Raw genomic sequence first — 142,520 nt, 5'->3', positions numbered from 1 at the left:
GTGACCTGGGAGTGGGGCAGCAAACCCGGGATCTTGGAGGGGGGGAAAGGAAGTCCAGGGTCAGGCCGTGACGGATCGTGTTGAGGATCCACACGTCCGTCGTGGTCTCCTCCCACTGGGCGGCATAGAGTTGGAGACGGCCGCCTATGGGAGGGTCCCTGTGACTGTCACTTGGATTTCCGGAAGGGGCGGTTGGAGAACCCCCCTCGGGAAGGTTTACGGTAGCCCTGTTGTCTATTTCTATCCCTGTAGAAAGGTCTGTCCTGGGAACGTTCCTGTGCCTGGGAAAAGGGACGGCCGGAACCACCTGAGGAGGTGGAAGGCTCGGAACTCCGAAAGGAGCCCCTACGAAAGGGCTGGCCCTTGCGTTCAGGTTTCTTGGTCATGGCTGGGAGTACCTTGTGTTTATCCTTGGATTCAATCAGAAAGGAATCCAAAGCCTCCCCAAAAAGTTTCCCACCCTTAAAGGGGGTGGAAGCCAGCTTCCACTTTGCCTTGACATCTGCCTGCCAGTGGCGGAGCCACAGTAGGCGACGTGAGGTCACATTGGCGGCTAATGCCCTGGAGGAAAACTTGGTGGCACTAAGTGAGGCATCAGCAGAGTATTCTATGGCTGCTATGATCTTATTCACGTTCTGTCTCATTTTAGTGTCCCCAGCCGGTAGGCCGGACAATAGTTTGCGGAGCCAGAAGAGAGCTGCCCTTCCGAAGTAGGAAGAAGCAGAAGATGCTCTCATGGCCCAAGCAGTGGCCATATGCGTCTTGATAGAAGACGATTCAGCCCTTTTGTCCTCTGCCTTGAGCCCCTCCAGTAATTCAGCAGGTAGAGCCGAATTGGAGGTAATGGGGTCATCAACCTGGGGGAGCTTTAGGAGCTCCTCCAGAGGCTCTTCCATGGTATATAACCTCTTGTCGTTCCCACTGGGGTTTGCTAAGGAACCAGGCTGGGTCCATTGGCGTTGGATAATGTCGAGGAACAGCTGAGGGGCTGGAACCAAGTCTAGGGGGGGAGAAACCTCATTGAAAAGCCCTGCCCCTGGGTCCTGGGGACCGATGGTCTCCATGGATGCCTGATCCGAGGCAGGTTTGGGCCTGGGGGCTGGAAGGCCCATCTGGGGTCCTGCAGCCCGGGCCTTAGTCAGGATAGCCCGAAACATGGAAGAGTTGAAAAGACCCAGAGAGGGGGGGGGTTCTGGTGTGGGATTTTCATCCTCAGAGAGGTCTGGAGCATCACGCTCCACCTCCTCTGAATCAGAAACCTCACTGATGCCCGAGGGGGCAGGTGAGGCCTCCCTAGCTGGAGGTCCCTGTGCCCTAGCCGGTTTTCCCTTACTGGGATTAGCAGAGGCAAAGGGAAGCTTAGATGCCAGCTGCATCATCCCATCGGTGATACCCCGAGAGATGGCCTCTGCCACCACCTCCTGCATGCTTTTGGGCAAAGGAAGATCGTGGGCCTGAGGGGTATCTGGCCCAGTTACTGAATAAATGAAGGAACCCTCCTCTGCCAGGGAGTCTGCCTCATCAAGGGAATCTGCTTCCAGGGAATGGCCTGGGGAACCCATAGAGGCCCTGGAAGGATTAGGGGAAAAATCAAATTCCTCCCTTTCCCCTGGAAGGGAGGGAGGAATCCCTTGCTTGGAGGTAGATGGAACAGGAATCCCTTCCTCCCCAGGAGTAGGAGCTGGGGGAAGGGCCTGCTGGGCAGATAGGGCCTTCTGGAACTGTTTTTCCAGGGCCCTCTGCCTCCTTAGAAGGCTGCTTGGCTTTAGGAGCCTTCCCCTTAGCTGGGCATTCCACCCCTTCACCTTTAGCAGCAGGGTTGGTCCTGCTGCGTTTAGCTGCTGGTGGGCCAGCCTGCTGATCCACTTGCTTCTCCATAGCGTTGGGAACCCTTCCCGATGGCTGAGGTGCTGGAGAATCTGAGGCTTGCGTCGCTGGGAACCTCGTGCTGCAGGCAAGTGGTGGCTGGAAAATGGCTCCGGCTGAGATGAGGCAGGAAGCCAGCAGATCCGTGCTGAAGAAGGCAAGGGTGAATGGTCTAGATGACCAAAAGAACCCCTGCGGCCGCTTTGTAGGTCTGGAGGGAAGAGACCCAGTCAGGAGACCCTGCGATGGTCCTCTTCAACCCCTACTGCGGCGATCTGCAGAGAGCGCAGGCAACGCGATGAGGCTAAAAGCCCCGGCAAAAAAAAAGCGCCAAAATTTTAAAATAAAAATGGCCGCCGTTCGCGTTTTCGCGCCTGGAGCGGCACCGGGGGAAAAGGCTACAGCCTAATGCTGTCCTTTGGGGTCCTAGCCTCCTACCTGCTCCCCAGTTGTTCGTCGGCAGCCGCCAAACGAACCCCCTCCGGTGCGATCGCTCTCGTCGCTGCGAGAAGCGAGTCGCGCTCCAGGCAGCCTGGCTCGCGCGCGAAATTCAAACGGCAAAAAAACTCGAAATACAAGAAAATACAAGAAAATACTAAAAAAATAACAAACCTCTATCTAGGAGCTAACTAAACTTAAAATTTTTACTTAAAGGGAGCAAACTACACTAACCAGAGGGTCCAGTCTGCTGCTCAAGGACTGGATCTCCCCAAATTGCGTCCTGTAGGGCGACTGAGTTTTTAAAACTGAGCCTCTGAGGGGAGCAAGAGGCGGAGCTACAAGAATTCGAACTCAGTCCTTGGGCAGCAAGCTGATGTTAACCCGTGCTTGGACACTCCAAGCAGCGCCTAGGAGAAAAAGTTTGTTTGCATTTGCTTTGAAACTGCTTGTAGAAATGCTAGCCAGTGTTGTCCCCAAATCTGGGCTCTTGCTTAGTGTACCCCACAAATACTTGTATTTCTATTTGTCCAGTTTCACCCATCCTGCTCCTTTAATAAAACCTCCAGATCTACTCACATGGTCTCTTTTATTGGGGGATAGTTGGATATAGCTGCATGTCAAGCTGCATGCAGAGTAAAATGTAATGAGGACAGAACAGACCTTATGATTCTAGGAAACTTTCATCTTTGAGAGGGATGTATGCATGATTCAGAATTTAGGGTTTCTCCTACACTCCCTGGGTGGTCTTGCTCACCACTTTTTAGCTAATTGCAACGTGGTTCTTATCAGAACTTAGGCTGCATAAATCCGTCAGAAGCTACCATATTGAAATCAAATCTGATATTTTTCCATTTTTATTTGGTGTGCCTTGGAAGAGGGGTAGTCTTATACAGTGAGTATAGCCCAAAAGTAGGAAAAGTAGAGGGTCGTCTTATACACCCAGTCCTCTTATACACAGGAAAATACGGTAATTGCAACCTGGTTCTTATCAGAACTTGGGCTGCATAAAGGTGAAGAGGAAGTTCATCAGAAGTGACTCCTCTGTGTTCAGGGAGGGAGGTGAAACAAACCTGGGAGACATAAAACAAGACAGCAGGACAAAAGAAAACTGGGGAAGAAGAACAAGGGGCAGAAAAGTTTTTAAATCTTGGTTGAAACCCGAGTAAACTTCTCAATATAACTGCAACTTTCAACTATTAAATTTCCTTGGTTATTATATAATTAAATTACAATCCTCCCTTGGACTATCTTGTAATCTCCTTGTTTCTCTTATCCACTTTCTATCTTGTCTTCCCTTGCATCTCCTTCATTCATCCATGCTACGCAGAATTTTCTTCTTATTTTAGGTGATTGTTATGTCTTGTGACAGGTCTTATCCCTTCTGGATTACCTCTATGACCCACAAATGCCTTTGAGAGGCAAGAAAGAACCTGGACCAGGCTGAGCAAAGATACTGGGATTCATCAAGCCACAGATCACGAATAAACAGAGAAAAACCTTCCAATCACAAGACCTGAAGATTTTCCAATGGTTTGAAGAGATTCCTCTGGATATGGAGGTGAGGAAAAAAAGAGATTTAGCTACAATTGCAAGAAAGAATGTAGATGGAAAGAAAAGAAGGGTAAAATAGAATTGAATTAACCTCTCTGCTCTTTTCAGTCTCTTTATTGTCCAGGTTGACCCAGAATTATTACTGACAACTGAGCTTCAAACCAAAATGAGCCTCTCAAATCCTGAAATATGCTCCTTCCAAATCCTTCCACAAATCTTATGTTAATACATTTTTAAATCAACTAAAGAGTTTAATACACGAGCATAATACATGACCAGAACAAAACCACTCAACTGATTTTTTTTAAAATTAGTTTTAAATTTTATTTACAAACATGTAAAAAACACACACACAAAACTTAGACGTACACCACATTTACACAATACAATATGAACAGGAGCTTCCTGTTCTTTCTGCCAATCGATATCACTCACCTTATATTGTTTCCCCTTTTATTATATTTCATTTATATTTCACCATTCTTAACCCTCTTATCTTACTCCTCTGTCTGCTATATTGGCTGATTACCTCTAGTAAGTTTAAACCACTTGGACACATATATATGTGTTAATTCTCCTTAACTACTATTTTTGGGCTTTGTTGTCTTCCTTCATTTATCCTTGTTTCTTTCCTCCATCCACCTATACCATTTATCCCATATCTAGTAGTAGTCTCTTCTTTTCACTGGATTTCTTTTGTTAATTTGTCCATTTCAGCACAGTCCATAACCTTTATTATTTCATCTTCGCTTGGAATTAATTTGTTTTTTTATTTCTGGACAAAGGCAATCCTTGCCGCCGTAATTATATGTAATATTAAATATTGAATTTCTTTTTTATATTTCACAGTCATTAATCCTAATAAAAAAATTTCAGGTTTCCAATCTATTTTTGATCCTTTTCCAAAAAATTTTAGCCTCCTCACAGGTCCACCATATGTGGTAGTATGTTCCATGTATTGATTCACATTTCCAGCATTTTGGGGAGGTATTTGTTGAGATTTTAGCTAAATTTGTTGGTGCTAGATGCCATCTGTAAAACATTTTGTACTGATTTGCCTTGTATGCAAATGATTGTGTCATTTTTAAGTTTGTTCCCCAAAATTTTTCCCATTTATCTAATTCAATATTATAGCCAAAGTTCTGTGCCCATTTTATCATTTGTTATTTCACGATTTCCTCTTCCATTTTATGCTTCAGGAGAAATTTATATATTCTCCTTATCATCTTTCTATCCGAGCTATAAATTATTTTATCCAATTTGTGTGGTTCTGTTTCAATGTCATATATTTTAGTATCATTATTGTGTTTAGTTTTGATTTGCAAGTAGGTTAGCCAGTCAACTTTCATGTTTTGTTCTGCCAATTCTTCAATTGTTTTAAAATTTCTTAGCATTTTATTCATATCTATAAAATTTAGATGGATCGTCCTTTTGATAGCCAATTCGGGATTTTCACATAGTGGATTTTTTTTTATTTTGAGCCAGTTTTGCAATAACGCTCTTCTAATTAAATGTTTTTGAAAGTATTTTTTGTGAGTTTTATTTTTATCATCCCATAGGAATGTATGCCAACCTGCTTGCAAATCATGGCCTTCTAAGGTCAAAATTCTTTTATTCTCTAGCTCTATCCAATCTTTTACCCATGTTATTGTTACTGCTAATGTGTATAATTCCCAATTTGGTAATGCTAAACCTCCCCTCTCCTTTCTAACCTGGACCAGCCTGAGCAATGATACCGAGATTCATTGTGAGAGAGGAATTGTTCGTCCTTTCAGCTTTCAACACATTGACCTGCATGTGAGAATTCCCTCATATCATGAGGCCTTTGACTGAATAATGTTCAATGTTTCTGCATAGATACCGGCTGACTCAGGTCAGTTCTACACTAGGGATGCACATTTAACTACTATGGAGGATCACAATTCTTCCAAATAATGCAATTTGACTATTTTTTTTTTGATATTTTCCTCTTTAGCTTAGTGAAGCAGCATCTGTTAAATGTCTTTGCATCCCTCTGAGAGCTATGACTAACTGGGGGAAAATGACAGTTGGGGAACAGGAAGCTCATTTCTAAACAATAAAAAAAAATGAATGTATATACCACGGATTTCAAACTCCATGTGTCCAAGATCCCTTTCACAGTTACTACTGTTGAGCAAGGTACCACCTATACTGTACCTGTGCATTTCGTTTTTGTTGCCTAAATGTAGAACCTTACTATTTTCACCATTAAATTTCATTTTATTAGATAATGCCCAATGTTCAAGTTTGTCAAGATCCTTCTGTATCTTAAGCCTATCTTCTGGAGTGTTGGCTATTCCTGCCAGCTTGATGTCATCTGCAAATTTGATGAGTTCCTCATTTATTCCCTCATCCAAATCATTGATGAAGATGTTGAAGAGTACTGGGCCTAAAACAGAGCCTTGGGGTACTCCACTGCATACCTCCCTCCATGTAGATGCAGTTCCATTGAGGACTACACGTTGAGTGCAGTTGGTCAGCCAGTTACGAATCCATCTGGTGGTGATGCTGTCCAACCCACATTCTTCTATTTTATCTAGTAGTAGGTTATGGTCTACCTTTGTTAACTACTAGTTTTAAATTTATTTGTTTATAGATTTTCACAGATCTGGTTTTTCTTTTATTATTTCCAGCATCTTCCCAGATATTGGTGTTACACTGTTTGGTCCGTAATTTCTTGGGCCTGTTCTCCTTCCCACTTTTTTTTGAAGATGGGAACCACATTGGCTCTTTTCCAATCCTCTGGCAGTTCCCCAGTGCTCCAGATTTTTTAAAGATATGGTACAATAGTTCTGAGATAACATCTGCCAGCTCTTTCAGAACTCTGAGATGTAATCCATAAGGTCCTGGTAATTTATACCGGTATCTCTTGGATAGGTTTTTCTCCATTATTTCTTATGCTGCCGTTGGTTCTTTGGAGAATAGATTGACCTCTTCTTATCCGTGGCAGCGCCTCAGTATTGAAAGGCTTCTGTTATGTCATTCCTAATCCTTCTCTTCCTTAGATTAGACCTATCCTGTTCCTGCACCTGCTCTCAAATCCTGAAATATGCCCCCTCCAAATCCTTCCAAATATCTTCATGTGTTAATACATTTTAAAGCAGCTAAAGAGTTTAATACACGAGTATAATACATGACTAGAACATAACCACACTCTTAAACCAAGTGCACACAGAGAAGCCAGACTCCATTTCCCTCAAAATTTGGAGAAGGCAGAACCCACCTTAACCTGTGGAACATGGTCATCCAAGGACAAACCCAGAGCATCGTTGGTGAGATTTAGATTGATGCATAACAAGATGGAAATGTTCGAGAGAAGGAAATTGCAAAAAATATTTTTTTCTTTTTCACTTTTTTTTAAAAAAACTGTTCAATAAAATATTTTTTTTAAAAAATAAATAGCTTGTATTTATTCCTTATGTTTAACAGTAACTTAATGCTCTCTATCTTGTATTTGTTCTCATTGTATGTATACCTATTTCCCCCCGTTTCACCATAACCTGTTCTTTCAATAAAGCATTCAGATCTACACAAACGGTCTGCTTTATTGGAGGATAGGTGGGTTTAGCTGCCTGTCGAGCTGCACACAGACTAAGGTGCAGTGGGGACAGAACATAACCCCCCCCCCCATTCCCTCTTCCTCTCCAGAGATCTCTTAAGGCAGAAGTTGGACTCAGAGGAAACTGCTTCCTGCAAACTTTCTCCTATCCCAAGTCAGCTGAGCCCAGTGAGCAGCGTCCAGCCAGCCATGTCGAGTCACTCATGCTCACCTAGTCCCGATGATCTGACTGCGACCACCCAGCCATGCCTACCCAGCCATGCCCACCTGGCACTGAGTCATCATAATCTTACATGCAACTGGAGAGCAACCATAATGCTGATGAGGCCCTCAATAAATTGAGCTTGATAAACCTGCTTTAGAGAGATACAAAGCCAAAAGCTCTGTATATTTTCTGATGTCTCTATAACAGCAATAGCTGCTGTTACTTACTTAAAAACAATAGATACTAAAACACAATGTCACATTGGATTTGTTATGGGCAAAACTCTGTACGCTGTGCAGTCTGAAACCTATCCCAAGAAATTCACTGTATGCTAAACTAAAGACTTATCCCTAGAGAGAGCTCCCTGAGGAAACCTGACCTGTTTCTCAAGCAAAATGGTCTTTTGGGAGTAGGTGGCTGCCTTAAGGAAGAAAAAGAGAAAAACCCTCCTGGCAATCATCACATTGCTTCTTTGTTTGTGCTGCACTTTCACCATCAAGTCAAACATCAAGGATGACTATGTATAGAAGAAGCTATAAGAACCTCTGGTTTGTGGATAGTTGGAGCTAAAAGAGGTGCGAGTAGGTAGTCTTTGGGTGTATTACTTGTCATAAGCTGCATGGTAGATTACAAAGAAAAAATGTGGTTGATCTTCCAGCCGACAGACTCAGCACAAATCCTCCTTTCATTAATATTGGTCTTGATTTCTTGGGCTCCTGGTGTATGACCACACATCACACTAGAGAGTGTGAAGCAAACAGTGAGAGGTGGGCAGCCTTGTTCATCTGTATGACCATTAGAGCTGTCCACATTGAAGTTATTGAGTATGGACACTTCTAGCTTCATAAAGGCCCTCAGGTGTTTTATTGCTATCTGAGGCCCTTTAAAAACATTAGTTCAGACAGAGGCACCAACGTTTTTGGGGCAGCCAAAGAACTGCATGTTTCTTTGAATATAGACACCAAAAGCATAGAGCAGAGGTGTCAAAATCAAGGCCCGGGCATGCTTAGAACTGGCCCATGGATCCACCCTGCATATAACAAAAGACCGACCTGCGTTGCCTTTGCCAGCAAAAAAGGAGCTCAGGAGGGCCACATGTTCAGGAGGAACACGGCCCTTGCAAGCTCCATTTTCGTGGGCAGAGAGTTGCAGGAGGCTGTCGCAGTCAAAAAGGGAGCATGTAAGGGCCATGTGCGACTGTCCTGAGCTCCATTTTCATTGGCAGAGGGTTTCAGGAGGCTGTCACAGCCAAAAACGGAGCTCAGGAGCCCATTTTCATTGGCAGAGGGCTCAAGCCACATCAGCGATTGACACAAGTGACATCCATCCTGGCCCCCTGAGGTAAAAGACAAACCTGATACGGCCCTCAATGAAATAGAGTTTGACATCCCTGGTGTAGAGAGATATCTAAGTGCCCAAAGCTGCACATGGAGTTTAAACCCAGTTCACTCTTCATGGCCAAACAAGATCCGGTCATTTTGGCAGTCAGTGTAGCGGCAAGTTTGTTTTTGGTTTTCTGGTGCTGTACGTGACGCATTGCAAGTTTCCTTATTCGCGGGGGCTGGGGTGGGGGTATCCTGCACGTGACACAACTGGCTCAAGAGCCACCAATCTGACACTCCTATATATTGTATATACAGATACATTTCTAAAAAGTCAAAATCATAACTATAATGACAAGCGTCCATTGTTTCTTTTTTCATTACTAAATTCATCTTTCTCTGGCTGTCAGATGGGTGAAACGCAGAAAAAACCCTTTCCAGAGTTCAGTCTGTAAATTGTAAATCCATACATAGAATCCATGAAATCAACAATTAGCATACATTCCCATCCAAATTAATCATTGTTTGGGGATTCTCCAGTACATGAAACGTGTTATGCGAAATAAGACTATGGGGTGTGCTGAGTTCCTTTCCACACTCCATGCATTTATATGGCTTCTCCCCTGTGTGGATCCGTTGATGAGTAATAAGGTTACTCTTTTGACTAAAGCCCTTTCCACACTCTGTGCATTTATATGGCTTTTCCCCCGTGTGAATCCTTTGATGAATTGTAAGATCCTTGCTTGTTCTGAAATCCTTTCCACACTCCACGCATTTATATGGCTTCTCCCCTGTGTGGATCCTTTGATGAGATGTAAGATCTTTGCTTGTTCTGAAGCCCTTTCCACACTCCATGCACTTATATGGCTTCTCCCCTGTGTGGATCTTTTGATGGGATGTAAGTTCCTTGTTTGTTCTGAAGCTCTTTCCACACTCCATGCATTTATAAGGCTTCTCCTCTGTGTGGATCCTTTGATGTCGTGTAAGTTCACTGCTTGTTCTGAAGTCCTTTCCACACTCCATGCATTTATATGGCTTCTCCCCAGTGTGGATCCTTTGATGGCATGTAAGGTCACTGCTTGTTCGGAAGACCTTTCCACACTCCATGCATTTATATGGCTTCTTCCCTGTGTGGATTCTTTGATGGCATGTAAGTGCACTGCTTGTTCTGCAGCCCTTTCCACACTCCATGCATTTATACGGCTTCTCGCCTGTGTGGATCCTTTGATGGCATGCAAGTTCACTGCTTGTCTTGAAGCCCTTTCCACACTCCATGCATTTATAAGGCTTCTCGCCTGTGTGGATCCTTTGATGGCATGCAAGTTCACTGCTTGTCTTGAAGCCCTTTCCACACTCCATGCATTTATAAGGCTTCTCGCCTGTGTGGATCCTTTGATGGCATGTAAGAGTGCTTGTTCTGAAGCTCTTTCCACACTCCATGCATTTATATGGTTTCTCATCTGTGTGGATCCTTTGATGGGATGTCAGATTACTGCGCCTTCTAAAGCCCTTTCCACACTTCATGCATTTATATGGCTTCTCCCCTGTGTGGATCCTTTGATGGGATGTAAGTTCATTGCTTGTTCTAAAGCCCTTTTCACACTCCATGCATTTATATGGCTTCTCCCCTGTGTGGATCCTTTGATGGGATGTAAGTGCACTGCTTGTTCTGAAGCTCTTTCCACACTCCATACATTTATATGGCTTCTCCATTGTGGATGTCCTTTTATTAACAGTCTTGTTTCCATCTTCATTGCATTTATTTGTCTTCTCTCCCATGTGAAAACTTTTCTGTGACTCAAGAGACACATTTTCTTGAGAAAGTGTGAACATCCAACTGAATTTTTTTCCTTTGTCTTTGCCTATATTAGCTCCGCCTTTGGCTTGTGATGGACAGGGTCCATTCACATCTAATGTGTCTTTGAAGAGTCTTACACCTTTCTCAATATATTTGTTGTTCAGGTTTTCTTGTTGATCAATAAAGTCCTGCATCTGAGCAACAATCGAAGGAGATGATCTTTCCTTATTCCAGTTATTTGACAGGTTTCTCTCCTGCCTTTGGAATTCTGTTTGAATGGCAGGTTTCTCTATTACATCTCCTTTTCTGAACACTTTGATTGGTTCTGCAGAGTCTTTATTCTCATTCTCATCTTCAAAGGGAAAGAGAAATGAAAGTGGGAGAAAGGTTAGCGAAATTATTATATCTCTGTTGATAGGGCATAAAACCTTGGAAAAGACATTTAAGTCAAAAAACCTGAATGGCAAGTCTTGATAGGACTGATATGGAAGCATCTGGGCAAAAATAGTTGAAATCTGTGTGAAGAAGTTTGGCATTACCTCAAACCAAGGAATTACTTTGTCATAAAATGTTTAAATAGAAATATAAATTAGATAGGATATATCTAAGCAAAATGCCATAGACCTATTTCCTTCCTAGGAGCAGTAGAAAAACAGAATTTTCCCTACTCCCTCTGAAGATATCAATTTATAAATATTTTCATAAGAATTAGTTAATGGCATCTAACTACAAAATGTCTCCCTGAATTCTCTGAGGGAGAATGGGAAACCCTTACCAAGAGAGGCCACATTCTTATAATTCTCCAGCATGACTTCCCAATGCAGAGCTTTTTGGTGGGGATCCAGCTGAGACCACTCCTCCTCGGAGAAATAAACAGCCACCTCCTCAAAGGGCAGAAGAACCTCCTGAAAGGGGAAAAATATAGAACAGATCAAGGAAGAACTGCAGGATCTTTCCTATTATTGAGAATTTTATATAGCAAACATAGACATTAAGATAACTGGCTATGCTCAGTAAGGATCTGTGGTTTAGATGACAAAATTGACAGAACAAAAAGTATTTGACTAAAGAAAGATTTTAGGCAGGTTTTATCAACCTGAATGATTCTATAGGACTTTCAGTGCCATTCAGGTTAAATAAGTCTTGTTTTCTTCTGGACCAACTGGTCTACCAAACAGGCAGCCAGCCCTCATCAAAATACTCTTCATTCTGGATCTATTAAGCCATCCATCCACAATCAAATGGTCCTCAGTGAATTGAGAGAATCAACTGGCAGGTGGGCCTCGGAAAACTCACCAATCAGTGACACTAACCCTTCCTTGGGTAGTGTCCCTGATTGGTGGGTTTTCCAAGGCCCACCTGCCAATTGATTCTCTGAGGTAACTGAAGGCCTTTAAACTCTTCCTACCTTTAAAGAAGGAAAGTATTTTATGAAATGGCTTCTGCTGTCTTAAGAAGGAGCAATCCTGTTCATCCTCAACACCTTCATGAAAGTGCTGGGAGAGCTCAACCAGGGGTCTGTGTGGTGTTCCATTAATACCCAGAGACTCTGCTCCTCCTCAGATTGCAAGGAAGCTGCTAGTAGTCTGAGCCATTGGCTGGACAGTAAATAAGAAAATGGAGAATGTTTTCCATTGAAGACAATTCTTAGCCTGTGCAAAGCTGGATTGTTTGGCCTCCAAATCCAGGCACAAGTCAGAAGATTAAATTTTGCTTTTTAAGCTAATAGAGCCTTGGTTAGTTGTTCTTTCAGAACACTTTTTACTTGGAGATGTTTCTTTATTTTGGCTGTCCTGGGATTTGAATAATCTTAACTATTAACCATGTATTTTTTTATTAATTATTGTAAATGAAACATTTCAAAAATGGAAATTTCCTAGTTTGAATATTTAAATATTTTTGAGGCTCCTAGCACAAATTCAACTCAAATAATTACAAAAAAGGGACACCATTTAGGGTAGGGTAGGGTGGGATAAAATAGGATACAATAATTTAGTTAGAAGGGACCTTGGAAGTCTTCTACTCCAACCTCCTGCTTAGGCAGAAAATTCTATACCATTTCAGACAAATGGCTATCCAAGTTTCCACCCATTGCTTCTTGTCCTGCCCTCAGGTGCTTTGGGAAACAGCTTGACTCCCTCTTCTTTGTGGCAGCCCCTGAGATATTGGAACACTGCTGTCATGTCTCCCCTAGTCCTTCTTTTCAGTAAACTAGACATACTCAATTCCAGCAACCGGTCTTAATATGCTTTAGCTCCAGTCCCCTAATCAGCTTTATTGGTCTTCCCATCTAGGGTGGACAAGTACTGACTTACCTTTTTTAACTTGTGTTCCTACTCTGTTTTTTGTAGTGCTTGATAAGTTTAACTGGTTTTTTCCTTTATGTAAAGGCAGATGAAAAACACGAGCTAAGTAGTTCTGCTTTCTCCCTGTCCCTTGTCATCTTCTTGCCACTTTGTCCCACCAATGAATCAATTGTTTCCTTGACCTTTTTTTTAGTTTTTAACATGTTGAAAGAAGCTTTTTTGTCATAAGCCATAGTTCATTAGCTTTCCTCACTTCATCTTTGCAGGCTTGGGCTATTTGCTGATATTCTGTCTTAGTTATGTGCCCTTTACCTTTTTTTTAACTTGTCCTTTTTGTCTTTCAATTTATCGAAGTTCTTTATGCAAACATGCTGATTTCTTTTGAGAGCTTTTATTTTTCTTCTTTATTGGTGTTGTGCTAGACTGGGCTTTTATAATCTCACTTTTCAAAATTTCCCAAGCTTCTTGAGTTGTTTTCCCCTTGAAGATTCTCATCCATGGAATCATTCCCAAACTATCTCTAGGTTTATTGAAATTAGCTCCTTTAAAGTCCAAGACTCTGTTCTGTTGCTTGTGCTTTCATAATGTGGAATTCCAGTATTGCATTATCACTCCCCCACAAGATTCCTGTATCTTCAACACCTTCTATCATTTCATCACTATTAGTGAGAATTAAAACCAATCTGGTTGACTCCCTTCTCTACTTTTTTGGAAACAAAGTTGTCTGATAGGTTTATCAGGAACCTGTTTGCCTTCCACTTGGTGCAGAGTTTGTCTCCCAGGATGTCAGAGTAGTTAAAATCCACCATTACTATTGTGATGTGCTTCCTACATACCTTAGTTAACTGACTAGCAAAAAGTTCATCTATTTACTCTGGTTGGGTGGCCTATAGCAATGTTATCCCCCCCCCCCCATTGACCCAAATGCATTAAAGGCAATTTTCAGCATTGTTGTGCTCTATTTCAGCAGAGAAGTATTTTTATATATAGTGCAACTCTACTACCTCTTTCATTTGGTCTATTTTTTTTAAAATAATTTAAATCCCTCTAGCTGTATGTTTCATTTGTGGGTTTCATCTCACCAAGTTTCCGTAATGGCAACAATATCATATTTGCCCTCATTTACTTAAATTTCTAATTCACACTGTTTATCCCTCAATCTCTGTGCATTGGTGTACATATTTGCATCCATTTTGACTGACCCTATGTTTACTGTCTACATAACCTGTGTTGTGTCTGACATCCCCTACTTTCTTACCACCTGTTTGATTGCAGATTGTATGGCACTCATGATTAAATGCCTGATTTTGCTTGACAGAAAGGTTGATATTCTTACCCCCACAAAAATATATGTTATATGCACTATATTAATCTATTAATTTTAGATTGCTGGGGACAGAAATGTTCTGTATCAATTAATTCTCTGTCCCCATTGTTTACTTTAAATGTTTATCCAGAGAATCTGTGAATTTAATGCCAAGCAATCCATTTGTACGATGGACGCAAACCATCTCTTTTGTACAGTTTTTCATAGGACAAGCTGCAGACATCATGGCTAGTATAAAGAATTCTGTAAAACATTATTTATTGAAAGGTTAGGGGAATAATTAGCAAAAAGAGTTTTGTTTCTAAAGTACTAGCCTTAAAAAAAATCCTAAAAAGAATCTCCAACCAAAAGAAAAGGGGAAAATGGCAGGAGACAGTACAGATACTCCTCAACTTATAACAGTTTTTAGGGATTTACAACGACAGTGACAAAAATGACTTATGCCCATTTTTCACACCTACGACTGTTCCAGCATCCCCATGGCCACATGATCAAACTGACTCACATTTATGACAGTTGCAGGGTCCCTGGATCAGGTGATCACCTTTTGTGAACCTCTGACAAGCAAAGTCCTTAGGGAAGCCACTTAACCATATTTCCAACTTCAGTGGTTCACTTAACACCTGTGGCAAGAAAGGTCGTAAAATGGGGCAAAGTTCACTTAACAAATGTGTCTCTTAACAACAAAAATTGTATGCTCAATTGTGGTCCTAAGTCAAGGACTACCTATAATATGTAAAACAGCTGATTTCCTGAGGGAAAAAATAGAAATCTAGTAAATCAAAGTTCTTCTCATACCTGAGTTGGAGATTCAATCACGGTTTCCGCTCCCCCTAAACAAAGAGTCGCCTTCCTTCTATTCTTTCCTGTGAGAGAGACAGAATTTCAACAGGCATAATTAATAAAATGGGAGGAAGCATGCTATAGAGAGGACCCAGAAAGAGGATGAGAAAGTTAGGATTGATCAAAGGAGTGGAAAGACCTTATATTACCTCCTGAGTTGTCCTGAATTGGATCTTCCTGCGGGATCCCCCTCAAAGACAGTTCTTGAGGGAGATTTGACAAATGCCTCTTTTTCTCAGGATCTCTGATCTCCATTGCGAAGGACTTGAAATAGGATCCAGGAAAAAAAGAATTAATGGACATTACACATCATGAAGTGGTGTGTATCTCTACTTAAACACTTGATAAACTGCCAAAGATTTTTCAAATCACAAAGGAATTTCAAATACACGTTTGAAATGTAAATGTAAAAAAGGAACTTTTTACCATCTCTGCTGGACTTGTGACAAAGCAAAGAAATACTGGGGTAAGATTTATATTTTACTGCAGAAGATTCTCAAAGTGGGCATGAAAATCAAACCAGAGACTTTTCTTTTAGGTTTAATAGACAAAGAGATGGAAAAACAATCTCGAACATTGCTGTTATATATGTTGAGAGCAGCAAGGATGCTCTTTGCAAAGAGGACGGATATTTTAATAGCCACAATGGAAAAGTCGCTGGGAAAACTGATGGAAGAGATGGAAAAATTAACTGCTTTACTTAAAGAAAAGACCAAGCCAACTTGCTTCCACTTTGGAACCACTGCTGCATTTTGTTCTTTAGATCGAAAAAAATGAAACTTTGATCGGGTTTTGCTGATTACATAAGTTTGTTGTTATACAGAATTAGCTAGTACATATTAAGTATGTAAATGTAAAACATTGAACCTGGAATGTTACCATTTTATTCGACTGTGCTAAAAAGATTCAGATTTTCAATGATTTTCCTTTTTCCCCTTTACCATACTCTTCTTTCCCTGCCCTTCTCCCCTTTCCTACTATTTTCATTTTTTTGAATTTCATATCTTAATAAACTTAATAAAACTACCAAAAACTGATACAAAATTTTTGAACATTATATTCAGGCCCAAGAAAAAGTCCTCTCACCTGCAACTCAACCTGCTCCTTCTTCTCCTCCGCCTGGCTCAGGAGGAAGCCTTCCACCAGGGCCACCGCCTGGGAGCTGGTCTCTGCTCCACACTCCCGCACCCAGCTCTCCATCTGCAGGGGCAGAAGGGCCAGGAACTGCTCCAGAACAACCAGGTCCAGCATCTGCGCTTTTGTGTGCTTTTCTGGTCTCAACCATTGACTACAAAAGTAGTGGAGTTGACTACAAAGTCCTCGGGGACCCTCATCCTCCTGATATTGGACGCTCCTGAATTTCAAAGCCTGAACTTGTGAAATGATGGCTCCTTCTTCCAGCATCTTCTCAGTTCTTGCCCAGATCTCCCCACAGATTCCAGACTGGGCACCGGGAGGTTCTTTTCCAGTTCCCCCACTTGCTAAAGGAAGGCCAGCCATTCTCTCTCTGTCCTGTAACACAATTCCAAATGGGTGCAATGAAACCAGTCTATCTCCAAATGCTTTTTCATTCCTAGCAATGTTCATTTAGCCATGGGAATACCAGAAAAAGCCATTAAGCCCTCTTTGCCAAAGGGATCATTTTTTCTCTACATGAAGATCAACAAATGGACTCCATTTTGCAATTTTCTTATAGAAGAAAAATATAAATCTAAGGTAGTAGATTGGACCATTTATCGACACTCATCCCCATAGAAGGAAGCATTTTTCTGTTCTGTAAAGTGGTGACTTCCAGCAAGAAGATTCAGTGCATATGACATTTTGGATAATTTAAATTTCTTTTTACTCAAAGGGAAAGACTTGCATTTTAAAAATATAGCTCCCTATTTACCTTTATGCAGGGTTCACACAACATTCAAAAACCCAGAGCCAGTTCACAAAGCATGAAAATTCAGTTCACAAAAAATGAGGTGCCAATCCTTTGACCCTGCTCCATTTCTCTTTCTTCCTTTACACAAGGGGGCAGGGTCACACTATGTGTCCTAAGCACAAACAGGTCAATCAAATCCAGGGGTTCAGTTCCTATGAAATATAAAGGATTAAATGCACACAGCTTAACACGATGACGTGGATCACTACCTTCCTCAAACAAACTGAGTTGCAAGAGGCTCCAAGCCGAGTTTCGCGTCATCCAGCACAGAGTGAGAATGTAGGCATCACCTTTTGCATCTCTTCCTTTCAAAGTTGTTTTTGCTTCCTGCTTGAGTTTTGCCATACGAGCTCCCCCTCTCCCCTATCCAGGAGCTATTCCCACGAAATGGGGCGCTAAGGACGATCCCTTTCCTTTCTAGGATCTGGAATCCTTCCTGGGGGCAGCATGCATCTTCTGGAGCTCTGCTTTGCTACGATCATGGAAAAGGGCGGCAGAGAAACATGGGATCTGGGCGTCTCCCACTCCTAAGATTGACTTGGTAGATATATGCACACGCACAGTCACAATCACATACACACACCCTTACCCTTGCCACCTGTTTCCTTCAAAACTTCCTTGCAGCGTTTTTAACGGCCTGCGAAGCTTAAAGGGTTAAAGAGAGAGAGAGTCCAGCATCCTAGAAAGGCAAGACTTAGTGACGTCACTGCCTTCCCCACCTGCAGCAGTGGCTCAACGCTGAAGCGCATGCTGATCCTTTCTCTTTGCAGAGGGAGCCCCGGATGGATTTTCTATGCATGGAAGAAGGTGTTCATGGAAAAAGGAGAGATGGTGCGTTTCCCATGGGAGCCCAGGATGGGCTCCTTGATCGGGAAGCTTTTGGCAAAGTTATACTTTAGTAAAGAGCTTTGTATTTAAAGTACTGGTATTAAGGGATAAATTTCTTAACAAGAATCTCATTTAATTCTGTTGCTGAGGAAGAAAGGAATAAATCAACTGAAACAAGAATGAAAAACCAAAAGTGACTTTACAATGTACCCCACCCTAACTTTCCGAAGGAAAGGGACAGAGGTGGGTTTCAGGTAATACGGTACGCGCATACCCGTTGAAACAATTTTGCGTCCGTTCCCGTATAGGGTGGAGAAACGAAAAGAAGGGAGAGCTTCTGTTAGGGACTGCTTTTTCTCCCTCTCTAACGCATGGATTTCTCCCCACCCCCATTGGAAGCCAGATGGCTGTCAAAGAGAAGAAAGCGTGCGCCACGTGGGCTTCTTCCAAGAGCCGAATCCTCTCCTCCTGATCCTCTTTTGGCTGTTGGAAGAGGGAGGAAAGGCAGTCCCTAGCAGAAGCTCAGCCTTCTCTTCGCTCTAACGCTTGGATTCCCCCCTCCAATTGGAAACCAGGTGGCTGTCAAAGAGAAGGAAGTGCGCTCCACGTGGGCTTCTTCCAGCAGCCGAAGAAGGAAAAGGAGGGGAGGATTCAGCTGTTGGAAGAAGCCCAGGCAGCGCCCACTTTCTTCTCTTTGGAAATGAGAGCTCCTGCTATTTCCTTCTGGAGTTCCCTTTATCATTGACAAAGTCCAGTGACACGAAGAACCTCTACTCCAGCCATTAACTGGCATGTTTGGCAGGGACTTTGGGGATCTGGCATAATGAATACAAGCGCTTTCTCCATGAGCATGGCAGTTTCTTTGGAAGAAAATGGTGTCTTATGCCTGTGAGGGGGGAATTCATAGGTATGTTTGTCTTGCAAATGGACTGGGACAGCTACCTTGGTACATCTCATCCCAAGGATGGGTGTTGTTGCTGGGGAAGCGTCCCTCCCAGTCCCTCTCATAGGCCATGTTCAGAAAAGAGTGCCACTAGAGATCCCACTGTTAGTGATCCTGGGGAGAGGCACAGCAGTTGGGATAGGGGTGGGTGGCCAAGCTCACTCTACAGTGCAGTTTAAGCAGCTGCCAGAGGAGTTCCAACATAGCCTAGGTCAGACCACACGAACTTTAGTTGAAGTGCAAGGCCAGACAGACTCCTTGGCAGCAGTAGTCATGCAAAATCGATGGGGGCTGGAACTCCTGACAACTGAGAAAGTGGTTTGTGTTTGGTTTTAGGAGAAGAATGCTGATTCTGTAATAAATCAGGAATAGTCAGAGAAGCTGCAAAGGACCTACAAGACAGAACATCCCAGATTGGACTGATCTTATTACCGACAGATCAGTGGTTTTCATGGGTCAAACAGCTGATGTTCCTGTTGCTGTGTGGGGTAGCAGAAATAGCCTTCATCCCCTGTGTGATCGCTCTACTCAGACAACTGGTTATGAGGTCAATAAAGCAAATAAGGATTGAAAAAGAATTGATAGTCTCAGGAGGACCTTTGGGAAGTAGGCCCTCCCAAGGTCCTCGAGAGGGGAATGAAGGATCAGATGATGGAAGTATGCACAGATGAGGCCCTGGGGATCTGAGGAGATGGAACCCAGGTGTGGATGGAATGGACATGAGAGTGAGGAATATGAATTCTGATAAAACATTTTGTGTTGTCTTCATTTATTTGCCTTGACAATTAAGAGCTTTGCTCATTTCCTGTCTCTCTCACTGAAGAGGGAGGGGGGAAGCGGGGGAGCTGTCTCAGAAAAACGGTTTGTTTTTTATTCTGCTCTGCAATAGGAAGGAGGGGGTGGCTGCACATTAACAACGAGACAAAAGTTAGCTCCTTAAAACCACTAGCCAGGATGTAAGGAACAAGAATAGCTGCTTATAAGAAAAAACGCCAAACCCACATAGCTGGCACACTTTGCAAGAACATTAGAAGCATAAGGGTTTCGGGGGGCTGAAATCCAAATAACCAATCGAAATTATCTGCTATGCATGCATTATTAGGGGAAGGGCAAAGGGTTGAAGACGACCATCCCTTGACTATAAAAACTGCTGTAAGATTCTACGCTGGGCCCTTGCTTAGCTTTTCAAACTGTGGTCCTTATATCTTGGTACCAAAATGAAAATATGATTCTATATCACACCTTATGTCCGGTGACTTATCAGCTTCGACACCAAGCAAGAGCCCAGTTTTAGGGACAACACTGGCTAGCATTTCTACAGTTTCAAAGCAAATGCCAACAAACTTTACCTTTGCAAAGAACTGTACTTACAAATACAATACGGTAGTTTGCAAACTACAGTACAGTGATTAAAAAGCAGAGTAGTTCCCAAAGTGCTTACAAACAAGCTGTACAGAACTATAGAGTAACAAAAAAGAATACTTTAAAAAACTTATAGAAGCAATGCTAGCGCTCTAGCCCAGGAGCAGCAGATCCTCCACACAGCACCAGTAAAACAAAAACAAACTTGGTGCTTCACTGGCTGCAAAAAAGCTTCTTTTACAGACCTCACGGTTCTTTCAGCCAATCCATTACTAGAGTGGTAAAATGGCACGATTAAAGCACGTCTCGTGCCATGTCCTGCCAGGTATAACTCAAACGGCCCTGCCGTAAATTATGGTCCATTGTCTGAAACTAAGATGTCTAGCAGACCATGAGTGGCAAATGGGGATCTAACGGCCTTGATTAAAGCCTCAGTAGTGGTAGAAGCCATCAGAATCACCTCCACCCATTTAGAATAGGCATCTACCACCACTAGAAATTTGACCCTGCACAGGCCCTGCGAAGTCAAGGTGGATCCGAGACCATGGTGCCCTAGGTATTTTCCATTCCGTGGGGTGGGCCCTTGATGGATTTGACCTGGATTCCTGGCAAGCTTGGCAGCCTGAGACCCATTCTGTGATAGCTTGGTCGATATTAGGCCACCATACATTACTTTGTCCTAGCGCTTTCATGCGCACTATCCCTGGGTGTCCCTCATGTAGGGCTGTCAGGACTTGCTTTCTCAGTGGGACTGGGATGACCACCCTGCTTCCCCACAGTAAACACCCCTTCATTGTTGACATTTACGTGCTCCTTAGCAGAGTACTTTGCTACATCGGATGCAATCAAAGGCCACTGTGGGTCTTCGATGAGTAGAACTGTGTGAGCAGGTGCTGGGTCTTCTACATCAATGGGCAAAGGGCATCAGCTTAATGTATCAGCATAGCTAAGATGATTCCATGGTCGATGTGTTACTGAATAAGTGTAGGCTGCCAGGAAAACAGTCCATCTCATCATGTGTGGTGAAAGGACTTGGGGTGTTTGACAGTCACCTGAGAGCAACCCCAACAATGGTTTATGGCAGTGGTTCTCAACCTGTGGGTTGCAACCCTTTTGGGGGTCGAACGACCCTTTCACAGGGGTCGCCTAAGACCATCAGAAAACACATATTTTTGAAAAAATACGGAAAACATAAAATAATTTTATGGTTGGGGGTCATCACAACATGAGGAACTGTATTAAAGGGTCGTGGCATTAGGAAGGTTGAGACCCACTGGTTTGTGGTCTGTAATTAGTTCAAAACTTCGACCATACAAATACTCATGAAATTGTTTTACTCCAGTGACTAGTGCCAATGCCTCTTTGTCAATTTGACTATAGTTCCTTTCAGTCTTAGACAGGGTTCTTAGACTCTACAAATGTATGAAACCCCCAAATGCTTGTAATTCTGTCTTATTTCTGGGTGTTTGGGCATTTCGAATAGCTTTTATCTTTGTTGTAGTAGGATGTAGACATGATGTGTCTATCCTGTATCCTAAAAATTCTACTTCGGGAGCAGCCAATTAGCATTTCTCACATTTCAACTTTAGGCCTGCTTTCTTAAATTTCAGCAAAACTGCCCTTAGGCTTTCTTTTAATTCTGTTATGTTGGCTGCAGACGCCAGTATGTTGTCAAAGTAGGGGATGACACCTTGGATGCCCTGGAGCAACGTTTCCATCAAGCTTTGGAAGATTCCAGGGGCCACATTAATACCAAATTGTAACCTGTAGGTTTCAGAAATCAATCACGCAGTTTGTGTCCAAAATATCTGTCTGCCTCTCGCAGAGTTTATTTGGCTTTTATAAAGTTTTTACAAGCAAAGCACAGAGCAATAACACATTAGCAATACCACATTACTTTCGGTTCACTCCCCCAAATCTTCCCTAGTGAATCAAGAATGCTATTCAGGCCAAGGATAACTCATGCCTTTGCTCTGAATTAATGAGCTAAAAGATAACAGACTGTGCATCACCGTCCCCTTATTCCCGCATGTGGTTCTGCTAATTAGGTGAGCTTGTAGGTTTCCAAGACAACCAGCTACTGAGATCATGGTAATTTCTACGCATGCCTTTACATAGCTTTACCTCTCATTCCCACATCTCACTCTTTTTATTTTGTTTGACAAGGCATCATAGGAGGGGCTACCCTTCAGGAGAGGAACATCCCTGCAATTGTTTATACAAGGCATATACCTGACCCTGAGGCAATGTAGGAGGGGGTTTAGGGCAAAAAGCTGTAATGCACATTTTGCAAAGGGAGGGAAGGCATTGAACAAAACAGCACCCGCCAATTAAAATAGCACAGATAATAACTAAATAACGTAGGATATTTCCCAACAGACCTGTGGGTAACCAAGCCTAAAAGCTTTCCCACCAAGATCGGAGGGTATCAATTTTCAAATCAGAGGCCAATTTATGTAAAATATCGAGCTGATGCTGAATAATTCTGGATTCATCGGAAAGATTAAAACAACACATCCCATCAAAACTTTCACAACCCATATGCTGGCGAAGAAGCAAATAGTCAATAGCAGCACAATTTTGCAAAATAGCTTTATGCAAAGCTTGTAGCTCATGATTAATTGCTGAAATAGCTAAAGAAGTAGCATTAATTGTTTTTGCCAAATTACATGCAACAGCTGCTATGGGAGTATACAAAGCAATTGCATCAGGGGGCGGTTCATAAGCAATCAATCCCCAACTAGATATAGTCTTATAGTTCAAACCAATGAAGTGTTGAATTACTGCAGACAGGATTCAAACAGGATCCAAACATGTAGAAAGTAAATGTTCCATGTACAATTCAGATAAGCAAGAGACATCAGTTTGTGTAATGTTAGCTGCACCCATAGATTTTTACTTCAGTCATTGTTCAAACGAGTTTTTGGGTGAGATGACAACAGCTATCGATAAAGAGAAGCAATTGACAAGTAGACATAAGAAAATGATGGCTAAGGACTTGGCAAAAATGGCAGCGCATAAGTTCCCGGGGATTTGTTCCACATGTCGTTGTTTCAGCACTGCTTGCGCTTTGGTGGTCACTGGACAGCTGGTCCGACAAGATCGTATTGGCCACTGTGCTGTCTGTAAAGTCACTTTGGTAATCTCTAGAACTGGATTTGGGAACTGATACCACAATATTCTTGGCTGGACAAACATCATGTACCAAAATCCACAAAGACCTGTAGAAGCAAGCACAGCATATCCTCGTCCCCCTTGCGGGGGAGGCAAACAAACTTTTTTAAAACTATTATGTTACCTATGCCAAATTAGCCAAATTGGGGTACGCCAAATTATTAGGTACCCGAGATCCCTCCTTTTTTTATTTGTTTGAGAAGACAGTCCTTAAAGGACCAATTAACACATTCCACAATGGCTTGTCCTGTGGAATTGTAAAAAAGCCCATGAATTAGAAAAATGTTCCAAGTTGTACAAAATTGCAAAAAGGCCAATGAAAAATAGGCCATGATCAGTTTTTTAAGAAAAGGGTTTACCCAAGGCAGTAAAGGCTGACAAAAGATGAGAAATAGCATGACTAGCAGTTGCTCTTCATTGAAATGTGGCCCCAAAATAATAATAGATAAATGAATTTACTTCTAGGGAGCCAGAGAGGGAACATGGGTGACATCCATTTGCCATAGGTTATTAGAGGCTAAACCACGGGGATTAACACCCGTGTCCCCTGAAGGGGATGCTGCAGAACACTGGGGGCAAGATGACACAATTTGCTTGGCCTGGTCAATTAGAATAGGGCAAGCTTGTGCCAGCCCTCTGGCATTTGGATGAAAAAAAGTAATCAAAAAATAAATCTGAAGAAAAAAACGTAGTTAAAACATAAACAGCTGCGTCTGAGTTGCATACCTGTTGCTTTAAGAAAAAGGTCCTAGAGACTTCCGGTTCTGGTTGTAGAGCGCGACGGGCGTGTTTCACTCGCTCCGTGCGCTCTTGGTGGGCTCCCCCGTGATTGGGGGGGCACAGGGAGCCTTGTTTGAGGCCCCTGCTGAGGGGGCGGCTAGCTGAGGGTCCTCTGCGGTGGTGGCCGCGGGGGGGCTCCCTGCATTGCCCTAGGCACCAGGAGGCCAAAGGGGAGGCGCGAGGAGCTTCCGCGCTCCTGCGCGCTTTCATGCTGAGACAGCTGGGCGAATCTGACAATTGGAAGGCTGCAGCTGCAATGTGGTGAGGTGGAAATTCCCCCCGTTCCTTTTCCTTACTGTTAAAAAAGAAGGATTGCCAACTTTTTGGGGCGTTCAATCTATTCCTGGGAAGTGTGACTGGAGGGAGGGGTATTTCCCCCCCCCTTGGAAAAGCGGCTTGAAACTGTTCTCTACCCCCGGAAGAGGAGGGGGGGGAGCTCTGGAATGAAGTCACACTCATAGCAAGCAGCAGATGAATACTCTCCTGCAATTGTGAAAATGAGGTGATGATCTGACTTTTTTTGAAAACTTTGAAAACTTTTGGTTTGTTGCCTTCTGATCCCGGTGCTGGCAAGGCAAGATGGCACACTTTCGCTGTCTTCATGTACTCTGAAATTTGACTCCACCCACAGAAACTGCTGGCATTTTGTCTTTGTCTCCGTGACACTCAGAGATATCTCTTGATATACTATACTTTGGACTTGGAACAATGGACTTTATTGTCTGGATTTGAACTATAGAAAAGGTCTTTATTTGCCTGGACTGCCTGCCTCGTGATCTCTCTTGGCTATCCACTTTTACAGTTGCCTTCTCACTGTATTGACATAGACATCTCTGAGCTCTCTTTATCAAAATGGCACCGAAAAGACCACCACCTGGGAAACCAGGCTTCGCTGGTTCTGCTCCAACATCCTCAACGTCCAGCCCCAGTGGGCAACAGACACTAACATCTCTGTTACAGCCCAAGCCTCCGGAGGAGGACCTAACCCAACAGATGCTTCAAAAGATTTTAAAGGGGCAGGAGGAATTGAAGAATCAACTAAAAGAAATGAACAAACAACTCAGAGAAAATCAAAACTGAACAGCTCAAAATATGCAAAGACTGGAAGTTTTGGAGGAGGGGACGGCCGAGATGAGGGGGGAGGTGAGGGGGGTCCAGAGAGGAAACCAAGAACTTGAGAACCATCACATAAAATGGAGTTTGAAAGGATGTCTTTTTTTCTTAGATTTCAAAATGTAATTGAGGCTGATGATGAAGATTTGAGGGAAATTATGACAAAGTTATTGGCTGAATATATTTAAAAAGACAGACAACAGCTGGGATGGGATATTGACCTGGTCTATAGAGTCAATTCAGCTTACGCTAGAACACACAATGTTCCAAGGAAGGTTCACATTAAATTTCTTAGAAAGACTACAAGAGATGAGATTCTGAGTGCACAAAGGGGGCAAGTGTTAAAATACAAGGATAGAGAGATAGTCATCCTGAAACAAATCCCAAAGAAAGTCAGAGATAAAAGAAAAAAATATTCGCTTTTAGCGAAGAAATTATACCAGAAAGGGGTTTGGTTTAGATGGCTTCTGCCAGAAGGTATGCTGATATTCTGGGAGGACACTAGAGTTAGAATTAAAACAACTATGGAGGCTGAGGCCTTCATGGAAAAAAACAAAGTGCTCCTAGATAAAACTGATGATACCACACGGGATACACAGGACACGGGAGGTGCCGGAGCCTTGCTGGTGGGGGGAGAAGAGGCAACACTGAGAAAACTTAGATCACAAAAGTGAATTAGAAAAATAATGCAATTGCTAATACAGGGAATTTTTTCTGTTTGACATAAAATAGATTGAAATTACTTGAAGATATAAGGTAAAAATATGCTGTCAAAATACTGCTAGGTAGTAATTACTTAATGTACTAATAAGTGAAAGTTATGAGAATTGGGGGGAGTGCCATTTCCTGCATGATGTAGCTGTCAAAATTTGTAACTTTATCCATTATCCCCTTTCCTAAAAATTTTTGTAAAACCAATAAAAAATTTTGTCAAAAAAAAGAAAAGAAAAAGGTCCTAGAAAAAACAAATGACTGCATATGGGAGCATAATAATTGCTGCAAAGTTAAAAACAAAGCCATAAGGTTAAGATCCATCCTGGATGTGATGTAAATACCTAGAAAATTAAAAATAAATTGACACACATAATGAAAGTCAGAAATTTAGTTAAAAAGCTTGTTGAGAAAAGATGTGAAAAGCTAAAATGGTAGCAGCTAATTTTAAGTGTTGCAGGAACAACTGTTTTGCAGGGTAGGAAACTTTCCTGAGAGTCCTTGTAAGCAATCACTCCTCTCGTTCACCCTCCACTTGAACAACAGTGTTGCGAAAACAGAGAAACAAAAGCAAGACGAATAGGAAAAAAAAACCATTAAACACGCAAGCCAAAGATCTTTAGGCAAATGATATGAAATACAGACCACATAGTTAGTTAATCAGTTAAAGCACACTGAAGAGATAAGTTTTTCTGAAAATAAAATGGAAAATCAGATTTTGGAATAGGAAAAAGAATATTAATTAAGTCAGTCCAATTTCTACAACAAATCCAAGGTTATTAATTCAACAACTGCTTGAAAAAATGGCAAAACATTTTGAAACGGAATCTTCTGTCTTAAAAAACATCAAAAGAGTTAGCTGACAATCTCTATGAGGGATGCGATCCACAAATTGAATGCTCAAAAGATCATTAATCTCCTCAACTGCGGCAAATGCAGCTGAGGAAATCACGATAACATCTCCAGGTTGTTTTCCTTTGGTCAGTAATTCAAATAACAATCTCAATAAATGTGTCGGTAAAGAAAAATATGGCCTTACCCAATTAAGAGTACCCAATGACTGTTGTAAATTAACTAGTGACATAACGTTAGGCAATTTCAAACAAAGAAATGCCGGGGCAGAATAGGAATGCAACATCTTATGACCCAAATACAGATAAGGAGCATGTAGTTGTATTTTTTTCTGGGGCAATTTGCAACCCATAAACAGCCAAATCATGTTGTATTTCTGAAACCCAATTAGTGGTATCTTTGGGGCCCCAATTAAAATATCATCCATATACCAAAGCCAATGGATGATGCTTGCGAAAAGGATTCAATTCTACAACATAAATCTGATATTTGGGCATTTTGCTTTTAGCTTCAACCCTTGAGGTGTGCTGCCTTGTGAGAAAGCGGCTGCCAATAAATTAGCCTGATGAGAGGCTGTTTCTATATCTTGACATGCTTTAATCATTTCTGCCAACTCAGGATCATTCCTAAAACCAATAATTGCCCTCCGGCATTTGGAAGTAGCATTTCCCTTTGCTAATTTCATCAACAACTTCATCTGAGACTCGGAATTAGCTATTTGTTGTTTTAAACCATCCTGCAATCTGTTAACAAAATCAGGAGACAGTTCAGTAGCCTTTTGCCTGGTATTATAGAAGGGCTGCTTGCCATAAACCGGCACAGACTCTTCCTGAAGAGGGGGAGGTGGGGGGAGGTAAGAGGCAGGCACACAGAAGATGGACTTTTCTTCACCAGCAGTAAAGTCAAACTTTTCTTGCAAAGCAGGGCAAAGAATGATAGAAGGAAAACAATCCTTTAAACCAATTACTTCATGATCTTATGGAATCAATTTAGGTGGACAGACAGAAAACATATCTTCTTCCTTCCCCTCCTCTTTTGCTAATTGTTCCTCTGACTGTGGAGAAGCAGATGAATTAACCTCTCCATCAGGAGCTGAAAGTCCAACTAAAGATGATTTTGGGGGAAGAATTTTTACTTGCTCACAATTAGGTGGAGGCTCTGTGGTCAATTGTTGTTCTGCCAAAACCTTAGAGCCAAATTTTTCCACTGCATAATGGCACTGAAACCATAGTTGTAATGTCTTTACTGGGACTCTGGGTTCAAGATGTAAAGTTTGCCCTATTTTTCCCCAGTCACATAAACGAAGCGTTCCCCTTTCAGGGTACCAAAAACAATGTTTCCCTATCTCACCAACTAGCTTCCTTATTTCTGCCTCAGGTGTGGTAACACCTGACTTCTGTAACAAGAATTTAAGTTCTTGAACATGTTTTTGCTGCTGGTGAGGCAGATTGCAACCCATACTTACCTCTGAGGGGCCCCGTAGGACGAAGCGCGCTTTGGGGTCTGTTCCAGACAGGAGGTAGTTATGTTGGCTGTTGCTCCCCCGAAGGGTGTCTTTGATCCCGAAGGGTGTCTTTGTTCCCGGGTTTCGGCACCAGATGTAGGTTTCAGAAATCAATCACGCAGTTTGTGTCCAAAATATCTGTCTGCCTCTCGCAGAGTTTATTTGGCTTTTATAAAGTTTTTACAAGCAAAGCACAGAGCAATAACACATTAGCAATAACACATTACTTTCGGTTCACTCCCCCAAATCTTCCCTAGTGAATCAAGAATGCTATTCAGGCCAAGGATAACTCATGCCTTTGCTCTGGTGAATTAATGAGCTAAAAGATAACAGACTGTGCATCACCTTCCCCTTATTCCCGCATGTGGTTCTGCTAATTAGGTGAGCTTGTAGGTTTCCAAGACAACCAGCTACTGAGATCATGGTAATTTCTATGCATGCTTTTACATAACTTTCCTCTCATTCCCACAGTAACCTATGACACTTAAAGGCCCCCCTATGAGTCACAATTGTTTGTGCTTGGGCAGTTGTTGCATCCAGAGGGATTTGTTGGTAGGCCTGAGTTAAATCCAATTTTGCAAAAATCTTATCCTTTCCTAGTGAGTACAATAAGTGCTGTACTTATACAGGATAGACACTGTTGAGAGCTCAATTAACTGTTGAGAGCTGCAAACACTTATAGTCAGCACATATTCTTACAGAGCCATCTGGTTTAACTGGTATTACAGTAGGCGTCTCCCACTTAGCGTGGTCTATGGGCTTTAGGATTCCCTGTGCTAAAAGTTTATCTAGGGCCGCGTCTACCTTTGCCCTGACAGTGAAAGACACTCGCCTTGGTTTTAAGCAGATGGGTGCTATCTGGGGGTCTAAATTAAAAGAAAAGGGGTTGCCTGTGTACTTACCCAGGCCGTCTTCAAATACTGTGGCAAATTCTTTGATTAAGCTGGATATGTCTGGTTCGCTGACGTGGTTGATGCCAGAGATTGGCTCTTAGTGAGGCAATATATTGGTTAATAGTATCACCTTCTTTTTGATTCCTATGGTAAAATGCATATCGTTTGGCTATTATGGATGGCACTGCGGCATAATGGCTTTTTAATTTTGCCCGTAATATATCCCATGCCACGAAATGAATTTTCTCAGGTGCTAGCAAGTTTCTAGCTGTTTCGAACACGTCAGTTCCACAGAAAATTAAAAGATATGTCTTTTTTCTATCATTTGAGATTTCTGTATATTTGTTTGCTAACAAAAAGTATTTGAATTTATCTAGGTACATGTCCAACATTTCCTTTTTTTATTAAAAGTTTTTTATTTTTATTTTTCAAAACAGACACAACACAAAAATCCTCTTTCTTTACATACTGTAGAAAGTGTATTGTTATCATTATCTCTCCTTTAATTGACTATATCCATTATCATAATTTAGTTCTTTTTTATTAATCTTTATATGTAACCAAACCATTTCTCATCTTCCTTTCATAGGTACCATTCAATATTCATATCCAATTACTACTTGTTATACCAATACATATGTATACATTATAATCATTTTCAATTGTTTATTTAACCATATCTATTGTCACTAAATTTCACTAACTCCAACTAGTTTTATATTAAACACTTTCATCTATCAGCCTGTATCTTTCCAGTAGCGAAACAGTCTCATGTCTTCTGCCATTTGTGGCATCAGTCCTCTAATTGTCTCCTTAATCAAGTTTGTATGGACTCTTCTTTGCAACTCATTGTTTATTGATTCTCATGTAATTTCGATGCCCTTCTTCTTTTTTCTTAATCAGCTTGTCTTTAATTGTCAGTGTTGTTATCAATGGTGTTACTAATAAAATTTCTCCCTTTAAGTCCATAAGTTTTTTTTATTTTTTCTTCTTCTGTGTCTTGCCATCTAGGGTAGAGTTCCCATCCATCTAATTCCCCTTTCCATATTCCACTTTTTCCATTTCCAGACAGAAATCAATCACCGTAGATGTCAGCAGATTTGATTTCTTTGTAGTCATTTTCCTCTTTATTGCTTGGAACTCTACCCTCTATTTTCCCATTTGATAAGCATCTCCATCCTTTTCATCATATTTTTGTTAGGTGCTCTAATTTTTCAAACATTTTCTCAAATGTATTTGATAGTTTCTGTATTACAAACATTATCTCTTGCAAGTTGACAGTTTCTTTCTGTTGTTGAAAATAAGCCATTGTTTCCAGCTGTTAAAACACTGCTGCTGTGACTTGGAAGATTTTTACAAGGTTACACCTAGGTTCACCATGAGATCTCTGGTTAAGGATATGCTTCAAAGGAACATTTCTATAAACAAATGGTGCTTTACTTCTTATCACTTTCTATAAATAAACTGTGAGTCTTTAAAGTTCCAGTCCAGGATAATCAGTAGTGAAAGTAAAAGTATTTTGTTTTCAATACACAAGTTTCCAGTCTTCGAGTAGCTGTGTTATCTCTCCCTTTGTTGTTACAATTGTTGCAATTCTCTTTGTTCTTTTTATATCTTTTAATATTCCAAGTTTTAAAAAAGTTAAATTCTTACATGACATAGAGAAGAAAGAGTAAAAGACACAAATATTGATGAATAAGGAGAAATTTAGTCCGTAGGTTGTGAAAATAATAGTAAAGATTATAGAAGAAGAAAACTTGATCCATTTATTTCAAATGGTTTGCATAAATTCCATCCATGAAAATAATGTTTAAAAATTAAGATAACACACTGACCGAAACTATCCAAAGTTTATTCCGCCGCTTATTTCTTTTATTCTTAGATTTAAATTAGCTTTACGTTTTTTATAGGCAGTCTCTTTTAAAGTGGATAAAATTCCTCACCAGGTGTAAACATTTTCTCTTCCGTTTCCTTCCGTTTTGGAGCTGTCCCTACTTTGTCGGCCTAGGAGCTGAGCTTTTAACGCCAGCTAAAAGACCTTCTCCTGGATCAATCAGGGACTTTGCGATGTCCCTGTGATCAGCAGAACGTAGTCTTCCTGTTCGTCTCTACAGGATGGTTTAGGTCCGATTGGACCACACAGCGATAAAAGTTTTGGCGGCGATCTCGGAACATCGAGATGAATCATGTTATGAGAAATAAGACTACTGTATGGGGTGTGCTGAAGTCCTTTCCACACTCCATGCATTTATTTGGCTTCTCCTATGTGTGGACCCTTTGATGGGTAATAAGTTTACTCTTTTGGCTAAAGCCCTTTCCACACTCCAGGCATTTATATGGCTTCGCCCCTGTGTGGATCCTTTTATGGATTGCAAGTTCATTACTTGTTCTGAAGTCCTTTCCACATTCCATGCATTTATATGGCTTCTCCCCTGTGTGGATCCTTCGATGGCAGGTAAGATCAAAGCTTCTTCTGAAGTCCTTTCCACACTCCATGCATTTATATGGCTTCTCCCCTGTGTGGATCCTTTGATGGATAATAAGGGTGCTCTTTCGGCTAAAGCCCTTTCTACACTCCAGGCATTTATATGGCTTCTCCCCTGTGTGGATCCTTTGATGGTATGTAAGATGATTGCTTCTTCTGAAGCTCTTTCCACATTCCATGCATTTATATGGCTTCTCCCCTGTGTGGATCCTTTGATGGGATGTAAGATGATTGTTTTTTCTGAAGCTCTTTCCACATTCCATGCATTTATATGGCTTCTCCCCTGTGTGGATCCTTTGATGGCAGCTAAGATTACTGCTACTTTTGAAGTCCTTTCCACACTCCTTGCATTTATAAGGCTTCTCGCCTGTGTGGATCCTTTGATGGGATGCACGTTCTTTGCTTGTTCTGAAGCCCTTTCCACACTCCATGCATTTATATGGCTTTTCCCCTGTGTGGATCCTTTGATGGGATGCATGTTCTTTCCTTGTTCTGAAGTCTTTTCCACACTGCATGCATTTATGTGGCTTCTCCCCTGTGTGGATCCTTTGATGGGATGTAAGTTGACTGCTTATTCTGAAGCTCTTTCCACATTCCATGCATTTATATGGCTTCTCCCCTGTGTGGATCCTTTGATGGCAGCTAAGATTACTGCTACTTTTGAAGTCCTTTCCACACTCCTTGCATTTATAAGGCTTCTCGCCTGTGTGAATCCTTTGATGGGATGCACCTTCTTTGCTTGTTCTGAAGCCCTTTCCACACTCCATGCATTTAAATGGCTTCTCCCCTGTGTGGATCCTTTCATGGGCAATAAGGTGACTGTTTTGAATAAAGCCGTTTCCACACTCCATGCATTTATATGGCTTCTCCCTTCTGGATGTCTTTTTATTAACAGTTTTGTTTCCATGTTCATTGCATTTATTTGTCTTCTCTCTCATGTGAAAACTTTTCTGTGATTCAAGAGACCTATTTTCTTGAGAAAGTGTGAACATCCAACTGTATTTTTTTCCTCTGTCTTTGCCCATATTGGCTCCTCCTTTGGCTTCTGATCGACAGGGTCCATTTACATCTAATCTCTCTTTCACGATTCTTACACCTTTCTCAATATATTTCTTCTTTCGTTTTTCTTGTTGATCAGAAAAGTCCTGCGTCTGAGTAACAATCGAAGGAGATGAGCCTTCCTTATTCCAGTTATTCAACAGGTTTCTCTCCTGCCTTTGGAATTCTGTTTGAATTGCAGGTTTCTCTATTACATCTCCTTTTCTGAACACTTTGATTGGTTCTGCAGAGTCTTTATTATAATTTTCATTGTCACCTTCAAAGGGAAGAGAAATGAAAGTGGGAGGAAGGTTAACGAAAATGATCACTCTGTCAGAAGTCAAATTAATTGCCTTCCGGTATTGTGCCAAATTCTAATATATACTGCATATTTGTATCCTAATAATGGCATGGTATAGAAATTATTATATCTCTATTGATGAGGCATAAAACCTTGGAAAAGACATTAAGTCAAAAAACCTAAATGGCAACTCTTTGGAAGCATCTGGGCAAAAGTAGTTGAAATCTGTGTGATGAAGTTTGGCATTACCTTAAACCAAAGAATTACTTTGTCATAAAATGTTTACATAGAAATATAAATTAGATAGGATATATCTAAGCAAAATGCCATAGACCTATTTCCTTCCTAGGAGCAGTCGAAAAAAACAGAATTTTCCCTTCTCCCTCTGAAGATATCAATTTATAAATGTTTTCATAAGACCTAGCTAATGGCATCTAACCAGAAAATGTCTTTCTGAACTCTCTGAGGGAGAGTAGGAAACCCTTACCAAGAGAGGCCACATTCTTATAATTCTCCAGCATGACTTCCCAATGCAGAGCTTTTTGGTCAGGATACAGCTGAGACCACTCCTCCTCGGAGAAATAAACAGCCACTTCCTCAAAGGGCAGAAGAACCTCCTGAAAGGGGGAAAAAGTACAGAATAGACCAAGGAAGAACTGCAGGATCTTTCCTATTATTGAGAATTTTATATAGCAAACATAGACATTAAGATAAATGGCTATGCTTAGTAAGGATCTGTGGTTTAGATGGCAAAATTGACAGAACAAAAAGCATTTGACTAAATAAATATTTTAGGCAGTTTTTATCAACTTGAATGATTCTGTAGGACTTTCAGTGCCATTCAGGTTAAATAAGCCGTTTTCTTCTAGATCAACTGATCTACCAAACAGCCAGAAAAGTTTTAATTGTAAATGAAGCATTGGAAAAATGGAAATTTGCTAGTTTGAATATTGAAATATTTTTCAGGTTCTTAGCACAAATTCAACTCAAATAATTACAAAAAAGGAGCACCATGTAGGGTTGTGTTGAGTAGGGTAGGATGTGGTAGGGTAGAGTAGGATAGGTTAGAATAGTTTAGTTGGAAGGGACCTTGGAGGTCTTCTACTCCAACCTCCTGCTTAGGCAGGAAACTCTATACTGTCATGTCACCCCTAGTCCTTCTTTTCATTAAAAAAGACATACCCAATTCCAGCAGCCATTCTTTATATGCTTTAGCCTCCAGTCACCTAATCAGCTTTATTGCTCTTCTCATCTGGGGTGGACAGGTGCTCACTTACCTATTTTAACTTGTGTTCCTAATCTGTTTTTTGTAGTGCTGTTTTTGATAAGTTGGAACTGTTTTTTTTTCCTTTGTGTAAAGGCGGATGAAAAACACGAGTTAAGTAGTTCTGCTTTCTCCCTGTTGCTTGTCACCTTCTTCCCACTTTCTCCCACCAATGGATCAATTGTGTCCTTGACTTCTTTTTAGTTTTTAACATGTTGAAAGACGCTTTTTTTGTCACAAACCTTAGTTCATTAGCTTTCCTCACTTCATGTTTGCAGGCTTGGGCTTTTTGCTGATATTCTGCCTTTTTCCCTTTTCTTTACTTTTCCATTTTGTCTTTCAATTTATCAGAGTTCTTTATGCAGACACGCTAATTTCTTTTGAGAGCTGTTATTTTTCTTCTTCCTTGGTTTTGTGCTAGACTGGGCTTTTATAATCTCACTTTTTCAAAATTTCCCAAACTTCTTGAGTTGTTTTCCCCTTGAAGATTCTCATCCATGGAATCATTCACAAACTCTCTCTAAGTTTATTGAAATTAGCTCTTTTAAAGTCCAAGACTTTGTTCTATTGCTTGCATAATGTGAAATTCCAGTATTGCATTATCACTCCCCCACAAGATTCCTGTATCTTCAACACCTTCTATCATTTCATCACTATTAGTGAGAATTAAAACCAATCTGGTTGACTCCCTTCTCTACTTTTTTGGAAACAAAGTTGTCTGATAGGTTTATCAGGAACCTGTTTGACCTTCCACTTGGTGCAGAGTTTGTCTCCCAGGATGTCAGGGTAGTTAAAATCCACCATTACTATTGTGATGTGCGTCCTACATACCTTAATTGACTGACTAGCAAAAAGTTCATCTATTTATTCTGGTTGGGTGGCCTATAGCAATGTTATTTTCCCCCCTCCCCTATTAACCCAAATGCATTAAAGGCAATTTTCAGCATTGTTGTGCTCTATTTCAGTAGAGAAATATTTTTATATATAGTGCAACTCTACCATTTCTTTCATTTGGTCTATTTTTTAAAAAATAATTTAAATCCCTCCAGCTGTAGGTTTCATTTGTAGGTTTCATCCCACCAAGTTTCCGTAATGGCAACAATATCATATTTGCCCTCATTTACTTAAATTTCGAATTCACCCTGTTTATCCCTCAATCTCTGTGCATTGGTGTACATATTTGCATCCATTTTGACTGACCCTGTGTTTACTGTCTACATAACCTGTGTTGTGTCTGACTTCCCCTACTTTCTTACCACCTGTTTGATTGCAGATTGTATGGCACTCATTATTAAATGCTTGATTTTGTTTGACAGCAAGATTGATATTCTTACCCACACAAACATCTATGTTATATGCACTGATAACCTTATTAATTTTAGATTGCTAGTTACATAAATTTTCTGTACCAATTAATTATCTGTCCGCACTGTTCAGTTTAAATGTTTATCCAGAGAATCTGTGAATTTAATGCCAAGTAATTCATTTGTTTGATGGATGCAAACCATCTCTTTTGTACAGTTTTTCATAGGACAAGTTGCAGACATCATGACTAATATAAAGAATTCTGTAAAACATTATTTATTGAAAAGTTAGGGAAATAATTAGCAAAAAGAGTTTTGTGTCTAAAATACTATTCTTAACAAAAATCTTAAAAAGAATCTCCAACCAAAAGAATAGGGGAAAATGGCAGAAGACAGTACAGGTAGTCCTCAACGTACAACAATTTTTAGGGATTTAAAATGACAGTGACAAAAATGACTGATGCCCATTTTTCATACCTATGACTGTTCCAGTGGGAGTTAAGTGGGAAGCCACTTAACAACCATATTTCTAACTTCAGTGGTTCACTTAACACCTGTGGCAAGAAAGGTCGTAAAATGGGGCAAAGTTCACTTAACAAATGTGTCATTTAACAACAAAAATTGTAGGCTCAATTTTGGTCCTAAGTCAAGGACTACCTCTAATATGTACAACGGCTGATTTCCTGAGGGAAAAAATAGAAATCTAGTAAATCAAAGTTCTTCTCATACCTGAGTTGGAGATTCAATCACAGTTTCCGCTCCCCCTAAACAAAGAGTCGACTTCCTTCTATTCTTTCCTGTGAGAAAGACATAATTTCAAAAGGCATAATTAATAAAATGGGAGGAGGCATGCTATAGAGGAGAGGAAAGAGAAGATGAGAAAGTTAGCATTTATCAAAGGAGTTGAAGGACCTTATATTACCTCCTGAGGTATCCTGAATTGGAACTTCCTGAGGGATCCCCCTGAAAGACAGTTCTTGAGGAAGTTTTGACGGATTCCTCTTTGTCTCAGAATCTCTGATCTCCATTGCGAAGGACTTGAAATAGGATCCAGGAAAAAAGAATTAATGAACATTACACATCATGAAGTGGTGTGTACCTCTACTTAACACCTGATAAATTGCCAAAGATTTTTCAAATCTCAAAGGAATTTCAAATACACATTTGAAATGTAAATATAAAAAAGGAACTTTTTACCAAATCTGCTGGACTTGTGACAAAGCCAAGAAATACTGGGGTAAGATTTATATTATACTGCCGAAGATTCTCAAAGTGGGCATGAAAATCAAACCAGAGACTTTTCTTTTAGGTTTACTAGACAAAGAGATGGAAAAACAATCTCGAATTTTGCTGTTATATATGTTGACAGTAGATAGGATGCTCTTTGCAAAGAGGACGGATATTTTAATAAGCGCAATGGAAAAGTCGTTGGGAAATCTGATGGAAGAGATGGAAAAATTAACTGCTTTACTTAAAGAAAAGACCAAGCCAAACTTGCTGAGTTTTGTTCCTGAGATCGAAAAAAATGAAACGTTGATCGGGTTTTACTTATTACATAAGTTTGTTATTATACAGAATTAGCTAGTACATATTAAGTATAACTGTAAAACATTGAACCTGTAATGTTACCATTTCATTCGACTGTGCTAAAAAGATTCAGATTTTCAATGATTTTTCCTTTTCCCCCTTTACCCTACTCTTCTTTCCCTGCCCTTCCCCCCTTTCCTACTATTTTCATTTTTTTGCATTTTATATCTTAATGAACCTACAAAAAATTGATACAAAAATTTGAACATATTATTATATTCAGGCCCAAGAAAAAGTCCTCTCACCTGCAACTCAACCTGCTCCTTCTTCTCCTCCGCCTGGCTCAGGAGGAAGCCTTCCACCAGGGCCACCGCCTGGGAGCTGGTCTCTGCTCCACACTCCCGCACCCAGCTCTCCATCTGCAGGGGCAGAAGGGCCAGGAACTGCTCCAGAACAACCAGGTCCAGCATCTGCGCTTTTGTGTGCTTTTCTGGTCTCAACCATTGATTACAAAAGAAGTGGAGTCGGCTGCAAAGTCCTCGGGGACCCTCATCCTCCTGATATTGGACGCTCCTGAAGTTCCAGGCCTGAACTCGTGAAACGATGGTTCCTTCTTCCAGCATCTTCTGCCTAGTTCTTGCCCAGATCTCCCCACGGATTCCAGACTGGGAATCGGAAGGGCCTTTTCCACTTCCCCCACTTGCTAAAGGAAGACCAGCCATTCTCTCTGTGTCCTGTAACACAATTCCAAATGGGTGTAATGAAACCAGTGTATCTCCAAATGCTTTTTCATTCCTAGCAATGTTCATTTAGTCATGGGAATACCAGAACAAGCCATTAAGCCCTCTTTGCCAAAGAGATCATTTTTTCTCTACATGAAGATCAACAAATGGCCTCCATTTTGCAATTTTCTTATAGAAGAAAAATATAAATCTAAGGTAGTAGATTGGACCATTTATCGACACTTATCCCCATAGAAGGAAGCATTTTTCTGACCTGTAAAGTGGCCACTTTCAGCAAGAAGTTTCAGTGTATATGGCATTTTGGATAATTTAATTTTTTTTTTACTCAAAGGGAAAGACTTGCATTTTAAAAATATAGCTCCCTATTTACCTTTAAGCAGGGCTCACAAAACATACAACATACAAAAACTCAGAAAAAGTTCACAAAGCATGAAAATTCAGTTCACAAAAAATGAGGTGCCAATCCTTTGACCCTGCTCCATTTCTCTTTCTTCCTTCACACAGGTGGGCAGGGTCACACTATGTGTCCTAAGCACAAACAGGTCAATCAAATCCAGGGGTTCAGTTCCTATGAAATATAAAGGATTAAATGCACACAGCTTAACACGATGACGTGGTTCACTACCTTCCTCAAACAAACTGAGTTGCAAGAGGCTCCAAGCCGAGTTTAGCGTCATCCAGCACAGAGTGAGAATGTAGGCATCATCTTTTGCATCTCTTCCTTTCAAAGTTGTTTTTGCTTCCTGCTTGAGTTTTGCCATACGAGCTCACCCTCTCCCCTATCCAGGAGCTGTTCCCACGAAATGGGGCGCTAAGGACGATCCCTTTCCTTTCTGGGATCTGGAATCCTTCCTGGGGGCAGCATGCATCTTCTGGAGCTCTGCTTTGCTACGATCATGGAAAAGGGCGGCAGAGAAACATGGGATCTGGGGGTCTCCCACTCCTAAGATTGACTTGGTAGATATATATGCACACGCACAGTCACTCACACACACACACAAAAACCCTTACCCTTGCCATCTCTTTCCTTCAAGACTTCCTTGCAGCCTTTTTAACGGCCTGCGAAGCTTAAAGGGTTAAAGAGAGAGAGAGTCCAGCATCCTAGAAAGGCAAGACGTAGTGACGTCACTGCCTTCCCCACCTGCAGCAGTGGCTCAACGCTGAAGCGCATGCTGATCCTTTCTCTTTGCAGAGGGAGCCCCGGATGGATTTTCTGTGCATGGAAGGTGCTCATGGTAACAGGAGAGATGGTGCGTTTCCCATGGGGGGCCAGGATGGGCTCCTTGATCGGGAAGCTTTTGGCAATGTTATACTTTACTAAAGAATTTTGTATTTAAAGTACTGGTGTTTTTTTTGTTTTTTGTTATCCGAATAACAGTCTCAATTAAATTTTTGTTGCTCAGGAAAGAAAGGCATAATACAAATAATTTCCTCCTCTTACTTTACTTGGAATTTTAACCTATTTCAGCTCTGCCATAGGAAGGGTCAACTTCTTTCTACTCTTCCTTGTGAGGGAGACCCAATTTTAAAATGCGTAATTCGTAAAGTAGGAAGAATTATTCTATAGAACACAGAGATGAAATAGTTGGGATCTCTATGGGGAATAGAAGGACCTTATATTACCCCCTGAATTGTCCTTACCTGGATATTCCTGGGGGAAAAAACCTACTCATAAAAGCCGGGAGATTTGATGGAATCTTCCTTCAGTGGTGGGTTTCCAATTTTTTTACTACCTGTTTGCTCGTGTGCACGAATGTGATCACGCACGCTTCTGCCCATGCGCAAAAATGTACTGGTGGGTGGGCAGAGCCTTCTGCCACCACTACTACCGGTTCGCTTGATCCGGGACAAACCAGGAGCAACCCACCTCTGGCTTCCTTCCCTCAGGATCTCTGATCTCCATAGAGAAGGATTTGAAATGGTAGACAGAAGAAAAGAAGAAGAAGAAATGGACATCATACACCTCATCTCATGCTCCTCCTCAAATTTGCAGATGACACTAAGCTTGGCAGGAGCAGCCAACGCCCCAGAAGACCTGTTCATGATCCAAAAGATCTTGGCAGGCTTGAACAATGGGCGCCATGCAACAAAGTGAAATTTAATGTGGAGAAAAGCAAGGTCTTACACCTGGGCAGGAAAAACCAAAGGTACAAGTAGTGATTAGGTGAAGCCTGGCTCAAAAACAATAACTGTGAGAGGGACCCTGGTGTTTTAGTGGACGATCAGTTAAACGTGAGTCAGCAGTGTGTGGCAGCAGCCAAAAAAGCTAATACAATCCTTGGTTGCGTAAACAGAGGCATAGAATCAAAATGATGTGACGTATTAGTATCACATTCTAAAGCCTTAGAAAGGCCACAGCTGGAATACTGCAGCCAGTTTTTATCACCACATTACAAAAAAGATGTTGAGTCTTTAGAAAAAGTGCAAAAAAGAGCAACTAAGATGATTAAATGCCTGGAGACTAAAACACATGAAGGATTTGGCTTTGACTAGTGTTGAGAAAAAGGACTGGGGGGGACGTGATAGCAGCATTCCAGTATTTGAGAGGCTGCCAAAATGAGGAGGGGGTCAATTTATTTTGCAAAGCACCAGAGTGCAGGACAAGAAACAATGGATGGAAACTAAACAAGAAGAGAAGCAACCTGGAATTAAGGAGAAACTTCCTAATAACGGGGGCAATTAACCAGTGGAAAACATTGCCTTCAGAAGTGGTGGGTGCTTCTGTTTCATCACTGAATGTTTTTAAGAAGAGATTGGACAGTCACTTGTCTGTAATGGTATAAGATCTCCTGCTTGAACAGAGGATTGGACAAGAGCTCCAAGATCAGTATTAGCTGCATTTTGATTGACGGATGGATGCTTAAACTCCCACATTTTTCTAGTTTACGAAGAAGCAGGTTGTGATCTACTTTGTCAAATGCCTTGCTAAAGTCTACGTCCAGAGCATTTAGCTGGTCTTCTAATTTAGTCACTTTGTTAAAGAATGAAATAAGATTGGTTTGGCATGATGTTTTTAACAACCCTTTGTTAGCTACTAGTTTTAAGTTCATTTGTGTATAGATCTTCCCAGATATTGGTGTTAGACTGATTAGTCCGTAATTTCTTGGGTCTGTTCCCCTCCCACTTTTTTGGGGAGATGGGAACCACATCGGCTCTTTTCCAATCCTCTGGCAGTTCCCCAGTGCTCCAGATTTTTTAAAGATATGGTACAATTGTTCTGAGATAACATCTGCTCGCTCCTTCAGAACTCTGAGGTGAAATCCATGAGGTCCTGGTGATTTATACCGGTGTAGGAAGTTATCACCCAGCCTCCTCCCAGAAAAATGAAATATCCTAGGACAGTGATGGCGAACCTATGGCACGCGTGCCACAGGTGGCATGCAGAGCCATTTGTCAGGGCACGCAAGGCGCTGCCTGGTCAGCTGGGCAGAGTGCATGCGCGCGCTGGCCAGCTGAGTTCACCCTTTTTATAGCCATTTTTTGCCCTCCCCAGGCTCCAAAGGCTTTATAGGAGCTTGGGCAGGGCGAAAAGAGCCTCCCCCCCCCCCGAGGCCCTCCAGAGGCTTCATGAGCTTCCCTGAAGCCTCCGGAGTGCAAAAAAACAGCCGTACGGGCAAACCGGAAGTTCGGGAATGGACTTCTGGTTTGCTCAGAGGGTCGTTTTGAGCGCTCCGAAGGCTTCAGGGAAGCCTCCTGAAGGTCCCTGAAGTCTTTGGAGCGCTTAAAATGACCCTCCGAGCAAACCGGAAGTGACTTCCAGTTTGCTTGGAGGGTCGTTTTGACTGCTTCAGAGGCTTCAGGGAAGCCTTTTGAAGGTCCCTAAAGCCTTCGGAGCGCTTAAAACAACCCTCCAACCAAACCGGAAGTGACTTTCGATTTGCTTGGAGGGTCGTTTCGGAGGCTTCAGGGAAGCCTCCTGAAGGTCCCTGAAGCCTCCGGAGAGCTTCTGGGGTGGCGGGGGAAGCTGTTTTTGCCCTCCCCATGCTCCTATAAAGCCACTGGAGCCTGGGGAGGGCGAAAAAAGCAACCAAAAATGGGGGGGATCGCCCCTGTAGTGCACGCATGCGCACTGGGGGGTAGTGCATTGCATTATGTATGCGGCACATCTGCACACGAGTCCCCTGCTCTCCCCCCACTTATGGCTCGTGAGCCAAAAAAGTTCGCCATCGCTGACCTAGGAAATATTGAAAAGGCAGAATATTTCTCTGGATGTGAAAAGAAACATATTATAAAGACAGAATAGCTCTCTGTAGCTTCCCGCCCCTCCACCCACTTTGTCAATGAACCATTAAAGCTTGAGCTAGTTCATTTGACATAATAAAGAGTTCTCCCCTTCAGCTCCAGAGTGATGGGATTAAGGCATGATAATATTGGCCTTTTTTACCCAACTCCCCACATGGCATCTGAGAACTCAACCAAACCTGGATTCAAAATGCAGCCTTGAGAGTTGCCCCTGCATGGCCCCATGGGAGTCTGACAACCAATCAGAACACAAGATCAAGATCAAAGGCCAGAGAGGGCATAAAACTAGGAAGTCAGCATCTCAGTCTTTCCTTCTCTTCTTCTTCACCAACATTGAAGCATGTGTTCAGGACTCAAGCCATGTGGTCCTGTCCACCATTAAAACCATCTTTCCAAGCAGCCTCCATGTCTCCAGTGTCTTTTTCCCCACTTGGAGCTGAACCCAGAAGGACATTTCTTCCAACACCGGTATCTCTTGGATAGGTTTTCCTCCATTATTTCTTATGCTGCCGTTGGTTCTTTGGAGAATAGATTGACCTCTTCTTATCCGTGGTAGCCCCTCAGTATTGAAAGGCTTCTGTTATGTCATTCCTAATCCTTCTCTTCCTTAGATTAGACTTATCCTGTTCCTGCATCTGCTCTCAAATCCTGAAATATGCCCCCTCCAAATATCTTCTTTAAAGCAGCTAAAGAGTTTAATATACAAGTATAATACATGACTAGAACATAACCACACCATTGATATTTAATTAATTTTATTTAAATCCAATTTAGACTTAAGAAGAGAGACAATATGCCCCAAATATATTGTTTAAAGCTGATTCTACCCATTTAACCATCACCCCGCACTCTCAAACCAAGTGCACACTGAGAAGCCAGACTCCATTTCCCTCAAAATTTGGAGAAGGCAGAACCCACCTTAACCTGTGGAACATGGTCATCCAAGGACAAACCCAGAGCATCGTTGGTGAGATTTAGATTGATGCATAACAAGATGGAAATGTTTGAGAGAAGGAAATTGCAAAAAATATTTTTTTTCTTTTTCACTTTTTTTAAAAAAACTGTTCAATAAAATATTTTTTTTAAAAAATAAATAGCTTGTATTTATTCCTTATGTTTAGCAGTAACTTAATACTCTCTATCTTGTATTTGTTCTCATTGTATGTATACCTATTTCCGCCCGTTTCACCATATCCTGTTCTTTCAATAAAGCATTCAGATCTACACACACGGTCTGTTTTATTGGAGGATAGGCGGGTTTAGCTGCCTGTCGAGCTGCACACAGACTAAGGTGCAGTGGGGACAGAACATAACCCCCCTCCCCATTCCCTCTTCCTCTCCAACGATCTCTCAAGGCAGAAGTTGGACTTGGAGGAAACTGCTTCCTGCAAACTTTCTCCTATCCCAAGTCAGCTGTGCCCAGTGAGCAGCGTCCAGCCAGCCATGTCGAGCCACCCATACTCACCTAGTCTTGATGATCTGACTGCGACCACCCAGCCATGCCTACCCAGCCATGCCCACCTGGCACTGAGTCATCATAATCTTACATGCAACTGGAGAGCAACCATAATGCTGATGAGGCCCTCAATAAATTGAGCTTGATAAACCTGCTTTAGAGAGATACAAAGCCAAAAGCTCTGTATATTTTCTGATGTCTCTATAGCTGCTGTTACTTACTTAAAAACAATAGATACTAAAACACGATGTCACATTGGATTTGTTATGGGCAAAACTGTGCACGCTGTGCAGTCTGAAACCTATCCCAAGAAATTCACTGTATGCTAAACTAAAGACTTATCCCTAGAGAGAGCTCCCTGAGGAAACCTGACCCGTTTCTCGGTCAAAATGGTCTTTTGGGAGTAGGTGGCTGCCTTAAGGAAGAAAAAGAGAAAAACCCTCCTGGCAATCATCACATTGCTTCTTTGTTTGTGCTGCACTTTCACCATCAAGTCAAACATCAAGGATGACTATGTATAGAAGAAGCTATAAGAACCTCTGGTTTGTGGATAGTTGGAGCTAAAAGAGGTGCGAGTAGGTAGTCTTTGGGTGTATTACTTGTCATAAGCTGCATGGTAGGTTACAAAGAAAAAATGTGGTTGATCTTCCAGCCGACAGACTCAGCACAAATCCTCCTTTCATTAATATTGGTCTTGATTTCTTGGGCTCCTGGTGTATGACCACACATCACATTAGAGAGTGTGAAGCAAACAGTGAGAGGTGGGCAGCCTTATTCATCTGTATGACCATTAGAGCTGTCCACATTGAAGTTATTGAGTATGGACACTTCTAGCTTCATAAATGCCCTCAGGTGTTTTATTGCTATTTGAGGCCCTTTAAAAACATTAGTTCAGACAGAGGCACCAACGTTTTGGGGCAGCCAAAGAACTGCATGTTTCTTTGAATATTGACACCGATATCATAGAGCAGAGGTGTCAAAATCAAGGCCCGGGTGTGGTTAGAACTGGCCCATGGATCCACCCTGCAAATAACAAAGGACCGACTTGCGTTGCCTTTGCCAGCAAAAAAGGAGCTCAGGAGGGCCACATGTTCAGGAGGAACACGGCCCTTGCAAGCTCCATTTTCGTGGGCAGAGAGTTGCAGGAGGCTGTCGCAGTCAAAAAGGGAGCATGTAAGGGCCATGTGTGACTGTCCCGAGCTCCATTTTCATTGGCAGAGGGCTCAAGCCACATCAGCGATTGACACAAGTGACATCCAGCTGGCCACACCCATCCTGGCCCCCTGAGGTAAAAGACAAACCTGATGCGGCCCTCAATGAAATAGAGTTTGACATCCCTGGTGTAGAGAGATATCTAAGTGCCCAAAGCTGCACATGGAGTTTAAACCCAGTTCACTCTTCATGGCCAAACAAGATCCGGTCATTTTGGCAGTCAGTGTAGCGGCAAGATTGTTTTTGGTTTTCTGGTGCTGTACGTGACGCATTGCAAGTTTCCTTATTCGCGGGGGCTGGGGTGGGCGTATCCTGCACGTGACACAACTGGCTCAAGAGCCACCAATCTGACACTCCTATATATTGTATATACAGATACATTTCTAAAAAGTCAAAATCATAACTATAATGACAAGTGTCCATTGTTTCTTTTTTCATTACTAAATTCATCTTTCTCCGGCTGTCAGATGGGTGAACCGCAGAAAAAACCCTTTCCAGAGTTCAGTCTGTAAATTGTAAATCCATACAAAGAATCCATGAAATCAACAATTAGCATACATTCCCATCCAAATTAATCATTGTTTGGGGATTCTCCAGTACATGAAACGTGTTATGCGAAATAAGACTATGGGGTGTGCTGAAGTCCTTTCCACACTCCATGCATTTATATGGCTTCTCCCCTGTGTGGATCCTTTGATGGCGTGTAAATTCACTGCTTGTTCTGAAGCCCTTTCCACACTCCACGCATTTATATGGCTTCTCCCCTGTGTGGATCCTTTGATGGGATGTAAGTGCACTGCTTGTTCTGAAGCTCTTTCCACACTCCATACATACTTCTCCCTTCTGGATGTCCTTTTATTAACAGTCTTGTTTCCATCTTCATTGCATTTATTTGTCTTCTCTCCCATGTGAAAACTTTTCTGTGACTCAAGAGACCCATTTTCTTGAGAAAGTGTGAACATCCAACTGTAATTTTTTCCTTTGTCTTTGCCTATATTAGCTCCGCCTTTGGCTTGTGATGGACAGGGTCCATTCACATCTAATGTGTCTTTGAAGATTCTTACACCTTTCTCAATATATTTGTTGTTCAGGTTTTCTTGTTGATCAATAAAGTCCTGCATCTGAGCAACAATCGAAGGAGATGATCTTTCCTTATTCTAGTTATTTGACAGGTTTCTCTCCTGCCTTTGGAATTCTGTTTGAATGGCAGGTTTCTCTATTACATCTCCTTTTCTGAACACTTTGATTGGTTCTGCAGAGTCTTTATTCTCATTCTCATCTTGAAAGGGAAAGAAATGAAAGTGGGAGAAAGGTTAGCGAAATGATTATATCTCTGTTGATAGGGCATAAAACCTTGGAAAAGACATTAAAGTAAAAAAACCTGAATGGCAAGTCTTGATAGGACTGATATGGAAGCATCTGGGCAAAAATAGTTGAAATCTGTGTGAAGAAGTTTGGCATTACCTCAAACCAAGGAATTACTTTGTCATAAATTGTTTAAATAGAAATATAAATTAGATAGGTTATATCTAAGCAAAATGCCATAGACCTATTTCCTTCCCAGGAGCAGTAGAAAAACAGAAATTTCCCTACTCCCTCTGAAGATATCAATTTTTAAATATTTTCATAAGAACTAGTTAATGGCATCTAACTAAAAAATGTCTCCCTGAATTCTCTGAGGGAGAATGGGAAACCCTTACCAAGAGAGGCCACATTCTTATAATTCTCCAGCATGACTTCCCAATGCAGAGCTTTTTGGTGGGGATCCAACTGAGACCCCTCCTCCTCAGAGAAATAAACAGCCACCTCCTCAAAGGGCAGAAGAACCTCCTGAAAGGAAAAAAAAATCAGAACAGACCAAGGAAGTACTGAAGGATCTTTCCTATTATTGAGAATTTTATATAGCAAACATAGACATTAAGATAAATGGCTATGCTAAGTAAGGATCTGTGGTTTAGATGACAAAATTGACAGAACAAAAAGCATTTGACTAAAGAAAGATTTTAGGCAGGTTTTATCAACTTGAATGATTCTGTAGGACTTTCAGTGCCATTCAGGTTAAATAAGTCTTGTTTTCTTCTGGACCAACTGGTCTACCAAACAGGCAGCCAGCCCTCATCAAAATACTCTTCATTCTGGATCTATTAATCCATCCATCCACAATCAAAAGGTCCTCAGTGACTTGAGAGAATCAACTGGCAGGTGGGCCTCGGAAAACTCAGCAATCAGTGACACTAACCCTTCCTTGGATAGTGTCCCTGATTGGTGGGTTTTCCAAGGCCCACCTACGAGTTGATTCTCTCAAGACACTGAAGGCCTTTAAACTCTTCCTGCCTTTATAGAAGGAAAGTATTTTATGAAATGGCTTCTGTTGTCCTAACAAGGAGCAATCCTGTTCATCCTCAACACCTTCATGAAAGTGCTGGGAGAGCTCAACCAGAGGTCTGTGTGGTGTTCCATTAATACCCAGAGACTCTGCTCCTCCTCAGATTGCAAGGAAGCTGCTAGTAGTCTGAGCCATTGGCTGGACAGTAAATAAGAACATGGAGAATGTTTTCCATTGAAGACAATTCTTAGCCTGTGCAAAGGGGATCAGCCATATTGGACTTAATTCTCACTAACAGAGAGGAAATGATAGAAGGTGTTGAAGCCATAGGAACCCTTGGGGCAAGTGACCATGCAATATTGGAATTCAACATTATCCAAACACAAGTAGTAGAACAAAGTCAAACTAGAGTCTTGGACTTTAAGAAAGCTAATTTCAATAAACTTAGAGAGAGCTTGGGAAAAATTCCATGGATGAGAATCCTCAAGGGGAAAACAACTCAAGAAGCTTGGGAAATTTTGAAAAATGAGATTACAAAAGCCCAGTCTAGCACAATACCAATGAAGAAGAAAAATAACAGCTCCCAAAAGAAACCAGCATGGCTGCATAAAGAACTATCTGACAAACTGAAAGACAAAAAAGGTAAGTATAACAAGTGGAAGGAGGGGGGCATAACTAAGGCAGAATATCAGCAAATAGCCCGAGCCTGTAAAGATGAAGTGAGGAAAGCTAAGGCTCACAATGAAGAAAGGCTTTCCACAAAAGTAAAAATTAACAAAAAAAGCTTCTTCCAATATGTTAAAAACAAGAAAAAAGTTAAGGAAACAATTGGTCCGTTGTGTCAGGCCTGTAGTTATGTTCTCTTTAGGATCTTTGGCCTGCCACACTTTCTTGTAATTTTCTATGCTGTTTCAATAGTGTAGTAGTTGGGAGGGGGGGAATAGAAAGGAGTAGGATTGTGGAATGTATTGTTATGGATTTTCTTAGAAGCTCAAGGTCGTCTTTTGTCTCCGCACCTCGACACCTGGCCGGAAAAAGAGGGGTGTACATGCCAGCGTGGAAGATGAAGATTGGACCATGTGATGAATTATGGGGTGTGGGGATAGATGATGAACTTTTAACTGGGTGAACTCACAGGATGTACGTTAGAGTTGAAATTTAACAGCATAATGCCAAAATGCCTGTCTTATTAAATTGGAGGTTTAAGGATCACTTTGCCTTGGACAATGATTTAATTCTGCATGATATTTGGAACGCTGACACATTGCTAGGAGAAAGTGGCAAGAAGGTGACAAGCAACAGGGAGAAAGCAGAACTATTTAACTCATGTTTTGCATCTGTCTTTACACAAAGGGATAAAACAGTCCAACCTATCAAAAGCAGCACCACAAAAATCAGATTAGGAACACAAATTGAAATAGGGAAGAAAATGGTAAGTGAGCACCTATCTACCCTAGACGAGTTCAAATCACCAGGACCGGATGGATTACACCCCAGGGTTCTGAAGGAACTAGCAGACGAGATCTCAGAACCACTGAATTACAATACAATACAATACAATAGTAGAGTTGGAAGGGACCTTGGAGGTCTTCTAGTCCAACCCCCTGCCTAGGCAGGAAACCCTATACCGTTTCAGACAAATAGCTATCCAACATCTTCTTAAAGACTTCCAGTGTTGGGGCATTCACAACTTCTGGAGGCAAGCTGTTCCACTGATTAATTGTTCTCACTGTCAGGAAATTTCTCCTCATTTCTAAGTTGCTTCTCTCCTTGATTAGTTTCCACCCATTGCTTCTTGTTCTACCCTCAGGTGCTTTGGAGAATAGTTTGACTCCCTCTTCTTTGTGGCAACCTCTGAGATATTGGAATAATGCTATCATGTCTCCCCTAGTCCTTCTTTCTCTTAAGCTAAACATACCAAGTTCCTGCAACCGTTCTTCATATGTTTTAGTCTCCAGTCCCCTAATCATCTTTGTTGCTCTTCTCTGCACTCTTTCTAGAGTCTCCACATCTTTTTTACATCGTGGCGACCAGAACTGAATGCAGTATTCCAAGTGTGGCCTTATCAAGGCATTATAAAGTGGTATTAACACTTCACGTGATCTTGATTCTATCCCTCTGTTGATGCAGCCTAGAACTGTGTTGGCTTTTTTGGCAGCTGCTGCACACTGCTGGCTCATATTTAAATGGTTGTCCACTAGGACTCCAAGATCCCTTTAACAGTTACTACTACTGAGTAAGGTATCACCTATACTGTACCTGTGCATTCCGTTTTTGTTGCCTAAATGTAGAACCTTACTCTTTTCACCATTGAATTTCATTTTATTAGATATTATTAATTATATCTTTCAGAGATCCTGGAACACCGGGGAACTACCAGAGGACTGGAAAAGAGCTGATGTGGTTCCCATCTTCAAAAAAGGGAAAAAATTAGATTCAGGAAACTACAGACCTATCAGCCTGACCTCAATACCAGGAAAGATTCTGGAAAAAATAATCAAGCAACGAATTTGCGAACACCTAGAAGCAAACAAAGTAATATCCAAAAGCCAACATGGATTTGTTAAAAACAGATCATGCCAGACTAATCTTATTGCATTCTTCGATAATGTGACAAAATTAGTGGACCAGAGGAATGCCGTTGATATAGTTTACTTGGACTTCAGTAAGGCTTTTGATAAGGTAGACCATAACCTACTACTAGATAAAGTAGAAAAAAGTGGGTTGGACAGCATCACCACCAGATGGATTCGTAACTGGCTGACCAACTGCACTCAACGGGTAGTCCTCAATGGAACTGCATCTACATGGAGGGAAGTATGCAGTGGAGTCCCCAAGGTTCTGTTTTAGGCCCAGTACTCTTCAACATCGTCATCAATGATTTGGATGAGGGAATAAATGGGGAACTCATCAAATTTGCAGATGACACCAAGCTGGCAGGAATAGCCAACACTCCAGAAGATAGGCTTAAGATACAGAAGGACCTTGACAAACTTGAACATTGGGCACTATCTAATAAAATGAAATTCAATGGTGAAAAGAGTAAGGTTCTACATTTAGGCAACAAAAATGGAATGCACGGGTACAGTATAGTTGGTACCTTGCTCAGTAGTAGTAACTGTGAAAGGGATCTTGGAGTCCTAGTGGACAACCATTTAAATATGAGCCAGTAGTGTGCAGCAGCTGCCAAAAAAGCCAACGCAGTCCTAGGCTGCATCAACAGAGGGATAGAATCAAGATCACGTGAAGTGTTGATGCCGCTTTATAATGCCTTGGTGAGGCCACACTTGGAATACTGCATTCAGTTCTGGTCGCCACGATGTAAAAAGATGTGGAGACTCTAGAAAGAGTGCAGAGAAGAGCAACAAAGATGATTAGGGGACTGGAGACTAAAACATATGAAGAACGGTTGCAGGAACTAGGTATGTCTAGCTTAAGAGAAAGAAGGACTAGGGGAGACATGATAGCACTGTTCCAATATCTCAGGGGTTGCCACAAAGAAGAGGGTGTCAAACTATTCTCCAAGGGACCTGAGGGCAGAACAAGATGCAATGAAGGAGAGAAGCAACTTAGAACTGAGGAGAAATTTCCTGACAGTTAGAACAATTAATCAGTGGAACAGCTTGCCTCCAGAAGTTGTGAATGCCCCAACACTGGAAGTCTTTAAGAAGATGTTGGATAGCCATTTGCCTGAAACGCTATAGGGTTTCCTGCCTAGGCAGGGGGTTGGACTAGAAGGCCTCCAAGGTCCCTTCCAACTCTATTATTGTATTGTATTGTATTGTATTGTATTGTATTGTATTGTATTGTATTGTATTGTATTGTATTGTATTGTATTGTATTGTATTGTAAAGCTGGATTGTTTGGCCTCCAAATCCAGGCACAAGTCAGAAGATTAAATTTTGCTTTCTAAGCTAATAGGGCCTTGGCTAGTTGTTCTTTCAGAACACTTTTTACTTGGAGATGTTTCTATATTTTGGCTGTCCTGGGATTTGAATAATCTTAACTATTAACCATGTATTTTTCTTATTAATGATTGTAAATGAAACATTTGAAAAATGGAAATTTGCTAGTTTGAATATTTAAATATTTTTGAGGCTCCTAGCACAAATTCAACTCAAATAATTACAAAAAAGGGACACCATTTAGGGTAGGGTAGGGTGGGATACAGTGGTGGGCTTCTGCTGGATCGCGCGATCCGGTTGGCCAATGAACCCGGAAGTAAGTTTCCTGCCCCGCCCCTGTCACGGACAGCGCATGCCTGCGCTCCACCAGCTGGGGCGCGACCGGAGAAGTTTCTCAGAAATGTCTTCAGTGGAGCGGTGGCAGCCTGTGTCCCTTTCAGGAGCTCCACTGAGGAAGCTTCTCCGGTTGCGCCCAAGCTGGTTCACGCTGCAGAGACGAAATGCAAGCCTTTGGGTTGCAAAGCCCACCTGCCTCCCCTTCGCGCCTCTTGCAGCTGCCAGCTGCTCAGGAAAGGCGGGAGGCTTCAGCTGGCCAACTTGTGTAAGACAAGACAGGCAAGCTGGTGGGCGCATGACTCTGCCCAGGACAACGTAGAAGGTGCAGAATCAGCTCTGTCTGAAGGCGAGAAGGCTCGGAGCCACTCCCCCCCCTGCTTGCCCACCAGCCAAAGCCTCCCGGGAGGCTTTGGCTGACGGGTGCGCGGGGGGGAGAGGTCCAAGCTTTTTGCCTTCAGGCAGAGCTGATTCCGCGCCTTCTACGTTTTCTCCGGCAGAGTCACGCGCCCACCCGCCTGCCTGTCTTATCTTACACAAGTTGGCCGAAGCGGCTTCTCTCTCCTCCTCATCCTGCCAGTCGAAGGAAAAGCCCTGGGGAAATGGGCTCCGCGCGCTGCTCTGCCGATCCTTCGCAGCCAATCCTCCGCTAACCCCTAAAGAAGAGGATCCACCACCGCTTCTTCTGGGACCGAAAAGGCGCCCAGCTGGGACCGAAAAGGTGCCCTTTTGGCCAAGAAGGGATCAGCTGTGGATGTGGAACCGCGGGGTCTTTTCAACTGTGTAAGCTGAGCAGAAGGAACATCCGTTCCTCAAACCCGGACAGCGCTACTCCCACCTCCCCATTGTCCGAGTTGCAGCGAGTGAAGTGCCGCGGCCGGCCAGGAAAACGAGGCTTCTTTGCCAGCCTCCCAGCTGGCAAAACTGAAATTTTCGCCAACTGGAAGGTGTGTGTGTGTGAGAGGTGGGGGGGAGAGTGAGAAAGAAAGAGTTAGAGAGAAAGGAAGGAAGGGAGAGAGAGAGAAAACAAGAGAGAGACAAAGAGAGAAAGAGAAAGAGAGAAAGAAAGAGAAAAAAGGAAAGAGAAAGAAAGAACATTGGAGAGAGAGACACAAGAAGGATGGAGGGAAGGAAGGGAGGGAGGGAGGAAATAAGTGGGGGAGAGAGACAAGAAAGAAAGAAGGAAGGAAGGAAGAAAGAGGAAGAGAAAGGAAGGAAAGAAAGAAAGAGGGAGAGAGAGGCACAAGAAGGAATGAAGAAAGAAAGTAAGTGGGGGAGAGAGACACGAAAGAAAGAAGAAGGAAGGAAGAAAGGAAGAGAAAGGAAGGAAAGAAAGAAAGAGGAAGAGAGAGACAAATGAAAGAAAGGAAGAAGGAAGGAAGAAAGAAAAAGAAAGAAAGAAAAAGGAAGAGAACTTATGATCACAATTGAGCCCAAAATTTTGGTTCCTAAGCAAGAGCATTGTTAAATGAGTTTCACCACATTTACAAGTTGGTCACTACCACCCGGTCACATGACCGCTAAGCCACGCCCACAAAATAGGCCACACCTATGGAATAGGTTCTAAAAAAATTTGAAACCCACCACTGGTGGGATAGGATAGGATACAATAATTTAGTTAGAAGGGCCCAGTACTCTTCAACATCTTCATCAATGTAAGGTGACCAACTGTCCTCCTTTAGGGAGGACAGTCCTTCTTTTGTAAGTTCTGTCCTCCCTCGAAAAGTGTCCTCCTACATGTCCTCCTTTTCGATATTTCAAGACTAATCTGTTGCGCGTTATGTGACGTATTTGTATTTGACATGACAATTCGTCAAGACTCGGTATAGTGCGGTATAAGACACGATTATGAGACGCATGCGCTCCGCACGGGAGACCTTGAGAGAGAGCGCCGCGTGCAAGTGGCTTTGTTTACTTCTTACGCACGCAGTAGACTCACGGCACGTCGGCAATTGAATGACTCACGGTAATTATTTCTTTCTCAGTGAATATTCAATTATACAGAGGTAAGTACAATTCACGTTTTATTAAACAGTTTTAATGGTGTTTTTTTTACTTCATCACAAGTATATTGAACAGATATTGAATCTTGTGTTGAATTTTTATCTAAAGAAATGCTAGACATTAAAATAGACGACAATTGTCTCTTTGAAGAAATTAGAAGACTGAATGTATATTTAAATTCTGAAAAATTAATACAATGGGAAAATCAACATGTTGAAATTGATGAAAGATGGGTGGTTATTTTCAGCCATTTCAAAAATGAACATATTCCATGTGAACATTTATTTATACTTGTTCAATTTACGTTGTGCTGCCCTGGAACTAATGCAGCAGTTGAAAGAGTTTTTTTCAATTGCCAATGATTTTTCGACAAGTGAGAAATCGAGATTGAATGTTGATACTCTAGCTGCAGCACTTGCCGTAAAATTCAATATGAAGAATATTTCTTGTTCAGATATTTCCAATATATTGTTAGAAGATGATACATTGACAAAAAATATTAATTCAATGGAAAAGTACTCATTTAAATAATAATTAACAGGGATGTAAGCATAATTACAATATAAAATGTTGCAAATGTTTTTATTATGCATATATCATATTTTAGTGTATTATTGTTGCAATGAATAAAATATTTCTTTTATTTACAATATATTTTTCCAATTTATTTGTCCTCCTTTTCATTGTTAAAAAGTTGGCCACCTTATCAATGATTTGGATGAGGGAATAAATGGGGGACTCATCAAATTTGCAGATGACACCCAGCTGGCAGAAATAGCCAACACTCCAGAAGATAGACTTAAGATACAGAAGGACCTTGACAAACTTGAACATTGGGCACTATCTAATAAAATGAAATTCAATGGTGAAAAGAGTAAGGTTCTACATTTAGGCAACAAAAACGAAATGCACAGGTATAGTATAGGTGGTACCTTGCTCAACAGTAGGACAATCCCTTTCCTTTCTGGGATCTGGAATCCTTCCTGAGGGCAGCATGCATCTTCTGGAGCTCTGCTTTGCTACGATCATGGAAAAGGGCGGCAGAGAAACATGGGATCTGCGGGTCTCCCGCTCCTAAGATTGACTTGGTAGATATATGCACACGCACAGACACACACACAAACACACACACAAACACACACACACAAACCCTTACCCTTGCCACCTCTTTCCTTCAAAACTTTCATGCAGCCTTTTTAACGGCCTGCGATGCTTAAAGGGTTAAAGAGAGAGAGTCCAGCATCCTAGAAAGGAAAGACGTAATGACGTCACTACCTTCCCCACCTGCAGCAGTGGCTCAACGCTGAAGCGCATGCTGATCCTTTCTCTTTGCAGAGGGAGCCCCGGATGGATTTTCTATACATGGAAGAAGGTGCTCATGGAAAAAGGAGAGATGGTGCGTTTCCCATGGGGGCCCCAGGATGGGCTCCTTGATCGGGAAGCTTTTGGCAATGTTATACTTTAGTAAAGAGCTTTGTATTTAAAGTCCTGGTATTAGGGGATAAATTTCTTAACAAGAATCTCATTTAATTCTGTTGCTGAGGAAGAAAGGAATAAATCAACTGAAACAAGAAGGAAAAACGAAAGGTGACTTTACAATGTACCCCACAGTGACTTTCCGAAGGAAAGGGACAGAGGTGGGTTTCAGGTAATACGGTACGCGCATACCCGTTGAAACAATTTTGCGTCCGTTCCCGTATAGGGTGGAGAAACGAAAAGAAGGGAGAGGTTCTGTTAGGGACTGCTTTTTCTCCCTCTCTAACGCATGGATTTCTCCCCTTTGACATGGCTGTCAAAGAGAAGAAAGCGTGCGCCACGTGGGCTTCTTCCAACAGCCGAATCCTCCCCTCCTGATCCTCCTTTGGCTGTTGGAAGAGGGAGGAAAGGCAGTCCCTAGCAGAAGCTCAGCCTTCTCTTCGCTCTAATGCATGGATTCCCCCCTCCAATTGGAAACCAGGTGGCTGTCAAAGAGAAGGAAGTGCGCTCCACGTGGGCTTCTTCCAGCAGCCAAGGAGGAAAAGGAGGGGAGGATTCAGCTGTTGGAAGAAGCCCAGGCAGTGCCCACTTTCTTCTCTTTGGAAATGAAAGCTCCCGCTGATTCCTGGAGGCTGGAGTTCTCTTTATCACTGACAAAGTCCAGTGACACGAAAAACCTCTACTCCAGCCATTAACTGGCATGTTTGGCAGGGACTTTGGGGATCTGGCATAATGAATACAAGCGCTTTCACGCTTTCTCCATGAGCATGGCAGTTTGTTTGGAAGAAAATGATGTCTTATCCCTGTGAGGGGGGAATTCATAGGTATGTTTGCCTTGCAAATGGACTGGGACAGCTACCTTGGTACATCTCATCCCAAGGATGGGTGTTGTTGCTGGGGAAGCGTCCCTCCCAGTCCCTCTCATAGGCCATGTTCAGAAAAGAGTGCCACTAGAGATCCCACTGTTAGTGATCCTGGGGAGAGGCACAGCAGTTGGGATAGGGGTGGGTGGCCTAGCTCACTCTACAGTGCAGTTTAAGCAGCTGCCAGAGGAGTTCCAACATAGCCTAGGTCAGACCACATGAACTTCAGTTGAAGTGCAAGGCCAGACAGACTCCTTGGTAGCAGTAGTCATGCAAAATTGATGGGGGCTGGACCTCCTGACAACTGAGAAAGTGGTTTGTGTTTGGTTTTAGGAGAAGAATGCTGTTTCTGTAATAAATCAGGAATGGTCAGAGAAGCTGCAAAGGACCTACAAGACAGAACATCCCAGATTGGACTGATCTTATTGTGGGCCAAACCCACATAGCTGGCACACTTTGCAAGAACATTAGAAGCGTAAGGGTTTCGGGGGGCTGAAATCCAAATAACCAATCAAAATTATTTGTTATGCATGCATTATTAGGGGAAGGGCAAAGGGTTGAACACGACCATCCCTTGACTATAAAAACTGCTGTAAGATTCTACTCTGGGCCCTTGGTTAGCTTTTCAAACTGGGGTCCTTATATCTTAGTATCAAAATAAAAATATGATTCTATATCACACTTTGTGTCCGGTGACTTATCGGCTTCGACACCAAGCAAGAGCTTAGATGTAGGGACAACACTGGCTAGCATTTCTACAGTTTCAAAGCAAATGCCAACAAACTTTACCTTTGCAAAGAACTGTACTTACAAATACAATACGGTAGTTTGCAAAGTACAGTACAGTGATTAAAAAGCAGAGTAGTTCCCAAAGTGCTTACAAACAAGCTGTACAGAACTATAGAGTAACAAAAAAGAATACTTTAAAAAACTTATAGAAGCAATGCTAGCACTCTAGCCCAGGAGCAGCAGATCCTCCACACAGCACCAGTAAAACAAAAACAAACTTGGTGCTTCACTGGCTGCAAAAAAGCTTCTTTTACAGACCTCACGGTTCTTTCAGCCAATCCATTACTAGAGTGGTAAAATGGCACGATTAAAGCACGTCTGGTGCCATGTCCTGCCAGGTATAACTCAAACGGCCCTGCCGTAAATTATGGTCCATTGTCTGAAACTAAGATGTCTAGCAGACCATGAGTGGCAAATGGGGATCTAACGGCCTTGATTAAAGCCTCAGTAGTGGTAGAAGCCATCAGAATCACCTCCACCCATTTAGAATAGGCATCTACCACCACTAGAAATTTGACCCTGCACAGGCCCTGCAAAGTCAAGGTGGATCCGAGACCATGGTGCCCTAGGTATTTTCCATTCCGTGGGGTGGGCCCTTGGTGGATTTGACCTGGATTCCTGGCAAGCTTGGCAGCCTGAGACCCATTCTGTGATAGCTTGGTCCATATTAGGCCACCATACATTACTTACATTTTATGGCAGTGGTTCTCAAGCTGTGGGTTGCGACCCTTTTGGGGGTCAAACGACCCTTTCACAGGGGTCGTCTAAGACCATCGGAAAAAACATTTTGAAAAAATATGGAAAACATAAAATAATTTTATGGTTGGGGGTCACCACAACATGAGGAACTGTATTAAAGGGTCGCGGCATTAGGAAGGTTGAGGCCCACTGGTTTGTGGTCTGTAATTAGTTCAAAACTTCGACCATGCAAATACTCATGAAATTGTTTTACTCCAGTGACTAGTGCCAATGCCTCTTTGTCAATTTGACTATAGTTCCTTTCAGTCTTAGACAGGGTTCTGGGAAAAAATGCAATAGGTCCTTCTATTCCCGTTGGTATTTTGTGGCTAAATACAGCGCCAACGCCATAGGAAGAGGCATCACATGCCAGCAATAAAGGCATTTTTTCATTATATTGGTTCAATAAACTTGGAGACGTTAAGAGGCTTTTTACTGCCCTGAATGCAGCTTTTGCCTTTGTTCCCTAGTGCCATTGCTGTTTTGTATCCAGTAATCTATGCAGTGGCTCAATGATTGATGCTTTATGGGGCAGGAATAGACTCTACAAATGTATGAAACCCCAAAAAGCTTGTAATTCTGTCTTATTTCTGGGTGTTTGGGCATTTCGAATAGCTTTTATCTTTGTTGTAGTAGGATGTAGACCTGATGTGTCTATCCTGTATCCTAAAAATTCTACTTCGGGAGCAGCCAATTAGCATTTCTCACATTTCAACTTTAGGCCTGCTTTCTTAAATTTCAGCAAAACTGCCCCTAGGCTTTCTTTTAATTCTGTTATGTTGGCTGCAGATGCCAGTATGTTGTCAAAGTAGTGGATGATACCTTGGATGCCCTGGAGCAATGTTTCCATCAAGCTTTGGAAGATTCCAGGGGCCACATTAATACCAAATTGTAACCTATGACACTTAAAGGCCCCCCTATGAGTCACAATTGTTTGTGCTTGTGCAGTTGTTGCATCCAGAGGGATTTGTTGGTAGGCCTGAGTTAAATCCAATTTTGCAAAAATCTTATCCTCTCCTAGTGAGTGCAATAAGTGTTGTACTTATACAGGATAGGCACTGTTGAGAGCTCAATTAACTTTGCACTTATAGTCAGCACATATTCTTACAGAGCCATCTGGTTTAACTGGTATTACAATAGGCGTCTCCCACTTAGCGTGGTCTATGGGCTTTAGGATTCCCTGTGCTAAAAGTTTATCTAAGGCCGCGTCTACCTTTACCCTGACAGCGAAAGACACTTGCCTTGGTTTTAAGCAGATGGGTGCTATCTGGGGGTCTAAATTAAAAGGGGTAGCCTGTGTACTTACCCAGGCCATCTTCAAATACTGTGGCAAATTCTTTGATTAAGCTGGATATGTCTGGTTCGCTGACGTGGTTGATGCCAAAGATTGGCTCTTAGTGAGGCAATATATTGGTTAATAGTATCACCTTCTCTTTGATTCCTATCGTAAAATCCATGTCGTTTGGCTATTATGGATGGCACTGCAGCATAATGGCTTTTTAATTTTGCCCGTAATATCTCTCATGCCACGGAATGAATTTTCTCAGGTGCTAGCAAGTTCCTAGCTGTTTCGAACACCTCAGTTCCACAGAAAGTTAAAAGATATGTCTTTTTTCTATCATTTGAGATTTCTGTATATTTGTTTGCTAACAAAAAGTATTCAAATTTATCTAGGTACCTGTCCAACATTTCTTTTTTTTATTGTTTTTTATTTTTATTTTTCAAAACAGACATAACACAAAAATCATCTTTTTTACATACTGTAGAAAGTGTATCAGTCGATTACAAAAAAAATTCGTGTGTTTCTTTCACAGTCACTCATGATTCAGATTAATTCTAGTATTTTAAATCAAATATATTTGTACATATTACCATCATCATACTCCCATTCTTATTTGACTATAATTGTTTAAACGTCCTTCATCATAAAACATACCAAAACTCAAGACATAACCACATACTGGCATCTCATTTGTTATTTCTAGTATCCCAATAGCGCTATTCCATATGGCCTATTCTAGCTAAACATCAATAATATTGAGTAACAAAGGTTTCTAATCTTCCTTTCCAAATCACTGTTTACAATTTACATCCAATTTCCCCATGTTGTACCCATACCTATATATACATTGTTATCATTATCTCTCCTTTATTTGACTATATCCATTATCCTAATTTAGTTCTTTTTTATTAATCTTTATATGTAACCAAACCATTTCTCATCTTCCTTTCATAGGTACCATTCAATATTCATATCCAATTACTACTTGTTATACCAATACATATGTATACATTATAATCATTTTCAATTGTTTATTTAACCATATCTATTGTCACTAAATTTCACTAAATGTATTTGATAGTTTCTGTATTACAAACATTATCGCTTGCAAGTTGACAGTTTCTCTCTGTTGTTGAAAATAAGCCATTGTTTCCAGCTTTTAAAACACTGCTACTGTGACTTGGAAGATTTTTACAAGGTTACACCTAGGTTCACCATGAGATCTCTGGTTAAGGATATGCTTCAAAGGAACATTTGAATAAACAAATGGTGCTTTACTTCTTATCACTTTCTATAAATAAACTGTGAGTCTTTAAAGTTCCAGTCCAGGATAATCAGTAGTGAAAGTAAAAGTATTTTGTTTTCAATACACAAGTTTCCAGTCTTCGAGTAGCTGTGTTATCTCTCCCTTTGTTGTTACAATTGTTGCAATTCTCTTTGTTCTTTCTGTATCTTTTAATATTCCAAGTAAAAAAAAAGTTAAATTCTTACATGACATAGAGAAGAGTAAAAGACACACATAGTGATGAATAAGGAGAAATTTAGTCCGTAGGTTGTGAAAATAATAGTAAAGATTATAGAAGAAGAAAACTTGATCCATTCATTTCAAACGGTTTGGATAAATTCCATCCATGAAAACAACGTTTAAAAATTAAGATAACACACTGATCGAAACCATCCAAAGCTTAATTCCGCCGCTTATTTCTTTTATTCTTAGATTTAAATTAGCTTTACATTTTTTATAGGCAGTCTCTTTTAAAATGGATAAAATTCCTCACCATGTGTAAACATTTTCTCTTCCGTTTCCTTCCGTTTTGGAGCCCTCCCTACTTTGTCAGCCTAGGAGCTGAGCTTTTAACGCCAGCTAAAAGACCTTCTCCTGGATCAATCAGGGACTTTGCGATGTCCCTGTGATCAGCAGAACGTAGTCTTCCTGTTCGTCTCTACGGGACGGTTTAGGTCCGATTGGACCACCCAGCGATAAAAGTTTTGGCGGCGATCTCGGAACATCGAGATCGGGCGACCATTACATACCGACGTAGACTCCTCCTCTCACGTGTCCAACATTTCTGTCGCTGAATTGAAGGCGGCAAAAAAGAGCATTGTTGCCATTCTTGTTCGGGATAGGCACTTTGCTCCTCAAAATTTTTTTGATTGTTATAATGCAGTACAACATAGGTCGCCTTTTCACTCCAGCTCAGGATAGGTTTCTGTGACTAGCTCTGTAACCAGCTCTCATCTAACACCTCAGTTTTGGGACTAATCCCATCTTTGTTGCCTATTGATCTGTTCCTGTATGAGGGTTGAAAGACTGAGGTGAGACAGCAATAAAGGGTAACACTATTTATTGCAGCAAACAGTAAGTCTAGCCGGTGGCTGCTTGGCTCACAACAGCAGCAACTGCTTGGCACTTTGACAACTCTTTTATACTCGGTGCTGGCTGACTTGTGACCAATCAGAGAGTGCCTTGGCTCCCACGCCAGGAACGGACCTGAGAGGAAGCAGGATGCAGCACTGGGATTCATCAATACACAGATCGCTAACAAACAAACAAAAGCGTTCCAACCACAAGACCTGAACATTTTCCAATTGTTTGAAGAGATTCCTCTGGATATGGAGGTCACAATACAACGGGGGAGGGAGAGATTTAGCTACAATTAAAAGAAAGAATGTAGATGGAAAGAAAAAAGGGTTTAAAAAAGAACTGACTTAACCTCTCTGCTCGTTTCAGTCTCTTTATTTTCCAGCTTGACCCAGAACTATTACTGACAATTGAGCTTCAAACCAACCTGAGCCTCTCAAATCCTGAAATATGCCCTCTCCAAATCCTTTCAAAAATCTTGTGTTAATACAATTTCAAAGCAACTAAAGAGTTTAATACATGAATTTAATACATGACTAGAATATAAACCACACAATTGATATTTAACAGATTTAATTTAAATCAAATTTGGACCTCACCACACTACAGAAGAGCGTTCTCATCCAATATATCTTTGTTTTGGGGATTCCCCAATCTATGAATCATGTTATGAGAAATAAGACTACTGTATGGGGTGTGCTGACGTCCTTTCCACACTCCATGCATTTATATGGCTTCTCCTATGTGTGGATCCTTTGATGGGTAATAAGGTTACTCTTTTGGCTAAAGCCCTTTCCACATTCCAGGCATTTATATGGCTTCTCCCCTGTGTGGATCCTTTTATGGATTCCAAGTTCGTTACTTGTTTTGAAGTCCTTTCCACACTCCATGCAATTATGTGGTTTCTCCCCTGTGTGGATCCTTCGATGGGATGTAAGATCAAAGCTTCTTCTGAAGTCCTTTCCACACTCCATGCATTTATATGGCTTCTCCCCTGTGTGGATCCTTTGATGGGTAATAAGGGTGCTCTTTTGGCTAAAGCCCTTTGCACACTCCATGCATTTATATGGCTTCTCCCCTGTGTGAATCCTTTTATGGGATGTAAGGTCCTTGCTTGTTCTGAAGCCCTTTTCACATTCCATGCATTTATATGGCTTCTCCCCTGTGTGGATCCTTTTATGGGATGTAAGGTCCTTGCTTATTCTGAAGTCCTTTCCACACTCCATGCATTTATGTGGTTTCTCCGCTGTGTGGATCCTTCGATGGGATGTAAGATCAGAGCTTCTTCTGAAGTCCTTTCCACACTCCATGCATTTATATGGCTTCTCCCCTGTGTGGATCCTTTGATGGGTAATAAGAGTGCTCTTTCGGCTAAAGCCCTTTCTACACTCCAGGCATTTATATGGCTTCTCCCCCGTATGGATCTTTTGATGGTATGTAAGATGATTGCTTTTTCTGAAGCTCTTTCCACATTCCATGCATTTATATGGCTTCTCCCCTGTGTGGATCCTTTGATGCGATGTAAGTTGACTGCATACTCTGAAGTGCTTTTTACACTCCATGCATTTATATGGCTTCTCCCCTGTGTGCATCCTTTGATGGCGTGTAAGTATATCGCTTGTTCTGAAGCTCTTTCCACACTCCATGCATTTATGTGGTTTCTCCGCTGTGTGGATCCTTCGATGGGATGTAAGATCAGAGCTTCTTCTGAAGTCCTTTCCACACTCCATGCATTTATATGGCTTCTCCCCTGTGTGGATCCTTTGATGGGTAATAAGAGTGCTCTTTCGGCTAAAGCCCTTTCTACACTCCAGGCATTTATATGGCTTCTCCCCCGTATGGATCTTTTGATGGTATGTAAGATGATTGCTTTTTCTGAAGCTCTTTCCACATTCCATGCATTTATATGGCTTCTCCCCTGTGTGGATCCTTTGATGCGATGTAAGTTGACTGCATACTCTGAAGTGCTTTTTACACTCCATGCATTTATATGGCTTCTCCCCTGTGTGCATCCTTTGATGGCGTGTAAGTATATCGCTTGTTCTGAAGCTCTTTCCACACTCCATGCATTTATATGGCTTCTCCCCTGTGTGGATCCTTTGATGGCAGGTAAGATTACTGCTACTTTTGAAGTCCTTTCCACACTCCATGCATTTATATGGCTTTTCCCCTGTGTGGATCCTTTGATGGGATGCATGTTCTTTCCTTGTTCTGAAGCTCTTTCCACACTCCATGCATTTATGTGGCTTTTCCCCTGTGTGGATCCTTTGATGGGATGTGAGTTGACTGCTTATTCTGAAGTCTTTTCCACACTCCATGCATTTAAATGGCTTCTCCCCTGTGTGGATCCTTTGATGGCAAGTAAGATGACTGCTACTTTTGAAGTCCTTTCCACACTCCTTACATTTATAAGGCTTCTCGTCTGTGTGGATCCTTTGATGGGATGCACCTTCTTTGCTTGTTCTGAAGCCCTTTCCACACTCCATGCATTTAAATGGCTTCTCCCCTGTGTGGATCCTTTGATGGGTAATAAGGTGACTGTTTTGAATAAAGCCCTTTCCACACTCCATGCATTTATATGGCTTCTCCCTTCTGTATGTCCTTTTATTAACGGTTTTGTTTCCATGTTCATTGCATTTATTTGTCTTCTCTTCCATGTGAAAACTTTTCTGTGATTCAAGACACCCATTTTCTTGAGAAAGTGTGAACATCCAACTGTATTTTTTTCCTCTATCTTTGCCCATATTGTCTCCTCTTTTGGCTTGTGATGGACAGGGTCCATTTACATCTAATGTCTCTTTCACGATTCTTACACCTTTCTCAATATATTTCTTCTTTAGTTTTTCTTGTTGATCAGAAAAGTCCTGCATCTGAGGAACAATCGAAGGAGATGAGCCTTCCTTATTCCAGTTATTCGACAGGTTTCTCTCCTGCCTTTGGAATTCTGTTTGAATTGCAGGTTTCTCCATTACATTTCCTTTTCTGAACACTTTTATTGGTTCTGCAGAGTCTTTATTATAATTCTCATTGTCACCTTCAAAGGAAAAGAGAAATGAAAGTGGGAGGAAGGTTTGCGAAAATGATCACTCTGTCAGAAGTCATATTAATTGCCTTCCGGTATTGTGCCAAATTCTAATATATACTCCATATTTGTATCCTAATAATGGCATGGTATAGAAATGATAACATCTCTATTGATGCGCCATAAAACCTTGGAAAAGACATTTAAGTCAAAAAACCTGAATGGCAACTCTTTATAGGACTGGTATGGAAGCATCTGGGTCAAAATAGTTGAAATCTGTGTGATGAAGTTTGGCATTACCTCAAACCAAGGAATTACTTTGTCATAAAATGTTTAAATAGAAATATAAATTAAGATATATCTAAGCAAAATGCCATAGACCTATTTCCTTCCTAGAGCACTAGAAAAACAGATCTTTCCCTTTTCCCTTTGAAGATATCAATTTATAAATGTTTTCATAAGAACTAGCTAATGGCATCTAACTACAAAATGTTTTCCTGAACTCTCATGGAGAGTAGGAAACCCTTACCAAGAAAGGCCACATTCTTATAATTCTCCAGCATGACTTCCCAATGCAGAGCTTTTTGGTGGGGATCCAGCTGAGACCACTCCTCCTCGGAGAAATAAACAGCCACCTTCTCAAAGGACAGCAGAACCTCCTGAAAGGGGAAAAAATACAGAACAGACCAAGGAAGTATTGAAGGATCTTTCCTATTATTAAGAATTTTATATAGCAAACATAGACATTAAGATAAATGGCTATGCTTAGTGAGGATCTGTGGTTTAGATGACAAAATTGACAGAACAAAAAGCATTTGTCTAAAGAAAGGTTTTAGGCAGGTTTTATTAACTTGAATGATTCTGTAGGACTTTCAGTGCCATTCAGGTTAAATAAGCCTTGTTTTCTTCTGGATCAACTGATCTACCAAACAAGCAGCCAACCCTCATCAAAATACTCTTCATTCTGGATCTATGAATCCATCCATCCATAATCAAAAGGACCTCAGTGACTTGAGAGAATCAACTGGCAGGTGGGCCTTGGAAAACTCACCAATCAGTGACACTAACCTTTTCTTGGATAGTGTCCCTGATTGGTGCGTTTTCGAAGGCCCACCTGCCAGTTGATTCTCTCAAGACACTGAAGGCCTTTAAACCCTTCCTGCTTTTAAAGAAGGAAATGTGTCTATAGGGGAAGGGATTCTTTGTAGTGTTTTATGAAATGGCTTCTGTTGTCCTAAGAAGGAGCAATCTTGTTCATTCTCAACACCTTCATGAAAGTGCTGGGAGAGCTCACCCTGGGTTCTGTGTGGTGTGCCATCAATACCCAAAGACTCTGCTCCTTCTCAGATTGCAAGGAAGCTGCTAATAATCTGAGCCATTGGCTGGACAGTAAATAAGAAAAGGGAGAATGTTTTCCATTATCTTCAAGACAATTCTTAGCCTATGGAAAGCTGGATTTTTGGCCTCCAAATCCAGGCACAAGTCAGAAGAATTTATTTTCTAAGCTAATAGGGCCTTGGCTAATTGTTCTTTCAGAACACTTTTTACTTGGAGACCTTTCTATATTTCGACTGTCCTGGGATTTGAATCATCTTAACTATTAACCATGTATTTTTCTTATTAATGATTGTAAATGAAGCATTGGAAAAATGGAAATTTGCTAGTTTGAATATTGAAATATTTTTCAGGTTCTTAGCACAAATTCAACTCAAATAATTACAAAAAAGTGGCACCATGTAGGATAGGATGGGGTAGGGTGTGGTAGGGAAGGGTAGGATAGGTTAGAATAGTTTAGTTGGAAGGGACCTTGGATGTCTTCTATTCCAATCTCCTGTTTAGGCAGAAAACTCTATACTGTCATGTCACCCTGTTCTGACCCCCCTCCGTCCGGTAATGAATACCGACACAGGCTTAGCTGGATGCCACACTTTATTGACAGTACTATAATCTTGTTGGCTGAAAGCCCAAACACGACTCACAGATAAGAACCTTGGCAGCAACCCACACTCCGACAGATACAGACAAGAGCTTCCCCAGCTTGTTACAAACGGAAACACAAAGCAGATCAGACCAGGACTTCTGCAGATTACTTTGAACGGTTGTGTCCTGCAAAAAGCCTCCTCCCAAAACTCTGTTCTTATATAAGCTCTTGGGAGGGGCCAAGCCACAACCACCTGGGCTTGATTATCTTTTAGGAGCTTGTCTCCAGAGCAGCTGTAGCCTTTGCAAAGCTGGATTGTTTGGCCTCCAAATCCAGGCACAAGTCAGAATATTAAAATTTACTTTCTAAGCTAACAGGGCCTTGGCTAATTGTTCTTTCAGAACACTTTTACTTGGAGAACTTTCTGAATTTTGACTGTCCTGGGATTTTAATAATCTTAACTATTAACCATGTATTTTTCTTATTAATGATTGTAAATGAAGCATTGGAAAAATGGAAATTTGCTAGTTTGAATATTTAAATATTTTTGAGGCTCCTAGCACAAATTCAACTCAAATAATTACAAGAGGTGCACCATGTAGGATAGGGTAGGATAGGACAGGATACAATAATTTAGTTAGAAGGGACCTTGGAGGTCTTCTACTTCAACCTTCTGCTTAGGCAGGAAACTCCATACCATTTCAGACAAATGGTTATCCAAGTTTCCACCCATTTGCTTTGGAGAATAGCTTGACTCCCTCTTCTTTATGGCAGCCCCTGAGATATTGAAACATTGCTGTCATGTCTCCCCTAGTCCTTCTTTTCATTAAACAAGACATACCCAATTCCAGCAACCGTTCTTATATGCTTTAGCCTCCAGTCCCCTAATCAGCTTTATTGGTCTTCCCATCTAGGGTGGACAAGTACTCACTTACCTATTTTAACTTGTGTTCCTAATCTGTTTTTTGTAGTGCTTGATAAGTTTAACTGGCTTTTTCCTTTGTGTAAAGGCAGATGAAAAACATGAGCTAAGTAGTTCTGCTTTCTCCCTGTCCCTTGTCACCTTCTTGCCACTTTCTTCCACCAATGGATCAATTGTTTCCTTGACCTTTTTTTAATTTTTAACATGTTGAAAGAAGCTTTTTTTGTCATAAGCCATAGTTCATTAGCTTTCCTCACTTCATCTTTGCAGGCTTGGGCTATTTGCTGATATTCTGTCTTAGTTATGTTTCCCTTTTTTTAACTTGTCCTTTTTGTCTTTCAATTTATCGAAGTTCTTTATGCAAACATGCTGATTTCTTTTGAGAGCTGTTATTTTTCTTCTTTATTGGTGTTGTGCTAGACTGGGCTTTTATAATCTCACTTTTCAAAATTTCCCAAGCTTCTTGAGTTGTTTTCCTCTTGAACATTCTCATCCATGGAATCATTCCCAAACTATCTCTAGGTTTATTGAAATTAGCTCTTTTAAAGTCCAAGACTTTGTTCTATTGCTTGTGCTTTCATAATGTGGAATTCCAGTATTGCATGATCACTCCCCCACAAGATTCCTGTATCTTCAACACCTTCTATCATTTCATCACTGTTAGTGAGAATTAAAACCAATCTGGTTGACTCCCTTCTCTACTTTTTGGGAAACAAAGTTGTCTGATAGGTTTATCAGGAACCTGTTTGCCTTCCACTTGGTGCAGAGTTTGTCTCCCAGGATGTCAGAGTAGTTAAAATCCACCATTACTATTGCGATGTGCTTCCTACATACCTTAGTTAACTGACTAGCAAAAAGTTCATCTATTTACTCTGGTTGGGTGGCCTATAGCAATGTTATTTCCCCCCCTCCCCTATTAACCCAAATGCATTAAAGGCAATTTTCAGCATTGTTGTGCTCTATTTCAGTAGAGAAATATTTTTATATATAGTGCAACTCTACCATTTCTTTCATTTGGTCTATTTTTTAAAAAATAATTTAAATCCCTCCAGCTGTAGGTTTCATCCCACCAACTTTCCGTAATGGCAACAATATCATATTTGCCCTCATTTACTTAAATTTCTAATTCACACTGTTTATCCCTCAATCTCTGTGCACTGGTGTACAAATTTGCATCCATTTTGACTGACCCTGTGTTTACTGTCTACATAACCTGTGTTGTGTCTGACTTCCCTACTTTCTTACCACCTTTTTGATTGCAGATTGTATGGCACTCACTATTAAAACATCACCACCAGATGGATTTGTAACTGGCTGACCAACCGCACTCAACGTGTAGTCTTGAATGGAACTGCATCTTCATGGAGGGAAGTATGCACTGGAGTACCCCAAGGCTCTGTTTTGGGCCCAGTACTCTTCAACATCTTCATCAATGATTTGGATGAGGGAATAAATGGGGAACTCATCAAATTTGTAGATGACACCCAACTGGGAGGAATAGCCAACACTCCAGAAGATAGGCTAAAGATACAGAAGGATCTTGGCAAACTTGAACATTGGGCACTATCTAATAAAATGAAATTCAATGGTGAAAAGAGTAAGGTTCTACATTTAGGCAACAAAAATGAAATGCACAGGTGGTACCTTGCTCAACAGTAGTAACTGTGAAAGGGATCTTGGAGTCCTAGTGGACAACCATTTAAATATGAGCCAGCAGTGTGCAGCAGCTGCCAAAAAAGCCAACACAGTTCTAGGCTGCATAAACAGAGGGATAGAATCAAGATCACGTGAAGTGTTAATACCACTTTATAATGCCTTGATAAGGCCACACTTGGAATACTGCATTCAGTTTTGGTCGCCAAGATGTAGAAAAGAAGTGGAGACTCTAGAAAGAGTGCAGAGAAGAGCAACAAAGATGTTTAGGGGACTGGAGACTAAAACCTATGAAGGTTGCAGGAACTGGGTACGTCTAGTTTAATAGAAAGGAGGACCAGGGGAGACATGATAGCAATGTTCCAATATCTCAGGGGTTGCCACAAAGAAGAGGGAATCAAACTATTCTCCAAGGCACCTGAGGGTAAAACAAGAAGCAATGGGTGGAAACTAATCAAGGAGAGAAGCAACTTAGAACTGAGGAGAAATTTCCTGACAGTTAGAACAATTAACCACTGGAGCAGCTTGCCTCCAGAAGTTGTGAATGCCCCAACACTGGAAGTCTTTAAGAAGATGTTGGATAGCCATTTGTCTTGAATGGTATAGGGCAGCGATGGCGAACCTTTTTTGGCTCGCATGCCATAAGTGTGGGGAGCACAGGGGGGTCGTGTGCGGGCGTGACGCACCCATAATGCAATGCATGACCCCCCAGTGCACATGCACGCACTACAGCCACTCCCCCCCATTTTTACATTTTTTTTGTAAATGGCTTTTAAAAGGGTGAGCTCAACTGGCAAACGCATGCCATAGGTTCGCCATCACTGGTATAGGGTTTCCTGCCTAGGCAGGGGATTGGACTAGAAGATCTCCAAGGTCCCTTCCAACTCTGCTATTGTATTGTATTGTATTAAATGCTTGATTTTGTTTGACAGCAAGGTTGATATTCTTACCCACACAAACATCTATGTTATATGCACTGATAACCTTATTAATTTTAGATTGCTGGAGACAGAAATGTTCTGTATCAATCAATAATCTGTCCCCACTGTTTAGTTTAAATGTTTATCCAGAGAATCTGTAAATTTAATGCCAAGTAATCCATTTGTTTGATGGACGCAAACCATCTCTTTTGTACAGTTTTTCATAGGACAAGCTGCAGGAATCATGACTAACATAAAGAATTCTGTAAAACATTATTTATTGAAAAGTTGGGAGAATAATTAGCAAAAGGAGTGCTAATTAAAGTGCTAGTCTTTACAAAAATCCTAAAAAGAATCTCCAACCAAAAGAATAGGGGAAAATGGCAGAAGACAGTACAGGTAGTCCTCAAGTTACAATAGTTTTTAGTGATTTAAAATGACAGTGACAAAAATGACTGATGCCCATTTTTCAAACCTACAACTGTTCCAGCATCCCCATGGCCACATGACAGTTGCAGGGTCCCAGGGTCATGTGATCACCTTTTGTGAACCTCTGACAAGCAAAGTCCTTAACAACCATATTTCTAACTTCAGTGATTCACTTAACACCTGTGGTAAGAAAGGTCGTAAAATGGGGCAAAGTTCACTTAACAAATGTGTCATTTAACAACAAAAATTGTAGCCTCAATTGTGGTCCTAAGTCAAGGACTACCTCTAATATGTACAACGGCTGATTTCCTGAAAGAAAAAATAGAAATCTAGTAAATCAAAGTTCTTCTCATACCTGAGTTGGAGATTCAATCACGGTTTCCGCTCCCCCTAAACAAAGAGTCGCCTTCCTTCTATTCTTTCCTGTGAGAGAGACAGAATTTCAACAGGCATAATTAATAAAATGGGAGGTGGCATGCTATAGAGCAGAGGACCCAGAAAGAAGATGAGAAAGTTAGGATTTATCAAAGGAGTAGAAAGACCTTATATTACCTCCTGAGGTGTCCTGAATTGGATCTTTCTGAGGGATCCCCCTCAAAGACAGTTCTTGAGGGAGATTTGACAAATGCCTCTTTGTCTCAGGATCTCTGATCTCCATTGCGAAGGACTTGAAACAGGATCCAGGAAAAAAGAATTAATGGACATTACACATCATGAAGTGGTGTGTATCTCTACTTAAACACTTGATAAACTGCCAAAGATTTTTCAAATCTCAAAGGAATTTCAAATACATGTTTGAAATGCAAATATAAAAAAGGAACTTTTTACCAAACCTGCTGGACTTGTGACAAAGCAAAGAAATACTGGGGTAAGATTTATATTTTACTGCAGAAGATTCTCAAAGTGGGCATGAAAATCAAACCAGAGACTTTTCTTTTAGGTTTAATAGACAAAGAGATGGAAAAACAATCTTGAACATTGCTGTTATGTATGTTGAGAGCAGCAAGGATGCTCTTTGCAAAGAGGACGGATATTTTAATAGCCACAATGGAAAAGTCGTTGGGAAAACTGATGGAAGAGATGGAAAAATTAACTGCTTTAGTTAAAGAAAAGACCAAGCCAACCTTGTTTCTACTTTGGAACCACTGCTGGATTTTGTTCTTTAGATTGAAAAAAATGAAACTTTGATCGGGTTTTGCTGATTACATAAGTTTGTTGTTATACAGAATTTGCTAGTACATATTAAGTATGTAAATGTAAAACATTGAACGTGGAATGTTAACATTTTATTCGACTGTGCTAAAAAGATTCAGATTTTCAATGATTTTCCTTTTTCCCCTTTACCCTACTCTTCTTTCCCTTCCCTTCCCCACTTTCCTACTATTTTCATTTTTTTGAATTTCATATCTTTAAAAAACCTACAAAAATTTGATACAAAAATTTGAACATATTGTTTATTATATTCAGGCCCAAGAAGAAGTCCTCTCACCTGCAACTCAACCTGCTCCTTCTTCTCCTCCTCCGCCTGGCTCAGGAGGAAGCCTTCCACCAGGGCCACCGCCTGGGAGCTGGTCTCTGCTCTACACTCCCGCACCCAGCTCTCCATCTGCAGGGGCAGAAGGGCCAGGAACTGCTCCAGAACAACCAGGTCCAGCATCTGCGCTTTTGTGTGCTTTTCTGGTCTCAACCATTGACTACAAAAGTAGTGGAGTTGACTACAAAGTCCTCGGGGACCCTCATCCTCCTGATATTGGACGCTCCTGAAGTTCCAGGCCTGAATTTGTGAAATGATGGCTCCTTCTTCCAGCATCTTCTGCTCAGTTCTTGCCCAGATCTCCCCACGGATTCCAGACTGGGCACCGGAAGGGTCTTTTCCAGTTCCCCCACTTGCTAAAGGAAGGCCAGCCATTCTCTCTCTGTCCTGTAACACAATTCCAAGTGGGTGTAATGAAACCAGTCTATCTCCAAATGCTTTTTCATTCCTAGCAATGTTCATTTAGCCATGGGAATACCAGAACAAGCCATTAAGCCCTCTTTGCCAAAGGGATCACTTTTTCTCTACATGAAGATCAACAAATGGACTCCATTTTGCCATTTTCTTATAGAAGAAAAATATAAATCTAAGGTAGTAGATTGGACCATTTATCGACACTCATCCCCATAGAAGGAAGCATTTTTCTGTTCTGTAAAGTGGTGACTTCCAGCAAGAAGATTCAGTGTATATGACATTTTGGATAATTTAAATTTCTTTTTACTCAAAGGGAAAGACTTTGAAAATATAGCTCCCTATTTACCTTTAAGCAGGGTTCACACAACATACAACATACAAAAACCCAGAAAAAGTTCACAAAGCATGAAAATTCAGTTCACAAAAAATGAGGTGCCAATCCTTTGACCCTGCTCCATTTCTCTTTCTTCCTTTACACAGGTGGGCAGGGTCACACTATGTGTCCTAAGCACAAACAGGTCAATCAAATCCAGGGGTAAAGTTCCTATGAAATATAAAGGATTAAATGCACACAGCTCAACACGATGACGTGGTTCACTACCTTCCTCAAACAAATTGAGTTGCAAGAGGCTCCAAGCCGCGTTTAGTGTCATCCAGCACAGAGTGAGAATGTAGGCATCACCTTTTGAATCTCTTCCTTTCAAAGTTGTTTTTGCTTCCTGCTTGAGTTTTGCCATACGAGCCCCCCCCTCTCCCCTATCCAGGAGCTATTCCCACGAAATGGGGCGCTAAGGACGATCCCTTTCCTTTCTGGGATCTGGAATCCTTCCTGAGGACAGCATGCATCTTCTGAAGCTCTGCTTTGCTACGATCATGGAAAAGGGCGGCAGAGAAACATGGGATCTGGGGGTCTCCCGCTCCTAAGATTGACTTGGTAGATATATGCAGACACACACACACACACACACACACACACAAACCCTTACCCTTGCCACCTCTTTCCTTCAAGACTTCCTTGCAGTCTTTTTAACGGCCCGCGAAGCTTAAAGGGTTAAAGAGAGAGAGTCCAGCATCCTAGAAAGGCAAGACTTAGTGACGTCACTGCCTTCCCCACCTGCAGCAGCGGCTCAAAGCTGAAGCGCATGCTGATCCTTTCTCTTTGCAGAGGGAGCCCCGGATGGATTTTCTATGCATGGAAGAAGGTGTTCATGGAAAAAGGAGAGATGGTGCATTTCCCATGGGGGGCGGGGGGCTGGATGGGCTCCTTGATCGGGAAGCTTTTGGCAATGTTATACTTTAGTAAAGAGCTTTGTATTTAAAGTACTGGTATTAAGGGATAAATTTCTTAACAAGAATCTCATTTAATTCTGTTGCTGAGGAAGAAAGGAATAAATCAACTGAAACAAGAATGAAAAACGAACGGTGACTTTACAATGTACCCCACCCTGACTTTCCGAAGGAAAGGAATAGAGGTGGGTTTCAGGTAGTACGGTGCCCGAATACCCATTGAAAGAATTTTGCTTATAGGGTGGAGGAACAAAGAAAAGGGTGAGCTTTTGCTAGGGACTGCCTTTTTTTCCCTCTCTAACGCATGGATTCCCCCCCCCCCCCAATGGAAACCAGATGGCTGTCAAAGAGAAGAAAGCGTGCGCCACGTGGGCTTCTTCCAACAGCCGAATCCTCCCCTCCTGATCCTCTTTTGGCTGTTGGAAGAGGGAGGAAAGGCAGTCCCTAGTAGAAGCTCAGCCTTCTCTTCGCTCTAACGCTTGGATTCCCCCCTCCAATTGGAAACCAGGTGGCTGTCAAAGAGAAGGAAGTGCGCTCCACGTGGGCTTCTTCCAGCAGCCGAAGAAGGAAAAGGAGGGTAGGATTCAGCTGTTGGAAGAAGCCCAGGCAGCGCCTACTTTCTCCTCTTTGGAAATGAGAGCTCCCGCTGTTTCCTGGAGGCTGGAGTTCCCTTTATCATTGACAAAGTCCAGTGACACGAAGAACCTCTACTCCAGCCATTAACTGACATGTTTGGCAGGGACTTTGGGGATCTGGCATAATGAATACAAGCGCTTTTACGCTTTCTCCATGAGCATGGCAGTTTCTTTGGAAGAAAATGGTGTCTTATGCCTGTGAGGGGGGAATTCATAGGTATGTTTGTCTTGCAAATGGACTGGGACAGCTACCTTGGTACATCTCATCCCAAGGATGGGTGTTGTTGCTGGGGAAGCGTCCCTCCCAGTCCCTCTCTTAGGCCATGTTCAGAAAAGAGTGCCACTAGAGATCCCACTGTTAGTGATCCTGGGGAGAGGCACAGCAGTTGGGATAGGCATGGGTGGCCTAGCTCACTCTACAGTGCAGTTTAAGCAGCTGTCAGAGGAGTTCCAACATAGCCTAGGTCAGACCATCCGAACTTTAGTCGAAGTGCAAGGCCAGACAGACTCCTTGGCAGCAGTAGTCATGCAAAATCGATGGGGGCTGGAACTCCTGACAACTGAGAAAGTGGTTTGTGTTTGGTTTTAGGAGAAGAATGCTGTTTCTATAATAAATCAGGAATGGTCAGAGAAGCTGCAAAGGACCTACAAGACAGAACATCCCAGATTGGACTGAGATTATTACCGACAGATCAGTGGTTTTCATGGGTCAGACAGCTGATGTTCCTGTTGCTTTGTGGGGTAGCAGAAATAGCCTTCATCCCCTGTGATCGCTGTACTCAGACAACTGGTTATGAGGTCAATAAAGCAAATAAGGATTGAAAAAGAATTGATAGTCTCAGGAGGACCTTTGGGAAGTAGGCCCTCCCAAGGTCCTCGAGAGGGGAATGAAGGATCAGATGATGGAAGTATGCACAGATGAGGCCCTGGGGATCCGAGGAGATGGAACCCAGGTGTGGATGGAATGGACATGAGAGTGAGGAATATGAATTCTGATAAAACATTTTGTGTTGTCTTCATTTATTTGCCTTGACAATTAAGAGCTTTGCTCATTTCCTGTCTCTCTCACTGAAGAGGGAGGGGGGAAGCGGGGGAGCTGTCACAAAAAAACGGTTTGTTTTTTATTCTGCTCTGCAATAGGAAGGAGGGGGTGGCTGCACATTAACAACGAGACAAAAGTTAGCTCCTTAAAACCACTAGCCAGGATGTAAGGAACAAGAATAGCTGCTTATAAGAAAAAACGCCAAACCCACATAGCTGGCACACTTTGCAAGAACATTAGAAGCATAAGGGTTTCGGGGGGCTGAAATCCAAATAACCAATCAAATTTATCTTCTATGCATGCATTATTAGGGGAAGGGCAAAGGGTTGAACACGACCATCCCTTGACTATAAAAACTGCTGTAAGATTCTACTCTTGGCCCTTGGTTAGCTTTTCAAACTGGGGTTCTTATATCTTGGTACCAAAATAAAAATATGATTCTATATCACACCTTGTGTCCGGTGACTTATCGGCTTCGACATCAAGCAAGAGCTCAGATTTAGGGACAACACTGGCTAGCATTTCTACAGTTTCAAAGCAAATGCCAACAAACTTTACCTTTGCAAAGAACTGTACTTACAAATACAATACGGTAGTTTGCAAACTACAGTACAGTGATTAAAAAGCAGAGTAGTTCCCAAAGTGCTTACAAACAAGCTGTACAGAGCTATAGAGTAACAAAAAAGAATACTTTAAAATACTTATAGAAGCAATGCTAGCGCTCTAGCCCAGGAGCAGGAGATCCTCCACACAGCGCCGGTAAAACAAAAACAAACTTGGTGCTTCACTGGCTGCAAAAAAGCTTCTTTTACAGACCTCACGGTTCTTTCAGCCAATCCATTACTAGAGTGCTAAAATGGCACAATTAAAGCACGTCTGGTGCCATGTCCTGCCAGGTATAACTCAAACGGCCCTGCCGTAAATTATGGTCCATTGTCTGAAACTAAGATGTCTAGCAGACCATGAGTGGCAAATGGGGATCTAACGGCCTTGATTAAAGCCTCAGTAGTGGTACAAGCCATCAGAATCACCTCCACCCATTTAGAATAGGCATCTACCACCACTAGAAATTTGACCCTGCACAGGCCCTGCGAAATCAAGGTGAATCCGAGACCATGGTGCCCTAGGTATTTTCCATTCCTTGGTGGATTTGACCTGGATTCCTGGCAAGCTTGGCAGCCTGAGACCCATTCTGTGATAGCTTGGTCCATATTAGGCCACCATACATTACTTTGTCCCAGCGCTTTCATGCGCACTATCCCTGGGTGTCCCTCATGTAGGGCTGTCAGGAGATGCTTCCTCAGTGGGACTGGGATGACCACTCTGCTTCCCCACAGTAAACACCCCTTCATTGTTGACATTTTGTGTTGTCTTGACTTGAAAGGTTTAAATTCCTCCCCCACTGTCTTGGATGGCCAGCCTCTTTTAACCCAGTCTATCACCAGGCAAATTACGTGCTCCTTAGCAGAGTACTTTGCTACATCGGATGCAATCAAAGGCCACTGTGGGTCTTCGATGAGTAGAACTGTGTGAGCAGGTGCTGGGTCTTCTACATCAATGGGCAAAGGGCATCAGCTTAATGTATCAGCATAGCTAAGATGGTTCCATGGTCGATGTGTTACTGAATAAGTGTAGGCTGCCAGGAAGACAGTCCATCTCATCATGTGTGGTGAAAGGACTTGGGGTGTTTGACAGTCACCTGAGAGCAACCCCAACAATGGTTTATGGCAGTGGTTCTCAACCTGTGGGTTGCGACCCTTTTGGGGGTCGAACAACCCTTTCACAGGGGTCGCCTAAGACCATCGGAAAGCACATATTTTTGAAAAAATACGGAAAACATAAAATAATTTTATGGTTGGGCTTCACCACAACATGAGGAACTGTATTAAAAGGTCGCGGCATTAGGAAGGTTGAGACCCACTGGTTTGTGGTCTGTAATTAGTTCAAAACTTCGACTATACAAATACTCATGAAATTGTTTTACTCCAGTGACTAGTGCCAATGCCTCTTTGTCAATTTGACTATAGTTGCTTTCAGTCTTAGACAGGGTTCTGGGGAAAAAATGCAATAGGTCCTTCTATTCCCGTTGGTATTTTGTGGCTAAACACAGCGCCAACGCCATAGGAAGAGGCATCACATGCCAGCACTGAAGGCAATTTTTCATTATATTGGTTCAATAAACTTGGAGACGTTAAGAGGCTTTTTACTGCCCTGAATGCAGCTTTTTCCTTTGTTCCCTAGTGCCATTGCTGTTTTGTATCCAGTAATCTATGCAGTGGCTCAATGATTGATGCTTTATGGGGCAGGAATAGACTCTACAAATGTATGAAACCCCAAAAAGCTTGTAATTCTGTCTTATTTCTGGGTGTTTGGGCATTTCGAATAGCTTTTATCTTTGTTGTAATAGGATGTAGACCTGATGCGTCTATCCTGTATCCTAAAAATTCTACTTCGGGAGCAGCCAATTAGCATTTCTCACATTTCAACTTTAGGCCTGCTTTCTTAAATTTCAGCAAAACTGCCCCTAGGCTTTCTTTTAATTCTGTTATGTTGGCTGCAGATGCCAGTATGTTGTCAAAGTAGGGGATGATACCTTGGATGTCCTGGAGCAATGTTTCCATCAAGCTTTGGAAGATTCCAGGGGCCACATTAATACCAAATTGTAACCTATGACACTTAAAGGCCCCCCTATGAGTCACAATTGTTTGTCCTTGGGCAGTTGTTGCATCCAGAGGGATTTGTTGGTAGGCCTGAGTTAAATCCAATTTTGCAAAAATCTTATCCTCTCCTAGTGAGTGCAATAAGTGCTGTGCTTATAGAGGATAGGCACTGTTGAGAGCTCAATTAACTTTGCACTTATAGTCAGCACATATTCTTACAGAGCCATCTGGTTTAACTGGTATTACAATAGGCGTCTCCCACTTAGCGTGGTCTATGGGCTTTAGGATTCCCTGTGCTAAAAGTTTATCTAAGGCCGCGTCTACCTTTACCCTGACAGCGAAAGACACTCCCCTTGGTTTTAAGCAGATGGGTGCTATCTGGGGGTCTAAATTAAAAGGGGTTGCCTGTGTACTTACCCAGGCCATCTTCAAATACTGTGGCAAATTCTTTGATTAAGCTGGATATGTCTGGTTCGCTGACGTGGTTGATGCCAAAGATTGGCTCTTAGTGAGGCAATATATTGGTTAATAGTATCACCCTCTTTTTGATTCCTATCGTAAAATGCATGTCGTTTGGCTATTATGGATGGCACTGCGGCATAATGGCTTTTTAATGTTGCTGGTAATATCTCTCATGCCACGGAATGAATTTTCTCAGGTGCTAGCAAGTTCCTAGCTGTTTCAAACACCTCAGTTCCACAGAAAGTTAAAAGATATGTCTTTTTTCTATCATTTGAGATTTCTGTATATTTGTTTGCTAACAAAAAGTATTCAAATTTTTCTAGGTACGTGTCCAACATTTCTTTTTTTTTTTTATTAAAAGTTTTTTATTTTTATTTTTCAAAACAGACACAACACAAAAATCCTCTTTCTTTACATACTGTAGAAAGTGTATCAGTCGATTACAAAAAAAATTCGTGTGTTTCTTTCACAGTCACTCATGATTCAGATTAATTCTAGTATTTTAAATCAAATATATTTGTACATATTACCATCATCATACTCCCATTCTTATTTGACTATAATTGTTTAAACGTCTTTCATCATAAAACATACCAAAACTCAAGACATAACCACATACTGGCATCTCATTTGTTATTTCTAGTATCCCAATAACACTATTCCATATGGCCTATTCTAGCTAAACATCAATAATATTGAGTAACAAAGGTTTCTAATCTTCCTTTCCAAATCACTGTTTACAATTTACATCCAATTTCCCCATGTTGTACCCATACCTATATATACATTATCATTATCTCTCCTTTATTTGACTATATCCATTATCATAATTTAGTTCTTTTTTATTAATCTTTATATGTAACCAAACCATTTCTCATCTTCCTTTCATAGGTACCATTCAATATTCATATCCAATTACTACTTGTTATACCAATACATGTGTATACATTATAATCATTTTCAATTGTTTATTTAACCATATCCTCACCAGGTGTAAACATTTTCTCTTCCGTTTCCTTCCGTTTTGGAGTCGTCCCTACTTTGTCAGCCTAGGAGCTGAGCTTTTAACGCCAGCTAAAAGACCTTCTCCTGGATCAATCAGGGACTTTGCGATGTCCCTGTGATCAGCAGAACGTAGTCTTCCTGTTCGTCTCTACGGGACGGTTTAGGTCCGATTGGACCACCCAGCGATAAAAGTTTTGGCGGCGATCTCGGAACATCGAGATCGGGCGACCATTACGTACCGACGTAGACTCCTCCTCTCATGTGTCCAACATTTCTGTCGCTGAATTGAAGGCGGCAAAAAAGAGCATTGTTGCCATTCTTGTTCGGGATAGGCACTTTGCTCCTCAAATTTTTTTTGATTGTTATAATGCAGTACAACATAGGTCGCCTTTTCACTCCAGCTCAGGATAGTGACTGCTGGTTTCTGTGACTAGCTCTGTAACCAGCTCTCATCTAACGCCTCAGTTTTGGGACTAATCCCATCTTTGTTGCCTATTGATCTGTTCCTGTATGAGGGTTGAAAGACTGAGGTGAGACAGCAATAAAGGGTAACACTATTTATTGCAGCAAACAGTAAGTCTAGCCAGTGGTTGCTTGGCTCACAACAGCAGCAACTGCTTGGCACTTTGACAACTCTTTTATACTCGGTGCTGGCTGACTTGTGACCAATCAGAGCGTGCCTTGGCTCCCACGCCAGGAACAGACCTGAGAGGAAGCAGGATGCAGCACTGGGATTCATCAATACACAGATCGCAAACAAACAAACAAAAATGTTCCAACCACAAGACCTGAACATTTTCCAATGGTTTGAAGAGATTCCTCTGGATATGGAGGTCACAATACAACGGGGGAGGGAGAGATTTAGCTACAATTAAAAGAAAGAATGTAGATGGAAAGAAAAAAGGGTTTAAAAAAGAACTGACTTAACCTCTCTGCTCGTTTCAGTGTCTTTATTTTCCAGCTTGACCCAGAACTATTACTGACAATTGAGCTTCACACCAACCTGAGCCTCTCAAATCCTGAAATATGCCCTCTCCAAATCCTTTCAAAAATCTTGTGTTAATACAATTTCAAAGCAACTAAAGAGTTTAATACATGAATTTAATACACGACTAGAATATAAACCACACAACTGATATTTAACAGATTTAATTTAAATCAAATTTGGACCTCACCACACTACAGAAGACCGTTCTCATCCAATATATCTTTGTTTTGGGGATTCCCCAATCTATGAATCATGTTATGAGAAATAAGACTACTGTATGGGGTGTGCTGAAGTCCTTTCCACACTCCATGCATTTATATGGCTTCTCCTATGTGTGGATCCTTTGATGGGATGTAAGTTGGCTGCTTGTTTTGAAACCCTTTCCACACTCCATGCATTTATATGGCTTTTCCCCTGTGTGGATCCTTTTATGGATTCCAAGTTCGTTACTTGTTCTGAAGTCCTTTCCACACTCCATGCATTTATGTGGTTTCTCCCCTGTGTGGATCCTTTGATGGGATGTAAGATCAAAGCTTCTTCTGAAGTCCTTTCCACACTCCATGCATTTATGTGGTTTCTCCCCTGTGTGGATCCTTTGATGGGTAATAAGGGTGCACTTTTGGCTAAAGCCCTTTCCACACTCCATGCATTTATATGGCTTCTCCCCTGTGTGGATCCTTTTATGGGTAATAAGGGTGCACTTTTGGCTAAAGCCCTTTCCACACTCCATGCATTTATGTGGTTTCTCCCCTGTGTGAATCCTTTTATGGGATGTAAGGTCCTTGCTTGTTCTGAAGCCCTTTTCACATTCCATGCATTTATATGGCTTCTCCCCTGTGTGGATCCTTTTATGGGTTGTAAGGTCCTTGCTTGTTCTGAAGCCCTTTTCACATTCCATGCATTTATATGGCTTCTCCCCTGTGTGGATCCTTTTATGGGTTGTAAGGTCCTTGCTTATTCTGAAGTCCTTTCCACACTCCATGCATTTATATGGTTTCTCCCCTGTGTGAATCCTATTATGGGATGTAAGTTGACCGCTTGTTCTGAAGTCCTTTCCACACTCCATGCATTTATGTGGTTTCTCCCCTGTGTGGATCCTATGATGGAATGTAAGTTGATTGCTTATTCTGAAGTCCTTTCCACACTCCATGCATTTATATGGCTTCTCCCCTGTGTGGATCTTTTGATGGGATGTAAGATGATTGCTTTTTCTGAAGCTCTTTCCACACTCCATGCATTTATATGGCTTCTCGCCTGTGTGGATCTTTTGATGGGATGTAAGATGATTGCTTTTCCTGAAGCTCTTTCCACATTCCATGCATTTATATGGCTTCTCGCCTGTGTGGATCCTTTGATGGGATGTAAGATTATAGCTTTTTCTGAAGCTCTTTCCACATTCCATGCATTTATATGGCTTTTCCCCTGTGTGCATCCTTTGATGGCGTGTAAGTATATCGCTTGTTCTGAAGCTCTTTCCACATTCCATGCATTTATATGGCTTCTCCCCTGTGTGGATCCTTTGATGCGATGTAAGTTGACTGCACACTCTGAAGTGCTTTTTACACTCCATGCATTTATATGGCTTCTCCCCTGTGTGCATCCTTTGATGGCGTGTAAGTATATCGCTTGTTCTGAAGCTCTTTCCACACTCCATGCATTTATATGGCTTCTCCCCTGTGTGGATCCTTTGATGGGTGATAAGGTGACTCTTTTGAATAAAGCCCTTTCCACACTCCATGCATTTATATGACTTCTCCCTTCTGTATGTCCTTTTATTAACGGTTTTGTTTCCATGTTCATTGCATTTATTTGTCTTCTCTTCCATGTGAAAACTTTTCTGTGATTCAAGACACCCATTTTCTTGAGAAAGTGTGAACATCCAATTGTATTTTTTTCCTCTGTCTTTGCCCATATTGACTCCTCTTTTGGCTTGTGATGGACAGGGTCCATTTACATCTAATGTCTCTTTCACGATTCTTACACCTTTCTCAATATATTTCTTCTTTAGTTTTTCTTGTTGATCAGAAAAGTCCTGCATCTGAGTAACAATCGAAGGAGATGAGCCTTCCTTATTCCTGTTATTCAACAGGTTTCTCTCCTGCCTTTGGAATTCTGTTTGAATTGCAGGTTTCTCCATTACATCTCCTTTTCTGAACACTTTTATTAGTTCTGCAGAGTCTTTATTATAATTCTCATTGTCACCTTCAAAGGGAAAGAGAAATGAAAGTGGGAGGAAGGTTAGCAAAAATGATCACTCTGTCAAAAGTCATATTAATTGCCTTCCGGTATTGTGCCAAATTCTAATATATACTCCATATATTAATGGCATGGTATAGAAATGATAACATCTCTATTGATGAGCCATAAAACCTTGGAAAAGACATTTAAGTCAAAAAACCTGAATGGCAATAAGCATCTGGGTCAAAATAGTTGAAATCTGTGTGATGAAGTTTGGCATTACCTCAAACCAAGGAATTACTTTGTCATAAAATGTTTAAATAGAAATATAAATTAGGATATATCTAAGCAAAATGCCATAGACCTATTTCCTTCCTAGAGCACTAGAAAAACAGATCTTTCCCTTTTCCCTTTGAAGATATCAATTTATAAATGTTTTCATAAGAACTAGCTAATGGCATCTAACTACAAAATGTTTTCCTGAACTCTCTGACGGAGAGTAGGAAACCCTTACCAAGAGAGGCCACATTCTTATAATTCTCCAGCATGACTTCCCAATGCAGAGCTTTTTGGTGGGGATCTAGCTGAGACCACTCCTCCTCGGAGAAATAAACAGCCACCTCCTCAAAGGACAGCAGAACCTCCTGAAAGGGGAAAAAAATACAGAACAGACCAAGGAAGTACTGAAGGATCTTTCCTATTATTAAGAATTTTATATAGCAAACATAGACATTAAAATAAATGGCTATGCTTAGTGAGGATCTGTGGTTTAGATGACAAAATTGACAGAACAAAAAGCATTTCACTAAAGAAAGGTTTTAGGCAGGTTTTATTAACTTGAATGATTCTGTAGGACTTTCAATATACTCCATATATTAATGGCATGGTATAGAAATGATAACATCTCTATTGATGAGCCATAAAACCTTGGAAAAGACATTTAAGTCAAAAAACCTGAATGGCAATAAGCATCTGGGTCATTCAGGTTAAATAAGCCTTGTTTTCTTCTGGATCAACTGATCTACCAAACAAGCAGCCAACCCTCATCAAAATACTCTTCATTCTGGATCTATGAATCCATCCATCCATAATCAAAAGGACCTCAGTGACTTGAGAGAATCAACTGGCAGGTGGGCCTTGGAAAACTCACCAATCAGTGACACTAACCTTTTCTTGGATAGTGTTCCTGATTGGTGCGTTTTCGAAGGCCCACCTGCCAGTTGATTCTCTCAAGACACTGAAGCCCTTTAAACCCTTCCTGCTTTTAAAGAAGGAAATGTGTCTATAGGGGAAGGGATTCTTTGTAGTGTTTTATGAAATGGCTTCTGTTGTCCTAAGAAGGAGCAATCTTGTTCATTCTCAACACCTTCATGAAAGTGCTGGGAGAGCTCAACCTGGGTTCTGTGTGGTGTGCCATCAATACCCAAAGACTCTGCTCCTTCTCAGATTGCAAGGAAGCTGCTAGTAGTCTGAGCCATTGGCTGGACAGTAAATAAGAAAAGGGAGAATGTTTTCCATTATCTTCAAGACAATTCTTAGCCTATGGAAAGCTGGATTTTTGGCCTCCAAATCCAGGCACAAGTCATTTTCTAAGCTAATAGGGCCTTGGCTAATTGTTCTTTCAGAACACTTTTTACTTGGAGACCTTTCTATATTTCGACTGTCCTGGGATTTGAATCATCTTAACTATTAACCATGTATTTTTCTTATTAATGATTGTAAATGAAGCATTGGAAAAATGGAAATTTGCTAGTTTGAATATTGAAATATTTTTCAGGTTCTTAGCACAAATTCAACTCAAATAATTACAAAAAAGTGGCACCATGTAGGATAGGATGAGGTAGGGTGTGGTAGGGTAGGGTAGGATAGGTTAGAATAGACCTTGGATGTCTTCTATTCCAATCTCCTGTTTAGGCAGAAAACTCTATACTGTCATGTCACCCTGTTCTGACCCCCCTCCGTCCGGTAATGAATACCGACACAGGCTTAGCTGGATGCCACACTTTATTGACAGTACTATAATCTTGTTGGCTGAAAGCCCAAACACGACTCACAGATAAGAACCTTGGCAGCAACCCACACTCCGACAGTCCCCTAATCAGCTTTAATGGTCTTCCCACCAATGGATCAATTGTTTCCTTGACCTTTTTTTAGTTTTTAACATGTTGAAAGAAGCTTTTTTTGTCATAAGCCATAGTTCATTAGCTTTCCTCACTTCATCTTTGCAGGCTTGGGCTATTTGCTGATATTCTGTCTTAGTTATGTTTCCCTTTTTTTAACTTGTCCTTTTTGTCTTTCAATTTATCGAAGTTCTTTATGCAAACATGCTGATTTCTTTTGAGAGCTGTTATTTTTCTTCTTTATTGGTGTTGTGCTAGACTGGGCTTTTATAATCTCACTTTTCAAAATTTCCCAAGCTTCTTGAGTTGTTTTCCTCTTGAACATTCTCATCCATGGAATCATTCCCAAACTATCTCTAGGTTTATTGAAATTAGCTCTTTTAAAGTCCAAGACTTTGTTCTATTGCTTGTGCTTTCATAATGTGGAATTCCAGTATTGCATGATCACTCCCCCACAAGATTCCTGTATCTTCAACACCTTCTATCATTTCATCACTGTTAGTGAGAATTAAAACCAATCTGGTTGACTCCCTTCTCTACTTTTTGGGAAACAAAGTTGTCTGATAGGTTTATCAGGAACCTGTTTGCCTTCCACTTGGTGCAGAGTTTGTCTCCCAGGATGTCAGAGTAGTTAAAATCCACCATTACTATTGCGATGTGCTTCCTACATACCTTAGTTAACTGACTAGCAAAAAGTTCATCTATTTACTCTGGTTGGGTGGCCTATAGCAATGTTATTTCCCCCCCTCCCCTATTAACCCAAATGCATTAAAGGCAATTTTCAGCATTGTTGTGCTCTATTTCAGTAGAGAAATATTTTTATATATAGTGCAACTCTACCATTTCTTTCATTTGGTCTATTTTTTAAAAAATAATTTAAATCCCTCCAGCTGTAGGTTTCATTTGTAGGTTTCATCCCACCAACTTTCCGTAATGGCAACAATATCATATTTGCCCTCATTTACTTAAATTTCTAATTCACACTGTTTATCCCTCAATCTCTGTGCACTGGTGTACAAATTTGCATCCATTTTGACTGACCCTGTGTTTACTGTCTACATAACCTGTGTTGTGTCTGACTTCCCTACTTTCTTACCACCTTTTTGATTGCAGATTGTATGGCACTCACTATTAAAACATCACCACCAGATGGATTTGTAACTGGCTGACCAACCGCACTCAACGTGTAGTCTTGAATGGAACTGCATCTTCATGGAGGGAAGTATGCACTGGAGTACCCCAAGGCTCTGTTTTGGGCCCAGTACTCTTCAACATCTTCATCAATGATTTGGATGAGGGAATAAATGGGGAACTCATCAAATTTGTAGATGACACCCAACTGGGAGGAATAGCCAACACTCCAGAAGATAGGCTAAAGATACAGAAGGATCTTGGCAAACTTGAACATTGGGCACTATCTAATAAAATGAAATTCAATGGTGAAAAGAGTAAGGTTCTACATTTAGGCAACAAAAATGAAATGCACAGGTGGTACCTTGCTCAACAGTAGTAACTGTGAAAGGGATCTTGGAGTCCTAGTGGACAACCATTTAAATATGAGCCAGCAGTGTGCAGCAGCTGCCAAAAAAGCCAACACAGTTCTAGGCTGCATAAACAGAGGGATAGAATCAAGATCACGTGAAGTGTTAATACCACTTTATAATGCCTTGATAAGGCCACACTTGGAATACTGCATTCAGTTTTGGTCGCCACGATGTAGAAAAGAAGTGGAGACTCTAGAAAGAGTGCAGAGAAGAGCAACAAAGATGTTTAGGGGACTGGAGACTAAAACCTATGAAGGTTGCAGGAACTGGGTACGTCTAGTTTAATAGAAAGGAGGACCAGGGGAGACATGATAGCAATGTTCCAATATCTCAGGGGTTGCCACAAAGAAGAGGGAATCAAACTATTCTCCAAGGCACCTGAGGGTAAAACAAGAAGCAATGGGTGGAAACTAATCAAGGAGAGAAGCAACTTAGAACTGAGGAGAAATTTCCTGACAGTTAGAACAATTAACCACTGGAGCAGCTTGCCTCCAGAAGTTGTGAATGCCCCAACACTGGAAGTCTTTAAGAAGATGTTGGATAGCCATTTGTCTTGAATGGTATAGGGCAGCGATGGCGAACCTTTTTTGGCTCGCATGCCATAAGTGTGGGGAGCACAGGGGGGTCGTGTGCGGGCGTGACGCACCCATAATGCAATGCATGACCCCCCAGTGCACATGCACGCACTACAGCCACTCCCCCCCATTTTTACATTTTTTTTGTAAATGGCTTTTAAAAGGGTGAGCTCAACTGGCAAACGCATGCCATAGGTTCGCCATCACTGGTATAGGGTTTCCTGCCTAGGCAGGGGATTGGACTAGAAGACCTCCAAGGTCCCTTCCAACTCTGCTATTGTATTGTATTGTATTGTATTAAATGCTTGATTTTGTTTGACAGCAAGGTTGATATTCTTACCCACACAAACATCTATGTTATATGCACTGATAACCTTATTAATTTTAGATTGCTGGAGACAGAAATGTTCTGTATCAATCAATAATCTGTCCCCACTGTTTAGTTTAAATGTTTATCCAGAGAATCTGTGAATTTAATGCCAAGTAATCCATTTGTTTGATGGACGCAAACCATCTCTTTTGTACAGTTTTTCATAGGACAAGCTGCAGGAATCATGACTAACATAAAGAATTATGTAAAACATTATTTATTGAAAAGTTGGGAGAATAATTAGCAAAAGGAGTGCTAATTAAAGTGCTAGTCTTTACAAAAATCCTAAAAAGAATCTCCAACCAAAAGAATAGGGGAAAATGGCAGAAGACAGTACAGGTAGTCCTCAAGTTACAATAGTTTTTAGTGATTTAAAATGACAGTGACAAAAATGACTGATGCCCATTTTTCAAACCTACAACTGTTCCAGCATCCCCATGGCCACATGACAGTTGCAGGGTCCCAGGGTCATGTGATCACCTTTTGTGAACCTCTGACAAGTAAAGTCCTTAACAACCATATTTCTAACTTCAGTGATTCACTTAACACCTGTGGCAAGAAAGGTCGTAAAATGGGGCAAAGTTCACTTAACAAATGTGTCATTTAACAACAAAAATTGTAGCCTCAATTGTGGTCCTAAGTCAAGGACTACCTCTAATATGTACAACGGCTGATTTCCTGAGGGAAAAAATAGAAATCTAGTAAATCAAAGTTCTTCTCATACCTGAGTTGGAGATTCAATCACGGTTTCCGCTTCCTCTAAACAAAAAGTCAACTTCCTTCTACGCTTCCCTGTGAGAGAGACAGAATTTCAAAAGGCATAATTAATAAAATGGGAGGAAGTATGCTATAGAAGAGAGGACACAGAAAGAAGATGAGAAATTTAGGATTGATCAAAGGAGTAGAAAGACCTTATATTACCTCCTGAGGTGTCCTGAATTGGATCTTTCTGAGGGATCCCCCTCAAAGACAGTTCTTGAGGGAGATTTGACAAATGCCTCTTTGTCTCAGAATCTCTGATCTCCATTGCGAAGGACTTGAAACAGGATCCAGGAAAAAAAGAATTAATGGACATTACACATCATGAAGTGGTGTGTATCTCTACTTAAACACTTGATAAACTGCCAAAGATTTTTCAAATCTCAAAGGAATTTCAAATACATGTTTGAAATGTAAATGTAAAAAAGGAACTTTTTACCAAACCTGCTGGGCTTGTGACAAAGCAAAGAAATACGGGGTAAGATTTATATTTTACTGCCGAAGATTCTCAAAGTGGGCATGAAAATCAAACCAGAGACTTTTCTTTTAGGTTTAATAGACAAAGAGATGGAAAAACAATCTCGAACATTGCTGTTATATATGTTGAGAGCAGCAAGGATGCTCTTTGCAAAGAGGACGGATATTTTAATAGCCACAATGGAAAAGTCGTTGGGAAAACTGATGGAAGAGATGGAAAAATTAACTGCTTTAGTTAAAGAAAAGACCAAGCCAACTTGCTTCCACTTTGGAACCACCGCTGGATTTTGTTCTTTAGATCGAAAAAAATGAAACTTTGATCGGGTTTTGCTGATTACATAAGTTTGTTGTTATACAGAATTAACTAGTACATATTAAGTATGTAAATGTAAAACATTGAACCTGGAATGTTACCATTTTATTCGACTGTGCTAAAAAGATTCAGATTTTCAATGATTTTTCTTTTTTCCCCTTTACCCTACTCTTCTTTCCCTTCCCTTCCCCCCTTTCCTACTATTTTCATTTTCTTGCATTTCATATCTCAATAAACTTAATGAACCTACAAAAAATTGATACAAAAATTTGATCATATTATTATATTCAGGCCGAAGAAAAAGTCCTCTCACCTGCAACTCAACCTGCTCCCTCTTCTCCTCCTCCGCCTGGCTCAGGAGGAAGCCTTCCACCAGGGCCACCGCCTGGGAGCTGGTCTCTGCTCCACACTCCCGCACCCAGCTCTCCATCTGCAGGGGCAGAAGGGCCAGGAACTGCTCCAGAACAACCAGGTCCAGCATCTGTGCTTTTGTGTGCTTTTCTGGTCCCAACCATCGACTACAAAAGTAGTGGAGGTGACTACAAAGTCCTCGGGGACCCTCATCCTCCTGATATTGGGCGCTCCTGAAATTCAAAGCCTGAATTTGTGAAATGATAGCTCCTTCTTCCTGCATCTTCTGCCCAGTTCTTGCCCAGATCTCCCCACGGGTTCCAGACTGGGCACCGGAAGGGTCTTTTCCAGTTCCCCCACTTGCTAAAGGAAGGCCAGCCATTCTCTCTCTGTCCTGTAACACAATTCCAAATGGGTGTAATGAAACCAGTGTATCTCCAAATGCTTTTTCATTCCTAGCAATGTTCATTTAGCCATGGGAATACCAGGACAAGCCATTAAGCCTTCTTTGCCAAAGAGATCATTTTTTCTCTACATGAAGATCAACAAATGGACTCCATTTTGCAATTTTCTTATAGAAGAAAGAATAAATCTAAGGTAGTAGATTGGACCATTTATCGACACTTATCCCCATAGAAGGAAGCATTTTTCTGACCTGTAAAGTGGCAACTTTCAGCAAGAAGATTCAGTGCATGTGGCATTTTGGATAATTTAAATTTCTTTTTACTCAAAGGGAAAGACTTGCTTTTTAAAAATATAGCTCTACATTTACCTTTAAGCAGGGTTCACACACCATACAACATACAAAAACCCAGAAAAAGTTCACAAAGCATGAAAATTCAGTTCACAAAAAATGAGGTGCCAATCCTTTGACCCTGCTCCATTTCTCTTTCTTCCTTCACACAGGTGGGCAGGGTCACACAATGTGTCCTAAGCACAAACAGGTCAATCAAATCCAGGGGTTCCGTTCCTATGAAATATAAAGAATTAAATGCACACAGCTTAACACGATGACGTGGTTCACTACCTTCCTCAAACAAATTAAGCTGCAAAAGGCTCCAAGCCGAGTTTAGTGTCATCCAGCACAGAGTGAGAATGTAGTTATCACCTTTTGCATCTCTTCCTTTCAAAGTTGTTTTTGCTTCCTGCTTGAGTTTTGCCATACGAGCTCCCCCTCTCCCCTAGCCAGGAGCTATTCCCACGAAATGGGGCGCTAAGGACGATCCCTTTCCTTTCTAGGATCTGGAATCCTTCCTGGGGGCAGCATGCATCTTCTGGAGCTCTGCTTTGCTACGATCATGGAAAAGGGCGGCAGAGAAACATGGGATCTGGGAGTCTCCCGCTCCTAAGATTGACTTGGTAGATATATGCACATGCACAGACACAGACACAGACACACACACACACACACACACCCTTACCCTTGCCACCTTTCCTTCAAAACTTCCTTGCAGCCTTTTTAACGGCCTGCGAAGCTTAAAGGGTTAAAGAGAGAGAGTCCAGCATCCTAGAAAGGCAAGACGTAGTGACGTCACTACCTTCCCAACCTGCAACAGCGGCTCAACGCAGATCCTTTCTCTTTGCAGAGGGAGCCCCGGATGGATTTTCTATGCAGGGAAGAAGGTGTTCATGGAAAAAGGAGAGATGGTGCATTTCCCATGGGGGCCAGGAGGGGGCTCTCTTCAGAAACCTAGGAAGCCTTCTCAATCTGCTTTGGCCAATGTTATAATTTAGTAAACAATTTTCTATTTAAAGTACTGTTATTAAAGTAATAACAATCTCACTTAAATTTTTGTTGCTCAGGAACAAAAAAAAAAGAGCAAATTCAAACAAGGGGTAAAAATGAAAGGTAGTATTTAAACTAGCTTGACTTTCTGAAAGAAAGGCATAATACAAATAATTTCCTCCTCTTACTTTACTTGGAATTTTAACCTATTTCAGCTCTGCCATAGGAAGGGTCAACTTCTTTCTACTCTTCCTTGTGAGGGAGACCCAATTTTAAAATGCATAATTTGTAAAGTAGGAAGAATTGTTCTATAGAACACAGAGATGAAATAGTTGGGATCTCTATGGGGAATAGAAGGACCTTATATTACCCCCTGAATTGTCCTTACCTGGATATTCCTGGGGGAAAAAACCTACTCATAAAAGCAGTTCCTGGGGGAGATTTGGTGGAAGCTTCCTTCAGTGGTGGGTTTCCAATTTTTTTACTACCTGTTTGCTCGTGTGCACGAATGTGATCACGCACGCTTCTGCCCATGCGCAAAAATGTACTGGTGGGTGGGCGGAGCCTTCTGCCGCCACTACTACTGGTTCGCTTGATCCGGGACAAACCAGGAGCAACCCACCTCTGGCTTCCTTCCCTCAGGATCTCTGATCTCCATAGAGAAGGATTTGAAATGGTAGACAGAAGAAAAGAAGAAGAAGAAATGGACATCATACACCTCATCTCATGCTCCTTCTCAAATTTGCAGATGACACTAAGCTGGCAGGAGCAGCCAACGCCCCAGAAGACCAGTTCATGATCCAAAAGATCTTGGCAGGCTTGAACAATGGGCCCCATGCAACGAAGTGAAATTTAATGTGGAGAAAAGCAAGGTCTTACACCTGGGCAGGAAAAACCAAAAGTACAAGTACAGATTAGGTGAAGCCTGGTTCAAAAACAATAACTGTGAGAGGGACCCTGGTGTTTCAGTGGACGATCAGTTAAACGTGAGTCAGCAGTGTGTGGCAGCAGCCAAAAAAGCTAATACAATCCTTGGTTGCGTAAACAGGCATAGAATCAAAATGATGTGATGTATTAGTATCACATTCTAAAGCCTTAGAAAGGCCACAACTGGAATACTGCAGCCAGTTTTTATCACCACATTACAAAAAAGATGTTGAGCCTTTAGAAAAAGTGCAAAAAAGAGCAACTAAAATGATTAAATGCCTGGAGACTAAAACACATGAAGGATTTGGCTTTGACTAGTGTTGAGAAAAAGGACTAGGAGGGATGTGATAGCAGCATTCCAGTATTTGAGAGGCTGCCACAATGAGGAGGGGGTCAATTTATTTTGCAAAGCACCAGAGTGCAGGACAAGAAACAATGGATGGAAAGTAAACAAGGAGAGAAGCAACCTGGTATTAAGGAGAAACTTCCTAATAATGGGGACATTTAACCAATGGAAAAGCCTGCCTTCAGAAGTGGTGGGTGCATCTGCTTCATCACTGAATGTTTTTAAGAAGAGTCTGGACAGTCACTTGTCTGTAATGGTATAAGATCTTCTGCTTGAACAGAGGATTAGACGAGGTCCATTTTAGCTGCATTTTGATTGACGGATGGATGCTTAAACTCCCACATTTTTCTAGTTTACGAAGAAGCAGGTTGTGATCTACTTTGTCGAATGCCTTGCTAAAGTCTACGTCCAGAGCATTAGGCTGGTCTTCTAATTTAGTCACTTTGTTAAAGAATGAAATAAGATTGGGTTGGCATGATGTTTTTAACAACCCTTTGTTAGCTACTAGTTTTAAGTTCATTTGTGTATAGATCTTCCCAGATATTGGTGTTAGACTGATTGGTCCGTAATTTCTTGGGTCTGTTCCCCTCCCACTTTTTTGGGGAGATGGGAACCACATCGGCTCTTTTCCAATCCTCTAGCAGTTCTCCAGTGCTCCAGATTTTTTAAAGATATGGTACAATTGTTCTGAGATAACATCTGCTCGCTCCTTCAGAACTCTGAGGTGAAATCCATGAGGTCCTGGTGATTTATACCGGTGTAGGAAGTTATCACCCAGCCTCCTCCCAGAAAAATGAAATATCCTAGGACAGTGATGGCGAACCTATGGCATGCGTGCCACAGGTGGCATGCAGAGCCATTTGTCAGGGCACGCAAGGCGCTGCCTGGTCAGCTGGGCAGAGTGCATGCGCGCGCTGGCCAGCTGAGTTCACTCTTTTTATAGCCATTTTTTGCCCTCCTCAGGCTCCAAAGGCTTTATAGGAGTCTGGGCAGGGAGAAAAGAGCCTTCCCCCCCCCCCGCGGAGGCCCTCCAGAGGCTTCATGAGCTTCCCTGAAGCCTCCGGAGTGCAAAAAAACAGCCGTACGGGCAAATCGGACGTTCGGTTCGTTTTGAGCGCTCCGAAGGCTTCAGGGAAGCCTTTTGAAGGTCCCTGAAGTCTTTGGAGCGCTTAAAATGACCCTCCAAGCAAACCGGAAGTGACTTCCGGTTTGCTTGGAGGGTTGTTTTGACTGCTTCAGAGGCTTCAGGGAAGCCTTTTGAAGGTCCCTAAAGCCTTCGGAGTGCTTAAAACGACCCTCCAAGCAAACCGGAAGTGACTTCCGATTTGCTTGGAGGGTCATTTCGGAGGCTTCAGGGAAGCCTCCTGAAGGTTGCTGAAGCCTCCAGAGAGCTTCTGGGGCGGCGGGAGAGGCTGTTTTTGCCCTCCCCGTGCTCCTATAAAGCCACTGGAGCCTGGGGAGGGCGAAAAAAGCAACCAAAAATGGGGGGGATCGTGCGTGTAGTGCACGTATGCGCACTGGGGGGTAGTGCATTGCATTATGTATGTGGCACATCTGCACACGAGTCCCCTGCTCTCCCCCCACTTATGGCACGTGAGCCAAAAAAGTTAGCCATCGCTGACCTAGGAAATATTGAAAAGGCAGAATATTTCTCTGGATGTGAAAAGAAACATATTATAAAGACAGAATAGCTCCCTGTAGCTTCCCACCCCTCCACCCACTTTGTCAATGAACCATTAAACCTTGAGCTAGTTCACTTGACATAATAAAGAGTCTCCCCTTCAGCTCCAGAGTGATGGGATTAAGGCATGATAATATTGGCCTTTTTTACCCAACTCGCCACATGGCATCTGAGAACTCAACCAAACCTGGATTCAAAACGAAGCCTAGAGAGTTGCCCCTGCATGGCCCCATGGGAGTCTGACAACCAATCAGAACACAAGCTCAAGATCAAAGGCCAGAGAGGGCATAAAACCAGGGACTCAGCATCTCAGTCTTTCCTTCTCTTCTTCTTCACCAACATTGAAGCATGTGATCACCTTTTCTGTTCAGGACTCAAGCCATGTGGTCCTGTCCACCATTAAAACCATCTTTCCAAGCAGCCTCCATGTCTCCAGTGTCTTTTTCCCCACTTGGAGCCGAACCCAGAAGGACATTTCTTCCAACACCGGTATCTCTTGGATAGGTTTTCCTCCATTATTTCTTATGCTGCCATTGGTTCTTTGGAGAAAAGATTGACCTCTTCTTATCCGTGGCAGCCCCTCAGTATTGAAAGGCTTCTGTTATGTCATTCCTAATCCTTCTCTTCTTTAGATTAGACCTATCCTGTTCCTGCATCTGCTCTCAAATCCTGAAATATGCCCCCTCCAAATCCTTCCAAATATCTTCACGTTAATACATTTTAAAGCAGCTAAAGAGTTTAATATATGAATATAATACATGACTAGAACATAACCACACCATTGATATTTAATTAATTTTATTTAAATCCAATTTAGACTTCTTCTTAAGAAGAGAGACAATATGCGCCAAATATATTGTTTAAAGTTGATTCTACCCATTTAACCATCACCCCGCACTCTCAAACCAAGTGCACACAGAGAAGCCAGACTCCATTTCCCTCAAAATTTGGAGGAGGCAGAACCCACCTTAACCTGTGGAACATGGTCATCCAAGGACAAACCCAGAGCATCGTTGGTGAGATTTAGATTGATGCATACCAAGATGGAAATGTTTGAGAGAAGAAAATTGCAAAAAATATTTTTTTCTTTTTGACTTTTTTAAAAAAACTGTTCAATAAAATATTTTTTTAAAAAAATAGCTTGTATTTATTTCTTATGTTTAGCAGTAACTTAATACTCTCTGTCTTGTATTTGTTCACATTGTATGTATCCCTATTTTTCCCAGTTTCACCATATCCTGTTCTTTCAATAAAGCATTCAGATCTACACACACGGTCTGTTTTATTGGAGGATAGGTGGGTTTAGCTGCCTGTCGAGCTGCACACAGACTAACGTGCAGTGTGGACAGAACATAATCCCCCCCCCCCCATTCCCTCTTCCTCTCCAACGATCTCTCAAGGCAGAAGTTGGACTTGGAGGAAACTGCTTCCTGCAAACTTTCTCCTTTATTTTATTATTTATTTCTTGGATTTCTAGACCGCCCCCTCTCCCAAAAAGGGACTCGGGGCGGTGTACAGTCAAGTGCAGATAAAAATACTCCTATCCCAAGTCAGCTGTGCCCAGTGATCAGCGTCCAGCCAGCCATGTCGAGCCACTCATGCTCACCTAGTCTTGATGATCTGACTGCGACCACCCAGACATGCCTACCCAGCCATGCCCACCTGGCACTGAGTCATCATAATCTTACATGCAACTGGAGAGCAACCATAATGCTGATGAGGCCCTCAATAAATTGAGCTTGATAAACCTGCTTTAGAGAGATACAAAGCCAAAAGCTCTGTATATTTTCTGATGTCTCTATAACAGCAGTAGTTGCTGTTACTTGCTTAAAAACAATAGATACTAAAACACAATGTCACATTGGATTTGTTATGGGCAAAACTGTGCACGCTGTGCAGTCTGAAACCTATCCCAAGAAATTCACTGTATGCTAAACTAAAGACTTATCCCTAGAGAGAGCTCCCTGAGGAAACCTGACCCGTTTCTCGGTCAAAATGGTCTTTTGGGAGTAGGTGGCTGCCTTAAGGAAGAAAAAGAGAAAAACCCTCCTGGCAATCATCACATTGCTTCTTTGGTTGCGCTGCACTTTCACCATCAAGTCAAACATCAAGGATGACTATGTATAGAAGAAGCTATAAGAACCTCTGGTTTGTGGATAGTTGGAGCTAAAAGAGGTGCCAGTAGGTTCAGGAGGAACACGGCCCTTGCAAGCTCCATTTTCGCTGGCAGAGGGTTTCAGGAGGCTGTCACAGCCAAAACCGGAGCTCAGGAGCCCATTTTCACTGGCAGAGGGCTCAAGCCACAACAGCGATTGACACAAGTGACATCCAGCTGGCCACACCTATCCCAGACCCCTGACATGAAACACAACCCTGATGCGGCCCTCAATGAAATAGAGTTTGACTTTCTGAAAGAAAGAGAGAATACAAATCTAATAAATTTCCTCGTCTTAATGTGAGTTTGAATTTTGCCCACTATTTGAGCTCTACCATATGGATGAGTCAATTTCTTCCTACCCTTCCTTGTTAGGGAGACTTAGCAACAAAAATGTTGGGCTCAATCCAGAACTACCTATAATATGTACATCATCCGATTTCCTGTGGGAAAGGGAGATACAAATCTGGTCAGTGAATGTCCTTTTCAATGCGTTTTCAAGTATAGCAATATTTATCTAGCCAGGGCAATAGGAGAACAAGCCCTTAAGACCTCAACCACACTCATTCCCATTGAAATATTTTCTGAGATGGTAAATGGATGACTTCCACCTAGAATGTTCAGTGTATTTGGCATTTAACAAATAAAGAAAATTCAGTCCACATCAAATGAAATGCCAGTCAACTGACTCATATTTACAGTGCTCCATTTTTCTTTCTTCCTACACTCAGCCATACAAGTTCGCACAACATGCCCTGAACACAAACAGGTCAACAAAATTGAAATTTACTGATTGTTTGACTCCTGCCTATAGTATGTGTATGTATAGTATATATTCTTTTGTAGGTAAGACCACTATTTCTTACAAACATTGTTATCCCCAATTTGGGTCTGAGGCTGGTGCTGAAGCCAATGATGGACGCCAGACACGAGGTGCAGGTTTTCTGATTGCTTTTTATTGGAGTACTCCAAGGAAAAAGGTTCCTAGTCAAAAGGCCAAGAACCAAGAACAAAGGATTAAGAAAGCTTTATACATTTTCGCTAAAGGAGAAGGCGGGACAAGGTGAAATAATAAGAAATATCCTGTAATAAACATTTTAGCAATAATTCTACAATTTGTTCTATTGGTCTATAGGTGTCCCATTCCTAAGCCTTGGCTAATGAATGTTCCAGGGGTTATCTAAGAGACATTTCATTTGCTGCTGGCCATCTCTATTCCTAACTTTTAGCTGAGGTCTGCAAGTTGTCTAATTCTTGTTACTTTTATCAACTTTCTAACTACCCATAATTGCTACAGCTTTACACATGCATATTTCCTGTTGATAAGCATTCTTTGTTCTTGCCAGACAGACAGACACACACACACCAATTACAGTCTTCCTGATTTACTTTCAAGTGTGTGCCATGACCTTGCTTTAGCAGCCAGCCCATCATTCCCCCCCCCCCTGAATCTGAAAATGATTTAATTTTCCAAGATTCACCCAACATCAATATCTGCGTACTGGGAGACCCCGTAGTTTGCTTATAGGTGGAAAGGTAAAACAGACGGCATTGTAATGTACAACAGGTGATTATGAAAACAATGACTATGCCTGCCAGGGTCATTATTAGGTACTTAACCAGTGAAATCAGGGAACCATCCTGTCAGTCAATGCCACTAGTCTTTCCATTCGTCCAAGTGGAGGGACGGTGTTGCAGCTATCTTTGCGATGTGTGTAGTTCAGCTGTGGAATTCCTCTGATTTGTTCAGAATATGCACACAACAGCGTCTAAGTAGTGCACACACATCTTCTTAGGATGCCAATATCATATCTAGAGCCATTCTATTCTGAACTGTCATTGTCTGAATGGCTTCTTGTTCTTTTGCTGCAGCAATAAAAACTCCCCAGTCTCATTAGCCAGGATTTCCTCCACTGCTTGTATATGATACAAAGCATTATTGAGGGACCAGAGCTCACAGAACAAAGTAAGGGGTTGGTATTCTTCAAGTACTTTCGGAATTGTTCAAGATTCTTATGGTTTCCAATCTTTCTTTCAGATGAAGTGGACATAATATAGGTGGGTGTGAAGAACACAGATACATAACAAATCATACGGTCTCATCCCGACAGTTGTTAAATCTATTTGTCTTAATATCTTAGCCTTCACACACAGAGTTGCACCAATCAGCTAGTGGTAATAATTGGCTAACTCCTAATTCTAGTGTGGGTAGCTACAAATACCTTTTGGGGAAATGTTCTAATTGAGAAAACACCTATGGGAGATCACAGTTCTCCCCTCACACAACTATAGTGTCAGCCTCTGTTTTGCTATTTGCTTTTGGCTGCCATTGAAACAGGGAGGGGGGCCTAGTATTTGGGAGGGGAAGTTTTAAGTACAGGAGAGATTGTAAAAAGGGAGTTTTGTTCTCACCATCTACTGCGCATGCTGGAGATAGTGCTTGGTGTTGGTCAAGGCCATCAGTCCTGCACACCAACCTGATGATGCTCCTTGAAGATGGAACTCACATGACACCTCAGGGATTTGCAGATTGGACAGTGGGATGGGGTTACCAGGGGGAGGCGGTTTGGTCACATATTGATATGTATGATTTCGTGCGCTTTTGCCTCAGATCTTGCTTTGCTTAGCTGCTATCTTTTCATAACCAGTAAAAGTACTCTTAATTCTGCAAAATGGAGTTAAGTGGTTTCTTTCTTGGTTGCTGAAGGAGGCTGGCTTGACAGTAAGCAAGATCACACTTTTGCACTCATCCCGGAGCTAACACCTTCTGAAGGGAGTGTAAATAAAACCAAAACCTTCAAAGGAATGTCCTACCCAGGCAGAGACCAGGATGACAACATGGGGGCAGCGCACCCTCGTGTCCCTTGGAGACAGAGTGGATGGTGGATCTGAACTTGGAGGAACGATCCGTTCACCCCAGGTGGTCGTTGGGAGTGGGACAGAAGTATGACCCTGAGGAAATTCCGGCTGGAGTTACCACAAGGTGACATCGGCGGCCGGCAGCTGCTTGGCAGGACACCGATGAGGAGAACCTTATGATGTCCCAGGCTATGAAACTCTTTCAAGAGGCTTGGGAGAGGCGACGTTTACGCGAGAGTGGTCCCAAAAGAGAAGGTGATCTCCCAGACCTAGAGGAGAGAACTGCAGAAGCCCTGTTCCACCCAAGGGGGGCCCTGGGGGCAGACAGTGGAGCTCATAAGGATGAGGAAGCCCTGGAAGCAGCAGCAGCAGACACAAGAGCCCTTCCAAGAGGAGGAGGGGCCACCCGCAGACGCTGGATGGCAAAATTTCCTCCGCTTGGTGAAATTTGGAGGCGATCCAAAGGAAATTGAAGGAAGCAGCGGCGGTATGGTGAGGTGCTTCCTTTCTCCATTCCTTTTTTGTTGAATTGATGGACTTTTCAGCAAGGTTATAAGTTAAACTTTCGGAGCTTCATTGGAGGTGCGGTTAGAGGGGGGGGATTTCCCCCCCCCCTTGGACAAGCGGCTTGAAAAAATTCTGCTTTTGCCCCTAGGAGGAAGGAGGAGGGGGGAGAGCCAACTAATGATGCCTCACCCCTGTAAAAGTGATTTTCACTGGACTTAGTTTTATGATTTGTTGATGACCTGAGAACTTTGTGAACTTTTGAAACTTTATTATGCCTCTGAGCCCAAAGCTGGCAGGGCAAGATGGCACACTTCCGTTGTCTTCATGAACTGTGAAACCTGACTCCACCTTTAAAACTCAGGCTTCCGGTCTTTGTCTCCGTACTACCCAGAAGAATCTCTTGTGGATTGCTATTTCCTGAACCTTCTGGAGAGGAAACCTTTTCTTAATGCTAGATTGACCAAATAAACTCTCACTTGTTTGGATTTTCTGCCTCCTGGACTCATCTGCCTGCTCTACTTCTCCAGCTGTCCAGTCTCTACACTGACTGATCTCTCTGTTTTATAAACTATGTCTCCAAAAAGACCACCACCTGGAAAACCTGGCTTTGCTACTTCTGCACCGACATCTGCAACATCCAGCCCTGCCACACAGTCAAAGATTACAGAAATGATGCAACCTAAGAGTACAGAGTTGGATTTGCTGCAAATGCTTCAACAACTCATACAGGGCCAGGAAGAAATTAAGAAACAACTAAAAGAAATGAAGGAAGAAATTAAAGAGAATCAAGTTCAAATTTATAAGAACTCACAGAGACTGGACCTTGTGGAGGGTGGGGTGGCGGAGGTGAGGGGGGGTGGAAGTTCTACAGAAGAGTAACAAAGAACTTGATACTCAACAAATGAAAACAGAGTTTGAGAGAATGTCCTTTTATCTTAGATTTCAAAATGTTATAGAAGCAGATGGGGAAAATATAAGGGACATTATGACCAACATCTTAGCTGAATACATACACAAAGACAAACAACAGATGGAGTGGGAGATAGACTTGGCCTATAGAGTGAATTCAGCATATGCCAGGATACACAATGTACCCAGGGAGGTTCATATTAAATTCCTTAGGAAAAGCACAAGAGACGCAATTCTGGGTGTACAAAGGGGGCAAACATTGACATACCACGATAGGGAGATAACCATCTTGAAGCAGATCCCAAAAAAAATTAGGGAGAAAAGGAAAAGTTATTCGCAATTGGCGAATAAATTATACCAGAAAGGGGTGTGGTTTAGATGGTTGATGCCTGAAGGGATGTTGATATTCTGGGAGGAGACAAGAATTAGAATTAATACACCCATAGAGGCTCAGGCCTTTATGGAAAAAAATAAAGCAAACCTAGAAAAAACAGAAGACTCTACAACGGTTATATAGGACACGGGAGGGGCCGGAGCTCTGCCAGCGGGGGGGGGGGGGGGGAAGGGGCAATACCAAGAAAGCTCAGATCACAAAAATGAATAAGAAAACCACATTGCTATAAACATACCAAAAGTAATAGTGAAATTTATTTAGAAAATATGTTATATAAGTTGATTGAAAACCTTTATTTCTATATGCTGATTTTACATGATTATGTATTAATGTTTTATACCTAGATGTATACTATGAGTTTGGAGGGAGGGGGCGTCTGCCATACTTGCAACTGCCAAAATTTGTATATTATTCCACATACCCTTTTCCTAGTAAATGTTTAAAAAAAAAAAAAAGGAACTAAGATTTTTCCTGGTCCAAGTCTGGAATTTCATGCAACAGTTCGGAGAGGATCTCCCCACAGAAGAAGCCAAGGTAAGAGTTGTTACCATGGCGCTGGAGAACAAGGCAGCGGCATGGATGGTTGCTCTGCATAACGATGATTTCCCCCTGCTGAGAGACTATAATAGGTTTATGGCTGCCCTGAGGAAATGCTTTGATGACCCACGCATGGAGCGGAAGACCAGAACCAGAATGAAAACCCTTACCCAGGGGAAGAACCCAGTGGCTGATTACATACAAGAGCTTTGCGAATTGTCCGTTTGCGGAGTTGGTCGGAAGAAGCTTTAATGGATGGTTTTATGCATGGCTTAACCAAAGATATATATACCAGATGTCAACGCCTAAAGCGTTTCCATGACTACTATCAACTTGAGAAGGGGGGGGGAATGCCATGCATATTTTTGGCCAAAGTCTCATATTTCTGTACTGGGATGTGAATGCGCATGTCCAGAACCCTGCCATAATGTCCTATTGGAGAATGTGATTGATGACCTCAGCCAGAGGGGAGGGGGCACAGGGGTGCCATTAAGTGTGATTTAGTTTCAGCTACACAGAAGTACATGCCAAGATGTTAGTCCTAATAAATGAATGGGTTTTTTTTTGAACCTCGGAGTCTCGGGGCTCGTAAATTAATTAGGGCAACTCTTGGAAACTTCATAGATAGCTGAAACTGACTTTTAAAATATATTTTTTCCGGGTTTCCTGAAGCCCGGGCTCTCCGAGTACTCCCCCCCAATGTTTGGGTTGCTTGGAGGGAAAATCAGGAAGACAGGAGATTGATTGCAGCTGGAGGTATGCGACAAAGCCAAACAGGGATGCCTTTCTCAGAAGCAGAAGCAAGAGAAGATAAGTACTGGTGGAAATTCCCTTGCCCTAGTCCAAAGCCCCAGATGGAATCCCGAGGGAGTGCAAAAGATCAACAAAGGGAGGATTTTTACTGAGCCACCCTTGCCGATGAGGGACCATTATGCTGCCTAAAAGAGAGGGGAGGGACATCTGATCTTGTTGAAGGGAAGAGATGAAGACTGGATCGCAGCCCCCCTCCCCCTCCCGATAGAAGGAGAAGGAGCCCAGAATGTCAACCAGTGCCTCTCCCATGCAGCAGGCAGGCTGCCAAGAGCAGGCAACCCCCTCCCTCTCTCCAAACTAGGAGTGAAGGAGAAAACCAGCCATACCAAGGCCAATAGGAGGCTGGGGGATTAGGGCTGAATGACCCACCCCAATTCAGGGGAAAGTTTGATGGAGACTCAAACCAGTTAGCCCTATTCCTTGATTCAGCTGATATCCACCTAGAACGCTATGGGCATCTCTACCCATCCCCCAAAGCCATGGTGAATACCATCGCAGAGGGTCTAGAGGGAGAAGCAAGGGAATGGCTAGCAGCCCTCCACAAGAGGAGAGCCCCCCAACTGCAAGACATAGATGACTTCCTGCAACTGCTAGAGGCCAGATTTGAGGAGGTGGAGGAGGACTCATATGCAGAAGAGGAACTCAGCAACCTAAAGCAGAGAGGCCGCCCCATCAAAGAGCATATCCGTGAATTTAGGAGGGTCATAGGAAGGCTACCCCCTTTACCAGAGCGGCTGTTGGTGCATTTTTCAGAACAAGCCTGGACAAGCAAATTGCCCAGGTAACTGCATACTGCAACATCCCAAATCAACTCTCTGAGTGGTTCAAAGTAGCAACAAAAGTCGACAGCGGGCTGTGCACCAAAGACATGACAAAGCAACTGGACACACAAAAGAGAGGTCAACCCGACCTGAAACCACCCAGCCGGCAGGGAACCACAGCACCACAGCAGTCTCTGCGACCAGCCCTCCCTCAAAGTCTGCTGAAATGCTACAGATGTGGGGGGATGGGCCACATGGCAGCTGCATGCCCAACCCCAGCCCCAAAACCAAGGCCAGACGCACCACCCAGGGCACGACCAGAACGAGGATCCAAATGGACCACCAACACATCCGGGAAAGCCCTCCAGGTTGCAAAGGCCCCTTTCCCCTCAGGCGAAAGTGGTGGAACCCCAGGCAACAACAACCAGTCACCAGAATCATATGACAGCGAGGACGAGGGAGAAAATGACCCGATGGTGAGTGAATCAATTCACCCTTTCCTTTTTCCAATATGCCTCACAGCCCCAAAAACAGGAAACCAGGGGGATTTTCAAGCCCTAATAGACTCAATACTTCAACCGTTTTGATTTTATTTTAAAGCACATTCCAGGGGGGAGGAACTTTCTAGCTGACGCCCTCTCCCGCATGCCTCAGTACAAATGTGAACGGGAGCACGTAGTGGATGTCATTATTCCCTCTCCCCAAACCGCTGCCCAAGTGTCCACCAGACGGCAACGCTGTGACCGGCAAGACCAACTTGCAAGCGACCTAACCACGAGGCTCAAAACTGAACTGCTAGCAGACCCCTTGTTCCAAACCAACCAACACATCTTGACAAAGCGAGATGACCTTGCATGGAAGGGGACAAAACTCTACGTCCCAGAATCCCTACATACCCTAGTTCTCCAGAGGAGTCATGATGCCAAACCAGCAGGCCACTTTGGGTTCCTAATGACTTTAAACTTAGACCAGAGGCAATTCTGGTGGCCTGGCATGAAGAAAGATGTAGATAGTTACGTGAAAAGTTGTACCATTTGCGCCACAATGAAGACATGACCAGGAAAAACCCCTGGAGTACTGCAAACAGTAGCAGAGCCAACGAGGCCATGGGAGGAGATCGCAATGGACTTCATAGTAGAGTTGCCAAAAAGTGGGGGAAACACAGTGATTCGGACTGTAATAGACCTGTTCTCCAAACAGGCACACTTCATACCCTGTAGCAGCTACCCTCGGCTCACAAGCTGGCTAAACTGTTTGTGAAGCATATCTACCGACTGCGTGGAATACCTCAAAGAATTATCTCAGACAGAGGGGTCCAGTTCACGGCTAAGTTCTGGAGGGAGTTCCTGCAGTCCATTGGATCATCTCAGGGTCTGAGTTAAGCTTTTCATCCGAGCACCAATGGGGCAGCAGAGAGACTGAACTCCGTGGTAGAGCAGTACCTGAGGTGTTACGTGAACTATCAGCAGAGCAATTGGGCAGACCTTTTATCTTTTGCTGAGGTTGCGTACAATAATGCTGTCCACAGTAGCACAGGACTCACGCCATTCAAAATAGTGAGTGGTATGGACTTCGTCCCAATGCCTGAGTATCCAAGGGATTCCCCCCTCCTCAGTCAGCTTGGCTGACTGGATGTCGTTGCTGAAAGCGACCTAGGAAAATGTCAAAAAGGCACTGGCTAAAGCGGCACAAACCTATAAGAAACAGGCAGACAAACACCGGGCTCCACAACGGCCATTTCGGGTGGGAGAGAAGGTTTACCTCTCCACAAAGTATTTGAGATTAAAACTGCCTAGCAAGAAACTGGGACCAAAGTTTATGGGACCATTCCCATAGTAAAGATCAACCCAGTCACAGTGCAATTGAAACTGCCTCGATTGTTGGGGAAGATACACCCAGCATTCCATAGCAGCCTCTTGAAACCCGTGATTGGATCCACTCTGAGACCACTACCCCAGGAGCCCCTGGGCCCTATGGTCAGAGGCGGCCAAACCCATTGTGAAGTTCAGCGTATCTGTGATTCAAGGTGGCACAGGAGACAACTCCAATACTTAATCAAATGGAAGGGCTACCCCTTGTCAGAGGCATCTTGGGTGAAAAGTAGAAATATCCAGGCTGATCGCCTTATAGCAAAATTCCATGCAGAAAATCCAAGCAAGCCTGGGGGAGGATCACATCCCTAAGTTATACACCTGTACTTAAATTGCTTTGTTTTATACAGGTCGCTTTCAGGAAGTGAGTGGAGCCGGATGTCAATGCCTAAGGCATTTCCATGACTACTATCACCTTGAGAAGGGGGGGGAATGCCATGCATACTTTTGGCCAGAGTAAGTCTCATATTTCTTACTGGGATGTGACTGCGCATGTCCAGAACCCTGCCATAACGTCCTGTTGGAGAATGTGATTGATGACCTCAGCCAGAGGGGAGGGGGCACAGGGGTAAAGGTCAGACGCCATTAAGTGTGATTTAGTTTCAGCTACACAGAAGTCCGTGCCAAGATGTTAGTCCTAATAAATGAATGGTTTTTTTTTTGAACCTTGGAGTCTCGGGGCTCGTAAATTAATTAGGGCAACTCTTGGAAACTTCATGCCAGAACTGTGTAAACACCGCCCCCCAGTAACTTGCAACTCTGGTACGAATTGGCAGCAGATGTGGAGATCAATCTAGCCAGAGACAAGTACCGCAAAGAGAGTGAGAAAGAGAAAGCTGCCCCTCCCAACCCCTCCAAAGGAGCTCAAAAAGGAGGAAAAAGTTGGTCTACAAGCAAGCCCCGATCTACCACCTGATTCCGTTGAGGAAAAGAGGGGCACCGGGCAGCAAATTGCCATTCCAAGATTGGCCCAAAAACCCCTGCTGGGGACGACCTGCTGGGGATGACCTGCTGGGGACGACAGGAAACCAAACAAACAACCATGAAAGGGGTGGAACCTGTTACACAATTCCCTCCCATTCCAAGAGAAGAAAAAGAACCATCCTCCTCATCGGGGAAAAGTGAAACCGAATCCGATGACGACTGTCTGGTAAGTTCCCGATCGGGCCCCATGACCATCCCAGTAGAACTTAAAGTGCCCTCTACTGGCGCCCAGGCAAAAATGCTGGCCCTTTTAGACTTGGGATACACACGTTGCATCGTTAGCCCAGAAGTGGTGGAGAAATTGGGCTTGAAACTGAGAAGTCCCCATTGCTTTTTGCCAGCTAGATGGGTCTATAGCTGTGGGGGCTCCTGCCCATTTTGTGATTGAACCTATAGACATGTGGATGGGAGATCACCAGGAAACATTAAGTTTCATTGTGGCACTGGGGATGGACCGGCCTCTCATACTGGGCTTACCCTGGTTACGTAAATGGAACCCACACATCAACTGGAAGAAAGGGTGATTGCGCATCCAAACCGCTAAACCCCCTGAGGGAGAAGGGAGGGTTTCCAACATTAACAATGCTGAACCTAACCTAGTGGCCGCAGTGCAGGAAAAAATTGAGGGGGAGGAGAAAATCCCAAAAGATTATTGGGATTTAAATGACGTTTTCAGTAAAAAAATCCTCTGATAAATTACCCCCTCACTGCGCAACGGATTGCAGAATTGAGATCCTCCCAGGAGTAAAACTTCCAAAACCCCAGATTTACTCAATGACCCCACGCAAAAAGGAGGAATTACGGTGTCAGCATTCCAAATATCATGCAGAATTAAATCAGTCCAAGGCAGAGCTATCCTTAAAGTTCCAATTTAATAAGACATACATGTTGGCACATCTGTGGAAAATCCCAAATCTAAAACTTCCTGCTATTTCACCCAGTTGAAAGTTCATGATCTTATCCCCACACCCATAAATCCATCACATGATCCAATCTTCTTCAGCCATGCTGGCATTTCCACCCATCTAGTTCCGGTCAAATGCAGAGGTGCAGAGACAAAAGATGACCTTGGGTTTCTAGAAAAGAATGACAACAACACATTCCACAATCCTACTCCTTTCTATTCCCCCCTCCCAACTACTACACTAATGAAACAGCACAGTGAAATAAAAGAGTATGTGGCAGGCCAAAGCTCCTAAAAGGAATATAACTGCAGGCCTGACAGGCGGCCTCTCCTCAGAAGAAAAATGTTTCCTGAAAAGAGAATAACATAAAAGTTAACATAACACTATTAACCACCTCTCCCCCCTCCCGGGGACCCTTTGGCTTATCGGGAAACTTCTCATGGAATTGCTTTACTAACGTCTCCACTTTTAGGTTCCAGCTTTTCACCCAAGTGGCTTCAGACCAAGGGTAACCCTTCCAATACACTAAGTACTGTAAGCAACCCCTATTCAGCCTGGAGTCTACGATTTTTTCCACCTCAGATTGTGTTTTCCCTTCTATCACTACAGGAGGAGAGAAAGCTGTGGTGGATGCTCTTATGCTAGTCCCAATTACTGGTTTCAACAAGCTACAATGAAATTCTGGGCCAATTTTCCCTAGACTTCTGGTAGACTGAGTTGAACTGTAACTGGGTTAACTATCTTCACTATTGAGAATGGACCTAGAAATTTTGGACCAAATTCCTTGCTAGGCATTCTTAATCTCATGTATTTGGTAGATACAAAAACTTTGTCCCCCACACGGAAGGGGGTTTGGAGTGAGCGATGTTTATCAGCTTGCTTATTGTAGGCTTCTGCCACATCTGCTAGAGCTTTCTTTGTATTCTCCCATCCTTTCTTTAGCGTGTCCATCCATTCATTCAAAGACATGGAGGAGGGAGGTTCTCTAGGCAGCTCAGGCATGGCAACAAATTCCATGCCACTAGTAATCTGGAAAGCCGTTAATCCCGTGCTGCTGTGGACCGCATCGTTGTATGCCACTTTGGCGAAGGGTAGCAAGTCCGACCAGTTGTCTTGCTGATAGTCCACATAACACCGGATGTATGGTTCCACCACCGCATTGGCTCTCTCTGCTGCGCAGTTCATGCTGGGATGAACCTCTGAGCTCAGTTCTTGTGTGGACCCAATGGACCTCAGAACCTCTCTCCAGAACTTGGCTGTGAACTGGACTCCACAGTCTGAAATGATCCTCTTGGGCAATCCGTGCAGGCGATAAATGTGAGTCACAAATATTTTCGCTAATTTCTTTACAGATGGCAACCCTGAGCAAGCGATGAAGTGTGCCTGCTTGGAAACCAAGTCAATAACTGTCCAGATTACTCTGTTCCCACTGCTGCCTGGGAGTTTGGCGATGAAATCCATTGCGACCTCTTCCCATGGTCGGTTAGGGCTGACCACTCGTTGTAGTAGTCCAGGGGACTTATCCGGCAGTGGTTCCATCATCGCGCAAGTAGCACAGCTTTTAACGAAATTTTCCACCTCCAATTTCATCTTTGGCCACCAAAATTGATGCCTGGTGAGGTGGAGCGTTTTTTGGAATCCAAAGTGGCCTCCTAGTTCCGCCTCATGGCTTTGCTGTAGAACTTCCAGCCTCAACTCCGCGGGGACGTACAGTTTGGACCCCGTCCAGGTTAATCCATTTTCCATCGTTAGGATTTCCTGGTTATTGTTGAGCCACTGGTCTTTTGGGAGCGCCAATTTCATAGCTATCATCAGCTTATCCTGGCTTCGGTTAGTGACTTCGGCTGCCTTTTGGTGGGAGGAAGAAATGATTGGGTGAACAACTTCTCCCTTCTTACTGTCGTCCTGCGGTTTTCTTGACAAAACATTCCCCAACAGGTTTTTTGGTACTTGTTGGATCCCTGGGGTTTTTGTCTCTGCTGCAGGTGCTCCAGGTTCTGGGCTCTTGGGTTCAATTGTCCCTGGGTGGCCCTTTTCCTCCACCGGTGGTAACGGCCCAAACGCAATCAGCAATTTCCTACCACCATCTTCCCACTTTATCGTAGGCTTCCGCTTGTCAAGCCATGCAAGCCCCAAGATAATATTTTCTGGCATCTCTGGAGCCACAATGAATCTGAGAAGCTCATAGTGGCGGCCCATTTGTAATTTTACCAGTTCATTTATTAGCGTGGCTGGGCCCCCTCCAATTAGTGTTTCATCTACCTGCTCAACCCGAATGGGATAGGCTAGAGGTCTTGTGCATATGCCTAGTTGCTTGACAATCGACATGCTGATTAAGCATCGAGTGCAACCAGTGTCCACAACTACTTCAACTTCCCCTTCCACCCCTGTCTCAGGTACTTGGAGGTTGACTTGGAAGGCGAAGGGGCAGATGGGTGCATTCACCATTGGGTCATCTTCAGCATTTTCCTCCTCCAAGGTCTCCCCATTGGTAGGACACTTCATCACCTTAGGTTGGGGATCCTCTTTCAGAGGTTGTTGGCCCAGATGACTCTTCTGTGGTGGCATCTGGGGCCTTCTCTTTACCACCGTGGCAGTTGGCATGCACATTTGTGGCATTGGGGCTGGAGCCAAGCACTCTGATGCTTTGTGGCCAAGTTGACAGTAATAGTGGCATTTTATTGGCCCCCATGAGGAAAGAAACCTAGTTACATCTCTAAACTTAGGAACCACCTCATCACATTGTTCCGCTATCCATCCTGTAGCTTCCCCTTGGTAATCCCTTCTTCCATTGTCGAGAACCTTTTTCGGTAGGAAGGTGGGGTAAGAACCTGTTGGGGCATTGCAGGTGCACATTATCCCGCCATTCATCCTGCAGCCTTCCCCATATTCATCCCTTCTTCCATTGTTGAGAACTTTTCTCTGTAGGAAGGTGGGGGAAGAACCTGTTGGGGCATTGCAGGTGAGACTGGACTCTGGGGGGGGGGGTGTCAATCCCTGGGTTGGCCACTGCCCAGTTATCTGCCATGGTGCCACCTGCTGAGGAAGGGCAGGTGCCCACTGGCATCCCTTCCATCCATGACCTGGGGTTAAGATCCATCCCGGGGGGTTCTGATTCACAGGTTGCAGTTCAACCAACAATGGCTGGCAGGGGGGGTTGTGTGCCATGGCCCCCTCTGCTGGCTTGGAGGAGTTATGGGCCAAGGCCCCCTCTGCTGACTTGAAGGATTTTCCAATGCTGATGGCCAAGCAGGTGCCCACTGGCATCTTTTCCATCCATACTCTGGGAAGAAAGCCCAATTTGGTGGTGCTTCATTCACAAGCTGCAGCCCAATTTCTCGTGGCTGGCAAGTGAAAGATACTGGCCAAATCCCTTCTTGCTGGCTGGGTTGAATTTCCCATTTTGATAGGGAATCTGTCTTCAACTCAGTTGCATGGTGATGGGTCATTTCATTTATCACTGTTTGGAAGGAGTAATTATCTCCACTCCAGTCCTCCAGTCCATTGCAGCTTTTACTATTGAAGGGGGGGGGGGGAGAATCACTCATGTTTAGCTGCTCAAGTTGATCTGGGAGTTTCATTCTCCAGCCGTGCGGTGAATTAGTTTTCCGAGTCTCCTCCGGCTGCATCTTCCCAGACACTATTTATCTGAAAATTTCCTCTCCTACAAATTCCTTTGCTGCTTGGGAGAGATGTAGAGAAGCATCTCATCTCAGCTTCTTATCTCAAAAAGCTTTCTCTTAATTGTTTGCTGATATTTTACGCTGATCCGGTCAGTGTTGGGAAATCAGCACCCCCCTCACCAGCCCCCTTGCCGGGGTGCTGGTGATTTATTTTAAAAGGAGGTTTGGGGTAATGTCAGTGTTCCAAATATCATGCAGAATTAAATCAGAGTCCAAGGCAGAGCTATCCTTAAAGTTCCAATTTAATAAGACAGACATAATGGCAGATCTGTGGAAAATCCCAAATCTAAAACTTCTTGCTATTTCATCCAGTTGAAAGTTCATGATCTTATCCCCACATCCATAAATCCATCACATGGTCCAATCTTCTTCAGCCACGCTGGCATTTTCACCCATCTAGTTCCAGTCAGATGCAGAGGTGCAGAGACAAAAGATGACCTTGGGCTTCTAGAAAAGAATGACAACAACACATTCCACAATCCTACTCCTTTCTATTCCCCCTCCCAACTACTACACTAATGAAACAGCACAGTGAAATAAAAGAGTATGTGGCAGGCCAAAGATCCTAAAAGGAATATAACTGCAGGCCTGACATACAGAAGTTTATTGACAAAAATTTAAAGGGGGGTTTATTGAACCTGCTAGGCCCCTGTGTTGTTTAGAGAAAAGAAAGATGGCTCCTTCGTCTCTGTGTTAATTACAAAAATTTTAATAGTGTGTACGTTGAAAATGTATACCCCCTCGCTCTGATGAAGGATATGTTGGGCCAATTGGGTAAAGGAAAGATCTTCACAAAATTGGACCGAAGAGAGGCCTACTACAGAGTCAGAATCAAAGAGGGAGATGAATGGAAAACTGCTTTCAACTGCCCACTCGGGGGTTTTCAATTCAGAGTACTCCCGTTTGGCCTTCAGGGGCCGCCAGCTGTTTTCATGCAATTAATAAATGAAGTTTTAGATGAACACCTGTACAAGGGTGTGATGGTCTACCTTGACATCCTTATCTACACAGAAACATGTGATGAACACGTGACTTTAGTACGATCAGTACTCAAGAAACTCCGGGCCGCAGAACTTTATGCCAAATTGTCTAAATGTGAATTTCATCAAGAGAAAATTGATTACTTGGGCTACCGCATCTCCCACAATGGCATCGAGATGGACCCAGCGAAAGTCCAGGCTGTAACTGAGTGGGCACCTCCTCGCACCCGCAAACAATTACAAAGTTTTTGGGGATTTGCGAATTTTTACCATCAATTTATCCCCTCGTTCGCCAGCATTGCTCTGCCCATTACAAATCTCCTAAAGTCAAAAGGGGAGGCCAGTCCAAGACCGGGTAAGCCTCTGAATTGGACTATGGAGTTTCAAGCCGCTTTCGAGAAATTAAAGCGACTCTTTGCAGTTGAACCTGTTTTGAAACACCCAGATATGGAGGCACCATTTATCATTCAAGCTGATGCCAGTGATGTGGCGGTGGGGGCAATATTACTTCAAACAAACGCTGATGGGAAATTGCAGTCATGCGCTTACACCTCTTGCAAACTGACAGAGATGGAGAGATGATGGGCTATATGGGAAAAGAAAGCTTTTGTGGTCAGATGGGCTTTGATGACCTGGCGACATTTCCTAGAAGGGGCGAAGCACCCTTTTGAAGTATGGACTGATCATAAAAATTTGAAAGCGCTGAAGACCCCTCGTGAGCTATCTCCTAAACAGATGCGTTGGGCGCAACATTTCAACCATTTCAACTTCACCCTCAAGTACATTCCGGAAGAGGGGGGAGAACCTCATGGCTGATGCTTTGTCTAGGCTTTCCCAATACAACAGCTCTAAGCTGAGCGTAGTTCACCCAGTCATCCCAGCAAAAAGTCTAGCTGCCCCGGTGATTACTAGAAACCAAAGCATTTTGAATGTAGAGGTCATGACGGACCTCATGTGCAAACTCAAGGAAGGCCTTGAGTCCAATGACTGGTTCAAGGAACATTCAAATGAATGTACTGTGAAGGATGGACTGGCTTGGGTAGGGGCTAAAATGTATGTTCCTGCTAACCTGAAAGCTATTGTTCTTCAACGGGCCCACGGTTCAAGAATGGCAGGCCATTTTGGATTTGTAAAGACTTTACATCTGGTTAAGAGGCAATTTTGGTGGCCTTCATTGAAAAAGGACATTGAGTCCTACATAGCCAGTTGTCTTGTTTGTGCTGCTGCACAGCGCCCGCTGGGAAAACCCCAAGGCCTTCTCCAAGGTGTGGCCTGCCCTGAGGCCCCATGGAAGGAGATATCAATGGACTTCATTGTCGAATTGCCAGAGAGTCTCAGAAATACCGTGATTTGGGTAAACACCGACCTGTTTTCCAAACAAGTTCATTTGTACCCTGTTCCAAAATTCCATCAGTTAAGTCATTAGCTAAGTTGTTTATTTCACATGTATACCGGTTACACGGAGTACCTGAATGCATAATTTCGGATAGAGGGGTCCAGTTCACCTCCCTCTTCTGGAAGGAGTTTCTGAAGTTAATTGGCTCCACCCAGGGCTAAGCTCCGCCCACCATCCTCAGACTAACGGGGCTTGTGAATGGACTAATTCTGTTTTGTACAGTACCTCCGGTGTTTCATCAATTATCAGCAAGATAAATGGGCTGAACTGTTACCACATGCTGAGGTGGCATAAAACTGTGCACAGCAGTACCGGCTTGACCCTTTTTAGAGTTGTGTTTGGGCAGGATTTTGTACCAATTCCTGAATTACCTCGAGAAAACCCGCAAATTTTGTCCCTCTTCGAGTGGAGTACCCAGCTTTGCCAAATTTGGCACATGACCCGCAAGGCGTTGGAGGCTGCTCACCGGGCACACAAGAAACAGGCTGACAAAAAGAGGGTGAAGCAAAGGAAGTACAAAGTAGGAGTATTTTTGCCCACCAAGTTTCTACAAACAACCCAGAAATCTAAGAAACTGGGGCCAAAGTATGTCGGTCCTTTCCCTATTGTGAAAATCATTAATCCTGTTTCTGTATGATTGGAATTACCAAAGAATCTTAAACAGATTTATCCTGTGTTTCATGTAAACCTGTTGAAGCCAGAGCACACTTCTTTTCGTGCACCCCTACCTGCACCCCCTGCCCTTCTTATTATTGAGGGAGAACAACATTTTGAGGTTAAAGAAATCTTGGACTCCAGGAAGCATAGGAATTGAATTCAATATCTAGTCTCCTGGAAGCATTTTCCCCCCTCCCAGGCTGAGTGGGTTGATAAATCTCATGTTAGAGCTCCTGAACTCTTACGGAACTCTGATAAGCCTTGATTCTGTTTGAAATGTACATTTCTTGTGTTATCTTTTCTATTATTTTATTTTCTTGCAGGAATGAGTATGGATGGAGACACTGGAATTAGGGAAGCTGTTCATTCTGAGTGTTGTAGGGCAGTTTCCTTAGCAGCCCTATCTGCAGCCCGGTTCCCTTTCGCGTAAAGGGTGTCTTCCTTAGAATGCCCTTGACATGTATGACTGCTACTTCTTTTGGCTGCCAGACTGCTTCCAATAATTCTAAAACTTAATAGTGGACCCCTTTACATTTAATAATCCTCTTTCCTTCCATAAAGCCCCATGGGTGTGCAAGATTCCAAAGGCACATTTGCCACCTGCGTAAATATTTACTGTTAGTCCTACAGCCAGCTGTAAGGCTCTAGTTAAAGCTACCAGCTCAGCCAGTTGGGCAGAAGTATTTACTGGTAGTTTGGCTTCTATTACTCCCCACGGTGTGACCACGGCATATCCTGCCTTTCTCTCAGACATCCAGGCCCCAATGCCAGTACTTTCATAAGCTCACTCTTTATTTGTGTGAATGCTTGTTGGCTTTCTCCAGTCCATTCAAATATTTTCCCACCCACCCACCCTTTTAAAAATAAATCAAATTGACAATAAATCAAAGATTAAGAATCCAAATTCTACAAAAACCAGCCATCCCCAAGAATCCCAATTGTTTTCTATTAACACAGGGCTTTAATAGATTGCTTCCCTCTTTAGACTAACAGTCTCTGCTGTCCTGTAGAGATGCCATACCCTACGTTTTCACCTCCTGCTGTGCAATTTGGGCTTTTGTTGTTTCAGGCACATTATAGCCTTTCCTGAAGCCCCAACAAAAGGTATCTCATCGGTAGTCGGAGGAGCAATACATCCAGGGGTGGATTCCTGCCAGTTCTAACCTCTTCTATAGAAGAGGTTCCACAAATCTACAGTGCCGTTTAGAACCGGTTCCAGCTCCCTCCCCCCGCCCATCCGCATATCATCAAGATGAAGAGCGAGAAGAAGAATTCTGGGAGTTGAAGTCCACAAGTCTTAAAGCTGTCAGGTTTGAACACCCATGGGGTTTTTTTTTCTAAAGGGATAGGGGTGCAAGGGTCTTGTAACTTGACAGCTTTAAGACTTGCACACTTCATTGCCAGAGTTTCTGAGCCAACATTTTGGTTGCTAAGCGCCAAGCCACTCCCACTTGTTCACATGGCCAGCAAGCCACTCCCACAAAGCAGGCCACACCTACAGAAGAGGTTCTAAAAAAATTTGAAACCCACCACTGAATACATCTGTTAAAAACAGATCAACTGCTTCCTGTATCTGTTAACATCTTATGTTTAGATCCCCCAATTTGGACTTCCACAGAGGTGGGAAGCTCTGCTTTGTCCCCCTTCCTCCCGCCTTTTCCTGCCTTAGGGCATCTGCTTCTGAATTTCTTTCTCATTTCTTCTTACCATCCAGTAAGCTATCTCAACCAAGTCTGAAATATCTTTCCACAGACCTCCTTCTACTGTCTGTAACTTTCTTCTAATATCCTCTGCTGACTTCCCTATAAAAATCATGTTTATGATTTCCTGATTATCTGAGGCTTCATGAGCTAAATCAGTGTATTACCTAAAATCCTGATATATCCTTTCAGGAAAAGTCCTCAGGACTCTCACCTTTCTTTTGCCTTATTTCATATACTTTTTAAAGACTCTTAATTTAGGGAACTCCATTTTTGGATTCCATAGAAAATTGAGAATTCTGTAGCCTCATATTGTCCCCATCATCATCCAGATCCCATTCTCGCTCTGTGAGGGGGGTATTCCCAGCGGCTGTCATTCTCATGCTTCTTCTCTCTTATTTTAACTCCCCCCTTCTCTGGGATCTCCTTGTCTGGAGTGTCTCATTCCATTAGTAAGTAGGGGGTGGCAGACCAGTCTCAAGAGTCCTCCAGTTTAACCAGAGGAGCACTGGGTTTCTTTATAAGAAAGGAGTCAAAATAATTAACCCCCTTCACAGTCTGGGGATAGGGACTCAACACACACAAGCATTTATACATCAGCATACTTACACGTTTATCCTCCATTCAAACTGCTTGCATAAAAATCCAAATACAAATATTTCCTTTCATACTTTCTCCAGGCAAACAAATCATTATTATTATTTTAGGGAGCTTTCACAAGCCAATAACCTCCATTTTTTTTCCCAAATCCCTTTTTTAAAGTAAAATAATAAATAATAATAAGGCCTTTTTATTTATTGTTATTAGAGGGTCTTACTCTCCTCCCAAGTCTTGGAAATGACACAACATAGAAACACATATACACTACCTCCACACTCCTCTAACAGAAATGGACTATTAACAAATTTCACAAATAAAATTACCTGGATTGTCCAAAGGAAGTTGAGGCCAGACCGACATACAATAATGAGAAAAAGGCTGCCTTTGATCCCTATATCTAATCCTCCTAATATCTCAGATTGAGGCAAAATATAACCCACCGGCAAATCTTTTGAGCAGCTTTCCTTTTGGCAACTCTGTCCTAGACTGGATGCCTTTTTGCTACCAGTTTCCCATTTCAAAGCCGGATCTCAGGTGGATTCCTCTAATCCCCTGGGACATCTCGTGTCTGGTCTTTGCCTTTGTTTGCCTTTTACTTAGGGCTGGATCTCAGTCGGATACCCCTTATCCCCTGGGACGTCTCCTGTCCAGTCCTTACCTTTCCTCCACATTTTGCCTCTTTCTGTTCCTCCACCGGTTCCTGCTCCTCGCTTTCTTCAGGGCTTCAGCCTTTGAGTTCAATTAAGAAGTCACCAAGAATCTTACCGAGGCTGGACGTTCATTTAGACAGTGGCTCATAGCATTCAGTCAACCCACTCTTTGCATCAGTGGGACACGCGGATCTCTGCATTACCCCTTGCTTTTCAGAGTACTCAATCACTGTCAAAAGACTAATGAGCTCTAAGGGCGGCTGGCAGTGCAGAAATACACAGTCCTGGTCACCGACTGGGAGTTTTATTTCAGAGAAATCACACACCTTTCAGCCACTAAGTCTTACCTGTCCAGGGGCCCTCCTCTGGTAGTCTTTGGTGCCTTCCAATTGAATCCAGGTGTGGAATCCCGGACGAGCCCCCAGATTGTTGTCCCCAATTTGGGTGAACCTGGTGCCGAAGCCAATGATGGACGCCAGACACGAGGTGCAGGTTTTCTGATTGCTTTTTATTGGAGTACTCCAAGGAAAAGGGTTCCAAGTCAAAAGGCCAAGAACCAAGAACCAAGGATTAAGAAAGCTTTATACATTTTCGCTAAAGGAGAAGGCGGGACAAGGTGAAATAATAAGAAATATCCTCTAATAAACATTTTAGCAATAATTCTACAATTTGTTTTATTGGTCTATAGGTGTCCCATTCCTAAGCGTTGGCTAATGAACGCTCCAGGGGTTATCTAATAGACATTTCATTTGCTGCTGGCCATCTCTATTCCTAACTTTTAGCTGAGGTCTGCAAGTTGTCTAATTCTTGTTACTTTTATCAACTAACTACCCATAATTGCTACAGCTTTATACATGCATATTTCCTGTTGATAAGCATTCTTTGTTCTTGCCAGACAGACAGACAGACACACACAACAATTACAGTGTGTGAGATCCAGCTGACTCAGGTCTCAGTTCTACACTAGGGATGCAAATTTAACTATTGTGGAGGATCCCAGTTCTATACCATGGGTGCAATTTGATTATTTTTTTTGATATTTTCCTTTTGGACTTAGGGAAGCAGCATCTGTTAAACGTCTTGGCATCACTCTGAGAGCTGTGACTAACTGGGAGAATAATGACAGTTGGGAAACAGAAAGCACATTTCTAAAAATAAAATAAAATGAACGTATATACCACGGGTTTCAAACTCCATGTATCACGTGGCCATCATGTGACATATTGCAACTATTTCCCTATTTGCGGAGCTGGGGTGGGCGTGTCCTTCACATAACACAACCAGCCTGTGAGCCGCCAGTTTGACATTCCTATATACTGTATATATAGATAAATTCAAAAATGTATAAATCATAATTATAATGACATGCCCACTGTTTCTTTTTTCATTACTAAATTCATCTCTCGACGGCTGTCAGGAGGGTGAATGGCAGAAAAAACCCTTCTCAGAGTTCAGTCTGTAAATTTGAAATCCATACATAGAACCCATTAAATCAATAATTATCATACATTCTCATCCAAATGTGTCTGTGTTTTGGGGATTCTCCAGTCTATAAACCATGTTATGGGAAATAAGACTATGGGGTGTGCTGAAGTCCTTTCCACACTCCATGCATTTATATGGTTATTCACCTATAGGGATCCTTTGATGGGATGTAAGTTCCTTCCTTGTTCTGAAGCTCTTTCCACACGCCATGAATTTATATGGTTTCTCCCCTATGTGGGTCCTTTGATGGCATGTAGGATTATTGGAATTTCTGAAGCTCTTTCCAGACTCCATGCATTTATATAGCTTCTCCAGTGTGGATCTTTTGATGGCATGTAAGATCACTCCATGCATTTATATGGCTTCTCGTCCATGTGGATCATTTGATGGCATGTAAGATAACTGCTTGCTCTGAAGTCCTTTCCACACTCCATGCATTTATATGGTTTCTCACCACAACAAGCCACAACAGCGATTGACACAAGTGACATCGAGCTTGCCACGCCCATCCCGGCCCCCTGAGGTCAAACACAACCCTGATGTGGCCCTCAATGAAATAGAGTTTGACACCCCTGGTGTAGAGAGATATCTAAGTGACCAAAGCAGCACATGGAGTTTAAACCCAGTTCAGTCTTCATGGTCAAGCAAGATCCGGTCATTTTGGCAGCCAGTGAAGCACCAAGTTTGTTTTTGGGTTTTTGGTGCTCTACGTGATGCATTGCAACAGCTTCCCTATTCGCGGGGGCTGGGATGGGCGGGTCCAGCATGTGACACAACTAGTTCAGGAGTCTGACACTCCTATATACTGTATATACAGATACATTTTAAAAATGTATAAACATAATTATAATGACAAATGCCCATTGTTTCTTTTTTCATTACTAAAAATCCTTTACAGAGTTCAGTCTGTAAATTGTAAATCCATACATAGAATCCATTAAATCAATAATTAGCATAGATTCTCATTCAAATTAATCGTTTGAGGATTCTGCAGTCTATGAATTGTGTTATGGGAAATAAGACTATGGGGTGTGCTGAAATCCTTCCCACATTCCATGCATTTATATGGCTTCTCCCCTGTGTGGATCCTTTGATGGGATGTAAATTGGCTGCTTGTTTTGAAATCCTTTCCACACTCCATGCATTTATATGGCTTCTTCCCTGTGTGGATCCTTTGATGGGTAATAAGGTGAGTCTTTTGGCTAAGGCCCTTTCCACACTCCAAGCATGTATATGGCTTCTCCCCTGTGTGCATCCTTTGATGTCTTGTAAGTTCACTGCTTCTTCTGAAGCCCTTTCCACACTCTATGCATTTATATGGCTTCTCCCCTGTGTGCATCCTTTGATGGGATGTAAGTTGGCTGCTTGTTTTGAAACCCTTTCCACACTCCATGCATTTATATGGCTTCTTCCCTGTGTGGATCCTTTTATGGCATGTGAGTTCACTGCTTGTTCTGAAGCCCTTTCCACACTCCATGCATTTATATGGCTTCTCCCCTGTGTGGATCCTTTGATGGGATGTAAGTTGGCTGCTTGTTTTGAAACCCTTTCCACACTCCATGCATTTATATGGCTTCTTCCCTGTGTGGATCCTTTTATGGCATGTAAGTTCACTGCTTATTCTGAAGCTCTTTCCACATTCCATGCATTTATATGGCTTCTCCCCTGTGTGGATCCTTTGATGGCATGTAAGTTTACTGCTTGTTATGAAACCCTTTCCACACTCCATGCATTTATATGGCTTCTCCCCTGTGTGCATCCTTTGATGGGTAATAAGGTGACTGTTTTCCTTAAAGCCCTTTCCACACTCCAAGCATTTATATGGCTTCTCCCCTGTGTGGATCCTTTGATGGGTAATAAGGTGACTGTTTTCCTTAAAGCCCTTTCCACACTCCAAGCATTTATATGGCTTCTCCCCTGTGTGGATCCTTTGATGGCATGTAAGTTTACTGCTTATTCTGAAGCCCTTTCCACACTCCATACATTTATATGGCTTCTCCCCTGTGTGGATCCTTTGATGGCATGTAAGTTCACTGCTTCTTTTGAAGTCCTTTCCACACTCCATGCATTTATATGGCTTCTCCCCTGTGTGGATCTTTTGATGGGAAATAAGTTGACTGTTTTGGATAAAGCCCTTTCCACACTCCATGCATTTATATGGCTTCTCCCCTGTGTGGATCCTATGATGCCTTGTAAGCTCACTGCTTGCTCTGAAGTCCTTTCCACACTCCATGCATTTATATGGCTTCTCCCCTGTGTGGATCCTTTGATGGGTAATAAGGTGACTGTTTTCGCTAAAGCCCTTTCCACACTCCAAGCATGTATATGGCTTCTCCCCTGTGTGGATCCTCTGATGCCTTGTAAGTTTACTGCTTATTCTGAAGCTCTTTCCACACTCCATGCATTTATATGGCATCTCCCTTCTGAATGTCCTTTTATTAATAGTCTTGCTTCCATGTTCATTGCATTTATTTTTCTTCTCTCCCATGTGAAAACTTTTCTGTGACTCAAGAGACCCATTTTCTTGAGAAGGTGTGAACATCCAACTGTATTTTTTTCCTTTATCTTTGCCCATATTGGCTCCTCCTTTGGCTTGTGATGAACAGGGTCCATTTACATCTAATGTCTCTTTGAAGAGTCTTACACCTTTCTCAATATATTTGTTCTTTAGTTTTTCTTGTTGATCAATAAAGTCCTGCATCTGAGCAACAATCGAAGGAGATGAGTCTTCCTTATTCCAATTATTTGATATGTTTCTCTCCTGCCTTTGGAATACTGTTTGAATTGCAGGTTTCTCCATTACATCTCCTTGTCTGAACACTTTGATTGGTTCTGCAGAGTCTTCGTTGTAATTCTCATCACCACCTTCAAAGGAAAAGAGAAATGAAAGAGAGAGAAAGGTTAGGAAAAAGATCACTCTGTCAGAAGTCATATTGATTGCCTTCAGGTATTGTGCCCAATTCTAATATATACAGCATATTTGTATCCTAATAATAGCATGGTATAGAAATGATTATATCTCTATTGATGAGGCATAAAACCTTGGAAAAGCATTAAGTCAAAAAACCTGAATGGCAAGTCTTGATAAGACTGATATGGAAGCATCTGGGCGAAAATAGTTGAAATCTGTGTGATGAAGTTTGGCATTACCTCAAACCAAGGAATTACTGTCATAAAATGTTTAAATAGAAATATAAATTAGATAGGATATATCTAAGCAAAATGCCATAGACCAGTGGTTCCCAAAGTGAGCGGTACCACCCTCTGGGGGGGCGGTGGGATGACTTAGGGGGACGCTAAGAGGCAAGGGGGGTGGCATGGGGTTGCTAAGAGGCAAGGGGGGCGGCAGGAGGGCGCTAAGAGGCATGGGAGGTGGCAGAGGAGTGCTGGAGGTGGCCCCTTTGTTAGAGTGACGTTTTTGCGCGTTTAAAGAGCTGGGCGTCGTCTCGCTCCCTCCGCAAAGTCACCAGCAGTCCGATTCCGACATGCGAATGTGGAAGAAACGAGCTGGCTTGTTCCGTAACCCAAAGTCCAGAACCGGCATCGCTGCACAGGCAGGGGTGGTGGTAGCCCCTTCCCACTAACCACGGTTCGTGCTGACCCAAGAGCTTTCCCGTGGTGCACGTGCTGCTTTGGGGGAGGATGGGGGGTTCCACGCAGGTGGTTTAAGCGAGTGGTGTGGGAACGTAGCCCAGGAGGGGGGAATGAGAGGTAGCGATCTGCCCTCCAAAGAACGCCCTCCCCCTCCCCCTCTGTGCTGGGATTTTATAGGGAAGCGACGTAGGGCAGGCAGGTAAAGCTGGGTCAACAGCCCGCAGCTCCACATCGGAGGCTTACATAGGGGTCAAGGGTCAGGACAAGAGATCTACAGTTTTCTCTTTGGAGGCTCACTCTCGCGCGCACACACTCACACACACACACAGAGAGGGAGAGAGAGGGAGAGTGAAGCTGCATTGGGGTTGGGGGGAGGAGAGGGAAGGGAGTGGGGCCAGCTTTTCTGGGCGACGTGGGAAAGAAGCACTACCAACCCGCTTGTAGACCTGGCTGGGCTCGGCTATACACATCCGCGGGGCTGCCCAAGCGAACTCCCAGCCAGCATCTAAGCAGCTGCGAGGACTCGCCTGGCCCCACCTGGGCAGCTCCAGGGGCTGCGCTCCAAAGCCTTGGAACCTCGGATGCTCCGCGATCCCCAAAGCCTCGGAAGCCAGCGCCTTTCAAGTGGGCAGCCGGAGCCGACACGCTCCGTGGGATGGTGCTCTCCAAGTGCTCTTTCACCCACGGGAAGCGTCCACGGTGGTGCCTCTCTCTCTCAAAAGCCGAGACTTTTGGCTTTTCTTTACAAAGTTTCCCTGGATGCAACTTCTCTGACACCTCCTCCACCCTGGGAGGAGATCCCGGGAGAACCAGCTGAGTCCGCTTGTTCTCACACATCATGGGAACTCCGCCACATGTTTCAAATTTGGGGAGGGGGGGGCTCTCTGGATCAAAGCTGGAGGGCGCTAAACTCTGCCTTGATTTTCCCTTCCTGTCTGGAGGTTGCTCCTTTCTACCTTTTCTTGAAAATCCCCTCCCTCCCTCCGTTTCCAGGTCAGTGGCCCTTCCCCTCCCTCTCCCTGATTCATCCTTCTCCAAAAATTGGGGGAGGGAGAGAGGGTAGGAGGAGAAGCAGGGAAGGAGGTCAGGAGAGTCGTGGACAGGCACCCCTTTTTTGTTTAAACAGCCTTGGTTGCTGGATGCGAAATTCTGCTTCACCCCCCCACCCCATCTCCCCATGGGAGGAGAGCTTTCCAAGTGGAAGGGAGAGAACCCTCTGAGAGGGGTGGGAGGAGGAGTGATGCAAGATTTGGGGCGAGAGAAGCCCATATCAAAGCAAAGGCTCGGGGACATACGTATGTGGGAGGGAGGAATTATGGTGGGTGGTAAGCAGCAGCAAGGTAGCTCTCGACAAATTGAGCAATTCTTCGGGTGGATCTTAACAGAGTTGGAAGGGACTTCGTAGGTCATCTAGTGACTAGATATAAAGAAATCGACTCCAGATTACTTAATGTGGTGATTTAAGACTCCTGCTAAGTGTCTTAAAACCAAACATTGGGAAACTGGTATCACTTCATCAAGCCCATCCATCACATTAAGAATTTACTGAAGAGTGAAGTAGTTACTAAATTTTACTGAGTTTACTAAGTTACTTGTTACTAAGGTTCTTGACAAATGACTATCAGACTTTGAAAACCTGGTATCACTGGATCATGTTCAACAATTTTGTTGAATTAACATTAACTAAAAAGGTTTTTAAATTGGATTTTGAATAAATGTGTAATTAATTGTTACAGTTTTGAATTTCATTGTTACTATCTTCCTTCTGTCGTGCAAACCGCCCAGTCACATGACCCCCCCAGCCACACCCACCAAGCCACGCCCACAGAACCGGTAATAAAAAAAATTGAATTCCACCACTGGGTGGGGGGCACTAAGGATCAGTTTGCAGCACCAAGGGGGCGGTGGACTGAAAAAGTTTGGGAACCACTGCCATAGACCTATTTCCTTCCTAGGAGCACTAGAAAAAAAGAACTTTCCCTTCTCCCTCTGAGGAGATCTATTTAGAAATGTTTTCGTAAGAACTAGCTAATGGCATCTAACTACAAAATGTCTTCCTGAACTCTCTGAGGGAGAGAAGGAAACCCTTACCAAGAGAGGCCACATTCTTATAATTCTCCAGCATGACTTCCCAATGCAGAGCTTTTTGGTGAGGATCCAGCTGAGACCACTCCTCCTCGGAGAAATAAACAGCCACCTCCTCAAAGGGTAGAAGAACCTCCTGAAAGGGAAAAAAAAAGTACAGAACAGGCCAAGGAAGAATTGCATGATCTTTCCTATTGTTTAGAAATTTCCAAAGCAAAGCTATGCACTAAGGAAAGTGGCTATGCTTAGTAAGGATCCATGGTTTAGATGAGAAAATAGAAAGAATAAGAAGCATTTGATTAAAGAAAGATTTTAGGCAGGTTTTATCAACTTGAATGATTCTGTAGGACTTTCAGTGCCATTCAGATTAAATAAGACCTGTTTTCTTCTGAATCAATTGATCTACCAAAGAGCCAGCCAGCCATCATCAAAATGCTCTTTCTTCTTTATCTATTCATCCACCCCCAATCAAAAGGCCCTCAGTGTCTTGAGAGAATCAAAAACCACCAATAAGTGATACTAACCCTTCAGAGGTGTGTCTGTAGGCGAAGGGATTCTTTGTAGTATTTTATGAAATGACTTATGTTGTCCTAAGAAGGAGCAATCCTCTTTCATTTACAGAAAATACAACCACCCCAATAATAAGACCTAGCATGATTTTTCATGCTGCTCATAAAATAAGCCCTACCCCCCAAATAAGCCCAAAGTCAGCGTGTCATCAGGGAGGGTGGGGCAGAGCGCATGGCAATCATAGGTGCTGGTGAGTACGTGTGCAGTGCCAGATGGTGTCTGAAAGCAACTGCAGCCTGCGCTGGGGCAGGGGGAGATGTAATCTGTCCTAACATCTCTCTTTCCTTGCATGGAGTGTGGGATGGAGCTTGAGGGCCAGGCTGGATGGCGGGGGCTGAGGATGTAGGGACCCCCGGCCTCACGGCACGTCTGGCGATACAAATTGCATGCTTTCCCCACTCATCTCCACACCTCTAGTTGTTGGTGCCTCTGCGAGGCGGGTGAAGTTAAGTGGCGGGACAGAGTGTTGCCATGCCACAGCCTGTGGACATTCAGCCCCCGCTGTCCTCCAGCTGTGCCGTACACTTCGCAAGCAAAATAGGTGATGGGATGGTGACTGTAAACGATGGGGCTTTCAACCCTCACTTCAGAAGGAAGGAGAAGGAGGGAAAGGGAGAGCAATCCTTTGAGGGCTGCCTCTTCGACAACTTCTCTCCAGGCTTCTTCACGGAAACCCAGCATGGAAGGAAGATTCTGTTTCTTTCAGATTTGTTCCAGCACTCACATCTCCTTTGAATCTTGGCCTCCCTCTTTGGAGAGTGATAAAGAGCAAGGGCAAGCGAAAACACAGGAGACACAGGGGAGAGAAGCCGCACAGCAAAGGACAAGGGGCTTGCCCGCCTCTCCATGAGACCTCTCGTGTGACATGGCATGAAAAAAAACTAAAGTGTAAAAGCCATTCTTTCCACATCAGCAGCAGCGCCTAAATCAGTGATGGCGAAGCTTTTTCTGACAGCGTGCCAAAATTGCACACACACTCTCTCTCGCACACAGGTGCCCAATCTCCCCACCCATCTGCACATGTGCATGCGACCCCCTCCTCCACCCGCACATACACGCACAACCCCTCCCCAGGCTCTGGAGGCTTACCTGAAGCCTGGTGAGGGCGAAAAAAGCTTCCCCCGGTCCCCCGAAGGTCCTCCAGAAGCCGGAAAGGGATCGTTTCCGAACTTCTGGTTGGCTCGTTGGGGCCATTTTCGCCTCCTCCGCAGGCTTCAGAAAAATCTCCAGAGGCTGGAGAGGGCAAAAAACGGCCCCATACCAACACCAAGGAGACTTGCTTTGTTCAAGCATGTTCTAATTTACATATCTTAAGCAACCCTAATCAATGAGAGGTGGAAGATAAAAAGAGGAAAAATCAAGAAAAAGTGTTATTTTTTCTGTTCATAATTCTATCTTTCCTAGATTTAAAACTGGATTTAAAAATATTCAATTGGTATTGCTGGAAATCATCGAGTTAAAAGAATAGGGAGCCATTTGCGGGAGGGAAGAATAAAAAAAGTGAAGCATTTAAGATGTCTCCCCCTTCTCTCTCTCTCTCCACTTCAGCTGAACTGGAATATAGGTGCTGGATCAGAATTGGGAAATAAGAAGAAACTGTGGAACTTAACTTATAATTAACCGTAACTTTTGAACTGGACAATATGGAAAGTTGGGAATTTGAACAAATACGTGAAATTATAAAAAATATGGATGAGTCATTAAAATTAAACTTGAATAGAATTTTGAAATTAGAAATTAAGGAGAAACAAGAAGGAGAAGGGGAAGGTAGTGAAATTACAGAAGCAATAGAAAATAAAAAGCAGACAAAAGATTTCACTAGGTTTGATAGTGGTACAGGGAAAATTGCAAGAGAGGAGAGAGGAAGAAGAGAGGGTTAGGAGAGAGGGTAGAGGGGAGGGGAAGAGAAGGAGATAAAGGAGTGGAAAGAAGAGAGAAGAAGGGGAAGTAGAGAAGGAGGACATAGGGAAGAAAGGAGGTAGAGAGGAGGGAGAGAGAGGGAGAAGAAAGTGATGGATAGGGTATAAATATGGTATATGGAGAGCAGAAGAGTGAATGATAGTCTTTGGGGGTGGAGGGTAAGACAAATTGATATAATATTGAATAATACAAAATGGTGTTGATTATGCAATGATATCCATGTGGTTATTTGTATGAAAATGAAAAAATAAAAAGGAAAGCCTCCGGAGGCTGGGGAGGGCGGAAAACAGCCCCAATGAGCCAATCAAATGTTCATTTTTGAATCTCCGATTAGCCCATTTGGGCTGTTTTTCACCCTCCCCAGTCTCCGGAGGCTTTCCTGACGCCTGGGTAGGGTGAAAAAGGCCTCCACTGATTCTCGGGAAGGGTGAAAAATCAGCTAGGAGCTGATAGCTGTTGTGCCACTAAATATGGCTCATCGTGCCACAGTCTCTACAAGCGAGAGGACCGACCCCTGCGGCACCCCACAAGTGAGCGGCCTCGGGCTCGACCTCTGCCCCCCTGTCAACACACATTGCGTTCGACCAGAGAGGTAGGAGGAGAACCACCGCAAAACGGTGCCCCTCACCCCCAACCCCTCCAGTCGGTGCAACAAGATACCATGGTCGATGGTATCAAAAGCCGCCGAGAGATCTAACAGGACCAAGATGGAGGAACAGCCCCCATCTCTGGCCCTCCAGAGATCATCCACCAATGTGACCAAAGCCGTCTCCGTGCTGTGACCGGGCCGGAAGCCGGACTGGCGCGGATCCAGATAATCACTTTCCTCCAGGTGCCGTGGGAACTGTTGCGCCACCACACTCTCTACAACCTTCGCCAAAAAGGAAAGGTTGGAGACGGGACGGTAATTAACTAAATTAGCTGGGTCCAGGGAAGGCTTCTTGAGTAGGGGCCTCACCACCGCCTCTTTCAAGACGGCCGGCAAGGACCCCTCCCTCAGTGAAGCGTTCACTAGTTCCTGGAGCCAACCTCGTGTGACCTCCCAGGATGCCAGTATAAGCCAGGAGGGACACGGGTCCAGTAAACATGTGGTGGCTCGCAGTCGTCCACGTAACCCGTCCATATCGTCGGAAGTAACAGAGTCAAACTCCTCCCAGGATGGCACCTCAAGACCCGCCTCCGATGTCTCTTCTAGACCGCTAGCGGAGACCCATTCGCTGCGAATCTGAGCGATTTTGTCCTGCAGATATTCCCCAAACTCCTCTGCTCTACCCTGCAAGGGTGCTTCCCGCGGCCTCTGGGAAAGGAGGGAGCGGGTCACCCTAAACAGGGCGGCAGGGCGGTTATCTGCGGACGCAATAAGAGTGGCACAATATTGTCGTTTGGCCACTCTTAATGCCACAAGGTAAGTCCGTAAATGTGCTCGGTCAGACTCGGAGCGTGACGATCTCCATCTGCTCTCTAGGCGTCTCTTGCGACGCTTCATCACCCCCAGCTCCTCGGTAAACCAAGGGGCCTGGGTGATTCGATGCCACAAGAGAGGCCGCAAAGGCGCAACCCGGTCCAAGGCACCGGCGGCCGCACTGTTCCATGCGGCCACTAGATCCTCCGTCCGGGTGCGGGTCAGGGCTACAGGGAATGGCCCAAGCTCCGTCTGGAACCTATCAGGTTCCATCAAGCGCCTGGGGCGGAACCATCTAGAGCATTCCGGTTCCGCCTCCCCGCGATGGGGAGCAGCGGTTGGAAAGTCGAGCCGGAGAAGTGAGTGATCTGACCATGACAGGGGCGTGACAACTAAATCCCCTACTCCCAGATCACTCCTCCACTGGCCAGATACAAAAATAAGGTCCAGTGTGTGACCTCCCTCGTGTGTGGGGCCCCGAATTACCTGGATCAGGTCCATGGCTGTCATGGAAGCCATGAACTCCCGAGCCACCTCGGAAGTTTCCCCTACCGATGGCAAGTTAAAGTCCCCCATGACTAACAGCCTGGGGGTCTCAACTGCCATCTCGGAGATCACCTCGAGGAGCTCGGGCAGGGCCGCTGATGCATAGCGAGGAGCCAGGTATACAATCAGCAAGCCCAACTGTCTCCCTGGGCCCCACTTCACACATAGGGACTCACAACCAGTTATCTGTGGCACAGTGGACTCTCTTGGCTCGAGACCCTCCCTTACGATAACCGCTACCCCACCACCCCTACCCTGGGCCCGCGGCTGATGGAATGCACGGTAGCCCGGCGGGCACATTTGGGTGTCCTCCTGGATGCCCGGCTGTCAATGGATGACCATGTGACAGCCGTGGCAAGGGGGGCATTCCACCAGGTTCGCCTGGTGCGCCAATTGCGTCCCCTATTGGACCGGAACGCCCTATGTACAGTCACTCATGCGCTTGTGACGTCTCGACTGGACTACTGTAATGCTCTCTACATGGGGCTCCCCTTGAGATGCACCCGAAGGCTGCAGCTGGTTCAGAATGCGGCCGCGCGGACAATTGTGGGAGCCACTAGATACTCCCACATAACACCTTTGCTGCGCGGGCTGCACTGGCTACCTGTGGCTTTTCGGGTGCGTTTCAAAGTGTTGGTCATCATCTTCAAAGCGCTCCATGGCACAGGACCTAGTTATCTGTGGGATCGTATCCTGCCCCATACATCCCTTCGGCCGATTCGCTCTCACAGAGAGGGACTCCTCCGGGTGCCGTCCACTAGGCAATGCCAGCGGGCGACGCCCAGGAGTAGGGCCTTCTCTGTGATGGGCCCGACCCTTTGGAATGACCTCCCCCCGGATATCAGGACTACCACCGACCTCCGCTCCTTCCGTAAGAAACTAAAGACCCACCTGTTCAATTTAGCCGGCCTGGCCTAATTCCTAATTCCCAATTTTAGTTCCTCAAGCCTGCATTTTTTAAATTTTCTAGGGGTATGCTTTTAGTTGTTTTTAATTTAATTTTTAATTTTTACTTTTTGTACAGTTGTATGAGGTTTAATTCGTTTTTAAGGGTATAGGATATTCGTCTTTTGTATTCGTTTTAATGAGACACCTGTACACCGCCCCGAGTCCCTTCGGGGAGAGGGGGCGGTCTATAAATCCTGAAAAATAAATAAATAAATAAATAAGCACATTTCAGGCAGCTGCTGCAAGCTGAGTCCTGCTTTTCCCTTTTTGATACCTTTGCCACTCCCTTGCACCAACTGGCACGAGCGACTGCCTGTGCTGCTTCTGGGCTCACTGGAGCTCTTTGCCCTCCTGGCAGCACTGCTCTCATCCACCTTGCTGGGCTGTTCCTGCCTGGCGCAGGGTGAGTCAGCCAAGATCTACGACCTCCGAAGTGCCCTCCCATCACCGGCCTGCCAGAGCCCCTTTGCCAGCAACGACAGATGGAGCCATGCCGCCTTACCAACTGCTGCCTTTGGGCTACCGAGCACCTTCCTGCAGGTCTACTTGGTGCTGCAGGTGCCGGGCTATGACTTTAGCCTGGCACTCTTCGGGCCCTGGCCCTGGTGGGTGCTAGCTCTCGTGCTGGCTGTGCAAAGTGGTGTGGGGGGCACAGCTCCACCTTCAGCTCCGGAAGTCATAGATTTGGGATGACTCTGTCTGCAGCAGGCAAGAGGGAGGACATCCAAAAGCAGTGCTACCAGGAGGCCAGAAGTAGCAAAGGCAACCACTTGGCAGCCAGCAGCCAAAAGTGTCCTGGCAGCAGCAGGGTCAGCAAGCAGGGCAGGTGGAGGCCGGGATGTGCTGAAAAGTTCGGCCATGCAAAAAAAAGGCAAGCGGGTGGTGGGATGGAGAGGGTGGGGCCAGCAGGCTCTCCACCTCCTGTAGTTGAAAAAAATACCATATTTCCCCGAAGATAAGACAAGGTCTTATTTTGTTTTGACCTCCGAAAAAAGCTCTTGGCCTTATTTTCGGGGAGATCTTAATATTTTTGAGATGCATGAAGTGGAGAGCATAGTCACCTCATGGCTGCTGCAGTGCTGCAATATTTTCAGGGAGGGCTTATTTTACCTCATGTGCTCAAAATCCCGATTGGGCTTATTATCCGGGGAGGTCTTATTTTCAGGGAAACAGGGTAAAACACGTCCAAAAATTAGCCTGAGTGCCTATTTCGAGGCCTAAGAGAATATAAGACTGGGTCTTATTTTCAGATAAGCAGGGTAATTCATGAAAGTGTTTTATTTTTAAAATACTAGTCCTAAAAAGAATCTCCAACCAAAAGCAGAGGGCAAAATGGCAGAAGACACTATTTGTAGTTCTTGACTAATAATAGTTTTTAGTGACTGTTCAAAGTTGCACAGCAGCGAAGAAAGTGATATGGCCATTTTTCACAGTTAAGACTGTACTACCTATACTATCTACATCCTCTGATTTCCTGAGGCAAATGGAAAAATAGAAATCTAGTAAATGAATGTTCTTCTCTTACCTGAGTTGGAGGTTCAATCCTAGTTTCTGCTCCCCCAAAACAAAGAGTCCACTTCCTTCCATTCTTCTCTGTGAGGGAGACAGAATTTCAAAAAGAATAATTAGTAAGATGGGAGAAGTTATGCTATAGAGGAGAGGACACAGAGAAGATGAGAAAGTTAGGATTTATCAAAGGAGTGGAAGGACCTTATATTACCTCCTGAGGTGTCCTGAATTGGATCTCCCTGAGGGATCCCCCTGAAAGACAGTTCTTGAGGGAGATTTGACGGATGCCTCTTTCTCTCAGGATCTCTGATCTCCATTGCGAGGGACTTGAAACAGGAGAAAATAATTAATGGACGTCACAAATCATGAAGTGGTTTCTTTCCCAGTGAACCCCACTGCAAATCACTCGGTGTCAATCAATTAGGCTGGGAAGTAAGAAAGAAATTGCTGTGTAAAATCTTTCTTCTAGAATGGATAAGGGAACTATACAAAGATTAGTGAAGCATCTCCACATAGTGTGAATGCCAGGAAAGTCTGGTAAGAAGACATCAAAATTCGAAGGAAAAGATGTTTGTGTATAACATAATGCCTGAACAAGGGGAAGACATGTGGTTGAAGAGTTTAAAATAAGGGTTATAATTTAAAATAAATATTTCATAAAATGATGTATCCTATTTAACACTGATAAACTATCAAAGATATATCAATTACGTGTTTAAAATGTAAACGTAAAAAAGGAACTTTTTACCAACTCTGCTGGACTTGTGACGAAGGAAAGAAATACCGGGGTAAGATTTATATTTCACCTGCAACTCAACCTGCTCCTTCTTCTTCTCCTCCGCCTGGCTCAGGAGGAAGCCTTCCACCAGGGCCACCGCCTGGGAGCTGGTCTCTGCTCCACACTCCCGCACCCAGCTCTCCATCTGCACGGGCAGAAGGGCCAGGAACTGCTCCAGAACAACCAGGTCCAGCATCTGTGCTTTTGTGTGCTTTTCTGGTCTCAACCATTGACTACAAAAGAAGTGGAGTCGGCTGCAAAGTCCTCGGGGACCCTCATCCTCCTGATATTGGACGCTCCCGAAGTTCCAGGCCTGAACTTGTGAAACGATGGTTCCTTCTTCCAGCATCTTCTGCCCAGTTCTTGCCCAGATCTCCCCACGGATTCCAGACTGGGAATCAGAAGGGCCTTTTCCACTTCCCTCACTTGCTAAAGGAAGGCCAGCCATTCTCTCTCTGCCCTGTAACACAATTCAGAATTAGTGCAAGGAAAGTTGTGTATCTCCAAATGCTTTTTTTCATTTCTTGAGAGAAATATCCATCTGGTTCAGTTCCAATACAGGAGGAAGGTGCTGGGAATAAAATGGAGGCTGGAGGCTGATTGGAAAGAAAGCAGAACCACCAACCACATGTCATTCTGGGACGGCTGACAAAATGGAGTTCAGCGGGTGGATTTTATACCTTCTGGATTCCTATGGGGTCATGTAGGGCTCATGGGTGGCACTTCATAAGCAAAAGGGGAAATGCAAATCCTAGGTGTTTGTCTGAAAAAATACAATTTTATCTAACGGCCACGAGTACAAGTTCTCTTTCCATTCACATACATTGAATTTTTCTTTTTAAGATCTGAGCAGGACTGGGGCATTACAGAAGGCACTTGTGTTGCTGTCATATGACCATGCATGGTGGGCATTTCTAAGCTGGGGAACCTTTATAAAAAGTCTCCCATCTTTGTGATCCGGATTCTTACCATCCTGTACATTTTGTTCCTTCCTTTGGGGACTTCTGCAAAATCTCCAAATGGCCATACGTTATGAAACGTTATGAAAAACTGGGACAAAGAGAGGACCATGTCAAGGTTGAGACCACTGTTCTAAAAACATGAAACCGCAACCTGTGTTATGCCATTCATATATCAAGGCAAAGCCCAACTTTGTCAACCTTTGGCTTAATTGTGTTGCGTATCTGAAGTTTCTGCCTGATCCAATCTTTCTGAATGGATTACCAAATCTGCATTTCTAAAAACTGGCCCTCTCAGTTTCCCCTTGGGGCAGGGAGACTGAGGTTGACTTCTGCCTCCCTTAAGAGCATGTTTCTCCATCTCTCCCTTAGGGGAAATATAATATTCTGCTTCTTTTTAATATTCCCCCGAATAGTTTGTTGTCCGGGTGAGGGGGGTCTTCCCACACATTCTTAGCAATGTTCACCTAGCCATGGGAATACCTCTTAGCTAAGTCCTCTTAGCTAAAGAAATAACGTTGTCTCTAAAGAAGATGAAAAAAAGACCTCCATTTTGTGATTCTCTTACAGAAAAGGGAATATATTCAAAAAATCTCCAATTAGGACACAAATACTACAGATGGCAAGAGACAAAACATTGAAATACAAAGACAAAGAGATTGTGATTCTGAAACAGGTACCAAGGAGACTGAGAGAGATAAGAAGAGAATAGCAATTTTTGACTAAAAATTCTACAGAAAAAATGAGTTAATCATAGATGGCTGATCCCAGAAGGTTTGATGTTTCTATGGCAAGGACAAAGACATAGAATAGATTCAATTGATAAAGCAGAACTATTCTATGCAGAATACTTTAGAGGGAAAGAAGGAGAGACAGGAAAAGAAGAATCATTAATTGAACTACAAGATAATGGCCAGGCTGCGACTGGAAAAGAAGAAGGCGCAGTAGGTGGCACTGTGGATACTAAAGAACAACGAGAACCGAGATCTACTAGAGCAGTAAACCCTACCTATAAAACATAAACATGGAGGAGAAAAAGTTAATTTCAATAAATATAAATGGACTTAACTCAGGTATTAAAAGAAGGAAAACATTTCATAAATTAGAGAAATGAAAAGTGGACATAATTTGCCTTCAAGAAGTACACATTAAAAAACAACAGGAACAATTATTGATACAACCTAAACTAGAGAAAATATTTACAACATTGCCATGATGCAAGAAAAGAGGAGTGATTCTGTATATTAAGGATACAATTTCAGCAGAGCAAATCTACACAGATGACAATGGAAGAATCTTAATGGTGGAAATTATGGACAATAACAAGAAAATACTTTTAATAGCAATTTATGCTCCTAATGATAGTCAAGAGGAATTTTATAAAAAATTACATATGAAAATAATTGAATTGGACTATGTTAATATTTGTATGATGGGAGACTAATGGAATTGTAGATCAGAATATGGACTATAAAACAAAAAAACAACAAAACTAAATAGAAAGACTCTTCCTAAATCCTTTTTTAAAATGACTGATGAAATAGACTTAAAAGATATATGGAGAGAAAGAAACCCCACAAATAGACAATATACCTTCTACTCAAATAGACATTTATCATGGTCCAGATTAGATATGATATGGATCTCAACAGAATTGATTTGTGATATACAGGAAATTGACATAGAAACAAGTACCTGGACAGATCACAATCCAATGACAATTAAGTAGAAAGGACAAAGGAGAAGATCTAGATGGACTTTAAATAATACTATATTAAAAGAAAAGGATTTTGTACAGAAAATGGAGAAAGAATTGGTGTTTTTCTTCAAAGAAAATAAAAAAGAGGCACATCAATGCAGAATCTCTGGGACACAATGAAGGCCTATGCCAGAGACTTGATAATGGACTATACAAGAAAAAGAAATATTAAGAAAAGACAAGCTTTTAAAATACTGGATGATGACTACAAGAGACTTGAAAAGGAGCTACAGAAGGCCCCACAAAAAAAGGATATTAAAGTAAAAATGGACACAACTAAACATAAAATGGGGCTAATGGAAAAGTAGGAATTAGCACAAAAAATTAGAAGTGCTAAACAGAATTATTTTGAAAATGCAAATAAACCAGGGAGATGGCTAGCGTATAAATTGAAAAAAGAGAGAGAATCAAGAAAAATAATGCAACTAATAGACGACCAAGGGCAAATTTGTTATGGAAACAGAGAGAAGAAAAAAATTATACAAGAATACTATGGGAAATTATATGAACAAGAGAAGATAGAGGAGTAAAGAGTTAAACAATATGTGCAAAAACAAATTTACCCCAGATAACTAAAGAAACTGAAATGATGCTAGAAGGTAATATGACGATGATGGAATTAGTTGAAGTCCTTAAAAAACAAAACAATGGAAAAGCTCCAGGTCCAGATGGACTACCAGTGGAATTTTATAAGACTTTACAGGAATCGTTGTATCTCCCATTGTTAGAAGTTATGAACGAAGCCATGTTAAAGATGAAGATACCTAAATCTTGGTCAGAAGCTTATATAACACTGGTGCCAAAGGAGGACACCGACCCACAGCAAATTAAGAATTATAGACCAATTTTCCTGCTAAATTCAGATTATAAAATATTTGCCTCAATACTGGCAGAAAGACTCAAAAGATACTTAAATAACTTCATTCATCTTGATCAAAATGGATTTCTGCCAGAGAGACAAATTAAAGATAATATGAGAATAATCCTGGACACTTTGGAATATTATGAGGCACATCCTGAAAAACAAATGGCATTGATATTCTTGGATACTCAGAAGCCTTTGATAATGTGAATTGGTTAGTAACGTTGCTACAGTTGGAACAGATGGGCTTTGGCAAGAAATTTATTCAAACCATACAAACCATATACCACAAAGAGCAAAGATAATGATGAATGCACATTTCACAGATTCCATTGATATTGGGAAAGGGACAAGACAAGGTTGCCCACTATCTCCCCTGTTGTTCGTGTTAACGTTAGAAGTCTTAAATAGAAACATTAGAGAAGATAAAGACATAAAAGGAATGGAAATTTAAAAAGAAGAATATAAATTGCAAGCATTCGCAGATGACCTAGTCTTCATTTTAGAGGATCCATTGGAAACTGCACCTAAATTGATAGAAAAAATAGAGGAATATGGAAAAGTAGCAGGTTTAAAAATAAATAAAGACAAAACAAAGATTTTGACAAAGAACATGTTAGCAAGACAAAAGGAAGTATTGGCGGAAGCTTTGAAGATTCAGGTCACGAACAAGGTTAAATATTTGGGGATATATTTGACAGCAAGATGTAGTACACTTAAAGAGAACAATTATTATAAACTTAAACAACAAATTACAACAGACCTGGCCAAATGGGAAAACTTACAACTATCGCTAATAGGGAGAATATCAACAATCAAGATGAATATACTACCCAGGATTTTATATTTGTTCCAGACAATTCCAATTAGATTAGAGAAAGATTTCTTTGAAGACCTTAACAAAATAGTATTGAAGTACATTTGGCAGGGAAAGAAAGCGAGAATAAAACTTAAAACTGTTACAAAATGCTAGAATAAGAGGAGGATTTGGCCTATCTAACTGGGAATTATATTACCAGGCAACAAGCTTGATGTGGGTTAAGGAATGCATAACGTTAAGAAACTCTAGATTATTGACCTTAGAAGGTCATGATTTGTTGTTGGGTTGGCACACTTTCTTATGGTGTAAGGGAACTAAAACACAGGGGTATTTCAGAAGGCATTACATTGTTATTAAACTGGGAGAAGATTAAAAGGCAAAATTATTTAAAAATCCCAGTCTGGTTATCAACTATGGAAGCATTTTCATATTCAATAATATACAAAAAGAAACAAACAGTTAGACATGGTGAAATATTGAATGCTAAGGGTGAACTTAAATCTATGCAAGAATTAGAAGAACAATGACAAAATGACTGACTTGGATAAAATTCTGACAGGTACTGATGAAAAGATGATTAAAAATTATATGGATACTTATTAGAGGTTAAACTAGAAAAAGAATAAGTTAAAGAATCTATGATTGCTTGGGGGGTGGGGAAATTTTGGTCATGGAATTGATTTAGAGAAATGGCAAAAATTATGGTCACAAAATTATAAAATGACAATATCAACAGCATATAAAGAAAACTTGTATAAGATGTTTTACAGGTGGCACTTACCCCCGGCGAAAATAGCAAGAATGTTCAAGGACAAATCAGAGAAATGTTGGAAATGTCATCAGATACCGGGTTCATATTACAATATGCGGTGGACATGCGTAGAAGCTAAAAGATATTGGACTAAAATCAACACTTGGTTGGAAAAAATGACTCAGAAACATATAGACTTTAAACCTGAGATTTTTTTTATTGGGAATATTACTGGAAATATACAATAGAGACTTGAAATATTTGATTGTAAACGTGTTAACGGCAGCTAGAATTGTATTTGCAAAAAAATGGAAAAGTGAGAAAATACCAACGCAGGAGAAAGTTATTCAGAAAATAATGAAAGGTGCTGAAATGAGTAAATTGACATTTGAAATTAGAGAAGAAGATGAACAATTTTATAAGGTATGGGATTTATTTTGCCAGTGGTTAGATAAAAAAACATGGAAATGAAAAACGTTGGAGAATTTTTATAATATAAGAATAATAGAATAATACACATAACAATACAAAGGTATATGATCATTGAATAGATTTAGGATGATGTAATGAATTGTTATAATATAAATGAATCCAATACCTAGAATATTTCATTCAAAATGAAGGAATAATAATTATAGTCAAATAAATGATGTACAATGATAATAATGCATACATATATACTAGATTGATAATTTGTGATTTTATATAAAATTGAAAGTGAGGACTATGGAAATGATGCACAAAACTCTGCAACCAAACGACATGCTGTATGTGATTGAAGAAGGTTCTATGTGTTATGTGTTGTCTGTCTTTGTCCAAAAAAGAAAAATATTCTTTTTTTAAAAAAAGAGAGAGAGAGAAGGAAAAGGAACAAGAAACGATATTCAACAATTTTTCGGTTTGCAGAAATACCACCCCAAGAAAATATAAATTAAGAGCTGGAAGAGACACCTGCAACAATAGAAAGAGAAAGGAAGAGAGGAGGAAAGGAAATGAGAGAAAAAGGAGGGAAGGAAGAGAGAGGTGAGGAGAGGAAGATGGAAGGGAGAAGGAGAGAGGGTAGGAAGGGGAGGGGGTAGAGAGAAGTAGGGGAGAGGTAAGGGAGGAAGGAAGGGGAAGGAGAAGAGGAAAGAAGAAAGTAGAGAAGGGAGGGAGGGAGAGAAAGGAAGAGAGGAGAGGAGAGGAAGAGAAGGGGAGGAAGATAGAGAGGAGAGGAAGATGGAAGGGAGAAGGAGAGAAAGAGAGAGGGTAGGAAGGGGAAGAGAGGAGGAGGGGAAAGGGAAGGGAAGAAGGAAGGGAAAGGAGGAAGTAAGTAGAGAAAGGAGGGAGGGAGAAAAGAGAAAAGAAGGTGGTGTCAAAACAGGTGAGGGATGGTAAACAAAGCAACCCAAATGGAATATTATAATTCTATAAATGGAATGGCAAATGTATAAGAACCATGAATGTAAAAAAAGAATAACTATGTGAATGTATACCTATAATTGTATATAGAGAACAAAAAATAAATATTTAATAAAAGACCATGTTTCTCCATTTCTCCCTTAGGGGAAATATATTCTGCTTCTTTTTAATATTTCTCCAAATAGTTCATTCTTGGGGAGGGGGGGTGTTGAGTTTCCCACACATTCATAGCAATGTTCACCTAGTCTTGGGAATACCTAAAGTCCTCTTAGCCAAAGAAATAATGTTGTCCTAAAGAAGATGAACAAATGACCTCCATTTTCTGATTCTCTTACAGAAAAGAGAATATATTCAAACAGCCAGAAAGTTGTGGATTGGACCATTCATCAACACTCATCCCCACATATTGAGAAGTATTTACTCAGCTGGTAAAGTGATGACTTCCATCAAGAAGATTGAGTGTATTTGGCATTTTGGATCATTTCAATTTCTTTTTACTCACAAGGAGAGACTTGCTTTTTAAAAGTGTAGATCAAAGCATGAAACTTCAGTTCACATCAAATGAAATGCCAGTCAATTGACCCTGATTTAGGATGCTGGTTTACTACCTTCCTAAGACAAATTAGAAAGGGAGTCCAAACCTAGTTTAGTGTCATCCAGCACACAGTGAGAATGTAGGCATCATCTTCAGCCTCTCTTCCTTGCAAATATATTTCTTATTTCCTGCTTGAGATTTGCCATGCAAGCTCTCCCCTACACAGGAGCTTTCACCAGGAAAGGGGGTGGGAAGGACTCTCTCCAGGTCCCTCCCTACCCCCTTCATTTCCGAGGATCTGGATTTATTCCGGAGGGCAGCATGCATGGCCTCTGATTTCTCCCCATGCCTGTTACAATCATGGAAAGGGGCGGTTAGACGGGAGGGAAACACACACACGCAAACACACACTTACCTTTTCTACCTCTGAAAATTTAAGATTTTCTTTCTCCCTTTCTAAACTCCTCCGCAGCACACGTGGTTAAAGAGAGTCTAGAATCCTAGAAAGGAAAAAACAGAATGACGTCACTGCCTTCCCAACTTGTAACCGGGGCTCAAATCTGAAGTGCCCCCCCTGGTGGATTTTCTGTGCATGGAAGGTGCTCATGCAAAGAGCGGAGAAATGGTGCATTTCCTATGGGGTGGGGCCTGGTGGGGCTCCTTGATTGGGAAGATTTTGGCAATGTTATACTTCAGTAAAGAGAATTGTATTTAAAGTACTGGCATTAGGGGGAAACATTTTCCTAACAAGAATCTCATTTAAGTATGTTGCTGAGGAAGAAAGGAATAAATCAATCGAAACAAGAAGGAAAAACGAAATATGACTGTACAATGTACCCCAGCTTGACTTTCTGAAAGAAAGAGGGAATACAAATCTAATAAATTTCCTTCTCTTGCGTGAGTTGGAACTTTGGCCACTTTTTCAGCTCTACCATATGGATGAGTCAACTTCTTCCTACCCTTCCTTGTTAGGGAGACTTAGCAACAGAAATGTTGGGCTCAATCCAGGACTACCGATAATATGTACATCATCCGATTTCCTGAGAGACAGGGAGATACTAATCTAGTCAGTGAATGTCCTTTTCAATGCTTTTTCAAGTATAGCAATATTTATCTAGCCAGGGTGTTGCAGAAAATGACAGGCTTCTCATGATACAGGAAAAGTTTATTTGGCAGCCAGGTTCAGAAAGCTTGCCCATGGCTAGCATTGCAAGTTCTGAACAACCTTCATTATCAAAGCACGCATTCTTATACATTCTCAATGGCAGCGTAACATGGATACACTTAACTCATTTCTTATTGGTTACCTTGAGGAAAAAGCCTTATAAGGAAATGGGGTCTGTCTTCTCCTTTTGTCTTGAGCCATAGGTACTGACTAGGTGCCTTTATGCAAACTTTATTTTATTTATATTTATTTTATTTCTTAGATTTTTAGACCGCCCCCTCTCCCAGAAAGGGACTCGAGGCGGTGTACAGTCAATACAAATAAAATCAGTCATAATAATAAAATACATTTAAGATACATTTGGAGGGGGAGATAGGCTGTACTAAGAAATAAATATATTCTAATCCTAAAAACATCCCAATTAAAACCCCAAACCCAATTTAATTGAACCTTGTGGTTTGGACATTTGACATAGGGATGTTGGCTGGAACATCTTGTGGTTAGAGGCTGATGACATTTCCCTGTCCCTTTAAGCAAGCTTCTAACTGTCCCTTTTGCCACGTCTTCATTCTTATATTTTTAATCCATATTTTATTCTATTTTAAGGGGAATAGGAGAACAAGCCCTTAAGCCTCTGATGGTGAACCTATGGCACGTGTGACCAAAGTGGCACACAGAGCAATGTCACCTGGCACGTGTGGCATTGCCCGTTCCTCTTCCGGGTTTCTGCCTTGCATGCACAGGCAACAATCAGCTGGCCTTTGTGCGTGCGGCAGTGCCAGGAACCAGAAGAGCTGGTCTTCCATTTTCCGGCGTGAGCATGTGTGCTGGCCAGCTGATCAACGCGTGCACATGCCTGCCAGAAACCCGGAAGAGGAACGGGTGATGCCGCACGTGCCAGGCAACATGGCATACGCACACCAGACAACGGAAGTTCATTTTCCCCTGGTAGCTCCTCTTTCTCGTTGCGGTGCAGATGAGTGACCATGCGAAGCGCTCCCTTTCAGCACTTAGTGCCAAAAAGGTTCACCATCACTGCCTTAAGCCCTCAACAACCATTCAGCCAAACTCATCCCCCTAGAAATAGTTTTCTGAAATGGTAAATGGATGTCTTCCACCTAGACCAATGATGGTGAACCTATGGCATGCGTGCGCTGGCCAGCTGAGTTCACCCTTTTTTAAAGCCATTTTTCACCCTCCCCAGGCTCCAGAGGCCTTATAGGAGCCTGGGGAGGGCGAAAAGAGTATGTAGTCAATCAACACCTTGGTGGATTTTCTGTGGGCCAGAGGTGCTGCTGCAAAAAGTGGGGAATGGTGCATTTCCCATGGGAAACCAGGAGAGGGCACTCATCCTGCCCTTGATCAGGAAGCCTTCACAATCCATCTGCTTTTGGCAGTGTTATGCTGCAGTAAAGAGTATTGAAATTAAAAATACTAGTTTTAAAAATAACATTTCCTAATAAGGATCTTTCTTAAATTTTTGATGCTCACAAATAACGATTTCCCTGACAGTTAGAAAAATAGATCAGTGGAACAACTTCACTTTAGAAGTTCCAACACTTTTTAAAAGAAGAGATTAGACAATCATTTTTTCCTGCCTGAGCAGAGGTTTGGACTAGAAGATCTCCAAGGTCCCTTCCAACTCTGCTATTCTGTAAAAGAATGACTCAGAACAAACAAGAAGGAAAAATGAAAGGTGAAAATTGTTAGATCAGGGCAATGAGAAGACAGACTCAGGTTCAAGGCAACAACAGCTCTTTATTCACAGACAAGTATGTACAATCCAGAAACTGTTAGGTCTGACAGCTCTCCTTTTATAGGGAGCTGTCAGACCTCTCAACCAATCAGATTGAACCTCTGTTCCCGCCTAAACAGAGGACTGGAGTGGAAACCACAGCAGCTTGTGTGGATATCTAACACCCCTCCCCTCTCAGTTGGAGTGTTCCAATTAGTGATGTAGTCTTTTAGGTAGGTGGGTCTTTGCTTAACTCTGGCGGACCTGCGCAGTTCATTTTGAACCGGTTCTTGGAGCAGGTCGGAGGGACCTGTGTGCTCCTCAGCTCCTCTCAGTGGAAGCTGCTGGAACTTACCCCAAGATGCGGCTGGAGTCCTTTGAGCTTGTTCACTCGGGGCTCGCTGTGGGCTTGTAACAAACTCAGGTAAGTCTGCCGGTTCTTTTGGGATTGAGAAGTCTGTGGAAGGAGTGAATGTTTGCTCCTTTTGGGTAGGGCTTTGGCCGGTTGGCGTCAGAGTTTCATCTGGTGCTCTAAGATTGGAGTGGGTTAGGCGACCGCGGAGTTGGTCAATGTGCCTCCTCCAATTTCTACCATCCTCTAGCTCTAACAGGTAAGAGCGAGGCCCAGTGATGCCTATCACCGTGGCAGGAATCCACAGAGTCCCCCCTGCATAGTTGTGGGCGTATACTGAATCCCCTATGCTAAAGTTCCGAATCTTGCTAGTGGAGTCTGGGGGCGATGTGGCAGAGTAGTTTGGGTGTGGCCGGTCTAGGTGGGACCTTAGCCGGCGACCCATTAGAAGCTCAGCGGGGCTTCTCCTGGTGGTGGTGCTAGGAGTTATATGTTGTATTAGTAGATAGTGATCAATCCGTGTTTGCCAATCACCCGGGCCCATTCTGGCGAGGGCCTCTTTTGCTGAGCACACCATTCGTTCCGCCTGTCCATTCGAGGCCGGATGGAATGGCGCGACTAGGGCATGCTGAATTCCCTGGCTAGCTAGATAGGTCTCGAAGTGCATGGCCGTAAATTGGGGCCCATTGTTGGAGACCAATACATCAGGCAGGCCGTGCGTGGAGAAAAGTCTCCGTAGCGCCTTGATGACCGCCTCTGCCGTGGTAGAGGTCATCAGGGCTACCTCTAACCATTTCGAATATGTGTCCACAACTATTAGGAACGTTTGGAGTGAACGGGGCCTGCAAAATCTATGTGCACCCTAGACCAGGATGCCTGAGGGCGCTCCCACTCCTTAGCGGGCGCCTCTGGGGCAGCTGGTCTGGATTCCTGACATGGAGTGCAAGTGGCCATTCACTCTTCTATCTCCCTGTCCATATTAGGCCACCAGACGTAGCCAATGCCTTCATCCTGACGATGCCAGGATGCCCCACATGCAATTCATCTAATACTGCTTGTCGCAGTTTGTTTGGAACAACCACCCGGTCCCCCCACAGTAAACATCCCTTTAGAACCGACAGTTCGTCACGCTTTGCAAAAAACATTTTAAAATCGGCCGCAACAGGCCCCTTGGGCCACCCCCTCCACACCCAGTTAAGGGTGCTTAATTACATTGTCCTTGGCAGAAAAGCGGGCAACATCAGCAGAGGAGACTGGTCCAAAGTCCAAACAGTCAATCAATAGGACCGGAGTCTCAGAAGTGGGGTCGGCCAATAGTTCGGGTAGGGGACAGCGGCTCAAGGCATCGGCGTGTCCCAGCATGGAGCCTGGTCGGTGTACCAGTTTGTATGTGTAGGCAGCCAGGAAAACAGTCCACCTGGTCATGCGCGGGGAAAGGGATATCGGGGTGGGTTGGTCCCCAGCCAGCAGCCCCAGCAGCGGCTTGTGGTCCATCACAAGTTCGAAGTCGCGGCCATAGAGGTACTCGTGGAAACACTTGACTCCCGCTACTGCAGCCAAAGCTTCTTTGTCCAGTTAGCTATAGTTCCGTTCAGCAGGAGACAAGGTTCTCGAGTAGAAGGCGATGGGGGCTTCAGCGCCATTGGGCATTCAGTGGCTGAGGACTGCGCCGACGCCGAAGGGTGAAGCGTCGCACATTAAAACCAGAGGCAGGGTCTGGCTGTACTGGACCAGCAGGGAGTC

The 142,520-nt window shown here is 42.7% G+C and overlaps 3 protein-coding genes and 2 long non-coding RNA genes across 7 annotated transcripts; 2 read left to right on the top strand and 3 right to left on the bottom strand.

The window, feature by feature from the left end:
- Window positions 1-6,473: 6,473 nt before the first annotated feature.
- On the bottom strand, window positions 6,474-16,997 carry LOC309383415 (uncharacterized protein). The gene is made up of 5 exons (XM_081935942.1): window positions 16,326-16,997; window positions 15,389-15,503; window positions 15,195-15,262; window positions 11,533-11,668; window positions 6,474-11,115 (listed from the first exon to the last, which is right to left on the bottom strand). The coding sequence occupies exons 1-5, from the start codon at window positions 16,824-16,826 to the stop codon at window positions 9,458-9,460; spliced, it is 2,478 nt and encodes an 825-aa protein (XP_081792068.1). The 5' UTR covers window positions 16,827-16,997; the 3' UTR covers window positions 6,474-9,457.
- LOC309383429 lies at window positions 12,192-16,440 on the top strand. The gene is made up of 3 exons (XR_014173837.1): window positions 12,192-12,451; window positions 15,479-15,558; window positions 16,304-16,440. It is a non-coding gene; the product is annotated as an uncharacterized lncRNA (long non-coding RNA).
- Window positions 16,998-28,558: 11,561 nt separating the features above from the next.
- On the bottom strand, window positions 28,559-73,261 carry LOC309383408 (uncharacterized protein). 2 transcript variants are annotated; one of them, XM_081935927.1, is made up of 6 exons: window positions 72,781-73,261; window positions 71,336-71,767; window positions 70,399-70,513; window positions 70,202-70,269; window positions 64,531-64,660; window positions 59,078-64,013 (listed from the first exon to the last, which is right to left on the bottom strand). In XM_081935927.1, the coding sequence occupies exons 2-6, from the start codon at window positions 71,753-71,755 to the stop codon at window positions 61,720-61,722; spliced, it is 3,027 nt and encodes a 1,008-aa protein (XP_081792053.1). In that variant the 5' UTR covers window positions 71,756-71,767; window positions 72,781-73,261; the 3' UTR covers window positions 59,078-61,719. The 2 variants fall into 2 exon arrangements, with proteins under 2 accessions (XP_081792054.1, XP_081792053.1); XM_081935928.1 differs by lacking the exons at window positions 59,078-64,013; window positions 64,531-64,660; window positions 70,202-70,269; window positions 72,781-73,261 and adding exons at window positions 28,559-33,129; window positions 33,641-33,770; window positions 36,451-36,518 and having other exon boundaries at window positions 71,336-72,013.
- LOC309383430 lies at window positions 54,783-56,482 on the top strand. The gene is made up of 2 exons (XR_014173838.1): window positions 54,783-55,117; window positions 56,142-56,482. It is a non-coding gene; the product is annotated as an uncharacterized lncRNA (long non-coding RNA).
- Window positions 73,262-78,204: 4,943 nt separating the features above from the next.
- On the bottom strand, window positions 78,205-138,021 carry LOC309383413 (uncharacterized protein). Of its 2 annotated transcripts, none has more exons than XM_081935939.1 (6): window positions 137,941-138,021; window positions 130,467-130,898; window positions 129,872-129,986; window positions 129,677-129,744; window positions 82,566-82,695; window positions 78,205-82,075 (listed from the first exon to the last, which is right to left on the bottom strand). In XM_081935939.1, exons 2-6 carry the CDS (start codon window positions 130,884-130,886, stop codon window positions 80,202-80,204), a joined length of 2,607 nt encoding a protein of 868 aa, XP_081792065.1. In that variant the 5' UTR covers window positions 130,887-130,898; window positions 137,941-138,021; the 3' UTR covers window positions 78,205-80,201. The 2 variants fall into 2 exon arrangements, with proteins under 2 accessions (XP_081792065.1, XP_081792064.1); XM_081935938.1 differs by lacking the exons at window positions 78,205-82,075; window positions 82,566-82,695 and adding exons at window positions 116,060-119,951; window positions 122,772-122,901.
- Between the last annotated feature and the right edge of the window lie 4,499 nt (window positions 138,022-142,520).

Source organism: Natrix helvetica, assembly GCF_964273705.1.
Source record: "Natrix helvetica genome assembly, chromosome: 1".
Taxonomy (NCBI): domain Eukaryota; kingdom Metazoa; phylum Chordata; class Lepidosauria; order Squamata; family Natricidae; genus Natrix; species Natrix helvetica.
Note: the sequence above shows the minus strand (reverse complement) of the source record. Positions and strands in the feature narration are given on the sequence as shown.

Coding starts and splice junctions, on each gene's coding strand:
- LOC309383408 (XM_081935927.1), bottom strand. CDS start 71,755: ATGGCTGGCCTTCCTTTAGCAAGTGGGGGAACTGGAAAAGACCCTTCC. Junction 64,661..70,201: donor TGATTGAATCTCCAACTCAG/GTATGAGAAGAA, acceptor TTCCCCTTTCAG/GAGGTTCTGCTGTCCTTTGA. Junction 64,014..64,530: donor TAAGAATGTGGCCTTTCTTG/GTAAGGGTTTCC, acceptor TTTCCTTTGAAG/GTGACAATGAGAATTATAAT.
- LOC309383413 (XM_081935938.1), bottom strand. CDS start 130,886: ATGGCTGGCCTTCCTTTAGCAAGTGAGGGAAGTGGAAAAGGCCCTTCT. Junction 129,745..129,871: donor AATTCAGGACACCTCAGGAG/GTAATATAAGGT, acceptor TCTCCCTCACAG/AGAAGAATGGAAGGAAGTGG. Junction 122,902..129,676: donor GGATTGAACCTCCAACTCAG/GTAAGAGAAGAA, acceptor TTTCCCTTTCAG/GAGGTTCTTCTACCCTTTGA.
- LOC309383415 (XM_081935942.1), bottom strand. CDS start 16,826: ATGAACATTGCTAGGAATGAAAAAGCATTTGGAGATAGACTGGTTTCA. Junction 15,504..16,325: donor AGGAGCAGGTTGAGTTGCAG/GTGAGAGGACTT, acceptor TCCTATTTCAAG/TCCTTCGCAATGGAGATCAG. Junction 11,116..11,532: donor TGTGGCCTCTCTTGGTAAGG/GTTTCCCATTCT, acceptor TTCCCTTTGAAG/ATGAGAATGAGAATAAAGAC.